This window comes from Homalodisca vitripennis, chromosome 2 (assembly GCF_021130785.1).
Source record: "Homalodisca vitripennis isolate AUS2020 chromosome 2, UT_GWSS_2.1, whole genome shotgun sequence".
Lineage (NCBI taxonomy): Eukaryota > Metazoa > Arthropoda > Insecta > Hemiptera > Cicadellidae > Homalodisca > Homalodisca vitripennis.
In genome coordinates, this window is record NC_060208.1 from 109247392 (window position 1) to 109381203 (window position 133812).

Below are 133812 nucleotides of genomic sequence, written 5' to 3' on the forward strand. Positions count from 1 at the left end.
AATAAATTGTTTTCATAAATTATACTTTTTTAAGTTTACACATAAGTATAACCAACCATCAGACACGTAAATATTAATAAGTGTTAATGAGAATTCGACAGTAATACGTGTACAAATTGTTACAAACTTGATGTTTGCTATACAAATGTTTTATTTTACCTCCCCAATAAATATTTGACTAATGAGACTATTGAATACAGTTAGATCATCGTCAGCTAACAACATACAGACACTTAAAGTTTAGACTGAAAGCAATTTCCAACCAAATAATTGGTTGATGTTTCGACGTTATCATTGATCTTAATGTCTGGCGGTTGGTTAAAAAATATACCCTACGAAAAATAGATTAATATTTCATAATTATAACTTATTCCATGGCTTCTCATGTCGACTCCTAATAGAACTAGTGTTAATCAATTTCTTTGTTTTGGAATATTAGTAAATCGATTTAGATCGTATGCTAAATTTTATTTATTTATTAAGGTTTAACATTTTTATAAACATTCTTAACCCTGATCTATGGGAAATCGTATAAATACGAATAAACAGTGTTTATGCTGTTAACAACCACCAAAAAGATCAAAATGCGCACTGTGACATCCTTATAAAAGTTGTAAACGTACTAGTAACTATTTTGTGTAGTAATTTTAAAATATGCATAAACAAACTCTTACGTAACCAATATCTGTCCGACTTTGTCGTGCAATCTGACGAAGTAAAAACGGCGCACAATATTCTAGAAATTAATTTAACACAGATAAAACTGATTATAGATTTCCCAAGTCAAATCGCCTTCCAGTACTTTTCCACCGACACTAGACGAGATGTGGTACAGTGAGTAACGGTGCAGTGACACAGTGTCCAGTATATATATATTCGCATATTATGCACACCTCCTTGCCATTACTGGAGTAGTAATGAATTCGCTAATAGCTGGTTATTTGAGAGGGGAGACGCTGGCTCAAGGCCCCCATCCGGGTCAGGGTCTGTCTCAAGCTAGGGCTAGGGACAGGCCCTTCACACGACACGGCCGCACAGGGCCGTCACTAAACACCAACTGTTGGGGTCTCTTGACATTACTAGAGTAACACAATTCTCTAATAGTAGAATATTTAAGAAGGGAGTCGCTGACTCAAGGCCAATGACCGGGTTATTGTCTGTCTCAAGCTAGGGCGAGGAACAGGCCCTTCACACGACACGGCCGCACAGGGCCGTCACTAAACACCAACTGTTGGGGTCTCTTGACATTACTGGAGTAACAAAATTCTCTAATAGTATAATATTTAAGAAGGGAGTCGGTGTCTTAAGGCCAATAATCGGGTTATGGTCTGTCTGTCTCAAGATAAACCTAGGGACAAGCTCTACACATGGCACGGGTGCCCAGGGGTGTCACCACACACCACCAGTACGGGGTCTTTTGATAATATTTGAGTAATAGAATTCTCTAATGGTTGATTATTTTAGAAGGGAGTCGCTGTCTCACGGCCAATAACAGGGTTATGGTCTGTCTCAAGCTAAAACTAGTGATAGGCTCTACACACGATACGGGTGCCCAGGGGCGTCACCACACACCACCAGTACGGGGTCTTTTGATAATATTTGAGTAATAGAATTCTCTAATGGTTGATTATTTTAGAAGGGAGTCGCTGTCTCACGGCCAATAACAGGGTTATGGTCTGTCTCAAGCTAAAGCTAGTGATAGGCTCTACACACGATACCGGTGCCCAGGGGCGTCACCACACACCACCAGTACGGGGTCTTTTGATAATATTTCAGTAATAGAATTCTCTTATGGTTGATTATTTTAGAAGGGAGTCGCTGTGTCTCACGGCCAATAACAGGGTTATGATCTGTCTCAAGCTAAAACTAGTGATAGGCTCTACACACGATACGGGTGCCCAGGGGCGTCACCACACACCACCAGTACGGGGTCTTTTGATAATATTTGAGTAATAGAATTCTCTAATGGTTGATTATTTTAGAAGGGAGTCGCTGTCTCACGGCCAATAACAGGGTTATGGTCTGTCTCAAGCTAAAGCTAGTGATAGGCTCTACACACGATACCGGTGCCCAGGGGCGTCACCACACACCACCAGTACGGGGTCTTTTGATAATATTTCACTAATAGAATTCTCTAATAGTTGATTATTTTAGAAGGGAGTCGCTGTCTCACGGCCTATAGCAGGGTTATGGTCTGTCTCAAGCTAAAGCTAGTGATAGGCTCTACACACGACACGGCCGCACAGGGCCGTCACTAAACACCAACTGTTGGGGTCTCTTGACATTACTAGAGTAACAAAATTCTCTAATAGTAGAATATTTAAGAAGGGAGTCGCTGGCTCAAGGCCCCCATCCGGGTTATTGTCTGTCTCAAGCTAGGGCGAGGAACAGGCCCTTCACACGACACGGCCGCACAGGGCCGTCACTAAACACCAACTGTTGGGATCTCTTGACACTACTGGAGTAACAAAATTCTCTAATAGTATAATATTTAAGAAGGGAGTCGGTGTCTTAAGGCCAATAATCGGGTTATGGTCTGTCTCAAGATAAACCTAGGGACAAGCTCTACACATGGCACGGGTGCCCAGGGGTGTCACCACATACCACCAGTACGGGGTCTTTTGATAATATTTGAGTAATAGAATTCTCTAATGGTTGATTATTTTAGAAGGGAGTCGCTGTCTCACGGCCAATAACAGGGTTATGGTCTGTCTCAAGCTAAAACTAGTGATAGGCTCAACACACGATACGGGTGCCCAGGGGTGTCACCACACACCACCAGTACGGGGTCTTTTGATAATATTTGAGTAATAGAATTCTCTAATGGTTGATTATTTTAGAAGGGAGTCGCTGTCTCACGGCCAATAACAGGGTTATGGTCTGTCTCAAGCTAAAGCTAGTGATAGGCTCTACACACGATACCGGTGCCCAGGGGCGTCACCACACACCACCAGTACGGGGTCTTTTGATAATATTTCACTAATAGAATTCTCTAATAGTTGATTATTTTAGAAGGGAGTCGCTGTTTCACGGCCTATAGCAGGGTTATGGTCTGTCTCAAGCTAAAGATAGTGATAGGCTCTACACACGATACGGGTGCCCAGGGGCGTGACCACACACCACCAGTACGAGGTCTTTTGACATTATTTGAGGAATAGAATTCTCTAATAGTTGATTATTTCAGAATGGAGTCGCTGTCTTACGGACCACTAACCGGGTTAGAGTCAAGCTAAAGCTAGGGACAGGTCTTCCACACGACACGGCCGCGCAGGACCGTCACTAAAAACCAACTGGTGGGGTCCCTTGCCATTACCGGAGTAATAAAATTCACTAATAGCTATTGTTTGAGAAGGGAGTCTCTGTCTCACGACCACTAACCGGGTTAGAGTCAAGCTAAAGCTAGGGACAGGTCTTCCACACGACACGGCCGCGCAGGACCGTCACTAAAAACCAAACTGGTGGGGTCCCTTGCCATTACCGGAGTAATAAAATTCACTAATAGCTATTGTTTGAGAAGGGAGTCGCTGTCTCACGACCACTAACCGGGTTAGAGTCTGTCTCAAGTTAGGGCTAGGGATAGACCTTCCATACGACACGGCCGTCACTAACACCAAATGTCGGGATCCCTTAAATGTAATACTGTCATTAAATATGCAAGTACTTTATCAGTTCTAGAATTAATATAAAAGTAGTGGTGAACAAATAAACGAAAATGAGGTTTTATTATCTAGGGACTACTCTATCTACTTCTTTGGTAGAAGAAATTATAAGCACCGAACAACTCATCCAGGTATGGTATTGTAGTATAATGTATGTTAACGGTAACACGTTGCTTTTTATATGTAACCTGCCGGAATTATAAACTACTCAATAGTTATAGACTAATATTATATAAACGTATTCTCGTAACATCTGTTGCCGAGATTTCTATTTTGTTGTTTATTTGTTTACAAGCAATAGGAAATGGGTTTCTAAAGTACTAAACATGCATTCGTTAAATTTATGTCTTATCACTAGAAACCTGTTGAGGCTCCGCTCGATGTGGTTCTAACTGTATTGGCAGGGACCGTCTTACTTTCCTAGCGGTAACTTTGTTCAAGACACAGCTAAAATCTGTGATAGCACTAGAATCAGTCACTGTTTTCCGCGATGAACCTCTTCCCACTGCATCAGTCCATAATCTTGTGAGTAAAAGTGGTTATTATCGAGCACCATTTCATTTATCATTGAAAGCTATTTTGTTTTCACTTTTCAGTTCATATTTTAATACTTGGTATGCAATGTTTATGAAGTGTTGAGTTCACATCTGTTATTCTCGCGATTTATTAAAAAACACGCAAGAGTTCTCATCATTATCATAAATACAATATTCATAAGGGATCTTATTAGTAATTTTAATATTTAAACAATTTTTGTTTGTGATAAGTCTCGCGGTTTTTGCGGATTTCCGCCGTTAGGCTATACAATTTCCGCCGTTAGGCTATACAATTTCCAAACCCGTTTCTTAGCCAGACACTCCTAAAATAGGAGGTTCATGTATAAATTGGTGTTGTAGTTTCGGAGATTTCCTGATGAAAAATGTCACGAACAGCACCACAGTTTTTCACGAATATTCGCCACCAGTTTGCGAAATGTTTGAAATAGTCGCTTAGAGGGAAAGTATGAGTCAATGACAATCCAATCTCCACATTTTAGTGATCATGGCTCCAATATTTACGAAACTTTCGTGATCTTCTGACAGTGAGTATTATTCTCGTGATTGTATGAAAACATGCAGAAAAACTCGTTTGATCGTATGCATAGGACTCGGGTGAGATTTACATTTACGGTAATTTACGGTAATCTTAGGTAGAATTTGTGTATGTAATCGGTCTATTGCAATTGTCCATATGTCAGTATCGCACACTCTGACACGGTCGTTCCTGTTTTCTACGGTTCCAGCGATCACACAACCAGCCATTCTCGCTTCCCTCAGCTCAGAGTATCGGGAAATAGTAAGTTATCTTTGTCACACTTGCTCTCAATCTCTCTCCCAATCCTCCTTAGCCTTAGATTTGGCAATTTCTATAGTAGCAGGACGTTGTTTCATGTTTTGCTAGCGTTCTTTTAGAAATGCGTAACGAAAAATATTTTACTCAATCTATTTGGTATTGTTGTCCTCATATCATTCTGAAGTGTATTTATAAACCAATAAATATACATGTCTTGTTATATATTAATTATATGGGTTTGTAAAGCTGTAACACTTGTAAACAAAGACTTCAAGTATGACAAAAAATGTGAGATAGCAAAATGTTGCTAAATACTTTTTTATAATACTTTAGAAAATAAAATACGAATAGAAACTTAGATAATCATTCCTTTTTTCAATATTTGAACGGCCGTCATCTTAATACCGTACCTGAAGAGATGTAGAAAAAGTTTAAGGTTAATAAAAGTTGAAAATAATAACTTAATAAAAAAGGTGTAATGTTATGTCTGTACTGGTAAACAGTTCAGTTATAACGAAGCAGTTTTAAATAATATACAGAAACGTTGCGGAAATAATTTCTAGCCAATTCAGATTAAAGTTGGTACGAAGGCAATACTTACACATTCTGCATAACTTCATTGAATATAACCAAAACAATCCCCCGTTCAAAAAGTTTATTTATAAATTTCTGCTATATAACGCAGCTTGTAAAAACGATAACTGTCCCCAAAAATGCCCAAGAGGAAACTTGCTACAAAATTGATTTCATGTTATTAATATCACTACTAAGTTATTTGGCCAGCTTGGTACGTTGTTTCGTTTCAATATGGTGGCCGTTAAAACCTAAAAACATCACAACTACGTTATTTATGGACGTAGAGAAAAAACTAAAACTTTTATATAATGATTACAACATTTCCTTTTAAACACCTTTTGGTATCTTTAACGGTTTTCAAGATACTAAATACACGAGAACAAACTAATAATATTTCAGGCGTCAAAAATGTACCTACTCCTACCAACTGAGACGGAAGGACTATTTTAACTGTGTGATAAAATATTGGAATTAAACGCATCGTTACTTTCTGCGGATTTCTGCGATTAGGTTGCGAAAGTTTTAAAACCATTTCCTAGCGAATACGTAGTAGTTAAGACAAACATATGTACAAAGTTCCATGTAAATTTGTTTCGTGTTATGGGAAATTTCGTGATCACTCAGTCGTTGGTTTGACTAAATTTGGCTTTTATGAGAGGGCAGGTATTTGTTTACTAAAGACATGTACAATAAAACAAAAATAACAAGTACTGCAGTGATGTCAGTTAGTAACCTGAAGGCATGCAATGACATATTATATCGTATCTATACAGTAATCATATTATACTGTACAATGCTGTAAGCGAGCTGCGAGGTGACTATGACATAACGTTACCAGGAAATTGAAGGCGCCAACTGCCTCTCTACATTGTAACTTTGATCGTGTGATGAAAGTGACATTTTCCAAACTGCATGAATTCAGGCTTTATACAGCGATTATGATTACAATTTCTATTGAAATATCTGATCTTTTTTAAAACGTTACATAATTAAATATTCTGTCTCAATTGAAAAGAAGTTTTACTTTAAAACCAATTATAATGATGAAGCGCATAAGGATTTTAGGTTTAAAACACAACCATATATATAAACCATATATATATACGAGCGGGGCCTATAATTGTGCAACAGCGTAGCCAGGACATCAAGACCGTTAGGCTCTCTTCTGTGGCTCAGGACACCTTTGAATCAGAATCCACTTGATTGTTCACTTTGTACTATGATTTTCTTATAAAGAAAAGATAACTTTTCTATTGAAACTTAAGTGTTCCTACCAAATTACAGCATGGATATTCTGTGTGTGGTCGAATTTTTAATATTTTAAGTTCCTGAAGTCCAAACTGAAAATTTATTCCACAAAGAAAATAAAAAATAAGAGATTAAATTTCAATTGATAAACATTCTTAAGGGGAAAATAGTTGCTGAACAAGTCAAAATAAAAAATTATTGATGTGAACATTAATAAAAGATTACAAAAAAATACCTTAATACAAGTTGTGTTAATAAGATATTAGTGTTTTAGTAACCTTTTTTCTAATTAAAAAAGTTCACTCGTCATCGTCACATTGGTACTCAGTTACTTATATTGTAATAGAGGGTACCGTATATTGTTTTCTGGAAACGTAGCAGAGTGAATTCCGTCGAAATAGCAAAATCTGTAATCTCACCGGCACAACAAGACTGACAACTGTACCCTTGTGATGTACCCTCCGAAGCGATGATCCGTGAAGACCCGAGGATGCTGACAAGTCCACAAAGCACAGAGAGACAGGTGGCGACTGCATTAGCCCCGGATTATTCCAGAGGCCGAACCCAAAGCGCCGCAACCCCGAGCCTCATTGTACCGGAAGCTTTCTGCGATTTCGACACCAGCTGAATAGCCTCTCCTGCACAGCCAGCGTCCCTGTCTTCATTAGTGTCAGAGGTCCTTATACGCTCCAGAATACGCGGTCAAAGATGCCGACATCCTTTCCATCTGCGTGGGAGAATCCACGGGCACAGCGGGCAGCCAGTCTTCTCTTCAGCAGGACTGAAGCAATGGTGATATGTTTCACAGGATTTGTCTTTGGTTCTACTGCCAGACCTTGAAGAGGATGGTGTCTTGGATGATCCCAGGCACTATATATATATATATATATATATATATATATATATATATATATATATATATATATATATATATATAGGATGATTGGTATAAGTGTGCCAGCCGTTTTACTTCAAAAATACAAGAGACATATAAAGAGTTAAATAGACATTACCCTGGATATTTTATCATTAAAAAATCTGTGGTTTGAAAATGTTCTTTATGTCACCTATTTTTCTAAAATGCCGTCCAATTCAAAAGTTTTAAATACAAACACCATTATATGTGCAATGTTAAGACAGTTTAATCATTTAGTTATTTTTCGTAAACCTAACTGTTTCATATATATTAAAAACTACCAATCGCCCTTATAAAGGTACGTATATAGTAGTCCTAGGATGACCCAGTTCCTTATCAAATTTAGATTCTCTATGTCACCCCGACAATCGTAGTTTGTAACACCCTAAATGAGACGATTGGAAGGGGTTCTTGGCACAGATTATGAACATATGACACTTTGTACATGTCTTTTTAGAGAAAGTTGTGCGTCTACATAGGCGAATCACAGTCAGAGATATAACCTTTATAAGCCTTGTAGAGTGCTATTTTGGTTTACATACCATATTTTACCAAATGTAAAGGCCCGAAAAAAGGGAATTGAGAAATACAACAATTACGAGTACATAAATTTTAGTTGGTGAGTGTTTATGCTTTCTTACGTGTAGAAAGTATATTTTTAACTACAAATCCTAATTGTTTGTTATTTATTGGTCTTCGCATCATTAACAACTGTTTTCTAGCTAATAATAACAAACTCTCAAATATTTCCGTAACAATAGTAATCAAGATGGTTTCATTTCAAAGCTACGACGTGTTTTTACCAATCTTTAACATTTGGTTTTGATTGGCGTTCACTGGCACTATTTATTGTATTAAAGTAGTAATTATTTAAAAGGTTGCTATATACAGCAATGAGGAGTACGCTTTTTATGACGTCACCTAGAGTCTGTATTAGTAATAATTATAATTCTGTATTATTGTAAGCAATCAAAACATTTGTATTTCAAAAGTCATTGTTAAAATATTATTCTAAAATTAACGCTATCGTAGTTAATCATAGGTACACTCAATTACAAACAGAGGTGTACGACACAGAGATTCCTGATGTACAAGAATTGCTCCATGTGCAAGAAGAATGTAACAGCATCAGAGCTACTTCTGAGATCTTTGCAATGTCAAGAAATTCCTTAAAACGCCGAACTGAAGCATTTGTTGAAAGAGGGCATCACATTGAGCAGCATTTGTAACTTTAAATCTTAATGTAAATTCTATGTAAAAATAAAGTTTCTTATCCATGTACACGTTTAATTTAATTTAAAAACAACTGTTGTAATGCAAAGAATGATACATAAAAAACAATTAGGAGTTGTACTTAAGAATATATTTTCCAAATGTAAGAAAGCATAAGCACTCAACAACTAAAATTTATGTACTTATTTTATCTCTCAAAGGATTTTAACAAATTTGGTATTGTTAGTTAAAGTTCGCAATAAATAATTGATCTTGCAGTTTTTACGTGGGATTTACAGTTATTGAGATATCAAAGTTTGAAAAATGTATAATGCCACCATTTTGAAATGGAAAGTAATAATATGTATTTAATTTTTCTTTTAATTAGCTTAACATAACTGCCAAGTTTCGTGTTATTTGCTGCGTTTTGAGATAAGATTTTTTTAAAATAAACAGACACTAAACAAATGGAGATAAGACATTATGTTCATATGAATTGTTTGTTTGTTTTTGTGTACTATCATATCCTGATATTGTGTGTGTGTGTATATATATATATATATATATATATATATATATAATATATATATATGTGTGTGTGTGTGTGTGTGTGTGTGTGTGTGTGTGTGTGTGTGTGTGTGTGTGTGTGTGTGTGTGTGTGTGTGTGTATATATACATACATTGTACATAGTATATATATATATATATACGTTTTTGATACATTGTATATATATATATATATATATATATATATATATATATACAATGTATCAAAAACGAAAATATTTTTTCATTCCCTCTGAAATAGGTATAGCATATCAGCGTGTGTGAAATAGCCTGTAATACTCCGAGAGTTGTAATAAAAAGACATGCACCAGCAGTTAAGTCCCTGAGGGTGGTGACTAATGAGGGTGTTTTCCAGCAACTCCTATTTCACACCCATTGACTGATGGGGTGCCGGCCATTCACAGATAGGGGACGGTCGTAGGACAGGTGACGGATGTCCCTTCTTCAGCTTCAAAGATCTTGTCGCAGTACCTGGTACATTCTGGAACACGAATGTAGTAAAAGAAGGAACTGCATGGCAGTCAGAGATTGTATTCACGATTGACTGGAGCTTCATTGTTTGTTTGGATGATAATGTGTTACAAATATATAATTGTTTTATAATACAAAGAAATTCTCTTTTTTCTTTTGTTCTAATTTAAGATCTACAATAGCCGACTCGAAAATAACCTTCAAATGACCTTTTATCTTTAACAACTCTTTGTGTAGTTTTTGATTGAGTGTTATTTGAATTTATAACATCGGGCGATATTGTAACATCTCAATTTATTTGAGTTGTTGAGTTAAGGTGGTATTGAATAGTGGTTATTTAAACAATTGAGAGTCGGTTAATCCACGCTCACAATCTATAATAAACACTATGTGTGTGTGTGTGTGTGTGTGTGTGTGTGTGTGTGTGTGTGTGTGTGTGTGTGTGTGTGTGTGTGTGTGTGTGTGTGTGTGTGTGTGTGTGTGTGTGTGATTTAGTGTTTATTGAAATTAAATTAAATTAGGCTATTGCCACTTATACAAATTTATTGAATATATATATATATATATATATATATATATATATATATATATATATATATATATATATATATAATTAATACCATAATAATACGATTTTAAACATACTAATATAAATTAAAGCTAAACAATAGTATTTAAATAATAACTTCATAATATTGTTGCTATTTGTGTTATCATGTGTTTACCCAAGCCAAGATTATAAATATTGTGAATTATATTTTAAGGAAATATAAATGCATGATCTCTGTTCGTATTAGAATGAAATATTTCCTCTTTAAAATATTGAGTATTATGTTTAATAACGTACTAAAACGAGTCAGTTGTAAAAGGAATTGGGCCTTAAATTAAGTTTGAGAGTATATAAATATGATCTACTAACTGATATGAGTGTGAACATTCATATTTGCTCATATTCTATATTACGTACCAGCTTTGATTTTATATTTTATGAGTTTTGTAACTAATAATCCAAATTATCAGGTTAACTGAACTTCTTCAGAAAATTCTTTTTCTTATGGTTTAGGCAAAATTCACTAGAATAATTTCGAGATCTAATTTGTAGAATTAGCTCCATTAGAATATTAAAAAGATTGGTCGATGTATGATTGGAATGTAACAGCTTCCTGGATTGAAGGAATACACATTTAATTCCTGAGGCAAAAACTCAGCTGTGTATAAAATTCCCACGGCCTAGCTGTGTTCTGAATTTTTCTACTGTAAAAGTTCAACATCGCATATTAAACTAAAAGAATTAAATCTTTCGTCTAAACTATCTTCTACATAAAATAACTTCATCACTTGTAGTGAAGTATACTTATTGAAAAATATAAACATAAAATGATTATGCATCTTTCCATTCGTTGAATAATTAGTTTATTTTCCCTTTCTGTGGTAACCACCAAGATTATGCGAATGTTGAGTTCAGTTCCATTTCACCTTCTGCTCAGTGCAGCGCTTGGTATCTGACACTGACAGACTCCTGGAATCTGGAGTTCACGTCTGGCTGGAAAGATCGAGTAGAGGTTGACGACGAAGAAACTCAATACGAACTGTTTGTATGGTTTTGACATCAGACACACCTAGATTACAAAGTGCAATTTCGATGAAAAATGTTTTCATCTGATAGGAAATGTAATATCAGATGTACTACGACGTTTTAGACACGATCCCAAAGCTAGGTCGAGAAATCGATATTTCAGATACTGCACTAAGCAGAAGGTGAAATGAAGCTGAACTCAAATTCACATTGAACCAAACCTTCCCACAATAGCTACGGCACCAAGTTAACATGTAAGCCCAAGTAAAACTGAACTTCGAAATCAGTTTAGACCACGGGAACGGCTTGGATAGTTTTATTTGCTTGTGTTACAGGATCTGTTTAAACTACGTTATTAGCTTGTACAACAGGGTCAACATAAATATCTTAATAGGTTGTGTCACAGTTTTAACTTGGACCACGTGATCAGCTTGGATCGTTTCATTAGCTTGATCTGCGTAAACCAAGTTATTAGCTTCTATAACAGGATCAAAATATATCTTGTGATACGTTTGTGTCACAATATTAGCTTGAATCACGGACGAAGGCTAAGAAATGCACAAATCATATTTGTTATATTAATAAATGTTTTAAAACATTGAATATATTCTATATATATATATATATATATATATATATATATATATATATATATATATATATATATATATATATATATATATATATATATATATATCTTTTAAAACTTATAGGAGAGTAATATGGTATGTAAAAGTAGAGTGGTAGTTAATTTAGAAATACAGTAGTACAAATATGGTAACAACGTGCTTTATTTAGTTATATATTGTCCTATACTTTCAATGATTGCCGCAAGGAGCAGCACTAGTTTGACACTTGTTTTATATTCCAAGTAGTTTTGCATTGTAATTTACCATTTTCTACTGTTTTTTTAATGTTAAAGTACATATAATAGTTAACGATTTATGCAAATTAAAGTAAAATACAACTTGTGTTAACCAAACAGTGCTGTAGGATTCTAAATATTTCAATATGTTATGTTTGATTTAAATTACCAATTCCCATACACTTACGTAAATAATTTAATACCAAGCCTGCATTTTTTATATAACATTTAAATTCAGGTGTTGAATTGAAGAAACAAAAAACAGTAGCAGTCGTGGGACTGCCGATAGAAGTAAAAACGGAACTATTAAGTTGAGAGTAATTAAAACTATATGCAAAAATTATATGAATTTTTTTATATTTTATTTATTAGTTACATATGATGGGTTAAAATAAATCATGAACAAAATATAAATACAAAGTGGTTGAAAAAATAATTAATATACAATTATCTTAACAATATCTTAATAAAAAAGTATTGTAAGTATTAAAAAAATATTATTTTAATGAAAAAAAGTTCAATGCAATCATTATACTTGTTGTAATTGCTCAATATTAATAGTTAGTTAAACATAGAATACAAGTGAGTAAACACCGAGTGAACAACAGTGAGTTGAACACTGTTGTAAATAATACAGTTATTGCTACGGATAAAGTATATAATTGCAATAACAATTAAAACCCACAATATTTTTAAAACTAATAAATTAATTAAATTAACTTGGTTCTTTCGTAAAGGTATTTTTATTGCACAATAAACTAATTTAATGAGTTAATACGGTATCAGTGAGCCAATGCGCCAACTACAGTTCCGGCAGAAACGTTCACTCATCACTTCATACGCTACTACAGGCTAAACTAAACTTCCAATAAAAAAATGATAAATTACAAAAAAAATATTCATCTATTTTCACACAACTTTCTCGCTGACAAATTTTGTCTGACCAAAAAATAAAAAAAATCCTCGCTTACTACTTTTTTCTTGTCATTGTAAACGCTATGTAAAATGTAAACAATAATCAAAATTATTTCGAAATTTTTTTAATATTTAAAAATGTAACCAATAGATTGCAAACATTAAGAGCTTTAATTAGACGCATCTTACAGAATTGTACGACATTGGCTTCACTTTTAAATCGCGAGAGGAAGCCGTAAAGGTCACTGATTTTCGCAGTCTGTTTTCATACTCCGCCGGGACAGTTTTAACACAGCGAGACTGACTTTTTCATGCAGGTTAGTAGCAGGTTAGACTTTTTCATGCAGGTTAGTATCATGTCGGTGACGCGAACCGAGGATTTTACCCTCTACCAAAACGCTCAACGCGCCTAAAGAAGTTTTCACTTCAAAAACAAAAATACCAGTTTCCGTAAAACAACTAAGAAAAAACTAGACGTATTTTCAAATGACGGAAAAAATAAAATTTAGGTAGGTTTTCATTATTAAAGGTTTCCAAATGCAATTTGTGTAAACATAATTAAATTGGATGACTTTCTTTGCTCATGATGACTTTAAATATTAGATTATATTTAGATCGAAATTCCTCTCCTTCTCCTAAAAGTTTGAAACGATAACGAATCCCACATAAAAGGTAAGTTTATCAGTGGAAGAAGTCTTGTGAATTGTAGTTACGGTACTAGATAAAAATAGATTATTACTTTTTACCTCAAAAATGTATACTTTAGACAATGTTTTTCGAAGTTTCATCTAGTCCTATGTTATTTTATTTAGTTTGTATTACATAGCTATTTTTTTTACATAGAGATTAATGTAAGTTTTATACATGGAGTAATAAATCGTCTTTAAAACAAAGAAAAAGCAGTCAAACAATGAAATTTAAATAACGTTTATTTTGATACATCATTCAACGGTAATATTTTTTTAAACAGGATATTACTTTTATGTCGATAAAAATACTAACAATTTAACATCACTATTTTCAAACAGTTGTACTATATAAGTGAATCGAAGTAGTGTAGGTTTCAAAGAAGTGTAGGAAAAGTAGTGTGTACGTACAAGTATTCACATTTTTGAAACATTGATAGATTTAATGAATTAATAAAAGTAAAACTTGCTAAACAGTAAATATTGGACGTTTAAAATAAATTTGTATTGGCTGAGCAGTAGTGAAGTTATAATTTGAGGAACTAGGTGTATTTCGTGTATATCTGTCTGCATGATGTCATGAGAACAAACTGGTTTATAGAGTTGTGACGACCCCAGCATATAGTTCTAAGACCAGACCGGTAACATCGTATGCGGTCTTAATCAGCCAATTTAAAATATTAAATCATCAGTAATATATTTTATTTTTATTCAGCATAACATTTAATTGTAGTAACGAGTAATGAATATATGCAGCCAGACTTATTAGGTTAAGCAGTGCAGGTGGAGAAGATATATATTTTAATTCAGCACATGAATTGTAAGTCCAAGTCTGTCAGCAGTAAGCCTGGTAATTTTCCATACCCAGAGCAGCTGCGCAGTTACTGGGTGGTAAACAGGCAGGAATTTGCTGAGGTAGCGTCTGGAACAACGCTGCTCCCTGGAGTTCGTTGTTCTGAGTCGCAGTCGTGCCAGGGTTTTGAACGCGTCAAGCTCGCGTGAAATCGCTCTCTCGCTCTCTCTCCCGTTCTAAATTTGTAATTGTTCAACTGATTCTAAATTAAGCAATAAAATTCAAATTGTTTTCGCAATAAACTAAATTGTTTTATTTGGCCAACCGAGGAGAGAATTTTTATTACAGCAACCTGGGCTAGTTTCCATCACCGTGTCCGAATTAGAACCCGAGAACTTCTAAATTTAATTACGTGTGGTCGTCACGCCACAGAGTTATTAAATGAAAATTTATTGCATGTAGCCAACATCGAAGTTTGTGATAGTGTATATCATCACTCCATGGGAGCCTGAGCGTTCAGTGGGCATGCTTACATTGGTCTAATGGGCAACCATAACGGTAACGATAAAGTCATAGAATAAATATATTTATAACCAAACTGAGTACAATAATATGACGTTTTAACATGTTACATAGAGGCACAAGATACCATGATATATACATGATATTTTGCATGCAATTTCAGCGAAGTCTGTTACGCGACACGTATATGCCTACAGCCTGTGGTGCGGTTTACTCCTACATTGTTTACGTTGGACCATAGCTAACATACATATTTTCACAATTGGATGTAATAGTGAAAAATTGTATTATATTTGTCTGGGCGTGAATTCGAAGATATACACTTATACACTACAATAACCAAAAGTTTGGTAGTATTAAATTTGTTTAGAGTTTGATTTAGACTTCATCAAAGCCCAACCAAATTAGTAAGTTAGTTCAAACATTTTCGTGTATTTAATGAAAATGGAATAAAGTTTTTAATCAAAATTGTCATAAAATCATGATTAATTTAAAAATACAATTCTTATAAAATAATACGCTCCATGCGTGTTATGATAGCGTGAACACAAGTACTCTTGAAATGTTGATATCCACGTTCTATAAGATGTCAATGTTTAACGCAAATTTCTATAAGTGCTGTTATGAAAATGTTGGTTATCTTATAATATACCTACCTCATTGGATCATATTAAAAACACATCGTTTTTAAGATCCTATTGTTGTTTCGACAGGAAATAAAGGCATATTTTAAAAGTCAAATTTATGTTTACGACAGATTAAGCTCGAAAGTGAATAGTAGAATCCATCAGTACTATCAGATAGATAGAGCAGTTATTGCATCAATCGATACAAGCTAAAGACAACCGATCCAAGATGTTGTCGATCGATATATTACAAAACAAAACACCCAAGAGTCATCACACTAATTGGATTTGGCCGTAAGAACAGCTGTGAACACGAGATCACATCGCCAATAAATCAGCTGATCGCATCAGCCGTGAGGTGAGGTGGCGATTGTGCGCGCGCAACTCGCCGGTTAACGAAGTTCGTTAGTTGATACCGATCGCTCATGACAACCCCCCTCCACCTCTCGACAGACGTGACGCCCCTAGAACCCCGTCTAGCCGTTTTATAGCGGAAGTGAACTGCTATCATTAGGATGTCCTAGGTTTCATCTAAATCGCTATAAAAACGTCAATTATGGCCCGGGAAAGAGGCCGTTCAGTTTATAGCAGAAGTTTACGGTTTTCGATGGGCCCACGCCGCCTCGAGTAATGGCCCAACAACCAGCTGTCGATCGTTGGACTGGGAGTAATGTCTCGTTTTATCACCTCGAGCTTTTATAAAGCGTTCCAATGATTCTGGATAGATAATTGTTTATTTCCTCACAAGTTCGTCAGGAATCCCGCTAAATGATGAGTGGTATCGTGTCTCTGGAATTGTTCAGATACATCAGAGACACAAAATTGTGGTATTGCAAGTTTGCCACGAACCAGACAATAACATTTTGCTGACTTCTAAATAATCCACTTACTAGAAGAATATGAGAGAGTTGGCTTGCGATCCTAAACCCAACCGTAGCGTGGGTCACCAGACCCGGAAGACTTGGCTGCACACACGACCGGAAGACCCGGAGAGACAGCGAGAGGTCCCCACAAGTAGAGCGAGGCTGCTGGATGGTGCCTGGAGGCTCAGTTTCGCAGGATGTCTTGAATCGACTGCTCAGGGTCGAGGTCTGTGGGACACGAGGTCATTCTTGAGTAGGAGGAGTTGTCACTGTCACGAATGTGCAGTCGGTAAGGCAGGCAGATTTTTAGTTTCTTTCTATAAGATTAGTTTAAATTTTAAACCTCTCGTCTTACGTTCAATCAGGTTGTGGCTCCTTCCACGTGCGGAGTTTATTGTCAATTATTGATTGGGTGGGATGTAAAATATGTAAAATAAAGGGCAGAGGACAGATTGACCAACAATTAAAGAAATAATTACTTTTATTCACACATCAGTCGATAAATCTAGGGAAAAGCTTGGATTGGTCATGTAAGATGCACGTCTTCGCTGCAGTCATCCACTTCATTCTCACTTCAAGACAATATTCATTTTAACCAAGGAGTTATCTAAATAATGAGTCTAAGGTAGAACGGCGAAGAATTATTTTTTACGTTTGCAATTAACAAATAAATTTATAAAAAAAGAGCACATTCATGCCAAATCTAAAACATGCCAATATGTATTTAAAATTGGCCAAACAAAAGTGTTGGAAGTAGTGTATTGGATACTGATGGCACGATTAATACTGATTTAAAGGATAATTGTATTTCGGACATTTTCAATCGTCATATGACACAAAAAGTATAAAGAGGATTGAAATCTATCTTCTTCGTCAGATGGGGGAGTATTAATACATACAAACATAAAGAACAGGGAGAAGAAAAGATGGAGGGAAAATGGTCCAAACATACCCAAAAGCTGGTTGAAGTCCTGTTAAGGCGTTATCGCCGCACAGGATGCAAGTCCCGAGCACAAGTTACGAGTACGAGAATTCAAGAGCACAATCACACGTCACACCAGCACAGTCGAAAATGGGATAATCAAAACTTTGTGTTATTCATTTTATAACATATAACGATAGTAAATGTCCAAAATTCTGTTATCCTTTCAAAATTCCCTTTGTCAATAACAAACTTTAAACAAAAAAATTGATACTGATTGTAATCTATCCGTATGTCATAACAATATTTGCAGTTACATGATCATTAGATATACGCTTTAGAGGATTGCGAGAGGCGTACGATTCTAAATCAAAAGAGTAAATTACCGTGGAATAATTGGTGACGATTATTTCCAAAGTCGAAAACTCACCTTGGCAGACATGAGAGTGTACGATAGGGAATCCAAAGGTTGTGGAGAGACTAAGAGTGTAGTGCAACAGTTGCAATCGTGACGTTTGTGTTTGCTTGGGCAACTCTTGAAGTACAAATAAACGTGAATGTTATCACTATTTCGGAATCTTTTGATAAAATATCTAGGCCTACTTAATTATCACAGCAATTAATTTTTCGGGAAATGAAAAATCTTAAGAGGATAAGTGCACAAAACCGTTTGTAGCAATAAGTTTTGTTAAAGCTGACTCGACTAGTTGCTAAGAAAATTTTGAGATGGTAAGCAACAAAAGGTCAACTTCTTCGAGTTGAGCTGGAAGTGAGCCAAAATATTGATGTTGGAGACAACCTGATCTACCAGGGAAAGTGATGAATATTCATGCCCTTGTCTACGAGGATATGCCGATATTCTATGCCAAAGCCTTATAATTACACCATCGTATTTTCTAATTCCTCCATCATATCTGTCATACAATCCATTAATGCCGCCATAAATTAACTATCAATAAGTTCCGTACAGTTAGTTAAATTGTTTCAACGGCTGAACGCCTTTTTAGTGAGATTTTTACTATCATTAAATTAGTTTCTAGGATGAAGAGAAATGTAGGATGACAAAGCCTTGCTAAACTACTAGCAACTAAACAGACAATACAAAGAAGATAGTAAAGGTAAAAGATTAAATAAAGGATTTCTAATAAGTATATGGTTCTATTATAAAAAAAATCAACTATTAGTAGGTGTATGCAGATAATCGTCTGGCCTCCTGCTGCATCTAAAATTCTCTTTAAAAAAAATCTTGTTATACATACGAAATAGATCGTATGGATGCTTCAGGAACCCTTTAGTTACCAAATAGGTCGTGATACATTCCCCCATTTTGTATTGCTTATGTATCTTCGAAATGTAACTAGCGGTTCCATTCAAATGCAGTTCGGGAACTAGATTCGCTGTATTGTTTTGTTATTTTATACCATTTCTAAAAAAAATGTATTTTTTCATAATTTTTCCCTTAACTCTTTCAGAATTTTTTTGGCAGATTCAAAATAGGCCTGTCTTTATTGCGAATGAAAAGACTTTTTTACGAATTTACAAATAAGCAAATGGACAGTTAACGTGATAGTGGTGTTAACCTATGATATGCGACTGTTGATTATTTAATTAGTTATGTTAGGTTCCAGACACTGTGTGACTGTGTTAAGTATACATGGAAATATGCACAATTGTACTTCAGATTTGTCTTAGGTTAAAGATCTCGTATTTAATGTTCTACTGGCTTTAAAAAATTATTTGTTTTGATACATTTTGTTATAGAATGTTATACTTAAAGTGACTCCAAATGGTACCTAAGAGTAGGTTTATTAATATTGTAATAATCTTTATTGAGGTTTATTGAATTTACTTAAAAATATAAATTAAAATATAACGTATGTTTGCGAGAAGTCATGATAATAACGGAATACTAAATGCAAAATGTATCTTTTTGGAGGTTGTAGAGAATAAGAATGGTGTAAGTGAACTTTTCAAGTATTAATGATTGCATTTAATCCACTATAACAATTAAATAAAAGACTGAATGTTTCCTATACATTCACATCAGGTATTGTAATCAGATATCTTCACATTTATAAGGCAAATATAACACAGTTTCTGAAATAAAGGATTTGGACGTTCACGTTCGTAAAGTGTAGAAGGAAGGGAAAGTCGCAGATAACTGTAGACCTACACACCTAACTGAGAACCAGGGTTCTGTCATGCCAAAAATAGCTGTCACATGGTGGTACTATTGTTAAAAATTTTAATCCTTCTCCTATAATTGAGGTCTTGAGGGAAAATGAAAAGTTACAAATAACCCCATCCTGTGATATCTCATTTAAAATACTGTTAAAAGAATAATGTGCAAATTAGGGCTCTGTGCGTTTGTTTAGTTCAACATTGCGTCCAATTTAGCTTTTGTGAAATATAAGGTTTTGTGGTGTCGTTGACTTTGTCGCATAAAAGTGTATAATTTGAGATTCGTTTGATTGTACATCCAATTCAAAGTTATTAGGTACATTTTCCTCAATGTTTTGGTGGAGAGAGAGGTAATTTTGTAGCTCACCAAAAAACATCCACAAATAAATGTTAACGTCCCCGAAGAGGATTAATTTTCAACCGTTCAAAATGTAAGTTAAGGAACTGTGAGTGAGTTTTGGGTGTTTGATGTAGTGCTAATATTTACTTTTTACAGGATTTTTCCGGACATTTGCCATCGTTAAGTGAAACAAGAAAACAGTAACACTAACGTTTCGAGATCTGCAATCTGATCTCTTCTTCAGGTAAAGAACTAACCTAATACATAATTACAAACTAGGTTAAAATAAACAAATCTTACTAAAGCGTTGTGGCACGCCTAAGTCAGGAATCACAACCTACATGTTGTATGTCAACTTCACTAACACTAAAGACATGCACTTAATACAAAACTATACAAAACACTAATCATTAAAACTAAACTACGGAATACAAAGTCACAATACGTCTTCACTCGTCTACAAACCACTGCGGAGTCACAATATGGTTTTAAGAAGTTTCATCTCGCATGAAACCAATAATAACGAAAGGGCCCATTCCTGTTCCCCTTCCCTTGTATTTCCGCCATCTTGTTTTAGGCCAGCCGTCACGAGTACCATTGGCTAGTCCCTCTGGTCAGTCGTAGATGGTTAGTAGACGAGTGAAGACGTATTGTGACTTGTATTCCGTAGTTAGTTTTAATGATTAGTGTTTTGTATAGTTTTGTATTAAGTGCATGTCTTTAGTGTTAGTGAAGTTGACATACAACATGTAGGTTGTGATTCCTGACTTAGGCGTGCCACAACGCTTTAGTAAGATTTGTTTATTTTAACCTAGTTTTGTAATTATGTATTAGGTTAGTTCTTTACCTGAAGAAGAGATCAGATTGCAGATCTCGAAACGTAGTGTTACTGTTTTCTTGTTTTCACTTAAACGATGGCAAATGTCCGGAAAAAATCCTGTTTCCTTCACAATCCTTCCATCGTCAAAAATAACCTTCAAACAAAGAATTGATTCTCGGTACGGACCCGGAACCAGTAAACAAATCAAAGACCTTGAGAGCTTGCATCTTAAATTAACTAAACACATTAATCATTTAACTTTCTTGCATAAATGTAAGGTTGAAGACCTTATGCCTATAGGGTTTAACTCTAAAAACTCCTTTCATAGTAGGAAAGCCAGTAAAATTTTGTCTTCTGCTTCTAAATCTTTACTCAAAGAAAGAATTGCATATCATCATCGTGAAAGATACCTCCTCCAAAATAGTATTGAGTGTAAAAAAACTGAATTAAAAACACTTATCGGTACAGAATTCAACAACATTCTCGAAAAGCATCCAAAATAGATGTATAAAAGTTTCTGAAACAGATAAGAAAAAAGAAAATCTCCAAACTGGAAAAAATTAGGCCTAAAAAATGTGATTTGCCTAAGGATGGCAACGTGAATACGGATGCAAATAATAAAAATGTAATCAATCTCCTCTTCAAAAATCCTGAATGAAGCGGAAATATCAGTAATTATCCAAGGGTTTAAACTTTTCTGTGGCACAAAAATCGGTAAAGGCACTGGATTTCGTAACTGGAATTGAGTCGGCTGTTTCACAGTTACCTGAGGAACAGGGTGACCGGTTTCGCTGTGAGGCCAGTCTTTTACTCAGAAAAATTCCTCCCATAAAACCCAATTTGACAATAGAGGAGAAAAAGGCCAGGTCGATTCCTTGGGAAAGACGACACGGTCAAAATCTTACCTGCCGACAAAGGCAACGCTACTGTGGTACTTGACTCGGTAGCGTATAAAGAAAAGATTGCGGAAACTTTAAATACTGGCAAATATACAGTTTTAAATAAAGACCCGACTGATTCATTTGAACGTAAAGTAGCAAACACCTTAAGAAAACATAAAGAATTTTTTTCAGATAAATTTAGATCTAAATTAACTCCTCACCACTCCAAAATCCCCCATATGTATGGCCTTCCCAAAATCCACAAACCTACCATCCCTCTCCGGCCCATCATTAGTTTCTCGTGATTCACCTTGCAGGGAATTGTCTAAAGTCCTCTTGGACATCTTAACACCATTGGTAGGAAAAAACTGACTCTTTCATCAAAAATTCCAGGGATTTCGTAGAGAAGTCAAAATCCCTAAAGTTGACTGAAACTGACAAACTGGTAAGTTTTGATGTCGAAAGTCTATTTACAAATGTACCAGTTCCAGAAACTCTCGGAATTATTAAATCACGTCTCAAAGAAGACCAAACATTAAAGGATAGAACTAAACTTCCCGTGCCAGTAATTATGGAACTGTTAGAACTATGCACTCAATGCAATTATTTTGAGTTAGAGGGTAAAATTTACCGTCAAGATGAGGGGATGGCAATGGGTTCTCCATTGTCTCCTATTTTCGCCAATATCTTTATGGAGGAATTTGAGCGAAAAGCTTTGGCTTCAGCTCAGTTCAAACCGAAGATTTGGTGGAGGTATGTGGATGATACCTTTGTTATTTTTTCTCATGGAGACATTAAATTAAATAAATTTTTTGAATCACATTAAATAGTATTTCTCCTTCCATCCGCCTCACAATGGAAGTGGAAGTCCAAAACAAGCTTCCCTTTTTGGATGTGTGTGTATTAAGAGATAGGGATGTCCTTAAGACAACTGTTTTTCGAAAGATAACACACACAGGAAAATATTTAAATTATCAATCCAACCATCAAAAATCTGTCAAAGAAGGAGTAGCCTACTCGTTGTTTGATAGAGCAAAGAGCTTGTGCTCAGATAAAGATGGACTAAAAGAAGAATTTAAGAAAATTGAATCGGATCTCAGAAGCAATGGATACCCTCAAATTAGTAATTAATAAGTGCAAAACGAACCAGAAGAATCATTCCTGAGTCAGAAAAACAGAATTGTGATAAATTTGCGTTTATGTCAATCCCTTATGTGCCGGGATTATCGGAGAAAATTAGAAGAGTAGGTAGAAAGTACAACATTAGAACCGCGTTTAAAACACACAACACTCTTAGACAAAGTCTCGTAAAAACAAAACCAAAAAATGGCACACAGTATTCCAAAAACTGTGTTTACAGTATAAAAATGTAGCTGCAATAGGGAATACATAGGCGAGACAAAAAGACCACTAAACATAAGGATAAAAGAACACAAAGAAAACACGAGAAAGGGTTTCACAGAAAAGTCAAAAAAATTGCACACCATTGTTGGTCCGAAGACCATCATAATGAATTGGGATGAAGCCCACATAATACATCGGGAACCACATTTCTTCAAAAGGAAATTAATTGAGGCAACATACATTAAATTGGCAGACCAACCAATCAGTCAACCATCAGTCGAGATTAGGCCGCTTTGGTTGCCAATTCTAAAAAATGAACTAAAGAGAAAACCAAAAGTATCAAACGGATCGGATATTTGTAATAAACCACTGCGGAGTCACAATATGGTTTTAAGAAGTTCATCTCGCATGAAACCAATAATAACGAAAGGGCCCATTCCTGTTCCCCTTCCCTTGTATTTCCGCCATCTTGTTTTAGCCAGCCGTCACGAGTACCATTGGCTAGTCCCTCTGGTCAGTCGTAGATGGTTAGTAGACGAGTGAAGACGTATTGTGACTTGTATTCCGTAGTTTAGTTTAATGATTAGTGTTTTGTATAGTTTTGTATTAAGTGCATGTCTTTAGTGTTAGTGAAGTTGACATACAACATGTAGGTTGTGATTCCTGACTTAGGCGTGCCACAACGCTTTAGTAAGATTTGTTTATTTTAACCTAGTTTGTAATTATGTATTAGGTTAGTTCTTTACCTGAAGAAGAGATCAGATTGCAGATCTCGAAACGTAGTGTTACTGTTTTTCTTGTTTCACTTAACGATGGCAAATGTCCGGAAAAATCCTGTTTCCTTCACAATCCTTCCATCGTCAAAAATAACCTTCAAACAAAGAATTACTTTTACATCGGGAATTGATTGTAGCATTTGGCTTGATAATACACTTTCATTTACTGTTTCAAAACATTGTGATAGTATTTACATGAAAGTAGTTGTAATTAAAAGTATATACCTAAAACTCAACTTAATAAAGTTTAACTTAAAGTAATCTTAAGCATTTTAAACTTTAAATGTATCCGAAAATTTTAGAGTAAAGCCATGCATTAAAAGTAAATCAATTGTTTTGACACAAAGTTAATATCCTTTTTCAGTTTACTGATAGTAAACTATGACATGATCTCTTGATATAACCGATTGTTGTGAACGCCTACAATAATCATAACGCACATTAAACACACTCTTGCAAACCGCCTGCCGCCGATCATACATAAGGCTCTTTCATACTCACGACTCATTTCATAGACAAACATTAATGTTAATTAATTAATTAATACTGTTAATGCCGTAATTACTTTTATTTCTCCCTGCGATTAAACCTCAAATTATTTATTATTTCTAAATCAAATTTAAATTATGTTTTGCTCTTTTCGTTGTAAATTTGAATGTAGATGAGGTTTTCAACAATACGTTTCGTACCATGAATTATGCAATTATCTACGTTTTCGGGCCACAGCAGATTTAATTTCTCATCATGAACATTCCCCCCCCCCCCCAAAAATTCGTAGTATTGAATTTGACACGGCAAATTTACCAATATTAAAACTACATACGTAATATAGATTTTGAAAACTCCAAGATATCTAAACACAAGTAACAATTGATCACGACCCTTTTTCTCCGCTACCGTTTCACACATTTTGTTGTGCGTTGAGGAAACAATGTGTACAACAGGGCAGGTGTTGGGCAGTGGCAGAGGCAGCGGGGGTGGATAGAGATGTACAGACAAGCCGACCCCCGCAGACAGCAAGGGGTGATGGATAGTGCCACCCTCTGCTGTATATCATTGTCTCCCCCAGTGGGACATTTATGGTCCTTTTGGGCCGGACGGGGAAGAACGGCTACTATAAAATCCTTCTGAAAAGTCTGGAGCCTTGCCTTCGCACCGATCTTTTAGGGCGACCCTCCATGAAAATAATAAAAACAGGACGGTGTGGTATGGCGGCACCTCTGATTACAAATAGGATGAAATTGTAGCTGAACATTGAACCAAAATAGGTAAACACAAAATTGAAGCCAAAATATATTTTATTCACTCGATGATATTAATAAATTTGGAAAATGAACCACAATAATTATTATTCACAGATGCTGCACATTACGTGTATGGAGATGGGCGTATGTAATAGCAAAAAAAAAAAAAAAAAAATTTCTATCAGTTGGTCACAAAGTTATCTAGTGACAATAACAAACTGCAAAGATCATAACAGTTATGTTAAGATTTTGTGATTTGTTCATTAATGATTTTACCGTTTAATAATTAAACAACTGTTTTGTTTTAAAAATAGGGTCTATTTCTTAATGGTAGGCAAAATGTTGCCTTGTTAATAATTACATGTTAAGATAATTATACAATAAATTTATATTGTCATCTATAGAATTAATTAAAAAGTAGAAATCATAATTAAGAAAAGCGAAAAGAATCTATTTTTTGTATAGACCCGTTATATAATTCTATAAGAAAAGCTTGCAGCTATATTCGACTGTAGGACTGTAGGTCCACGCCAAGTTTGGACGAGGGTGGCTGACGTCACTTTTCGGTAAGACAATTAGTCCACGCCGACACCCGTGGACTAACTATCCTGCTTTTCAAAACTGATCTGGTCCTGCATTAATTTTTCTACCTGCGCTCATTCTTCATTATCTGCAAGAATGTGAGTGATGCTTCCACTACACACGCACAGCGTATTGCTTAGGCAGTAAATATAAACAACAGTTTACTCAAACCAAAACTCAAGCTATGTCATATGAAGTGGATTGCTAATTGGGATTATATTTAAACCAATTCCACACATCACTATAATATTATCTGAGTAATTCAACAATATCCTAATGATTGAGAAACATCTACGGTAATTTTGTATTAATTATTCTTTATCTTGGTCCACACAGTTCGGACTCAGAATGACAAAATTAAGAAAATGGTCTCACCACTTAAACTTTCTAAACAATTCTCGCATAGTGATCCATACCTGGAAATTCCGGTTACCTGGAAAATCCATTGATTTGAACTTCCGCTCCTATTCGACAAGTGTTAAATTTAATATAATACAAACAGTGATCGCAGAAGATCGGATGCAGAAAATTGTACTGCCCTTTATGACCGTAAGCCGCTAACGATAAGTATCACTCAAACAGCAATTCGATGAAGACCGGATACAAGAGATTTTTAAGTTCCATTCAAACTTACAGTTGCTATTCATCGCTATATGCCGCTACTACATATGTTTTTGTTCGTTCATATAGTGATCCCTAAAAGACAGGAGATAATATTTTTAGTTACTTGCAGTAACCAGCGACATCGATAACAACAAATTTTTCAATATATTCTAAAAACCCAATTAATTGTATTCCTCTTTAAAATAAATTAAACCGTTTAAAATTTTGAATATCGTAGTTAATAAAAAAATACAAATGCTATAAAATTTTTGAATGGTTCACGATTACAATTCATTTTAAGTAGTAGTTCCCGCGGTTTCGTACGCAATTTCGAAGGCTGTCGTATGAGCTCTTCTGGTTAGAATAATTTATATTTCTGATGCCATCGTTGAGATTTCCTTGTTCCTACGACCAAGAAATTCAGTCTAAAAGTGTATACTTATGGCCATTGTAATTTATTCCGGACTTAATATATTGTGTGTCTTAGTTGGTGTCGTTACCTTGTTTGCTCGATCAAGGAAATATATATTCATACAAAGGTCTGAGAAGCTTATTTCAGTGAAAATCCAACTAAGATGCGTTTAAGAACAAACAGTCTTTAAATTTATATTAAAAGTGACATAGCAAATTTTTCTTTGATATCTGTATTACAGTACTCACCAAGCACTGCATACTCAATATTTGCTAAAGTTTCCAAATAAAAGTAGATTTTTACCAAATCTTTTAATTTTCTGATCTGAATATTTTTCATACTATGTGTCCAACAGTGGTTACAGAAAAGGTTGAATCAGAATTTTTGTTACTATCAAGCTATTTCTATGCTTTCAAGACCAAATATAAACAGATTGAAAATAGTGGTAAAATTAATTACACATATGATTGTGCTATACTACAATGTTTCACAGAACAGTTGACTAAAGGGAACAGGCTCTTCCAATCTACACTAGTATATAAAAATCTTGTTCTATTTACCTGATTTTTCAGTGCATTTTACGATATGTTCATAGTTGCTTTGCTAGCGGGGCGAAAACGAATCCGCAAAGCAAAGACTATTATAATCGTTACAGCCATTCTTAAGTTATAAATGGTGTATTAACCCGACTTCTTCTGTATCTAGACAGAAAAAAACTAGTAAAAAGACAGTAGTCTACTGAATAATATTTAGCAGATATAGATTATAGATCTCGAAACAAGTGCAGTAGAGTGAGTACGACTATTCCCTGTCAATCCCTCGTCAAAAGAAACCCGTGAATCGGACAGTGAGTCCCAGGACGGAACCATGGACCCACTGTCCACCCCTTAAGAAGAAGGAAAGAAATGACCCCGACAGTTTTACGACGTGGACCTACTGAATTGCTGTGTTAATATCGTCATTTAGTAAATAAAGTAGGCTATAATTGTTATGATGTTTGTTGATTTAATATTTCAATGCATTTAATAGCTAAAACAAAAGCAGTGATTCTTGCTATTTTTACGCCGGTTACGGATAACAGGTAGTACTTAAAATCTTCGATTGTCATATGCGTAAAGTTCTTAAAACGCACTTCATAAATGATCCACGCAGTGGCAAAGTCGTCAGCGAGATCTTCCGCCAAATCACTTGTACTTCATTATCGTCTTGATTGAAGGATGAAAGTAAAATTTTGTTTACGTCTCCTCATATGCGTTATAAAAATAATTGTAATGGCCGCCGCGAGCAACATATTCCTCATTTTTAAATTTTTATTATAGTTTTACTAAATGAAATGGACGTGTAATAAATATCTACATTTACTGATTCTGCAGCTTGTAACGAAGAATTAGGGATTCCAAATTGTGGACATTCTAAAATGTATAAGCTATTGTTGTAGGGATGCAGTTGCTCGTGAACCACAATCCTATAAAGTCAGAAGACAATGAGAGTCTATAGATAGATATTTTGAATTCGCTCCAAACATTTCAGTTTAGAAAAGCTGCCAGACGAATTATTTTAGAATTCTGGTATCCTCCGTTTCTCTGCCCAATGTCCCATAACTAGACCCAAGACCAGAGTCGGTGTTAGAGCGGTGTCGGCCCAGACAAGGGACAGCCGATACCTGTGTTAGTTATGGCCGCCTCCGCTTATAAATAGGGGGAGCGAGAAAATAATAACCTCGTTCTCCACTGATATACCGAGGTGTGATTTAGTGCCACTAGTAGACTATCCGTACCATCCCAGGCTGTCGTATACAGTTATGTTACGCGAACATACCACTAGTAGACTATCCGTACCATCCCAGGCTGCCGTATACAGTTGTGTTACGCGAACATACCGCCAGTAGACTATACCGTACCATCCCAGGCTTTCGTATACAGTTATGTTACGCGAACATACCACTAGTAGACTATCCGTACCATCCCAGGCTGTCGTGTACAGTTATGTTACACGAACATACCGGTAGTAGACTATACCGTACCATCCCAGGCTGCCGTGTACAGTTATGTTACACGAACATACCGGTAGTAGACTATACCGTACCATTCCAAGCTGTCGTGTACAGTTATGTTACACGAACATACCGGTAGTAGACTATACCGTACCATCCCAGGCTGCCGTGTACAGTTATGTTACACGAACATACCGGTAGTAGACTATACCGTACCATTCCCAGGCTGTCGTATACAGTTATGTTACGCGAACATACCGCTAGTAGACTATACCGTACCATCCCAGGTTGCCGTATACAGTTATGTTACACGAACATACCGCCAGTAGACTATACCGTACCATCCCAGGCTGCCGTGTACAGTTATGTTACACGAACATACCGGTAGTAGACTATACCGTACCATCCCAGGCTGTCGTATACAGTTATGTTACGCGAACATACCGCCAGTAGACTATACCGTACCATCCCAGGCTGCCGTATACAGTTATGTTACGCGAACATACCGGCCAGTAGACTATACCGTACCATCCCAGGCTGTCGTATACAGTTATGTTACGCGAACATACCGCCAGTAGACTATACCGTACCATCCCAGGCTGCCGTATACAGTTATGTTACGCGAACATACCGCCAGTAGACTATACCGTACCATCCCAGGCTGCCGTATACAGTTATGTTACGCGAACATACCGCCAGTAGACTATACCGTACCATCCCAGGCTGCCGTATACAGTTATGTTACACGAACATACCACTAGTAGACTATACCGTACCATCCCAGGCTGCCGTATACAGTTATGTTACGCGAACATACCGCCAGTAGACTATACCGTACCATCCCAGGCTGTCGTATAAAGTTATGTTACGCGAACGTACCACTAGTAGACTATCCATACCATCCCAGGCTGCCGTATACAGTTATGTTACGCGAACATACCGCCAGTAGACTATACCGTACCATCCCAGGCTGTCGTATAAAGTTATGTTACGCGAACGTACCACTAGTAGACTATCCATACCATCCCAGGCTGCCGTATACAGTTATTTTACGCGAACATACCGCCAGTAGACTATACCGTACCATCCCAGGCTGTCGTGTAAAGTTATGTTACGCGAACGTACCACTAGTAGACTATCCATACCATCCCAGGCTGCCGTATACAGTTATGTTACGCGAACATACCGCCAGTAGACTATACCGTACCATCCCAGGCTGTCGTGTAAAGTTATGTTACGCGAACGTACCACTAGTAGACTACCCGTACCACCCCAGGCTGTCGTATAGAGTTATGTTACGCGAACGTACCACTAGTAGACTCTGGCTCTCATGTTATGCTCGGCAATACACACAATGTTCTTTTTAATATAGATTTTTATATAGTTATTATTTTTCAGTTTAATATAGATTCCCTGTTTGTATATGATTTCTATAAATACATATTAAGCGCTACAGAATGATCTTAAAATAAACAGTCAGTTTTAAATTCAGCTCACTTACAATAGTATTTTGAAATTTACATCTTTTTAATTGGAATAATAGTAGACTCAAGTGCAACTAGTGTCGGTTTGCAAGTATATGGTTGAATTTGATTGATATTTGAAACAACAAGAATGTAAACTTCTTACCTGAGTAAATTTGATATAATCTGTTGATGTCGAATATATATTTGATGAATTATTGAAGTAAAGTATAATATATGTATTTTTAATACTATGTGATGGAGGATTATTATTATTTAATTTTTATGTTAGTTTTAACTAAGAATAGTACAATGTGGGGAGTACTACAGACCCGACGCCGTAGACAGGCTTTGCTGGAGTTCCATGCAAAATTTATAGCTTAAAGCTCATTTCATTCTTGAGATGTCCTACAGTCAGTCAGACAGGAAAGAGATGTTTAGAGCTCCCAGGCAGACAGAATATAAATCTGGCTAACCTACTGATTGATAGGCTTCAATCACGCTCAGCCAAATCCTATGGATGGGTATGAACCATCATATAACGCATTTTGTCTATGTAGAAATGAATTGTGATGCAAAACATAAAATATACCGATAAAATCGTTCTCAACATATCCTGCGGATAGTAAAGCACCAATGTAAACACCAAATCCTATAGAGGAAAATGTTCGCCTTCACATGTGATGTTCTTTTCTATGCAGAAATGAATTTGCTAGCAAAGGTTCAACCCTATAATTTAATTTGCTCTTGAGATATACAGAGAAAAATAAACGCACATGTTAACGCGAACATACATAATCATCAAACTTGACTGTATACAAATAAACAGATACAACGGAATATCGAAACACCTGAATAAAAGTAATTAAAGTCTTACCGACCAATCAGAGTAATACCTGTTACTATGTAATTGTTTTTAATGTAAAATGACTATACTCAGTTTATTAAGATAATAGGATTTAGGCTATTTGCCATTGATATGTATACTTACTGTCATACACATATATGACAATAAGTATAACACTACGTGTTTATACTTTATTAAAATTTAAAATATCTATCCTCGAAACATACTGTTATACTTTTGTTAACGTATAACGATGGAAAATGACCGAAATCCTATTATTATTTCAAGTCATCTTCAATTACATGATTTAAACAAAAAAATTACTCAGTTTGTTTAAAAACTTGTTTATTCTACGATATTTTCGTTGCCACCAAGATTACTTGTAAGAGAAATCGATAACGCTCTTCCAAATCACATGGAGTGACACGCATCATCACAACGCTCGTTGTTGCCTGTATAGAAATGAGCTCCATACAATATTTCAAGTCTTTAGCTATGTTCGTTCTCAAGAACAGACGTAAATTAAATCTTTCTTCGCCTATGCTTGGCGAATTACTTAAATGCTACTCTTTGAGTGATGAAGGACGCACGATCCCGAATAACCATATAATACCGAACAGTTCTCTTGCATCACTGTGCACACATCATGTGTGCAGCACCGAACAGGAGGCGTCAAACATCAGCTGTGCTGACGCAAGACACAGGCCTAAATGACTCCGATCAACTATCCCAATTCTTTGAGCAATTCTTACTGTGATACCTGTAAATAGGTAATTATTTCTGAGCCAATATTTAATGTTAAAGATTATGTTGGCTTTTAGACTTATTATACAACATGAAACGATAAATCGCAAAATTTAAAAAAAGATTATACATAGAGTTGTAGGCTAACCTTTTATGTTTTAAAGTGAAATCCAATCATTTCTTCCCTTCCAGATAATGTTAAAAAGTACAATTTAGTGCTATCGTTACCAGAAATATCTACAAGTACTGCATTTTCTTACATAAAAAATCAAATGTATGGCGAAACATTTACATACCTTTAAAACCTAGTCACCTTCTTCAAAAGCGAATAAAATTATACTTTATGAGTTATTTCCGAGGAGCCTCATAGACTCATAATACTCATAGACTCATTCTTCCAATGGCTTCAAATATACAATTTGAGTTAAAACATGTTTTACAGTATTTCACTAACGATAGATATATGACATTATATCAACAACAAATGTTTGGTTTGATCTCAACGCCAACGTTTGTACAATTGTTGAAAGGGTATAAACCTTTGAATGAGTTTTAAGTGTTTGAAGTGTGTGTGGAGTCATGTGTCTAAGTTCGACTGGTTCTATGGGTAAGAAATCAATAGTCCAGTGACGAGGAACCTACACTAGCGTTGGTCTCGGATGTAGTCTAATTGGTACGGCTGCCTCTTATTCTCACGCTTTCTCTCCCTAACACGAATTTAATTTAATTTGGCACAATTAGTTTTGGTTTAGGGCACTCTAAATTACAAACTCAATGTTAACTCTAGGTCCATGAACGTAACTTGAACACAAAAATTGTACCTTTTCCCATTTCTTACACGATATTTTCAAATATATACAAATATTGCTCAGAGGAACGTAATATATAAATATACAAATATATTTAAGTATGATATATAAAATACATCATGGTTTAGTTTGATTTGCTTTTCATACACTACATAAATCCTATATTAGAACTTATTAATATAAGTATATTCAATGGCCATTTAGCAAAAGAGAGAGAAATTATTTCAGAGATATGCATTTAAAAAGTAAAAAATTAATATTCAAGCATTCATCAAAGTGTTTTCATGCACTTTACATTGAATTTTCTATGTCTTCTGGATATTTATACGTTCTATTCATCCTTACCTTTTATCAAAATCGACAATCAGCCTTTTCATCCTCATACCTTTGTTTCCGATCTACGACCTCCATAATTTTTACCATGTCTTCCTGCTTAAAGGTCCCACATGTTCTATTATCTCTATTAAGATCCTTAAGCATTATCAAAAGATTGAATCGCTTCTGATACACCAAAGTTTAATGTTCATAGGCTCTCAAATCTTTTATTGTAAGCATTGATTATATAAATTTTATTTCCTTATTAGAATTCTGTGATATGTTATTATTTTGGTTAAAGAATAAAAAATAAAAAACCAAGTTTCTCAATGACTGAAACACAGATTTTAATAAAGAAGTAGCTATAGTGTCACACAAGCAATTCAAATTTTACTGAGGGTGATTGAGCAAAATTCGTTCCAAACCTTAGATTTTGTAAAGTTATGGCCAGGAGAAGATATTTCATCTAATATCTTTTTTTCTTTGTAAAAAATCTGTTACAACTTTGTTGTACGCTATCATAGCGGCAAACGAAAAAAAGTATGAATATAACGAAATAACATAATTGAATAATATACGACGAGTTAACTCTGACAACAATAAAAAACACTCAACATTTAAAATTGATTTCATCAAAACAAGATCACTACAACACGATTCAAATTGATTACAAAGTTAAATAAAGCTTTATCACGGGAGAGCTATGTACAAATCCCGCAAGTTTACCGCTCAAACATTCTGGCTAGTATTTATGCATGGAATATTCGCTGAAAAGATAAAGTCGTGCCTTATAATCAGAACAGTTTTCTCCTACAATGTTGTATATCGTTGTAAAGTGGAGATTCCAGAGACTTATATTCAATAACAAAATTTAAAATAAGGAAAAAGGTTATTTTTTAGTTTGGCGCCCTTAAACAGTCCATATACTAATATAATATAATATAGTAATATAGCTATACTAATGTGATTCCAAACATTCCAGAAGATAAATTCCCGTGATCTCGAATGGCTACTTTATGAACAAACACGGTTATAGTTTTCATTTATCACGTAGACACACGTTTTTTCATAAGGCAGTCTTTACAACACTCATTGGCCGGAAGCAGATACCATCTGGCTCCGCTGTTATCAACCACCATATCTACAGCAACTCTTCATTTCCGCCCAGATGTAGATGTAGATGCAGATCGCGCTGACACTCAAGATGGCGCCGCAATGCCGGCACACCCTCTCACATCGTCGTCACGAAGGCTGTCATTATCACACATTCACGACGCTGACAGCTCCAGCCCGGCCTTGTCCGCCTGTTTTCTTTGCTTCCTTTACAACTCCAGTTGAAATCCTTTCAAAGGAGCACTCATTCGTTGCGCTCCTTGTTTATTTGTTTTATTAGAAAGCTAAGCTCAGAGCCCTTGTGTCGTCGTCATCTCTGTCAGTGCCAGATTGCTTGACCCGATGTGGACGCTGAACGCCAGTCATCGTCTGATGGTCAACTGCGCGCCTCCAGAAGGGCTAGATTCTGCATCTGGTTTCGTTGGGTTTAGCTCCTCATCAAAATAACCTTAATGGATTTTCAGAACACATCCATTAAAAAACTAAAATGTAAGCTATGTTTGTACTGTTGAGTTTGTCTTGCGAAAATTACGGATTTGATTTTTACAAAGGCCTACATTCCATAACAGAATATCGGGTTAATAGAATATAAATTTAAAAATGTTACAGAGTAATATACTTAATATTTTACAGATGACAACTGTAATAAAATACACTCGATGCACTTGTATTGAGTTCACATAATTTTGTGTAAACAACGGAGAGTTCACAGAGAAATAAAAGTGCAGCTTGACCGAGAACTTAGCTTCAATTTTATTCCCTTTTTGTTTATCCAATATAATAGATTTATTGATATTATTTTAATCTTCTAAATGTTCTAAAAACGAAATATTATAGCTGACTTAGGCAATTTATACTGTTAGGTACAGGGCTGTAACTATGGGTTTGGTAACGTGGGGGGCAATTAGGGAACTTGACTAAGGAAAAGTGGTAAAATGATCACTGGCTAAAATATCTTCATGGAGAGTGGATCGGAGGGATAAAAAAGCAGCGTCTATCATAGGCCTCTAAATTATCTACCCATTGGTAAAGACATATATAAACTTGCATATTAAAAGAGCAGACCCCCATCTTTTACATGCGTTGATTAAAAACGTGTTATTTTTTAAACATGTGTAGAATATTTCGTATACAAGATGGAACCCTGCAAATTTCCTACAATCACACATTATTTTTACTTGAGATGATAATGATAATGACAGTTTTTGGAGACTACAGGCCACTGGTCGGAGATAAAAGCCTTTCTGGTCAACATCAACACTTGTAGCACATCAGAACACTGTCCAGACTTCCGCCAGTCGCCCTTGATCCTTGACATTATTTATAGCCTCAGTCGTCAGTTTACAGTGAGACGCTCGATGTCAAGGCTTGTGTCTTGTGTCGGCAACTGGAGGCTGTAGACGGCTACTAATAGTCTTGGCGATAGTCTGAACCCTTGTAGACCATAATAGTTATTGTTAGTGGATACACTTGCGTGATACACAACATCTTGAATCAACAGCCAAAACAAACAACTTCCGCTGATAGGGCTGTTGTTTAGCTTTGTGTTCTAGTCGATTTCAATGGTTATTAAAGGAAGAGGGTGTTACGTTTCTTCCCAGTTGTGTTTCCGTCAGATGAAATTGAGATAATTATCTGGAATTGTTAATTTTTAACAGTCATTTGTGAGTTACCCTTTCAAATTTTTCTGAACCTATAAAGTGAAATGTGTGTGTGTATCTAGCTGGACTTGAACTACATGATAACCACTACTTTTAGATAGATTAGATATTTACCTTATGGTTGAATGCAACTTTTTTAGCCGCATAAATGCAAACTGATATGTTTCTATATGCAATTTAGCTTCATTACACTTTTGATGGATAAAATTGTCCTTTACTAACACGTTACAAACCATTCACATAGTGTAAATGGTAGTTTGTATGCAATTAAGTGTAATTATGTGTCAAAACGTTAACGCAAAGAGTCAAAATACTTTACTTCAACTCTATTTCATAACTTCTTTCCGAGTTCGTGCTGGCTAAATTTAACATAATAGAAAATAAATAAATTCAAAAATTTATGCTTAAAACAACGTATAAACGTGACTATACAAAAAGCAATAGATACATTTTTCTATAATATTTAATTACATAAAAGATTAATATTATTAGTGTAGCTAAAATATTGATCTATGCGTATAATAAAATAACTATTTCCTGATTTTATTCGGAAAAGGTATGGTTCTTTCAACTCTCTTGAAAATAATTCCTACTACCTCGGACTGTCTGTAAATTAAATTATTCCCAGCGGAATCTGATGCGTCGAGTGCAGTAACATAAGTATTTAACAAATATATAAAATACAACAATAAAATAGGACAAAAATCAAAAATAGACTCGAAGAAAGACATTTTTCTGTGTTAAATTGTTCTGTGTTTTCTGTAATAAAATATACATAAAAGTTGTAGGCGTTGAAACGTATTTTTGAAACACGTTAGTATCTCATGAATTTTATATAAAACATTTTTATATATGACTGGGAAACCGTAAAGCAATAGAGAGACTCAGTAAAGAAATGAGTTTCAACATATATGTCTGAATGAGAGTTCAATGTACGAGGTCCGACAATAAAGTAATGAGACTGATTTTCTTTGCAGGATTTGTCAACCCTGCAGGCTTGCATAGGTACAGTATCTTTAACCTTGATCTATAAACTACTTCTAGTCCAAGCGGCACATCGATGCAACTGCTCAGTTTCGAGTTGTGCTGTAATAAGTTAACACGTGTTTGTGTCTCTCGTCACGGAAATGGAACCGCATAATATTGCACAACGATACGCCATTTCTTTTTGCGTTACATTGGGTGAAAACGCATCGATAACTTATAGTAAGCTTCAGAAGGCTTTTGGAGAGAAGTTTATTTCAAGAACTCAAGTTTTTCGTTGGCATAAAATGTGTAATAAGGCAGAATGAATTTTGAAGATGAAGACCTCAGTGGACGACCCAACCTCACGGACTGATGTCAACTTGACCAGGGTGCGTGAACTCGTACGATCTGGTTGAAGATTGTCCGTGAAAATGATTTGAGAAGAACTGAACATCAATCGATAAACGGTTTTTCTAATAATAACTTTGTAAAAGAGTTCTTCCATGTCCGTGCCGTGATAATTGGACTCTGCATCACGATAATGCCCCATCCCATACTGCCCTGTAAGTACAGCAATTTTTAACCTCAAATCAAATTTCAGTACTACCACAGCCACCTTCTTCACCAGATATAGCACCGTGTGACTTTTTTTTATTTCAAGAGTTAAAACGGCGGTAAAAGGACTCGATTTTCAAACAACACAAGACGTCCAAAAAGCTGTGACGAGGGTTTTGGAGGATATTATAGAAGATGAGTTTCAGCAATGTTACCATCAATGACAGAAGCGGTCAAAAAAGTGTGTGCAATCAGGAGGGAACTACTTTGATGGAGACAACATTAAGCTTGACTATAACGATAAGCTAATTTTTTCAAATAAGTCTCATTACTTTATTGTTGAACCTCGTATATGCGTTTGTAAACTGAATCTTAAATTTAACGTACTAATATATTTTCTCTCCGCAAGAAATACTTGATAATCGTTTAACCATGCTGCAAATCTTGTATGATGATCTTTTCAGTACATGTATGGTGATCTTAGCGGGATTATATCTGCGGGTCCTTCCGGAATACATATACTGATTGCATACTGACGTAATATATACGATGGTTCTACTAAATCTATTTGATGGTTTTGCCCATTCAGTGTCTTAAAATATATGTGCTGGAATATTTGCGCTGTTTCTGCCAGAGTATTAATGATGATCCTGGCGGAATATCTATGTTATCCTGCCGTGATACCTATGCCGATTCTGATGGTATAATTATGCCGATTCTACCAGAATATCAATTATGATCTTGTCGAATCTTTTATACTGACTCTGCCGAAATATCTATGCTGATCCTTCCAAAAAATCTAACCTGAGCCTACTGAATCTATATAGTAATCCTGCCTACTCCATATATTCAAATATCTAACATTTGACGACAGAATTTTTGACGCGGTTTGAACCGGAAATCGTTAATGATAGTAATGACACCGGCCGCGTAAGTCTAAGAATTGTGATAATTAATGGAGCGTGGATGTGATTTTTGTCTTATTAAATAATATAACCAGACATTACGCTCTGCTATTTACGAGAAGAAGAATCGTTAGATAATATGATCAGAGACAGCCAATAATTATTGTCATCTGTATATATGTGTAACTCCACATAAGAGCAGCAAGAGTATGTTATTCACGGACTATGCTCCCGGATCTACCTATTCATCTCGCATAACGTTCTAGGGCGAAATGGGCGCACATTAAGAAGCAGCAAAACTATTGAAGTGATTCCTAGACTAAGCCTCCAAATCTAGATCGATTGCTCTTGAACCGCCATCAAAATACAGTATAGTAGGACAGACATAGCGCACACTTAGAAGCAGTCCAATTATTTAAGTGATTCCTGGAATAAACCCCCAAACCTATATGGTGTGACACGTCCTTGAAATGTTGATTGAACGCTCTATGCCGACCAGCGTGATTATTTCTGTGATTTTCAATTAATGCACCCAAATCTATCGGTTTGGTTACCACGCAGCGATCAGTAATTTCCTTCTCTGTAATATGCTTAAATACTCTGGTAAGAGGAATAAGAGTACTTTTGATAAAATGACACTCTTTTATTATCTATTTTAATTTTTAAGTTAACATTGTTGTTTATTAAGATGGAATACAATCAATGTAAAATGTGTTCCAATAAACATTTTCAGGACAGGATTGTGGTAGGAGCAGCTATAGTTTGACAGAAACTCTCGTTCAAGGATACCGTGCGAGCAATGAGAAACAAAGCTAGAATATGCATAAGGAAGCATGGAGGTCGCTATTAGGTTATATTTAAAGACATGAGTTCAAAGAGTGATACTATACTAGTGATGAATATTATTTGAATGAGTTGTTACTAATTGGTAATGTAGATCAATATACAGCAAGATATTTAGATGTGATAGTTGTATATCCTTTTCTTTAAACCCGTGTTTTCAGTAACTCAAAAGTGAAGCTTTTTCCGTCAACAAAGGACGACATTTAAATTCATTATATCTAATTTAAACATAATTTATTGAGGAATTTTAGTGTTTTACCTTTCACAAATGCTGTGGATTATTACAAGTCCTCTTTTTAAGTAAATTTGTAATATGTACATAGCTTCATACTTCCAGTCACTTTAAACCGTACTAAAAGGTGAGTAATAGTAAATAAAACAGTTTATTCTGATCGAGATTTATTCAAGTATTTATAATAGTCTTAGTATTTTATTTAAATTTATATTCAGAATATTATGTTTTATAATCACGTTTATAATTATGTAAAAAACCTTAAACATTCCTTTTTTTGATGAGAAGTTTGAATAAAAAATTAAAGAATTGCGCGCTGTTTTATTTTAAATACTATGTACAGCAATACAATACGTTTTTAAACAATAAGAACCAATCATTATTACAGCCTAATATGAGTAAAGAGCTGCCACTCAGTGACTTAAACGCAAGGTTTGTCTGATCACACCTACTGATTGGCCCACAAGGAGCCAGTTAAAAAGTGTAATAAATACAAAGGAGCCGTTTTTTGCAACTGAAAAATATAAAATTGAACATTATACAACCAATTATTTTATTTTAATGTAATAACTGAAGAATATATTTGAAAGTTTAGCCGGTAGCACCGTTTCTAAGTTAGGGAAATTCAAATAGGGAGACAGACTGTTTAGACTCATATTCTGATTATGTATATTTATATGGTAATGTGTATTATATATCCCTGAAAGTCTTCAAATATTCGGAGAATGAAATAAACATTTGTTTATCTTTGTTTTATTGAATCTTAGTGTACTTTATTTAACATTTTATAATTTGGTAGAACAAAAAATTATGTCTTTCAAACATAATAATCTCTGTTTTAATGTAACTCATACAATTCAAAAGTAGGTTAAGTATTAAACTTTTTGATACAAATTAAAATGCTGCGTGATTTTCTTTAAATTTAAAATTATGTAAAGTTTAAAACGCATTTAATAGAATTTTAAAAAGAACAATGGATTATATTGTTTCCAATAAGAATTTTCAAGTACATATTATGTAATGGGTTACATTTTATGTTCCTCATTAACTCATTAAAACAATTCAGTTAAATTTGCGGGTGGTTTCTTAAATTAATTTAAAAATACACATTGTGAAATTTCAATGTTAAAACTACAACGTGTAATTTTATCTTCAATCAAGCTCGATAGAACCATTTCATGATAACATACACAATAAATAGAGACTATATTTGGCTCAACAATTAGGGTGACTAGACAGGAGAAGGATTGGTCCACTTTACAACACCGTTTGATACGTCGCCAATTTGTTGATTGGACGATTACGTACAGATTGATCCATCACCTGTCAATATTGGAAGTGACATTCTTTGGCTGCGAGTCGTTGTATATTCAATGCCAGGGTTTTCTCATAAAACGGGAACCTAGGCCGACAGGAATGTCATTGAGCGCTGGTGTCGGGATGTGCTCGGACTAGCAACATAACCGACTCTATTATTGCCGGCCGCATGCCATTATACTCGCCGCCATGTTAATGTCTTACTCGGCTCGTCTCAGGTTGATCGTAAACCTTCTCGAATCTGAACACGTTCCGATAGACCATCACTTGTACTAGTTCACCTTCCTCCCGCAGAACAAACTTGGTAGCAAGGGAAAGTTATTCAAACACAATGGTAATGTTGTAAAGAATTAATTGTTGAAGTTCTAACATGTTGATGGAACGTTGAAGTTCTACAATTTTTAAATATTTAGGCCTATAAGATTCCAAGATCATGTTTTAAAAATGTCTAATAGTTTTACCTCTGGATCAGTATGAAAAAATTTAGATTCAAAACCAACAACATAAATTTAATGAGTAGGCCTACTAAATTATCAAATAAATACAAATTCCTATAATATTTAAATACATAAGAGATTGATATTCGTGTAGCTAAAATATTGCTCTATTGTTATTATTGTATCGTTCTATAATTATTCCCGCCAGTGCCGTAGCAAAGGGGGGGGGGCGGCGGGGGCGGGCCGCACCATTTGTCACCTTTTTTGGTGTGACACCCACCCGGTCTCTCAACTTTAAGAACAATGTACAAACAAACAAAACAAATAAATCTCAAGCACAAAAATTTCTTTTTCGGATTCTTCCATTAGCACTAGTTCAGCTCTATGTAAAGTGTGTTGTGTTTGGTTGACATGAATTTTTAAACGCTGTAGTGATAGATAATAAAAAGAAAAAAAAATTATATCCATGACCTTTATCATATAAAATGTATTGCTTTTTACTTTCTATGGGGAGACACCACCAACTTCCGCACCGGGTGCCACCCATGGTAGCTACACCACTGATTCCCGCTACTTCAGTCCTGTAAGTTCAGCTTGCTTTGCTGTGTTATTACGTCCGATGTTAGCATTTTATGGCGCCAAAGACATTAAATTAATTTGTTTTGTACGTCAAAAAAAAGACTCTTTTCTTCTATAAACGGTCCACTCGAGAAACTGTCCAAAAATTGTATCAGCAACGTTCTTTTGTTGGCATTACTCAACTGAAATTTTAGAGCGTAATGACATCCTTCCATTATCCTAAAGATTAATTAATACTTTCAACTTTTGCTCATTAAAGTTCAAAAACAGTTTACTCAATTTTACTAATCTACAATAACTCAAATGATTATGAAAGACCGCTACCTACGTAAAATATAAATATACGTAACGTAGTACGAGTCTCGTAAATATCCACATACTAGGCTAGAGTAACCGTTCTTGTCCATCGATGATGCTCATGAATGAAACAACAGAATAGTCAGGAATACATAAAAGGTGTATTACATTCTCTTTCTCTACTGGATCTCTTTACTCCTTATCAAGGGGAACGTACAAAATTTATGCTCTACTCAATGAATTAAGAAGATAAAGGAGTACGTAAAATATGTAGGCTAATACATTATTTTTCTAGACTAGATCTTTTTTAGTAGTACTTTGTTATATATTATAGTCTTTGCATTTAAATTGTTCGATATTGTTGTTGTATTTTATAGTTTATTGATTATTTCATGTACCTGTTCTTGTTGATCTTGTTTAATCAACCCTGTTTTGCTTGACTCTCTGTGCATCTTAAATCTCCAAACTTTTCTTGTTATATTGTCAAATGGTTACCTGTTGTTGTTATTGAATTATTGTTATCTATTGATTTAGTCGTTATCAAGTTATTGTTATCCAATTGTATCAGTTGTTGTATTCGCTTGTTGCACTCTTATTCTATATTGTTATGTTATTTTACTATGTAATGGTATTGTAAAAGTGGCGATTGCCGTGGAAATAAATAAATGAAATGAAATGAAATGGATATTATAGGTCACGACATAATGAGGCATGTTTTGTACCATAACTGGTATCATTAGATTAATACGTAATTAGGCTACTGATGTTGCCGAGGGGTGGTTAGGGTGTGACTAGACATTGCCTAAGTCTAATTAACTTCTCACAACTTAGAAACGCTTATAATTGAAGGGAGATTCACAGAATATAACGCATGTTGGCTAATACCACCGTCGATAAACTATAGACCTACTTTTTACCCCTTCAACATTTAATTTTAGATTAAAATTGTGAAATATAAGCTCATAGCCTACTAACAAAGCCACCAATTCTGGTCTGAAGTTTAAAATTCTATATAAATTCTATAGATAACTATTTCGTTTAAAAATACACTTATTAGTTTAACAATACTTATAATTTGTTTGATTAATGAACAGATTTGTTCAAGCGATATTATATAAGTTAAGTTTTGTTAGCCACCAAGGTCAAATAAAATAATTTTTAAAAAAATTTACATTTTCCGATGTCAATATGAATGTAGTTTTTATTTTTTAAGTTATAAAATTCTATACTATGTATAGATTTAGCGTCCAGAACAGAAGATATTTAAACTCTACATTGATCCATCATTGGAGCATTTGTTGATTGTAGACACAACACTTGGATTTGAAGAAAGCAATTAAAAGATATATTAAAGTGCCGAGGACGTCTGGGTTGAGAGGGGAGTTTTTTCGAGGTCCCATGTGGCGATAGGCTATCGGCCTGCTGTCTTCTTTTACCGACCCGGTGTATAAGTTTTTCCTTGAGGGGACCAAATTATTTTCCTTAATGAGGGCCATAACAACGCGGTCTTATTGCGCTACTCCTTCCAGTTCTCCGTCGCAGACCGTCGTCTCGAGGAATGAGTTCAGTTCAGATTCCTTGACCACCGCTCCCGAACACCCCAGACTATAGTAAAACTGTCTTTTGATTAAGGTTGCAAGTATAGACAAACTTAATAAACTGAATTATCTCTTGCTGGAGCAGTTTTATTCTAAATGTAAATAATATAATAATAAATAAAATTTCTTAAGGATACCATGCGATCTATTCAAAAGAATACAAGAAATCTGTAAAAAAGAAATTGATTTAGATAACACATATATTTTTATTAGTATCGCTGAATTATTTTATGAATATACAAAGAATCTATTTCTTTTTAACTATATAGATAGAGTTCAAGAGTTTTATATCATAAAAAATAATTAAAATTTTGAATTTAAAATAGGGTAAAACTCACAGTCCTACCTAATTGAAGTAGTTTAGAAACTGTGCTACGTTTAAATTATTGTTTATCCTTCATATATCTGTTGATTAAGGATTGATAGAATTGAAATATATATATATATATATATATATATATTATATATATATATAATTTATTTCAGATTTTTTTATACAGGCACCTTTAGGAACGCACCCTTAGAAACAGCTAAGGTCTTCTCTCTGGTCTCAACCACTGAAATTTTCAAACACTGCCAAACCAGATCCAATGGAATTGTCCATAGAGAATCATGTCCATCCATCATTATCTCACCAATTGCTTCGTTCTCTGAAAATAGTTGAGGTCTCATAGAGAAGTGCTTCTAGAGATTGGAATATGTTCACTTTCTAGAGAGTCAATATATTTTCCGGAGCCAATTATGAGTCGATAAATAGAGGTTTTATATTCTGCGCAAGGTAGTTACATGAAGACCCCAAATGGTACTTGCACTAAGAACGGAAACAGAGGGTTAAGTAAGTTACAAGGTCTCTCTAAATTTATCACATTTCGATTGTTGATTTCAGTAATGAACTCGTGATTTCAGTTATTTTCCGCTCTGAATAATAAAAACAGACCAATGTTGCTGCAGAATTTCTGTTTAACGCTTAATATTAAATGTTGCAATTACTTATCTTAATTCACTCTATTCAGTTTAATGTTTACTGAATATTAAAAATCAATAATTTCGAAGCTTAAATTGAAACAGTATTATATTTATTTTTATTCGCTAGTCTTTTCACAGACTCCAGGACTACGCAAGACTAGACACCAGAACACAATGGCTATACGGCGCGGCGGCCAGAAGAGTGAGAAAGCCATCGGAGGTAAAAAGAAACGGAGAAGAGAAGTGGCAATAGCCAGAGAGTGAGGGAGAGGGGAAAGTAGGAGACAGAGAGCGAGGCTGTGAGAGATAGAAGAGGGGGGCAGCGGCTGTCAACCCCACAGCAGACCCGCTCACATCTCAATCTTGAGTCGGACTTCGCTGCGAGTGGTTGTGTGTGAGTGCGCGTGCGTGCATTGACAGTACAGTGAATGGTGAATAGTGTCACATGATAACGCGGCGCATAGGGTGAGTAGCGGGAATGTAATACAATGCAACTTAATAATATTAATATTATTTTATATTTTACACGTTAAATTCTATGTTTATAAATGATAAATTTAAAATGTTTGTAAACATTCCATGCCGACTTAGTTTTTAATAACAGGTTACTCTATATTAAAGTGTTGATATTCGAAATAATAAAAGAACAGTCACCATATGTTTTATTTATAATTTTATTTCTCAATGATTATACTGCATCTCGGAGGTTTCTTAAATAAAACATATACAACCTGATAATAGATTATGCTTAATTCAGAATGATAACACTGACGTTGTCAGGGTGTTTGTTTGACCTTGAAATCTAGATACAGTAGACATAACCTCAAAAAGTTATTTTCAATGATAGTTGACAGAAGAAGCTCGCGGCCGAGTCGCATGTCGCTGTTGCCACTACCTTAGTGAGCCAGTGAGCCACGTAGATTTTGTTTGCGTGTCGGGGAACCTTCGCAGTACAATCGAGTGACTTTACGCACAGTTTAAGAGCGGAGAGAAGAGACAGAGAGAAGATCGGCGAGTCGGGAAGGCCGGAGACAGGTCCCGTAGCCTGTAGCAGCAGACCCCCCACGGAGTGAGGGTTCTTATACGCGCGGTCATTTATAATCTTCTTCATGATGTTATTAGTAAATTAAGCCCAACCGGTGTTAATACGCTTATAAAATCCCGAAATGACCCGTAAATTACCCGAGCGTCCGTGTGCTGTGTTCGCGGGAGCAAATTAAAACGGTAAAATACACTCTGGTCTTTGGTTTCCATGTTGGACCGTTAGACAAATTTCCTAGGTGTTGAAGATTTTTCCTAACATAAAATACCCTCAAAAATATTTTACGAAGGAATAGAATTTAGCAACAGTATACTTTGAATGTAAATAACAACTAAAATAATTAATATATAATAAAGTGAGTAGTGTGCCACGCACGAATCTAAAACTAAATTGCGTCCAAGATAAAGTTTTACATTGGATTCTGCTGATTTATTATAGTAGTGACACGTGTTAAAGTAAAATAAACTGCAAATCAAACTGTGAAGAGAAGTAAATTAGGAATCACATCTTGGAACGAGCTTTAATATATATTTTATATTATGACAAGTTAGAGATAAAATATTTAGAAGTTATCAAAATAAGTCGTGAATTATCATAATTATGAAACATACTATTCTACATTACATGATATCAATGGTATTAGAAGTCGATAAACTGTAACTTTTATCGCATTATAGTATTGCATGAACTTTTATTGTATTTCCATAACACATCATTAATATACTATTTTAATATAAAACCACTTCCAATCTTTGATTAAGATGTCAAATAATGCTTTCAGTTTTATTATTTTGTGAAATTTTTGCTACATTAAAAAATTAACCAACATTACGCAAAAATATAGTCTATTGATTCTTGACGGACATTCCAGAAGGTTTATCAGAGAATTGTATTTGCAGTGATTTAATACCCATTTATTTCGTGCTAAATGCGTGAAGAAATAAGCAACTTTCAAATAGATGCAAAATTTCCATCCTAACTTTACAAACTCTGACATGCTTAGCTATTTAATAATGTAAATATAAGAACCTTATTAGTAAGTTTCCAAAATGTAATGTTTGAGATAAATATTGGAAGTTAAATGAATATGAATATGTAGCTGCATCTTGAGATTTCAGTAGTCGAAGTTACATTTCTAAGGTGTATAGAATTGTGTAAATTTGTATTTGGAGTATACGTTTTATAAAAATTTCGAAATATAGAAAGCAACTGCTTTACTACGTTTTCATCTACATCCCAATCACACTTGAAAAACTGTTTCAAATTTGTGGTGTCAATGTGAGCTATATTGTTAAGAGACTGCTAAAAAGTTGCTCCCTAATCTGTAATCCTATGTGGAATATGGAAATTAATGTCTGTATTTAATTTAATAATTGATAAACAGTTTTATTATCTTAATCTTTTATTTAATTACGACAAAGAATTGACACTATATTTTTAACTATTAAATAGTGCTGTATCGTTTATGCAAGATCTACATGCATACGACTGAATATTCTTTTCTGAGTTCAATTTAAATGTTTGCTCACAGATTTTGCTTTTTTAAATAAATGAAGTAAATTTATCAATATTTTAAGAAATTGAGTTTTAAAACGAAATAAATTGTTTAATAAGTCGATTTCAATATTGTTCAAAAGTTTACTGAATGTACAAATCTAATCTTCCCTTTGTTCTATTATAATATACTCTGTATACTCTGCGTATACTCCGTTAGAAAATACCACATATAACTTTCAGTTTCCTTAAAGAACGATCCCATAGACCCATACTGGCACTAACTGTCAAATGCATGTTGTATTATAAAATATTCTATTTTACATTAAAAAAACTCCAAAATAGCATTAAATAAAAGAGTATATTATAAAATAAAGTTATTAAAAATAATATGCAGTTTGTTTTGGCAATTATCTAGAAAATACACATCTGTTTAACTATCTGGAAGGAGGGTTGCAGAATTTACAGTCTGTCAACTCCGTGTCAAAACACACTGTGTCCGTGCTAGGACACTGAATAGAACTACGGGAAAGACAGTTTTGACAGTTTTATGACTTCGGCGCGTACGTCGGACATCCAGGACACCACGTTTTCTTAGCAAAAATGTTCAAATACTTTTAAATTATTTAAATTTCAGATTTCGTGCAATAAAATAGTACTTAGTGTACCAAACCCGAGATCTAAAGTTTTATTTATGAGGTTTTCATGTAGTGGTACGCATTATTTTAAAGGTCTTTGTAAGAATCCCCCTTTAATGAAAACGGAACTTGCTTTTCTCTCTTCTTTGTCAAAATGGCAGTATATAATTGTAAAATATAGAATTTGTTTACCGCACCGTATTGAGGAGTGAGATAAAATGATAATTTCCTCAAAAATCCGTTTAAATCGCAAGCCCAAGTTAAAAAAAATATCACTTTATATCTTTTTCGAAAACTAACAACTTTTCCATTTGAAATTAATCCATCCGTGGTAGTATTCACAGTAGAATACAAAATTTGTTAGTCGGGATGACTTTAATAGGTTTTCAGTTTTATTATAAAGGGTTCCGACAACAAGTTTTAGTGATTTAATCCGAAATTGTTAAACAATAAACTAAAAGATTATTTTAGATAAGAATAGAATTTTTGTACAAATGTAGAATTATTCCATTACAAAATTGTTTATATGATATTTACGGCTATAAATAAACAGATCACACTACTGTATTCAGTGTTTGTTCTATGAGTATAAATGAGCTATTTTAGACAAATCAGTTATTCATGAAACGTATATACAAAATTAAAATTGCTCGGACAATTAATTTGTTTTGGGACATTGCTGCAATTTCTGACCATTCCTCGCATTGTTAGCTCACATTTAACTATTTTAATCTCAAACTACTTTAAAATAATCATTTTAAATAGCTTCATCTAAACTTCCTATAACAAGCTAAAACATTCAAATGATTAAAACTATAGATAAAATATCGAAAAGAATTAAATTTAAATTCTAACACATGTTAAACAATGTGGGTGAAATTAAAAAAAAGTTCATATACAACAGACTAGAAATTCGACTCTCAGTTTCCACAAAATTCAAATGTTTGATAACTGTGAAGAAGTACTGTTTCATTTGTAAATTTTACTGTCCTATCGTGGATTGAATAAACAATATAATCCATGTTATAATTATTTATATTACTATTTATCTTGTTTTAAACATAAGTAGTAATGCTTAAATCGATAACCAGATAGAATTAACACACCATTCTTAAAAATCCTTTACCACGATTATCATTGACACGTATACGAACTGTGAAACGTGCATTTTCAATATGGAGTGAAACCTAAGTCAAAATCCCACAAGCATACCCCCACAAGAATTTGAGCGTTCATGGCTCCTATTATTTGGTAAAAATTTGGTTTTTGTCGAGCAAAAATATGTTTCTCTAAAAAACATATACCTATGATAGTTTTTACATATTACACTAAATATTGAGAGAATATAATAGAAAAGAGAAATAATTTATACAAGTGTGTTTATAATTTCTGTCACGTAGCAAATTACAAAATTTTCACAGAACTGTACTACATGTAGATGCAATAAACAAACACTTCTTAAATTTTGGAACGAAATCTTTTTTCTACAAAGTGTATCTTTACTTATATTATGAAGTATAAGTATAGAGAAAACGTCCTTTGCACATATGGAATAAATTTTATATGACTGAATCTATGTTTAGATGTTTGGTTGACACAATGTCACGGTAATGTCAATCTACCTAACGTTTATATCAGCAATTATAATAACGGTTTACCAACGACTCCGTGCAGAGTTTACTAGTTAGCACTGTTACATTTCACGTCTTCTCTATAGAAGGGATGCTAACTAACAATAAACAGTTCAGCCCACAAACCGCGATGGAGTAATGACACCAGAAACAGACACTCGACCACAAAATATGACCGGAAAGGGTCGACCACGGGCATGTGACTTGCGGTCGGGAAGCGCCATATGGCGCGTGGCGTAAATAATTCTAAGTGGATAAACTGGATGCTTTACATAGGTTTGGAGCGTCTAATGGCTCGCCAACTGGGAGATGTCCAAGTCTACACGACATACATCGCTCTAATTGTGTCTTTTATAGCTTCTTTACTGCCCTGCAATATACTACTGCTCGCACTGGAGCATCTCATGCGCTCTTCTGTTTGTCTTGTTCATTTGGTTATTGTTCTAGGATCCCTTGTTTGTGTATTTCTTGTGAGCCTAATTTTCGCTTGAACAAATTTGAAAACGCTGATATCATTATGAAATAAGCTCAATATTGCGTCTTACTATTCACTAATTTGATAATATATTTTCATTATTAACATTACTAACCATACAATTGTATGAAAACTTAGGTAAAGCGTATGAAGATATGAGCATTAAGCACTGAGAACTTGATATTGTAGCTGATTAATATGTTGCTTGGATAGATTAGACACTACAATACCTTTGTGACTGCACATACACTACACGTAATCGGGCCTTGAAAATTTGAATCTAGTAGACTGAATATGAAGTTTAATTCGATATTTTCAGTATACTGTCATATACCCTTGAGTGGCAACGTCACGTGGCACATGAGTCTTCAGTGCTGTAAGGACTAAACACATAAATCATCGAGCAGGGTCGTTTGGTCTCACATATCTGGGGTTTCACACCAACACAAGACATTTGAACAAGATTATTACCAGACCTTCCACACGCAGAAACCAGCGCTCTTGCAATTTATTAGTTTCTCACCTAAATCTATCGTATTTTTAAATTGCGATTATATTAATATTGTGTTACTGGTAATGAATAATGATACCCGAAGGCACTTACACGGTTATCGTCCAAGTTGTAGGCATTGGAAACATTGACTTCTAAACTTATTGGGTTACCGAGAACCAAATTTCGACTCCAAGTATCGTATTCACTTCAGATTTAACTGATACTGCCTTAATCTGCGAACAGCCCTAATAGTAGCATTCAGACGCTTACTGGTAGTACTCGAGGAAATTTGTTGGCTAAATTATTTCGGACGAGTGTTGGTGTAAGCTACTAACATGTCCGATTTGAAAAGTATTTTGATGCCTAGATATATTTTAATATACCTATATCACCACCGTAGCACTGAGCAGCTTGCCATGTGTCAAAAGGCTAAGGTGTAGGAGAGGTGGCTTATCTTGTGCCCGTTATAGTAAGGTATCGGAGATTCGGCTTACTCTGGTACCCGCATACTATGGTATGGAAGAGGCGGCTTAGTCTAGTACCCGCATGCTATGGCAGCGTAATCTCTGCGTTAAGAGGCGCCTTAGTCTGGTATCCGTATACTATTGTATGGAAGAGGCGGCTTAGTCTGGTATCCGTATACTATGGTATGGAAAAGGCGGCTTAGTCTGGTACCCGCATGTTATGGCAGCGTAATCTCTGCGTGAAGAGGCGGCTTAGTCTGGTACCCGCATGCTATAGGAGCGTAATCTCTGTGTGAGGAGGCTGCTTAGTCTGCTACCCGCATGCTATAGCAGCGTAATCTCAGCGTTAAGAGGCGGTATCTGGTATCCGTATACTATTGTATGGAAGAGGCGGCTTAGTCTAGTACCCGCATGCTATGGCAGCGTAATCTCTGCGTGAAGAGGCGGCTTAGTCTGGTATCCGTATACTATTGTATAGAGAGAGGCGACTGCGTGTAGTCTGGTAGCGTATAGAAGACTACTATGGTATAGAAGAGGTCTGGGTACTTAGTGACCACCCATGCTATGGCAGCGTAATCTCTGCGTTAAGAGGCGGTATCTGGTATCCGTATACTATTGTATGGAAGAGGCGGCTTAGTCTAGTACCCGCATGCTATGGCAGCGTAATCTCTGCGTGAAGAGGCGGCTTAGTCTGGTATCCGTATACTATTGTATAGAAGAGGCGGCTTAGTCTGGTATCCGTATACTATGGTATGGAAGAGGCGGCTTAGTCTGGTACCCACATGCTATGGCAGCGTAATCTCTGCGTGAAGAGGCGGCTTAGTCTGGTATCCGTATACTATGGTATGGAAGAGGCCTACAAATATAACTAATACCGAAATAGCTGGAGTTCCTCGATTATTGCATATCAAGAAATACTTGTAATCAGAAAGAAATTACATTAGATAAAAACAGTGTTTTAGTTAATGTAACTCATACTTAATCATCCACCAACTGGATGTTTAGTGTTCCAAGTTGGTGATTTGTTATCGCTTCATGTAGTTTGCAGCAATATGATATGTGATAAAACTCGGCACCCGTAGTTCACAGCACGTAATGGGCTGATTGGCAAATTGATTCCGGGCACACTCGCCCTCTGCCTGGCCCGGGCCATTCATGCGCTGACCCACGGAGAATAGCAATTCGCTCACGTCTAAATTGTAATTCAAGTCCACAAGCACTCTAACGTTGCCGTGGACAAAACCAGTCATGTATGTCAGTAGTAGAACTCCATCAGACGCTGAGATTGTACAAACGAAATTCGTGATCTATTATGAATCTGTCATCAAACTAGTCATAATGAGGTAGATAAAACTAGCCTCTTTTCCCTCACCATGTATTAAATAATGCTCATTGCTTGGACATATGAGCCAACATATCTGAAAATAGTTTAATCGTTTAGAGTAAACAAAAATATGTATTTTACCATTGTATGAACTTATTGTCATGTGTTGGTAATGCGCAGTGTGTAATTATAATTATGTTATTATGATATAACATTATACAGCCATTATTTTTCATAGTACTGAAGACTTACTGTGTTATCTGAGTGTATGGCTGTATCTAGTTCTATCTGTTGTAATAGTTCCTAGAGTAAAAGGCATATTAATCAAGCAGCCAACTAATAGAATCTAGATTCAGTTGAAATTGTCTTCTGCAGATATTGCGCTTGCCATTTGTTTAACGGTTTTTATTCTGGAAAAAGGATAAATAAATATATTTTATTCTGTTTCAGAATCCGGAGTACCGCCCTGGAGATTTGAAATGACTACTTTACTTATTGTATTACATTGAGGTGAGTACAGTAATAACTTCCTTTATGCAAGACCAATGGAGCGCTGTGCTCAATACAAAATTATAATCCATTAAATCTGATAACTTCATTAAGTAATTACTTGTTCTATAAAAAATAGACCACTCAAATTATCGACTTGCTCTGTTTATTTGCTATGGCCTAATAACACTGAGCGAGCGGAACCTTTGGACCAAAACCACCAGTGTTTTTTGTTCCGAAACCAGTTTCAGCTGGAGTAAGCCCACCACATCTGCTATTTACAAACTAATGACTTAATTATAATGAATCGTCTTTATTTGGTTCCAATTACGAGCGATGGTTGTCAGTCAAGATGCGGCCTAGCCCGGCAGCGCGGCGCCCTCGCCATGGCGGCCGAGGGCAGACGGCAGATGGCCCTCCCTCGGCCCTGATTGAGGCTTCATCACCCTCGGCTCCTTAATTGGCTCCGAACCCCGTAATATGCTGTCCTCGGTTTGTTTTCCAAATTATTGTCTTTCGGTTCCACCGCCGCTTCCTGTGAAAAAGCCCGAGAATGATACCGAACAGAAGACAAGCAGGTGATACAAGAGAGCTTAAGATCAAAGACTCCATTTCATAGTGGGTTTTGAAATATCACGACAGTGAATTCACATTCCATGAAGGTATAAATCAACTATTCCTACCGTAGACATGCCTGCCCCAGTAATTTACACTGTAATTTTCTTATACAGCTTGGACACGGTTATAAACACGTATTTAACTTTAGCATTGCGATTTGTGACAAGGAAATTGATAAAGCTTACAGAAGTGCTTAGCCATGCCATGGCGCTACCATTCGGTGTCTACTTGCTGTTGATTCTGGTTACGAGTAATTTCCGTTTCCTGTGTCTTCTTTTTGTTTGCCATCGTCACGCTCATCGTACATTTGCCACGCGCGTGCCATCTCTCCCTCCTCTGGCATCAATGAATAAGTCAGACGGAAGAAGTATCACCGCCGAGAGCTGCATTTAAAAAAACACGCATTTTCAAAAAAATTTAAACGTTTAAGGTTACTTCAGAATGTTTTGTTAGTATCCATTGTTTTAGTGCACCGTCGTTTGAAGGATTACTTTACTTATAACCTAACTAAAAAAGGACATAAAGGAAAGTACAACAGAAAGGGTTGGAAGTGTAGCGTAGTTATGTTAATTTAAATTAACATACGGGGGAGAAGTGTCAAATATGAAAAAAAAACTCAAACCATATATTCTATCTAAATGCTGTGAACACGTTCAAGCGAGTGTAAACGCGTGTTTTATTAAATCAGGATACATTGGAACTTTGAAACTTAAAGTTTAACACCAAATTGAAACAAAAAAAGTTTGATTTACAACACTCGTTGGTTAATAAAGTCAATGTCCATTCTCAAATGTATCATTGTTAACAACCAAAATTTACAGATTTATATAATCGACTGAGAACTATTACATCTCTTGGAATATGATATATTTCGGGGACCTTTTGTGCTTCGTTTAGGCACGGTGTATTCTATCAAAGTTGTTGAAAGAAAATTGAAATTTACGACTCCCGCACAAACCGATATCTACTGACGCTGTGGCTGAGTCCAGGCCATTAATCACGCGTAGGAACGTTCATCACAAGGTTTGCTCCTTCGCTACACTGCACCATTATTCATTCAAAAATGTGTACAGTGACTATCGATACAACGATATACACATATCGAATAGTTCGTTTCGATACATTATATTCGATTAAAATTACTACAATCACGATTCTATGTGTATTAACATTTCGAATAATTACATAAACTCATCAGATAAGTTGTTTATTTTGATTTACTTAACCAAAAATATTTATTTCTACTTTTAAAATATCTAAACAAATTATAAAATTGAATTTTTGCTAGACAAACGAATTATAGTAACTCTCAAGATGGAAATACTAGTTTTCTATAACAGTAAGGGGAACCGAGGGTTGTATGGTTTGTCTTAGTCGCAGAGTTGACCTTGTGTATTGAATTCTTTGTTTTATTAGTAACAAAGCATTTGATCAAGTTACGCAGTAACAATAGTATGTATTACTGCAACACATTTTACTTAACAAATCTATGTTATTATCAAATAAAATTAATTTTATTTTGTAACAAATGTAGCAGAATTTATTCCTTGTGGTATATACTACTAGTTGTTAGTAACAATGGTTCATTGTATGTTTTATAATATAGAATTAAATTATCGATCCATAAAATTGATTTTATCGATAGTCGTAAAATATATCTCATTTGAGAACATCATATATTACATATTACATTAGTATGCTTCATCGATATGAGTTAATACTTACTAAATTAAGTTGTATATATTCATTAAAATGTGTGATACATTACCAAATTGTTACCAAGTGAAATCTTAAAATTACTTCCAAAACAACTGCTCCGTTAAATGTTCTGTCCGTCTTCGAGAAAGTGAAATAGGAACAATAAATAGAAAGTAAGCGGTTTAAACTTAGAAATAACTGTTCCGTTATATATGGAGGATGCAGTGCCATCTAAACCTATAACAAATCGTAATACATAAAAATAATAGAAAATATCAAGTGCATCAGTTTAGTCTCGTTTCCTGACACACATTTCTGTTATAGACATATGTGAAAGAGAGAGGATCCTTCATTTATGTTTAGTATTTAAATTTAGTTTGTACTGAAGCACTGTCCGAATAATTAAGCATGAATGTAGGACAGGTATGCACTAAATGTATTAATTATGTGAAAATAGTGTGAAGAATACAATTATTTTTCGTAATTTTAGCATTTGTAATATATTTTACAACATTATATGATTTTGTGACATAGAATATAAAAGGTTTTGACACTTACCGAAATGTCATATTACTGTAAAACAACAAGTTTGATCCTCCTCTACATTTTTTTTCAGTTAATACAGTTCATGAAAGATCATAATTGTCAGTTAAGCTAGATCTATTTATACACCTTTGCTAAAAGGGAGTTGCGATTTTTTTCTTATCATTGGTTTAAGCTGTATATCGCTTTAAAACTAATTTGTAACGCACTGACTTTTGGTATGGCCAAACGAGTGTTGTGTTGGATTTTGCGTTTATTCTTATATATGTGTGATGTAACATCGGAATTAAGGATTGCACTTTAAAGGATAAAGAAAAAACTCTGACAAATATCTACACGAGAATTCCCCAAAAACATTAAAGGATTCTGCCGCTTATCATTGGTGTGCTTGGTTAGTATCACTAATACGCAAGAAGACTGAATTGAGTGCCCCTATTGAGGGTCAACGGCTGCAAGAATTAGAGCCAATAACGAATCAATTGAACGGAACCGACCAGATGGTCATCTGACGATCATACCACTCCCTAACTACATGAATTATAGCTGAACAGTTATTGTACAGTAGTGTGCCTATGTGTATTATAGCTGAACAGTTATTGTACAGTAGTATGACACTTGACTGCGGCACTTAAATGTTTCAAGTAAGCATTAATTTGTGAAGAGTACATCACTCCGTACACAAACGCAATGAGTGCATTAACTCAATGTGGAAGTAATGGAACTATACAACTGATAAACGAAGATAATAATTCTTAGTATTTCAGAAAGTGAAACTGAGTAATAACTCATAACTGTATTCAGAAAGTATCTATAAAACTAGATCATGGATCGTTTTGTACATTTTATATATACTATCGTAATACATTGCTTAAAATATTAACATATTTTAACAAGAAAGAGAAGTATGCTATCGTACTAAAGACTACAGATATCCCTCCTCCCACCCCGCGCAATGCACATTTAGAGTTTGAAAACACTGGGAATAATTTCTTCAAGACTGTCACACACACACACACACACACACACACACACACACACACACACACACACACACACACACACACACACACACACACACACACACACACACACACACACACACACACACACACACACACACACACACACACACACACACACACACACACACACACACACACACACACACACACACACACACACACACACACACACACACACACACACACACACACACACACACACACACACACACACACACACACACACACACACACACACACCCTACCACATAGTAATTATTGGTATTTCGGTAAGTTGAAGTTTTGTGTGTTGAAAATGTTGTTATATAGTTATTGTTGTATAGTTGTGTTGTATTATCTGTTATCTTATTTAGAGAGTTTACTGACTGTTGAACTGTATTTTTTATGAATTTGTTAAATTATTTGGTACTCTTTAAGTGTAGATAACTTTGAACTCATTTAGAGCCGACTGCTAGAATAGAGTTTAATATGTAACTGCTTGACACCCTGTTATAATTATTTAGTTTAAATATATTCAGTATTAATATACTTGACAGCATGAAATAATTTAAAGCGAGCAGTCTGTAGTGATTTGTGTACATTACCAACTGCCCTCCCGCACGCTCTGTTAGGTGCATTGGGAGGATTATTTTTGAACTTGAACTTGAACACACACACACACACACACACGCACACACGCACACACACACACACACACACACACACACACACACACACACACACACACACACACACACACACACACACACGCACACACACACACACACACACACACACACACACACACACACACACACACACACACACACACACACACACACACACACACACACACACACACACCCTACCACATAGTAATTATTGGTATTTCGGTAAGTTGAAGTTTTGTGTGTTGAAAATGTTGTTATATAGTTATTGTTGTATAGTTGTGTTGTATTATCTGTTATCTTATTTAGAGAGTTTACTGACTGTTGAACTGTATTTTTTATGAATTTGTTAAATTATTTGGTACTCTTTAAGTGTAGATAACTTTGAACTCATTTAGAGCCGACTGCTAGAATAGAGTTTAATATGTAACTGCTTGACACCCTGTTATAATTATTTAGTTTTAAATATATTCAGTATTAATATACTTGACAGCATGAAATAATTTAAAGCGAGCAGTCTGTAGTGATTTGTGTACATTACCAACTGCCCTCCCGCACGCTCTGTTAGGTGCATTGGGAGGATTATTTTTGAACTTGAACTTGAACACACACACACACACACACACACGCACACACACACACACACACACACACACACACACACACACACACACACACACACACACACACACACACACACAATTTCACTAAATGTGCTCTTATGATATTCGCTAATTGTCATAAGTATCTCCAGTTTACTTGAATTTGAACTTTCCACGGTAAATTTTCCTGTCTCTTAAGGACCAAAAATGCCATTGGGCCAAAAAGGTTCCGAATTGTAGTCTTAGGCGAACTAAATCAAGACTGCTCCGGCGCTCCACAGTGAAGTCGTCCTTGGTCGGAGTTCTCAGCGACTCATTAGTATTCCTAGAGAGAAGCTCTTGAGTTGGATGTGGAGACGGTGGAGGGGGTGACATTGTTGACTCAGGAACAGTAGCGGGTGAAGTGGCCGTGGAAGTGACAGGAAGGCAATAGGGCGGTAATCCGGGGAGCAAACACTCCTGCGGTAAGGAATAGTCAAACACAGCCACGCGACCATGTAAATGAGGAGAGAGAGAGAGGATTGTTTGTTCTGCCCACTGTGTACATAAGCTCGCAGCTCCTTCAAGAGGCTCTCTTCACCTCTGCTAATCTTCTCATTTGAAGAGACTTTCTTTCTGGACCACTTGATGTCGCGTTTTATCTATCGTCATCACCAACGGTTTGTTCAAGATTTATGTTTCTAATAACGAATATAAGTTCATTAGTTCCTAAAATCTTACGTAAAAAAACAGGGTCTTGTATTTTGGGAATCGTTTTGTATTTTCTGTACTGTCAATAACAGCACATTAATTGTTTCAATTTAGACGTTTATTGAAATTTCCTAGCCTCATCCATTGCTGTTATTTTTATTCTTATTTATGACCATAAATTTATTTTGAGGACCGCATGAACTAAGATTCTAAAATATTCTATCAGGCGATAAAAGGGATGCCGCCAGACCTTGTGCACAGGAAGAATACAGCAAGAATGGTCTAGAGTTTTAATTACGCTGAAGGTCATCGTCATTTCCGTTCCAGCAAAGGTTATCATAGCTGAGTGTCTAGTGATGCGACTCGTTTCCAGCGCCTCGTCGAACTCAGAACGTGAAGTCGTCTGGTCCAGAAATAGTCCCAGGAAGCGACTCCACCACGTGTAGCGATCTGCTCCTTGTATACTGATTTATTCTCAGACAACTGTCTCCTCTACTGAACTTTGGCAACAGTTGGATACCTTTTTAGCCCCTGACACGCGCAACACCTTTCTCGGCACTTCTAATGCTTTATGTTATGAACATTCCGAGTTGTTTTCCTTTAACCGAACAATCCAGTTATATTAAGAAGAAAGTATACGTTACCCTTGTTACTGAAATTCACTTTCAACACAAAAATGTGATCTAGTCCCGTATTATAATAACACCAAACGACTCGTTGATCTTCGCTCAAATACAATAAGTATGCTAAAAGTTGGTGATTAAAAATCCGGTTCAATATTTGAACATTCTAGTTTATATTGCCCATTCAATACGTGCAGCTATGTATATTACCTTAAAATGTCGTCACTCATTTTTTATTATTGAAATTTACTTAAATTGCACCCAATAAATATTGGATCCCCATAATTTCGAGACGAGTAGGTAAAAGTTTGTTTTATCCTTATCTCCAAATTTGAAAGCTCAAATGGAAACAAATCTTAACTACACTTAAAATATGATGTGGCTATTTTTCTGAAACGTCATTTATCTTCTTAATGCAATTTGGCTGATTACTAAGTTTAATATGATCAGCCTGCAAAATAAAAAAACTCAAATTAAAGTACAACAGAGCACATTATTTCTAATCGTAAAATGTATAATGTAATGATAATTTAGGAAATCTAGTTAGGTTTGACCTATGATTCTGTGAGAGCGAAAGTAAAACACTGGCAGCTTTGCCACAGCATAGGCGCGGCGCGGCACTCCATATCACAGTAGTTACCAAGCAAATTCCTCCCAAGCCTGACTCAACGCTCATCTCCTCTTCCGGGTACCCAACCGTGAGGTTTCAGGGAATCTGGCACCGCGGTGCGGGTCAAGGATTCGCTTTATTGTTTCAGGAACCCATAAAATACCAGCGGTTTGCCCTCGGCGGATGGCAACCTATATGGGCGCCCACGTGCAAGAATCCATCTGGTTTCAGCCAATTTGGCATTTTCGATCTGACTACAATTAGTCTACAAAGGAAACTTTAAATACTCAAAATGTAAATAATTCAATAAATTTGGGGTTTTCTGTGAAGATCCGTTGTTATTTTTTAGAATAATATTATTTGGTCATTACATCTTTATGCTTTGACAAATATAAATATACTTAAAAAAAGTCGCGTTCTCTTCGTTTCTAATTCATTGTGAGATAAATTGTCTCTAATTAATCCGTAAAAATTATACGAAATGCCTTTCCTATTGTACGGTAATATGTTATATGTGTTGGTTTGGAGGCATGATAACAAAGGGTACTTTTAGTTATGCCATGTTTAAAAGTTTACTTTACCTAATAGAACCCAAATTATAACTATACGGGATCTCAACATTAATGGGTTGTGCTGATTAATATACATGATAAGCCATGGAAACTGTAGAAGATATAGGGGTATTATAAAACATCGAATTAAATTTAATTACAACATTTCTCCCGCCCTCCTAAACATTGTCGTACCTTGCTAAAATTTTCTTAATATACAGAGGTTTATTTACCTCTTCAAATATAGTATTTTAAACATTCTTCTCTTCAACCTCCATCTTTTATTGTTTTCTCATAGCAAATATTTATCGGCTGCTGAGCAGACCTCCTTTTTGCGTGTCTTTCTTTGTAGTAAGTTGGTATTTTAAAATACCTGTTGATTTTGAATAATGTCCTTAGGCTACAGGAAAATGATATGCGATACCAGCATTTATCTTAGATCAAGACGTTTCATGAGGATGCGGGTCTATCAGACCACCTATGAGTCTCCGGTAGGAGGGGGAGAAACAGGAAGAGGTATGGTCTAGTAGTTAAGATTGCAACTGTTACAACCCACTTCTTTGCAAAAATCCTCGAATTTATCCCTTCAATTGTTTGGAATGAAAGCTAAAGAGTACCTCATGAAACAGTATGGATTAGCGCAGAGATAATGTAATTCAAAATATGGATTTATGGAATTCGTTCTTTCCCGCTATGTGACCGCAAATGTGACACATTCTGTAAATCTAGAGGTTCCAGAAACAAATATCAATAAATACATGTTCTTCAAGACGTTTTGTTTATATTTTAATCCTCGAACAGAAAATAGCAATATACCAATCCGTTGTTAGTTAAAACCTTGGTAAATTATACCGAAAATTGTTAATTTGTACTGCTAACAATAAAGACCGTTGTAACTCGCGTACATAATGACATCGTACATCACTAATTGTAATATACAGTCAGGTTATATATTTATACTAAAATTGTATCATATAACTCATAAATGGTTTAATGGTACATATCTCATTACTGTCTAACTTAGCTAAAAGGCGTTCGAGGTACGTAATAGTCTTTCCTTTGTTTCAAGTTGGTTTTTGACAATGGTAGGATTGTGAAGGAAACAGGATTTTTCGGAGTTTTACCATTGTTCAGTGATGCAATATAATTAGTAACACATTGTGTCACTGAACAATGGTAAATGTCAGGAAAATCCTATTTCTTTCACAAAATATTGGTTATTATAAAACGTTTAAGCATTTAAAACCTATTTATATTTCTCTAGAATCATAATTAGCAGTTTTTAGATTTTTTTAAAGCTTAAGCGTCCGCCATATTGGACAGACGTGGTATACCGAACTAGCCAATGAACTTAACGGATATATTTATAAGATAAACTTTTGTATCAAATTTCGAATTGTTTTGGCATGAACAATGTGTAAAGTACCTCTTTATCAAGAGTTATCGCTTTTTAGAATCGTATCGTTATCCTTCTGTCCGGCCATCTGTCTGATGCTAACTATTGATGGAAAGGTTTTAGAGACTTGGTACACGAGTTCCTCTTGATCGAATGAAGGACTGTACTGATCTTGGAGTCAAAATACGGTCTTTCAGTTTGTGCATCTGTCATATCAGTGCAATATATCTTGATAGAAAGATCTTAGAGACTTGGTATATGAGTTCCTCTTGATCGAAATGAAGGACTATACTGATCTTGGAGGCAAAATACTGTCTTTCAGTTTGTGCATCTGTCACATCAGTGCAATATCTCTTGATAGAAAAATCTTAGAGACTTGGTACACGAGTTCCTCTTGATCGAATGAAGGACTGTACTGATCTTGGAGTCAAAATACTGTCTTTCAGTTTGTGCATCTGTCATATCAGTGAAATATCTCTTGATAGATAGAAAGATCTTAGAGACTTGGTATATGAGTTCCTCCTTGATCGAATGAAGGACTATACTGATCTTGGAGGCAAAATACTCTGTCTTTCAGTTTGTGCATCTGTCACATCAGTGCAATATCTCTTGATAGAAAGAAAAATCTTAGAGACTTGGTATACGAGTTCCTCTTGATCGAATGAAGGACTGTACTGATCTTGGAGTCAAAATACGGTCTTTCAGTTTGTGCATCTGTCATATCAGTGCAATATCTCTTGATAGAAAAATCTTAGAGACTTGGTATACGAGTTCCTCTTGATCGAATGAAGGACTGTACTGATCTTGGAGTCAAAATACTGTCTTTCAGTTTGTGCATCTGTCATATCAGTGCAATATCTCTTGATAGAAAAATCTTAGAGACTTGGTATACGAGTTCCTCTTGATCGAATGAAGGACTGTACTGATCTTGGAGTCAAAATACTGTCTTTCAGTTTGTGCATCTGTCATATCAGTGCAATATCTCTTGATAGAAAAATCTTAGAGACTTGGTATACGAGTTCCTCTTGATCGAATGAAGGACTGTACTGATCTTGGAGTCAAAATACGGTCTTTCAGTTTGTGCATCTGTCATATCAGTGCAATATCTCTTGATAGAAAAATCTTAGAGACTTGGTATACGAGTTCCTCTTGATCGAATGAAGGACTGTACTGATCTTGGAGTCAAAATACGGTCTTTCAGTTTGTGCATCTGTCATATCAGTGCAATATCTCTTGATAGAAAAATCTTAGAGACTTGGTATACGAGTTCCTCTTGATCGAATGAAGGACTGTACTGATCTTGGAGTCAAAATACGGTCTTTCAGTTTGTGCATCTGTCATATCAGTGCAATATCTCTTGATAGAAAGGTCATATAGTCTTAAAACTTGGTAAACAGGCTCCTTTTGGTCTGTTAATTTCAGTATCAAAATGTAAAAGGGCAGTCCATCCGTCTGTGCGATATCTTTTCTATTCTGTTGCATGATACAACACTCTGTTGCACCGATGTACACTATATTGACTGTTTTTAATATAATAAATTGTGAATAATATGATAGATACAAGCTTTAACACCTTTTTTACCGACTAATTGTGTCGTGCTGGGGGTGTGACCCATACCCTGAAATACATCCAGGCACCGGGTGAGTACAGGTCCCAAGAAGATTGAGACCTTAACAGCAGAGCCAGCACAGCCGCTGCGCAGGCTCTCCGACCGGTTCCAGTTATTTGATGTTTTAATCATGACAAGCAGTTTTTACTGCGGACGACAAGAATGCCTCCCGCACGGAATTCCACGACTTGAACATTACCATGTTTTTCGCACCAAGCGGAACCATCAGCTGTTTTCTTGGCACGGAGAAACTCCGAGTTCACAACGACCTCTGCTGCCCCCTCCTTTTACCTAGGGCCGCAGCGCAGCGCCACGCCTGCGCCTCTTGTTTACGACAACTCGCATACCAGATCAAACCAGTTTTAGAAAGGTTTACGCTACCTGAAGGGAACATATTTGTTATAGTAAAATTGTCTGTGGTAATTCCCAAGTAGGAAAGTGTTTACGAAGATGAAAGTGCATATTTTCTATCACCGACAAGGTCCTCTGCCACCTTTCCAAGCCAAGTATAGCCTTCAAGTGTTTGCGCAATTAAACCAGTTGTGCACATATGTAATAAGTTATTTATTTTGTGAAACTGAACAAAGAACAACAACATGCTATCATAAATCATACAAAATTTAATTGCAGTAATGATTATACAGAATTCTCTCGTTTATCCGACACTAGGTCTACTGCGTACGAGTAGCAGACTGCGAAGTTATTCAGCATAGATCTACATTCGACTATCCGATCACGATTCTTCATCCGATAAACTGTAAAATAGTCCGAAAGCTAAAGGTGCTTTTAAATTGTCATGTTAAAAAGTTGATTATTAGTTTTTGTAAGCAACCCTGTTACACAAACAGCTGATTTTTATGATTCATTGCTACTTGTAACACACCATTTAGACGTGATATCGATTCCAATGATTTTGCAGTAATGCTGACTAATAAGGAACTATTGCAATAAATTTAATTTCTCAACAATACCTAGCACGCTCATTAATATGGAACTGCGTAAACCAAATAATCTATACACTATTTTAATAAACAACTGTGTTTAATTTTAGCACTTGGAACGATGGAATGAACTGCCAGATTCCGATAGAATCGAGAAAGGGACTATTGCCTCGAAAGTTAGCGAAGCCTGTCACGTGACACGTGTCCTGGCCAACTCCACATTTATGCTACCTTATTGAGAATTACAATGTTGGTGACTACATGCTCCTGCTCTCATAATACATTATGGCAGCTGTTTATCATTACAATGTGACCCTCAAATATTTACTCTTATGATTTAAAAAATCGTCCGAGGACAGTCGTCCCACCGAACAGAAACCCCATTTTCTGCCACACAATTGCTCAAAGAACATATTCCGGTCTTAATTTACTGTTGACAATCCTCGACTCTTAATTATTCCTACCACCTGTGTCCGCAAGTAACACAGGGTGTTAACAAGTGTTTACACATCGTAGTTGAGTGCTGGAACAACAAACAGCGGGACAAAGGCAGCCTAGAGAAGGATTGGTCCTGTAACAGCTGTCACCTCGTTAGAAGCTGTCCTCTCATTAATCTTCATTGTCCCCTATTGACAGTAAATAGCGCATATTCCTATCTTCCTAGAGCTAATATATCAGCTGCCGTGTCGCGACGGTCTGCACATGTGCGTCGTGCTTCACGGGTGTTCCACATACAGAACAGTACATTATTGATACAAATAGAGCACATTTGGAAGTAATTCATCAGGATTCTCTCATGTTTCACTTTAGCCTACCAACGAACGTTACAATTGGAATTGCTCATTAAAACACGATACTTGTTATCCAGTAGTATATCCAGTATTTTGCATGGTAGTGTTACCCTCGTAGGATACGGTTCAAAACCCTTTTTTATAAATGTTTGTTTGATTTTGACATTTGTGTATAAGAATTTGTTGTTACCCTGATATGTCCAAGATTGTGGAAATGTTTATTATCATGTAAACATTTTTAGTAACTTTTATACATCTACGTAAAAACGTTTACGATACTTTTTTTACTGTGTGGGTATTTTTATGATATTACTAATATAATTTTAAATAAAAAAAAAGCTTGGGACATGTGCTTTTGGGACATTGATATCGAAAAAATATATTCTTTTTATTATTACACGGTATTTAAGTTTAACAAAATCCGTGTCTGTGGACTTTATCTCCTAGCCTTTAATTGTAGTTTACACTAAAGATTTGCTAGATTTTCAACACATTTAAAGTGGATTATGGATGCTGTACAATTAATGTAATGTAAATTTTCTTCTTTGAGACATTATTTTTTCATTTTATTATTGATTTAAGTCAACTTTCGTGATTTGTATGCTCTTTGATCTCTAATACATGATTAGGAGTTTTCTTTCAGATTCTTTCATGTCTTACTGTACTATTTTCAAGATCACCCTGGAATGTTCTAGATGTGTAGTCTAACCGCAATGATGTTTTGTCCTCAGGTGATGTTTCCTCTGGCGCTGGTGGCTGCCTTGCTGTGGACTGGCGGAGACACCTTCTCCCACTCCCGCTCGCACACCGTGTCTTGCGAGGAGGCGCGCCTCAAGTGCGCTTACCGCACGGGCTGCGGCATGGCGCTCCAGAACTATATAGTGGGCTGCTCCACTGTCCTGCGGGACAGCGCTGGAGCTTGTCCAGAGAGTTGTCAGCACGCGCTCATCGCTCTCACTTCTACCGACGAGGGCAAGGACCTCATGACGGTCAGTCCGCATTCACTGTCTCCTAACGGGTTAGATCGCTACAATTAGAAGATTTGTCTCCATTACGTTTACCTGAACTCATTACTTTCATATTAAGGATAACACGAACCTCATGATCGGCTCACGCCCAATGCCTCCTGTCAGCATATCTCTCTTGATATTCCCCAGATGCTCAAGTTCTGAACAGAACTGATCAATGAAATTAGGAAACGAATAGATACACAACACTACTATTCAAGAAAACACAACTTATTATACCGCGATCGTCTCTGAGTCGGACAATGGGAATAGAGATTAACTTATCAATACCTTATTTAGTCATGATTAAAATTAGAAGATTAAGTAGAAAGTACAAAATTAGAACCGTGTTTAAAACACTTAGCACTATTAGAGAAGTCCCGAACATCAAAAACAAAAGATATGTCGCAAAATTTAAAAACTTTGTTTTAATATAAAATCCTGTAATAGAGAGTAAATAGGCGATAAAATAACTCCCTTAACCTAAAAAACAACAAACTAACGAGAAAATTCAATTATTGTTGGCCAAAGTTCATTGTAATAACTGGCATTGCAGCTACCATTATATTGTATATCAGGATCCTTATTTAAAAGGAAAACCATTTAGTTAAACAGTTACTTGGCGTTAGGTCACATTGGTAGCCAATACTGAACAATGATACTTGAAAAGAAATCTAAAGAATCACCCAGAGTAGACGGTTCAAACAAATATGTTCCAGAGACCTATTGGCCACTAATCGGCTGTCAGTGGTTGGTTATAATGAGCAGACATACTGTAAGCTGTACTATTTTGTTCAATTCATAAATAATTTAGTGTATTTTTGTTAAGCGTATGTTATAGAAATGGTAGACCCGGAAGTGACACAGAGCTTGTTCTGGTTCCTGATTTATGCGCTTTGTTATATGCATGATTCATATCACAACGCTTTGTTATTATTTGTTCATTTTAACCTAGATCGTAGTTATTTGTTTGGAAAATTATCTACCTGAGGAATATATCGGATTAAAGCTATCGAAAGTAGTGTTATTGATTTGTTTGTATCACTGAACGATGGTAGATGCCTGTTAATTTAATTAAATATCGTAAAAATCAAACTATAAACAGAGAGTCAAGGTATTATGATCATTTACTGAGTGTTTTCTGGAGCACTATCTATCTTTATCAAAATACTTAACAGTCATCAGCTGATGTAAACGTAAAATGAAATGATTAAGACAATTAAGAAAATACATAAGGAACGTCAAGCCTCAGTTTTTACCCTGAGTCTTGAATGTCGAGGACTGCATTGTTGGTCCACTCTCAGTCCCCTCTTTGTACACTGTCTGTCTGTCTATGACTCTTATGCTATCTCATTGGTGTAGCCTAATTAGGTGTTAGGTGAAGGTGTTTAACTAATAATATCCAGACACATACTGATGGTTCGTTATAAGTACACTTGTGCGGGCCTCTGGTAAATTCAAAATCCCCTAAAATACGAAAATAACTTTCTCCAAATCATAACATTTTATTAACGGTTCAGATATTTTATCAAATATTTGACTTACATTTCCTAACACTGGTTTTCGTCCTATTATTAACATTATTCAAACCAAATCTGGAAATTTTAGTTTCTAAATCTTTGATTGGATCTTGTTTAAGGTAACAAGAGACAAGAGTTACAAACCTCTAAACTGTTATTCCTCTTTGATTAACGTGGCTTGTCAATTGGAATTGTGAACTTTGGCAAATTAAATAGCCCCAGCTCAATTACGACTATTGTATTCACTGTAATTAACTAAAACACCCCAAGAACCAATAATTAGATAATAAAGTTTTTTAGTTGAATGCTGATATCTATGTAGAAGGTCCTACTCGTTTATTGAATAATTCTCCTTTACCTCACATTTCTGTATGCTTTCGTATATTAAAGGAATACCATAGTCTAAAGGTTGCTTAGAATGATTATATATTCTATAAGTCCATAGCTTCGATTTAATATGCTGGTATTTAGAAAAAGAAGTAGGTTAAATACTAAGAAATGTCGCGATTACTATGTTCCAATGAAGAAACCCGAGAGCACGTAGTCAGGTAAACCCCGGAACTATAATCCGACTACTCCGTACTACAGTAATATAGGTTCGACAATAACGGACTAGAAGACAACAGAGATGACAGGGGTTAGTGGAGTGGGACTAGTGGGGTTTAGTGCTATTGCTTACTTTCTCTTTACTTCCCCTCATTAGTTACAGTCCCAACTATAGCCTATTCTTTGTTCCTTCGTGTACTCGGCTATTTTAAACATCTGAACATTGTTTGTTATAGCTCGCTTATACGCTATTGTCGACCCGACAATTCAGGCCTGGTTCGTCTATGTAGACAAATAAGTGTACAATACCATACCGTAAAAACTATCACACGTTGAGTTTCAATAATTCGTATTTTATTAGGCAGGTCATGAATATCCCAAAAACATGTTCAAAAATATTATTATCCTAAACAGTATAATAATAAAACAATAAACCCTGTTGAAATGAATAAAAACTATATAAGTTTTATTAGACTAATAATGTTAGGTACTTAAAACTACATAAATATCGGGTAATACTTATTACTAAATAATTACTATGAATACAGTTTTAATTTATCCAAGGAAAATAGTATAATAAATAACCAGTACATGTACCCTAACAGTAGTATAATAAATAACCCATACATGTACCCTAACAGTAGTATAATAAATAACCAGTACATGTACCCTAACAGTAGTATAATAAATAACCAGTACATGTACCCTAACAGTAGTATAATAAATAACCCATACATGTACCCTAACAGTAGTATAATAAATAACCATACATGTACCCTAACAGTAGTATAATAAATAACCCAGTACATGTACCCTAACAGTAGTATAATAAATAACCCATACATGTACCCTAACAGTAGTATAATAAATAACCCAGTACATGTACCCTAACAGTAGTATAATAAATAACCCATACATGTACCCTAACAGTAGTATAATAAATAACCCAGTACATGTACCCTAACAGTAGTATAATAAATAACCAGTACATGTACCCTAACAGTAGTATAATAAATAACCAGTACATGTACCCTAACAGTAGTATAATAAATAACCAGTACATGTACCCTAACAGTAGTATAATAAATAACCATACAACCAGTACATACATGTACCCCTAACAGTAGTATAATAAATAACCAGTACATGTACCCTAACAGTAGTATAATAAATAACCCATACATGTACCCTAACAGTAGTATAATAAATAACCAGTACATGTACCCTAACAGTAAATTACTACGGATCCATCAATGACTAATATGTTCTAATTAATATTCTATATTCTATAAACTGCATTCTTTCGGATTACCATTCCAAAATACAAACAAATTCCGAAATCTTACGAACCTTTATAGGTTCAAAAATATAATTATTGTTGGATACAAGAAGTAGCACATATTGCCGTGACTTTGATTGGCATGATCGTAAAACAAATAACAATTTAGGAGAACGCTACACCATGTGTCGCGTAACAGTCATCGCTGAAGTGGCATGTACAATTTTAAACCTATAGTCCATTCATTCTGACATGTCCCGGCGGACAGACAGTCATGCAGAGATAAATTTTATATCCTCCAGGAGAGAAAAGAGAAATGTTGCCATCCTAATGAGCGATAGGCTACAATGACGCTCAGACAAATGCCATAGATTAACGTGCAACATCATAGAACTCGTACTTGTCTATGTAGAAATGAAGTTTCATTCCAAATTTAAAGTCTAAAAATAATATATTTCTGGAGATATCTCTCAGATACTTCGGCTACATATGTGGTACTATGCCATATGTTAAAATTATACTGATTGTATTATTTATTTTAAAATTTGTATACTCTGTGTGATGTTTCCGTTGCCACCACAATAACTTATAAGACCATTGTAAAAATGTTGTTCATATATAATTGAAGTGACAGGGGTCATTAACACTCAGCCAATTAAATCGTTTCTTCTAACAATTAAAAATGTTATGACCTTAAAGAGGATAATAATAAGAAATTGAGAATTTGATAAAAGGTAAATGATTATGTTTATTTCCAACAATGTTATTTCCGTTTGGATAAGCATAATTGTACAGGTGGCAAATAATAAAACAATTTTCTACAATTTCAGAAATTCCTACAGATACATATGGTATAAAAATATAAATTGTTGGTTATTTCATGGTCTTAGGATCTGCTCAATACACATTGATAACTAACTGATGGGAAGTTATTATCATTGTTGTAGTTTAACATTCTTTATTCATACTGTTTTTCATTTCACATAATGTTTATTTGTTATATTACTTTAGTTATTTTATTTTATTGTTGATTCTTCATAGTTTACTGTCAACTACTTTTCTCGCACGCGCATTGGGATCTGTCAGACTTACGTACTGAAATTTTGACTTGAATAAAGAGTTTTGAACTTGAACTTGAACCTCGAGATCCAACAAATGTCTTGGTAGCCATAAGAAGAAAGATTTTGAAAAAGTGCGACAAGGATACTCTAAAGCTAAGGCATAGTATATAAATACGAGGTCACAAATTCCGTTTGATTTAGCAGAATACAATCGTATAATATGTAATCTGAAAAGTAACTAACAGGAAAAAATCTCAACATTTCTTGATAGTATTTTGTAAGATATTATTTCAAACCTCGCATCCCCAAACCGGTATATAAGACGTTGCTGTGTATTGTAATCGACTACTAGGCGGTTGCTTGAAAACTTGCCGCGGGTCTTTACGGAGTATCCACAACATTTTCAGTACATTTAAAATATTTAATAAGTTCTATAATCCAGGCTTTAATTCAGTATATAAATAAAAAAATCTTAGAACATAAGTGCCATGTATAGGGTGTTTTACATGTGCCCTCTGTATTAGTACAAATGACGACCAGAATTGCAAAGGGATCTAAGTGCCATCTTTTAGCGCAATGGGTTTTTCACTGCAAACCGATCTATGTCCACATGCCAATGCCCTGCAATGTGATCTGTGTTCATAAAAAACTCCTAGTAGTTGTTATAGGATGCAACAGAATGCGCTGGTAGTATGTCGGGGCGGGCTTGCAATGCATAGGGATCTAAGTGCCGTCACGTTGTCGTCCGCCCCACCACTATTCCCTCCACTCCTGTTGATACAGGCGTGTTCTACCCGTCATTGCCTTTGCCTGTGTTTTTCATATTGCTTATTTTAAGTCATAAACTTTTCTTACAATCATGGCTGATGACACCAACAATTTGAATAACAGTGCTTTTGGTGAAGATGTCAGTGAAAAGAAGCTGGCGTTTAGAGAAAAACAGAAGAAAGCAAGACTAAGTGGGAAGTCTTATATGACACTAAACAAACACACTAGGAAGGAGATAGCAGCGAAACCATTGCCTGCTGTAGAGGTAAGTGTGATAGCTTTACCGGTAGTAATGGAATTAGAAAAAGTATTCCCTTTGCCTAAATTGACACATTGCAATATGTATTATTTACGCCAACTCACCTGCTACAATTTCAATGTCCATAGCACCAACGCTAATGATGCTATAATTTGTATGTTGCACGAGGGGCAGTCAGGTAAAGGAGGGAATCAGGTAGCGTCTTGCATTACTCAGGCTATAAACTCTGGTTTACTCCCAAATCACAAGAAACATTTGGTTGTTTGGAGCGACAACTGTGCCGGCCAACTAAAAAATCGAATGCTTATTTTTCTATACCTATACATGGTAGTTAAGGGTATTTTTGAGTCTGTTGAACACAAATTTCTGCTCTCCGGCCACAGTTTTTCTGTTGCCGATAGAGACTTCGCTATTATCGAAAAAAAGTGTCGGTCAGCTAGAATCCAAGTGATGGAAGATCTACAGAAAGTTATCGAGGAAGCTAGACCCTCAAAGCCTTTCAAAGTTTTGAAAATGGCTGACCACTTTTTTGACTTTGACAAAGCAGCTTCTAGTTGCATTGATACAAAAAAAAAAACTAGGCATCAGTCAGATTTCCGTGATCAAAGTGGATCAAATTGAACCTGTTTTTGTATAAAAAAAATTTAACGATCTATGTTCATGGGAAAGAAAGGCAAGACAATAACAGATATTGAAAATGTATTGCACAATGATTCCATACTTGGATGAAAACAACAGAAACTTCTATCGTGAGCTGTGTTAGTAAAATGAACTCTTTTTAAGGCACTTACATCCTTTTGCACTGTTAGGTAGTTTGGACTTAGGACCTTCTGCCGAAAGGAATTTATAAACTTTTTATTCAAGTAAATAGCTTTATAAAACTTGATAATAATTTTAAACATAATGTAAACAATGTATCTCAATAATTACAAAATATGAATACAAATTTCTTTTGAAAATGTAAAGTTTTTTTCATTTCCTGAAAAGTTTTGTTTTTGGCACTTAGATCCCTTTGCAATTCTGGTCGTCAAATGTTAAAGATATTGATGAATACCCAAATTGCTATTCCTTATACCATATTAAAGATTTACTTAATAGGCTATTGTCATTATGTAAATTAAGGGACGAATTATACGTGCATTGTCCGTAATTAATGGGCTGATTAATAAGCTAAAAACTGTGACAACGGAGAGCGCTGAAATATTTCTCGGCGAAGGCGTAAACTATCTAGGGTCCGGTCCTGCAGTGTTGAGGTGTGTACCACAGATATATTAGTTGTAATGGACTGGCTGTCTCGATTCGAATCTCTCCTTTTGGCTGTAACTGCCTGTGTTGTAATTCCCACTACTAATATCAAATTGAATAACTTGAAACAATTTAATCATAAAAATCCGATCAGTATATTTTAGAAACTAATAATCACCTACTGTACAATTATATAATTTTAATTTTCTGTTCAACGTTATAATTTGATACAGGTACTTTTGTATGCTAATTTAATTATAATATAACAATATTAGATGTCATCTTCAGTTTTGTAACTGACTTCTAATAGAACTTTTTCTTCATAATTCGCAAAAAAAAACTGCGATCGTTAATTTTGTAAAGTGTGAAGGGAACGCTTATAAATACGTACAATTGAATAATTGCCAATTACAACATGAAACATTTATTGCCGGTACCACGTGATCAGCAAGAAACGTCATACTCTCCATCTCTCTAATTCGACTTACTTCACTGCAGTGACTGTTGATATTTACCAAGAGCACGAGTGAAGTAAGTAGGACAGCTAACGTAACTAGGAAGAGGTAGGAACTGACCAGAACGGTGACCGACCACTCCTAGCAGTCCCCCACCCACGCCCACGTGCCCAGGTCCACGCTTGTGAAAGCTACATCTCCATTGCCGGCCCGTGCCGTACCCGCCCGCCCTGTCACACGAGGTTTATAGCCCAGATACAGATAGAGCCGTCTCGGAAAGACATTACCGTTCCACAAGGACGGCCGTAAATATTCTAAATCGGCATTGGCTGGCGCTGCGTTACCACGAATCGCCGGGAGAAGAACACACTATTATTGTTTTATTTCAAATATATTAATCTTTAAAGAAAAAAATAGGGTTTTATATAAAATACATCTAAAGAATTTAACAATTGTCCTTCTCGTTCGTTTTAGTCTTAAAAAAGAATGAAAGGTATTTAAACAAAATTGTAATAATATATGGAACATTTTTCTAAGATTCCACATATTTTAAATATATTATGTTTGGAACATACAATAATATGACCTTGTACTTAATCTTATCTAAGATATTTAATGCATAGAATGTTAAACATACAGGTATGGTTAGTTGATCATTAAAGGAATTACTGGTTATATATGTTATGTTATGCGAATTATAATAATATTATGAAATAAAGCAATGTTTTAATATACTAATCGATAGCCTTAAAGAATTGAAAAAGTAAATAATATAACTTCCTAAAAAAAGGAAGACTAGCACCAACATACGTATAACTTAAATAATTTAAAATACGTAAGGGTCAGCACCGTTAAGGATACAAGGATATAATTAATTGTTAATACTATCCACATACATAATATTTTAAAATATAATTTTTACGAATAATATGTAGAAGATACAAATTTATTGGTTTTAAATCTTATACAAAAACTTCTAAGATACGACTTTGGTTACCGCGTAATTCAATGTTATTTTATGGTGTCACACTACTACCGCTGCAACTTTCAGTAATGAACTTCTTATATTTATATCAACACGCACATTGATAGTGTAACTGTTCATCCGAAAATATCCTACTACGTCAAAACCATCAAAAAGTCTCCAACGTCTTCTAAAAAAGAATCTAGTGGATAGTTTGTCAACATAGGATAAAAATTAGATCGAAAATATTGTTTTGTTGCGATTTATTTTATTAACTTTTAAAACAGCCAATACTTTTTCGTATCAAACATGTTGTGTTGTAGCTACAATCTGTTTCCGATTCACACCGCATCGGAATATTGCTAACGTAATTAAATTGTAAAATCACTGGGGGAGAACCAAAAATTCAATAACTAAAACTATTAGTTCTTTATATTAATACATTATTCAGTGTCTCCTGACTGTTATACACGAATTCACCCACCATAGTCTTTGCTCTATATTTTGTAATGATTATTTTTCACTCAATAAACAGCAGAAATATGTACATTTTATAATAATTTCAAGTCTTGTACATATTTGTTCTAACTTAAAAACCCATTAACTCTAACTTAACCCCCACTCTGTTCTGCTGATGTCTCTAAATATTTAATTTAAATATTTGTCACTCTTTCCATTTCCCACTGTTAAAATACTTTCAATCTCGTGAATCCCGGTTATCATTATCAAAATGATTCAAATTTCAACAATCCATACAAAATATTTAATCTAACCACTTTCACTTCGAGTTCTGTTGAGATTTTACATTTATCCGCCCACATGAATTAAAACTCCATTATTTTTGGTACCATCACCAAAAGACACAGTGAGAGTGATGACTGTCGCTTTATTTGCTATCACGATCAATTTACGAAATGTGAGGCAATACCTTCAGGATGCAAAGCATTCTCCCTTGTTTATCTTGCTGAATTTAAGAGCCATTATATTTGATTCCATCATCATTATTCTATGGGGAAATTGGCATGAGTGATCGTCGTGTGACTGAAAATACTGTATGTTTGACTGGGGTCTTGATGTGGAGTGCTTGTTCAAACATTTAGAAAAAATATTAAAACTATTGCTATACATTTTGTGTAATGTTCTGGCATTGGTGATTTTCACCCATTATAACGTGCATTTTTCTTGCTGTAGTCTCCTATAAGTTCACCATTCTCTCCTCTCGCTTTCTGTTAACGGCCACCTCCTGTTGCAGTGTGAGTGCACGGACGAGATGTGTCGGGAGACAAAGGAGCGGGTGGAGGTCTGCAGGCCACAGGTGACCCGAGCCACCCACAATGAGTCCATCGTCTCCTGTCGTGTGGCGGAGTGGATCTGTTCGGCAGACGGAGTGTGTTCGACAGCGCTCGATTACTACCACCACTACTGCCGTTCAATGTTCCAAGGGCGCAAGTGTTCCAACCGTTGCAAGAACAGCATATCCATCCTACGTCGTCAGGAGAAGGCGGCCAAGCTGACCACCTGTGTGTGTGATGGTAGAGAAGGCTACGACTGTGTCCAGATCAGAACCAACATGGCGCGACTCTGCTATCACAGGGAGCCCGAACCTTTTGGTACCGTCCCACCGATGGTGGATACCCCTAGCAACCCTCGGGAACCTAGTGGAGCATCCCTACCAAGGGCCGTTCTCTTGCTGGTCTTGTCCTGTTTGCTTGCGACATGACACAGGTAATATTCTGACATATTCGTATGTTTAATCTCAATATGACAGTGAGAGTCTCTTGGTACATCCTCTAGATTAGATATAGGTCTGCAGCAATGTGCGTGAGGACAAGATAAAAAAACCCATGATCTTGCATGATACCGAGGCAGAACTTCACTGCTTATTGTCCAAATAGTGCAGTTTGGACTATGAGTACATTGTACTTATACAGTACCTACTCTCAGAAAAGTATAGATGCTTGAGTTTAATAACTGGCCACAAACTAACTAGTAGAGCCACAATAACGAGAGTTATATTAATTTAGCTTGTTTATCTCTTCGTGCGAAAACTTTACAAAAAACATCTTCTGTCGATAATCACATAAATGGGTACCGGTTTTGACACATCAACCAAACTGCAATTTTTTAAATTCTGATATTTTTCATTCTTATAACATTTTATTTACCTTTATTATTTTTATAACAATTGTTATTCTTCACAGAATTAAAAAAAGCCGGTATTGATCTCATTATGGAGCTCTTAAAGTCATTATCTTTGGCATTTAATAAGTTTGTTGATTTACCGTGGCCGGTGCCTGGTCTTTTGAATGTGCTAACCGCCAGTCAACTGAGGTAACACCGCCCTGGGCGCTACATAACGTGGCAATTGACGAAATTTTATGAATTACACGATCAAGAAAAAAGTTGAAATTATAATTTTAATAACGTTTTATCCTATTATCCAAAAAATTTAAAATTATTTGCATTCAAAACAGTACATTTTTACTGTACCTGTATTGTATAACATTTAAACATTAAGTGTCTGGATCAAATGTTCCCAGGTTGTTAATATTTAAAAGTAGCAGTTTAGTTGTAAAGCGCCTAAAGCTGGTGCGCGTTTTCAGTGTTATAGACAAGAAAATTGGATGTTATTGTTTGTAAATTATATCCTTTATAGTCTAAACGCAGAAACTACTAGGTACACGTAATACGGCTATGGTGTGAGATAGGAAGGGTTAATGAAAAAACTACTACAGTAGTTAGTTTCCGGTTATCTCGTGCTTTTAGATCCGAGAGTGGGCTTTCTACATTTTCAAATAATAAATTCCAAAGTACAAATATTTGTAGATAGTTTATTACAAGTTAACAAAGTAATTTTTATACTGAATAGTTGTATTACCAAATATATTAGTATATAAATGTGTTATTTTGTGCAGGCTGTGGCATCAGCGAAATGAGAACAAAACAGAACCAATGTGAAATCTACCTCAGTGGCAGCAAGGTCCTCAGCACAGTGCAGTACCACAGTTACCACACCAGCCTAGTTCCTCCCACCACTCTGTTCCTCACTTTGATTTTAACAGGCTTTAACTACAAATATTTATTGTTTCGCATCAAACTATTGTATATGCATGTAACATTTTGTATAAATTGTAAATATGTTGTGAATATTCTCGTTGTATACTTTTGTACATTTTCTACACTGCAAACGATTGTACATGATAGACATTGGTTAAGTCTTACTGTGTCAGTGGATCGTCAGTAAATATTGTAAAAAACAAAGCGCCAAAGAATAGAACAGTTTATCTTTGTAAAAGTTAATTATTTATTTTTGTTATATAGTTCTCTAAGTTTGCGACTTTTTTACACAAAAGTTAATACCTTTTTACAAATTGTAACCTGTATTAGATAACTTATTTTGCCAAGATGATGGAGTCAGGTTTACAAAAATGTTTGATTATAAAAGTATCAAATACTTTAAAATCAACTTCAAAATTTTGATTGATCACTATATTTAATTATTATTTAAAAGAGTAAAATATGAAAATTAATAAAAATATAATTAAATATAATTTCTATGTTATTATCCAATATTTTTATTTATTAAATTTTGGTATTTTACATGTTTTAATTAGTAGCATAAAGTATTATTTTCTATACAAATGATATTATTAGTAGTACAATGTTAGTTCCTTAGAATATTTTAAGATGACTATGGTATAAATAACATTGACGAAACAGCTTTATGAATTATGTATTGTTTATTAAAATAAATAACATAATTGAATAAATTAATAAATCACTGTTATGTTTGCATTGATAAAGAGTGTTGTTTTACAATATTTTATAATATTTTAGTCTATCATCAAGTTCTTTAAAGATACTCTGTAATTTAAATTAATTCAACCACAGTAAATTGTTTTTAATTTTGTAATGTTTTGATCACTTTTAAAGTATTTATATAAACAAAATATAGTTAAAACTAAATTTAATATTTCAGTTGTGACCTATTATTGGATATATGAAATGAATTTGCTAATTTCAATTAATCTTGTGTTGCTCAATGTAAATAAAAGTAAACTTCTTCATGGAAAAGCCAGGTACTTTATGTAATAGTTTATTTATTGTATGTTTTATTTTGTTGATTTGTTATAATCGAATATAGTTATAAACAAAATTCACTCTGAAAATATGTTGTTTATTTATTAAAATTGTTATTCATAACGTATATGATATGAATGTGGATAGATGTAGAGTGAAGGAAATGTAACACTAGATGTGTGATCCGTATTGGAATTTTATACAAGGACATAAATAATTGGAACAAGAGTCTATAATAAACGTGTTTTGTACAAAAGTTGTGTTATTCTTGTGGGCAGAGATGTGGGTGGGGGGAAGAGAGAGATGGAGATGCCAGCTGTGGGACCACCCATGGCTAAATCCGTGGTGCCATCCACTACAGGTCAGATCATAAAATCCTTCAACTATACAGTACCACTTCCTCACTCCTTCCTTACATATACAGAATTGTATATTACTGTAGTGGCAGTGAGGAGATATCTGACAGACAGCTTATCATTGTTACTTCAGTAAGTTTTATAACAGTCAAGGTCTATAGTTGTCAATAGCAGATTTGATAAAAATGCTATGATAAACTGCTGAAACTGCTGAAATAATGATCGATTACTTGATACAATGTGCCAAAAATAAATGAATTTTTTTATGCTGGGTTGTTTCCGGGTTGAAAGTAAACTAAAATATTTTTTAAGACATCACTTCATTCCTCCTTTATGCGTAGAATAGGTTGATATATTATTGGAAAATATAATTTTAATTTTACTAGAGATATTGGTTTTGGGATTGCATGTCAAGTAAGTTTGTAAGGTAAATTTTAGATCTTCCCCAAAAGGAATGTTATAAAAATGTGCTATCTAAATTTAATTCATAAGCCCTTAGATATTGAAAAAAATTACCTTAGAATATTTCGATGAAAAAGTTCTAAAATATGAAATTTTAATTTGGGCGAAATGCAAGTAAAGCAAACAAATTGTGTATTGTAAGAAAATTTAGAATATTTTACAGACCATATAACTTTACCTAAATCATGTTATCAGTCTGAAAGTAAAACATTAAAACAGTTTTAGGCATTGATGATGGTAACAAAAACACTTTTTGTGTATAATAAATATTTCTTTGGATAAGAAAATATATGGTTCCTAGTTGTAAAAGCAAAATGAAAAGTACATAAACATAATAAATTACTATGAAATTTGTATTTGGAACCAAATGGCCCAAAGGCAACCGAGGCTTAAAAAAACATTATTTTCACACCCTTTCTAAGCCTATTGTGGTGAGATGAAATTTGAACCAAAATTTTCATGAGTGTTCTAGGGAATAAATGTTAACAAAAGATATAACTCTTAAGTGGTTTTGGAGCCAAGGATGTAAAAAAGGTTCCTTGGCCAAAACCATTTCATAAACAACACACCAGAGCGTCCTAGTTATCCATATACCGTATCCTAAAAACATGTTGCAGTGGTATTGTTTAGAATATTGACTAAGGACCTTTGAACACTACGGTGTATAGATCCTATGCCTAGACAAAAATGCAGAAAGATTTAGAGATTTTAACCAAAATTACCATGAACATTTTAGGAGTATAGGGGTAGTTTGGACCATAAGTTTACTTCTACATGGACCAAACCCGTTTTATATAACTACCATAGGCGAATTCTTAATTTATGAAATTTTTCGTTATTGGTACAAAGATTTAATATCACACATTCTAAATTCAGTTATAAAGTTCCTTTTAAGCTAAAGGGATGAGTTGCATGGACTAGGAATTCTTTCGTATGTATACTTGTACAGTTTTATCTATTCATGGATACCATTACTTTACGGAAAACATATTACCAAGGATTGGTTTGTCGATTTTATGTGAATATCTACAGTGAAGCTCATTTTATGCTCAACTCATGACCAGACGCTAGCAGAATCCGAGAGTTTTAGAGGCTAGGATCTTCCAGAATTGAGGTCTAAAAAAGGCTAAAAAGTTTTTGAAGTGGTGGTGTGCAGAAGGTAGGAGCTTCAATTGGTGTCTCAGAGAATGGGAGTTGTCGAAAGAATGTTTACTTAGACGTAGAATATTCTAGATGCTAGAGGATTGATTGATAAAGAGATTGTGCCGATCAGAGGTTTCTAAAAACAGGAAAATAACAAGTAATAACAGTAGTCCGAAAATCTCAGTAATCAGTAATACAGTCACATCTCGTTAGTGCGAATCTCGACAAAACGAATACCTTGATATAACAAATCTTTTCCGTAGCCCTTAAATTCGTAATAGCTTCCACAGTTCGGAATGTATTGGAAGTTAGAATATTCCAGAGCTTACGGAATATTATCCTGCAGAAGCCAAAAGCTTTAAGAGGTATGAAACTGTTAATTGCTCAAAATATCCAGAGGCCAGCTGCTACCAGTGACCAGCAACACCCAGAACCCGGTGAGTTCTTGAGACCGGAGTCTCTGAGAGGCCCAAAGTCGGTACTTGTCTTGTGTTGCAGCAAAGTTGTAAAGGACGGAAAAAAGTAATATAATACTCGTATATATACTGAATTCTTTATTTTAAGTGGGGGAGGGGTTATAATAAATTAATCCAATTATTTTTTTATAATAACTGAAGTGAAATACCAAGTATGTATTTAGATGAGTAAAAAATAGTTTATACAGCGTAATCATAAACACATTCATGCCGTAATTGCTATATAAAAGGGGGGGGGGATTTGTCTCATACTAAACTAAGTTTTAAGTCATTTAACATGTTCATCAACACTTCGAATGAACTTTTCGTTACAATATTGTCCATACAACAACTATATGTTGTTGAATGTAAGAGGTGGTACCTATGAAATACCCGCGTAGACTGATAGCCTCCGAGAGTTGAGCGCATAAGGTGCTCAGCGCCGCCGCGCCGTAGTGAATACGCATCGCCTAATGAGCTATTCTTCTTTATGCAGCGAGGTAAAAAATTGAACTGCTCTACAGTCTGAATCTAATATAATGGATAGATTTATTGGAACCAAGCCTTTTACACAAGTTGGCCTTTATCACCTGAAGAATGGTCAAAAATCAAGTAATATTTCATTTTAATCAATTATGAATGAACTATAACATTTCTTGTTGTCATGTAGAACTAAATAAATATTAAAATTTTTAAATATAAAAATCCTGTTTCCAAAGATTTTTCAGCGATTTTTCAATTTTTCTGACAGCAATATAGGTTAAGTTGGAATTGTAGTATAAATTTTATTTGAACTATGAAAGTGAGTATAGCGCACATAGTCAGTTGAAAATTCCTTTCATATTCATATAGCTATGGTAAACAAGTCATTCAGACCCCGAATTGAAAGCAATTTAAAATACTATAATGTTTGCTCCACTATCAAAATCCACATATGAGATGATGTAAATAATCTTATGTGTCCTTGGCTGTTCCTTAATAATATTAAACATACTCGTATTTGCACCAAATGTGTAACACGGTGTAACCTCGTTTACACGGATTCGTCAATATTCCATGCTGTGACATTTTGTAAATGATGAATCTTTCTTTAGTAATAAATCATAATATAGGTCACATCAGATAATTTCATTGCACTATTTTGATATATATTCAATAGTAGCCATTTCTTGTTTATTACGACTCAATCACACCATTATCCTATTCACAAATTTTTTAATGCCTTAATTAAACAACAATTATTATTATTTCATTCCTCCATCCCAACAAACATGTTAAAGTTGTTAAAAAATTTCATTTTTTACATTGTTAAATAATCAATCTCTTTAATTAATATAGTGATATATTATCCAATAAACAAGACCTCAAGGCAGAGGGCCGTGAACTAGGACATTGGTGGGTATTTTCCACTACTGATCCTGCGCCACCTTCTTTCTCATTCAAAATAGGCTAAGACATTAACAATTAGGCACTCTTCTAAGACTCTTTTTTCCCTTTTAGTGGATGGACAGAAACAGCTGAACTTTTTATTAGATTGCGAGAGCCACAGAGAGAGATATTCCCTTTTGAAGCCCATTCAATAATATGTCTGTGGTGAAGAATTTTAAAGCTTGGTGAGGCCATAACAACCTTAAATACAATAATCACTTCATCAGAATAGAATGTGAAATTAGTTAATTTTGTTAAGTGAAACACTTTTTCAATGGACAATTAATATTGATTTAATTAGAAGACTTATTTTCCAATTAATTTTCTAACAATCACAACTATTTATCTACTCTTTAATGAACTTAATCAAATTTTCAAAAAATTCAAACTGGCCGTCACGGCTACTGCTTCTTTGTACAATGATCGTACAACGATCTCGTGACTCTACCGACCCGTCGTAGTTGGCACCTTTTCTTGTTAGAAGTTAACATTGATCATTTACAATAAATTAGATAAAGGCAGAGTAAAGTTGTTATTAGTTCTAGATATTCCAATTTTTCATTAACGCTGGCCCTGTAACAGACATTTTATCTTGATAAACGAGTCTCGAAATGTAGACTATTAATTTATAGAAAGAAAAGTGAGTGAGTAGAGAAGCAGATGTGATATTAATAAAACGCATTTTTTTACTTTCATAATTTTACAGTGATCGAGCTAACTATACACGACTGATACTTTTGACTCCGTTTAAGGCGTAAACATATCTTTGATGTCACTTAGTAAAAAATACCATCAAGTATAGTTTTCACAAAAATATAGTAATTACATAAGGTTTTTCATTTCGCATACGGAACCACATTTTCTTACTGTTATGGGCTACAAATGAAATAACATAGAACTTAATTATATTTAGACTGTTATAGTGGTATTCTACAAAATAATACTACAATCCCCTAAACGTTATTGTAATTTGATATAGGAGAAAATTAACTTTTTGCACTTTGGCACTCCTTAGTCCTTTTATCACGATGAAATTGTTTCCAAGAAAATTTTGAATATGCGAAATAATAATTATTGCCTTTTCATAAACACCTATTGGCTTTCTTATTTGAAACTGCTAAGACTTACCTTTTTGAATATTAAACCACCCAGAGACAACCTTGTGAATAGCCTAATAGTACATTGTAATTGATGTTTTTCATCCCCATGAATCATTATTATATACAAGATTCAAAACATTTTGTGTGTTTAGTTACCAAAATCATGTAATAAAGTTACATCGCTGTGAGCTTGTAATACTAAAAATCCACTATTTAAATGTAAAATATGGATTCTATGCAGACGTTTTTTTTCACAAACGTCCTTACACATTCAAAGAAGTCTTCTATTACTAAACTAGTATTTTGCTTAGATATGAAATGTAATCTAATAGATTATTCAATAACTAACATTTTTATCTAAGTCATGTACTCGTATAATAAAAATAATACAAATATTTCAGCTAAATACAATAAACAAATTATCGTCCACTAGTGAAAGACATCCTTGTTCAGCCATAATAAATTAAACGTGTTGTGACCGGCATCGTGAGTTGTGAATTACATACCAGCAGTATATCAGCTTTGTGTTTGACCTATGGATATGTGGAATACCTAGACGCGCAGGTCAGCGAGAAGCTCGTACGGCTTGGTGACCCGGTTTCTTTGTTACTCGCACTCGTTGTTGTTGTGTTGAATGTCTTTGTTTTAGGTTTGTCGTTATATGAAGTATACATTGAAGTACATATTGAAGCTATAAAGCATAGCTGTTGTGACACAACACATTCTGCTGCAGTAAGTGAATCTGAGAGCGCCAAGATTGACACATCCGTAAGCAATAAACCATGACTGGCCCAGCATCTACCATGTCGCCTATTGAAGTCCACACACGTGAGTACGGCTGCGTGTCTGCTATCACGTATAGGATATGTGTCATCCACAGCCATCAATGTACACTCGGCTCTTCGATGTTATCGTATCCTACTGTTCAGATTGAACCAGTAACTACCGAGTCACATTTTAGATTAATATTTTGTCTTTTGTTAGTCCATTAGATGAAAGAATTTTAATATATGTTAATGTTATTTTGAAAATATATGGAAATAATGGAAGATTCTAGGATTTAGGGTTTATGCCACCTTGAAGACTGCAATTGGAAAGGCGATCTGCCTGAGTCAGTGAAGGAAAGGTCAATTTTATAAAACTCGATTCGGGCTATCGTAAACACCGATATACTGTAACTTATAACGCTTGTATCACTCATACAAGGGTGACAATAAATAAATTATTATTATTCTTACAAAAATGCTATTGTTATTACTTTGGTTGTAATTATTATTTTTACAATAATGTTATTGCTATTACTATCATCGTCGCTCGTATTACTTACTTATTATTATTATTATTATTTCACATATTTATTTAGGTACACTTGTGATTGTTCCTATGTTGATACAAGACATTTTAAGACACAATTTTAGTTATATTGATAATTGTTTTAACGACTTTGTAGTTGTGAAATGGTGTATTGCAGTATTAATACATATATTTTTGATTTACTTGAATAATTTTAACTATAATTCAGTAGATTTCAACTGTTGTATACCTTTTCAATTTCAGAAGTTCAATAATTAGAACAGCGTCTGAAATCTGACACTCACTGACTTGACTCCTGTAAGCCGGAATCAACATCTTTCTGGAGAGGTACAAGGAATACAAGAAGAGGCCTTTTGTAGTCTAGGTATCTCCGAAGTGGAAACAATGCAAGTAGGGCGTTTTGAATGTCCTTATCGCCGATTTTTTGGGATCTCTTCAGACGGCCGTAGACTGCAGATTCCTGGAGTAGGCTAAATTCTGCGACAGTGTCAGATTTCAGACGCTGCACGAAGCATAAGGTCAAATGGAGCTAAACTCAACATTCGCATTTAATAAACCCTTCCCACCAGCGACAACTAATATAAATAAATAAATATATACATATATATATATATATAATTTCGAATTAAAATACATATCATACTGAAAATCCTGTAATAAAACCCTATTACAACAGCTAATGTTGACTGACTTACAGAACAATAATGTGGACTATGATGCTGCTTTACCGCAGGTCATTCCCTTTTAAAAGTAGACTGCGATTACATAGAAGAATTTTTCAAAGCATTTTTGCTTATAAAAAAGTCATACCTGAACATCTTCAAGCAATAATACTTTTAGGAGTGTACTCCGGAAGGTTAATTTCAACTCGCCTTTCCAGAAGACTTTCTAGAGAAATCTTCCTGCGTTCAGAGATGTTTTGAAAAGTATCGGAGGTGTAATAAATTATACAATAAATATCAGTTGATAGAAACAAATTAATTTAATAATTCTTATGAAAAAACTTAATCAGTATACTTAGGATATACAAAGCAATTACTGTGGCTCTTTAAGGAATCATTTCTTTAAGGAAACGAATATTCCGAGGTCAAAGATAGGTCAGTATAAACAATTTAATTTAGTTAAAAATAGTTATTAAAAATATGTGATGTTCTTAAGTTAGATTTAGTTAGTAAAAAATAATTTCTTGAGTCATAAATGATTAAAAGAGCATGTGACTCTCTGTGCCTTAATTTCATTCTTTTGAACGTATGTAATTTTATGTAGAATGATTAAAACAATGTCTAATTTTCTGTAATTAAAAAGGAAGTTATCATGATATATATTTAACATACATAACATAAAAAAGTTTTTCAAACCCAAAATCGATTGCACCACCTTCGGACTTCATAGTCGATTTCAGTAAGGAATAGGCTTTAAAGTATTGATATGTATGGTTTATTCCTATTATTTGAATGAAATTAAAACTAATTACCCCATTTGTATATTAAAATTGTTCCTGTATTTCTCCAAGTTCCTGAAACATATTCTACTTTTAATGGAGTGATATCATCCGACTTTGGCTGAAAGGAAGCTCATTAAAACCTTGAAAAGTAGCCGGTGTGATATTGCTAAACTGTATAAAAGTTATGACTTCCATGCCACAATTACGATCCGAATTCTAGCACCACCATCCTAGAGTTGAAGAAGTAAAACATCATGTGTCCGGTATTTGATAAAAATAAAAATACTGTCAAGTAACGCAGGATTACTTTTCTTATAGTTGTGTGTTTAACAGGAATAAACGTAGCAACCTGATATTCAACGCCTCATCCGGCTAGAAGATGCAGGTCACGAGGCAAGCGGTGCATGTCTTCGACCACGTCCCGAGTCTTGGATGTGAATTTCCGATTGCCATCACATCCACACGTGTCTGCCATAACTTCCTTATGTTACGAGCCCGCTGTGATTTCCACACCATTCCTTCTACAGTGTTTCCGGACAAACATCTCAAGATCTTTGTTTTAATGATTAAAATAAACCTTTACTGACAATTGCTCAAAGTAACCTTGAATTTATTCCATCGCACGGCCCATCACCAATGTGTTTAAACCAGCGATCACATAAGACCAATAGATGGAGCACTCCTATTCCTACAACATTACTGGTACTGTATTGAAGCCAGCGGCGGCCATCTTGAGAGCATCTAGAAACGCCAAACGCCGTCCAGAGAAGCTTAAAAGTTGCAGTGCGCGCGCATAAATAAATCGCCACCTAGCCCACTTAGGATTAAGCCAAAATGTTCAAATTTGGTGTACGTATATCTCATAAAACACCGATTCCAATGGCGCAACTCAAATTACCAGTTTTGATCTCTATATAATTTTAATTAGCAAAAAACTTTAAAAGTTTTATACACATTTGAAATCGTAACATGAAAAAGTCGGTCTGTGAGGAATTTTTTTGTTTTTAGGACAGGCAAGTTTTGTAAGCGGGAAAGTTTGAGATAAAGAGTTGAATTATTTTTTTCATTCGAAACTTTTTTTTCTAAGACCAGTCGTTATCCTGATATTATCGGCAGAATATAGGCGAAAACCCTGACCGCATCGCCCGACCTAAAACAGATCGCCTACACTCCAGGCCGCTCTCGGCTCTTAAATTAAAACTCAACATATCGTTAATTTAAAATTCATTTAAATGTAATTAATTATTTTTAATGTGTTAAACATTTTTAAACCCCATTTATAAGGCATTCGCTTATGATTTTATTTAAATAGAAATTGTCATTTAGTGCAATTAAATATTAACTAAACTTGAGGCAATATAAGGTACAATAAAGTAAACCACTAGACATAGATTTATTATGTTTATAAATAATGTATTTAATATAATGGAAATTACAATATGAAAATTAGAAACATAAATATCCAAAGCTTACAATAAAACGTACCTCTCTACTGTCCTAAAAATGTTTTTAATAAATGACTGCGTATTCTGCTTTTGTGTAATGAGGCACTGACATTTTTGCAGTGGTGATGTAGTCGCACTTTGAAGTATTGTTTACAAATAGCTTTTTTAACTAATATAAGGTGATTTACCCCAGGATCTTGTTCAAAACAATGCCCTCCTGGGAACAGATTGAACCGATACACTTTCGTAACACTGAATTTACCATTCTGTCCATATAGTTTTTTCACAGTTGTCACGTCGCCTTTATTAATACGCAACTTTACTTCTGTTTCACATAACAAACAAAGTTTCACAACACCTTCAGAAGGTTGTAAAAGTCCTCCTCGGTTTTTACAACTTATCAAACTGTTGCGGTATTGCGTTTCTTCATTTAGTCCGGTAAAATAAGGATGCAATAAATAAGGATTCTCAATACTATTATCATTGTTATTATTATTATTCAATTTTTATTATTATTTAATATACCATATTTATGGATATTAATTATAAATTATATATTCTCTAAATAATACTTATTTTATTTTTACCAAACATACAATATTAAAAGAAATACTTTTAGTCCATATTACTATATTACTATGAATATTACATCTCGAAATATAGATCTCTTGTTCGACGTTTGCTGTTTCTGCGAAGCTGTAGCAGATGCTCCATTGTTACATATGACCGGTTTTTTTTACTTTCTACACACCGTAACGAATGAGTTTGAAATTTCTGTGTATAAGTACAGTAGTGGTGGTGAGATAGTTTACTTGATGATGGGAATGGTAGGGTATTTCTCTGTGTTAGTATTTCTATACCGATAAAAATTTATTTTATCCGTTAGTTGAAAACGACATCTTAGCATTAACAGACGTACGATTTTGAGTGTCTTTTAATTGAAATGGCTGATTGTTGTTTTATTTGTAATACATTAATATCAGAAAGTGCTTCTGTGAGTGTTGTGCGTGGCTTACTGCAAGTATTTGACAGAAATAACGGTCATATAAATTATTTAAATACTTTGACTTCTGTGAAGGTGCATGTTGATTGTCGAAAAGTGTATATAAGTAAAAATTCAATTGCTGCATCGAAGCAACGTGCAGAATACGATGAAACTCCAACTGCAAAAAGTCCACCTCGTAAAAAACGAGAAGAGGTATTTGATTTTAAAACATCTTGCTTGTTTTGTGGTCAAGTAGCTGATGAAGTCGCAGAAAAAAAAGAAAAGTATAAACAAATATCTATAAATATGGTATATTAAATAATAAATAATAATAAAAATTGAATAGTAATAATAACAATAATAATAGTATTAAGTAATAATAATAATATTAAGTGAATAATTAACAATATAACTCATTTATTTATTGTATTCTACTGGCTGACCTCGCATTATCGTATATACAGGTAAACGGTTCCCTACTCTTTGCCCTATATCTCAAAAAGGGTTGAACGTACATAAAATTACTTCACTCAAAAGTTGAAGAGAATGTTCCGTTCTACAATATCTCTAACCACATTCAAAGTCATTTAGCGTAAGGGAAACGAGATATCTGCAAAAAACCGATTTTCGTGAAGTTTGACCTTAAATATCTTAAGTCGCGTACACGTGATTATATGAGACTTTTGAGGTAAGTTTTATATCATCAAAATAAAGTCGTATGCAAAGTTTTAGCTTATTATCTTTTATTCCGAGGTTGTATCCTTATTTTGCCTTATTTTACTGAGTTAATTAGCCTGTAACAGCTGTAGGCACCCGCTACAGGCTATTTTATTTCTTAACGTTCTTACTATAAAACCAGAAAGGTACTCCACAATATGCGGCGTTACATTTGAAGTGTTTCCTACAATATCATAGAAATAGTCGAGATCTTCATCTTCCTTCTCATGTTCTTAAACCTGCCAGACAGCAGCGAACGCAGTCTGAGCGCTCGCCACTAGGGTGAATCATCCCAAGGTCGCCGCCATTGTTGTAGCATCGCGCGCCAGAGTCGGCTTCAACGGGCAACCCCACTGCTCCATCTATTGGTCTTATGTGATCGCTGGTTTAAACCGACTTGGAAGCCAATAAAAAAAATGACAACCAATGATAAAAAAACCTTGTTGACAGCTCGGAGGTGGTTTAAGAAATATTGTATAGTACAAATCTAATGTCACATAAAAGTCAACTACTTAAAATCAAATTGCCTAGGTGACGTTAACAAATATATAAATATTTTGGAATTTTTCTTTACCCATGTAGTAATTAAATTCGGAAAACTACATAAGAAACCATATTTACCTACAAAAATACAACCCCATTAATTAAAAAACCTCCTAAACGAAGGGAACTACCCACTGATGCTAACTCTACTAACAGTATAGGACAAACTGGAAACTATGACAACCCATCCTTAATTCCATCGACCTGTAAAGCACATTTCCCGTAAAGTCTATTAATCTCTTCTTCCAACTAATTATTCATGGCTATATGTTTACACACCCTCTATGAGATTATATAGTTGCTATGATGAAATAACTTAGCATTTTTATGATATTAAGAATTAATAATCGAATTATTATCATGATACTGTAAAATCACAATACGAGGGTAAATAAAACCACATGTTAAAAACGTACTCTCGTACACTTTAATGTATTTTATGTTTGGAATCGCCAAACAAAATGATATTACTAACACAAATAGTTATAGAAAAAATTTCAACTAATGGACACAAACAATTTTACACCACAAATATTAACAATAACAATGCAAGGATCAATTTATTTGAACTAGTAAACAAACAGTTTTTCAGAGGTATCCAACACTAAATGTAATCGATCTATTCTTAATTTTTCAAAATATCAGAGAGAACGATTTCCCAAAGATGAAATCCAGAAGTTCATAAATAATCGCATTCTTCCTAGATGCTTTATTATTTTAAAATGTTCGCCCCTTGATGTGTGTTTTGGAACATATTATATTCTGTTTAAACACTGTCAATTGGATGTGAGAATTGTTAAAATTAAGACTCACAGAAATTAGTTAACTCATTCAACCAAATGTGTATTCAAAGTGAAATTTCGATTTTCTTTTCAAAACTTTAGGAAGCATTTACATGATAGATATGGTGTATATTTATAATACAATGATGATAAATAAAACAATCTCACTTGGAGAATTTTCGAAAATGATGTCAAAATCTCCATTAGGGTCAACGTTTAAATAATACACATCCACGACAAGAATTTCTTGACTGAATCGAATTTGCAAGTGTTATTTTGGATATTAGTATTGAACTCGTTAGGACTGCATTCATTACTAAAATACAAGATGAATTTCTTAATATCCGAAAAGTAAATTGTAAGTGTGATGTTCTCCGCGGGGTGTATCAGTTAATCTCCATTAGCTGTATTCAGCTGTGGTTCATCAAGACGAATTAAATGAAGACACGAAAATTACTGCCAATTCAAGGTAAATAATCAAAATCAAATTGATGGTTAAGATCAGACTATTGGACTGTAGAAAGAGCTACTCTATTTACGTGCTCATTCCATTTGCGGGTGGAAATAGTAGTAATTTCTGCTTGCGGTCAGGTAAACAGCTGGACGGGGTCACTGCTGTGTGGTATAAATGGCGGCGGTAGAGAAGCAGGACGGGGAGAGAGGAGGACCGACCGGCCACAGTACCCGCTTATTACAGAACCTAATGTCTCTATCAAACCAGATCCGACTGAAATTATTGGCCTCTCCCTTCGAGGTGGATACGGGAGCTGTAATCACGCGCACGACTCGGGCCCGGTCCCCGACACTCAAGACTTTCTACAGTTTGTCCAGTCGCAGTCGTGTGGTGGTGGCGCAACCGTCCGTTCTACAGTGCTGCGGCAGTTCAGCAGAAATCTACAGGCTGCAATCATCATATCAGCCGACATTATCCAAACTCGGGCCCGGTCCCCGACACTCAAGACTTTCTACAGTTTGTCCAGTCGCAGTCGTGTGGTGGCGCAACCGTCCGTTCTACAGTGCTATGGCAGTTCACCAGAAATCTACAGGCTGCAATCATCATATCAGCCGACATTATCCAAACTCGGGCCCGGTCCCCGACACTCAAGACTTTCTACAGTTTGTCCAGTCGCAGTCGTGTGGTGGCACAACCGTTCGTTCTACAATGCTATGGCAGTTCAGCCGAAATCTACAGGCTGCAATCATCATATCAGCCGACATTATCCAAACTTGTCCAGTCGGTGGTGCAACCGTCCGTTCTACAGTGCTATGGCAGTTCAGCCGAAATCTACAGGCTGCAATCATCATATCAGCCGACATTATCCAAACTTGTCCAGTCGGTGGTGCAACCGTCCGTTCTACAGTGCTATGGCAGTTCAGCCGAAATCTACAGGCTGCAATCATCATATCAGCCGACATTATCCAAACTTGTCCAGTCGGTGGTGCAACCGTCCGTTCTACAGTGCTATGGCAGTTCAGCCGAAATCTACAGGCTGCAATCATCATATCAGCCGACATTATCCAAACTTGTCCAGTCGGTGGTGCAACCGTCCGTTCTACAGTGCTATGGCAGTTCAGCCGAAATCTACAGGTTGCAATCACATCAGCCGACGTTATCCAAACTCGGGGCTAACGACTGACTTCACATCATATCTGTCTCTTACAGGTAGAATTTGTGAGTCATATCAACGAACTGATATTCCAGGAATTCCAAATCAGAATGATACTCAGTTTCATTTACGTTCGAATCAACCGCCTGAACAAGAACACACACCTAAACGAAGAAGTTGAAATCTCCTACTTACATGTCTGGGTAGAATCAAACGCTATTCTACTGTATGTGGTTACTGTTTCTTTTTCCAATGCTTGTTGAGTTGTGACATATGAGGGTATATATTCGCAGCACTAAAAATTCAAGCACTCCGTTGCATTTACACATTGTGGCTCCCCAACCGTCAGGCTATCTCCTTGTGGTAGAACTTACCTCTTTCCCACTGTTAACTTTGGAGAATCCTTGGCAATTTCACCTCTGGATTCTAAAGTGTTCTGTTAGGTCCATAGATCCAATGATGCATTTAGTCCTAGCTGGAAGATCCTAGGTTCTGGAGATGGAAATTTTGGAGAGCCTTACAATCAGAGCTGTAGAAAGGTATCTCACGGGATGTTGTATCTTTGGAAGTTTTCACTATATTTTTATTAAAGTGTACAAAATTCTTGACTTGTGATAAAATTTATTTTAGGATACCTTTAAGCAATGTGGACTCATGCTAAACGAGGGGTCTCCAGGCTGAACCCCTAGGCTACTGACCCTGCGCTAGGGAGGTCCGGACGTTCTCTACTACGTCCTCGTCTATTCCGCCTCAACCCACAGAACTGCCAACGATATGCAATTTGTATAACGATGGTTGGCATAATGTGCACTCATTCAGCAACATCCGGTCCAGTGTAATCATGCCATGCAAATCCGCAACATTGGATCTTAGTTGGACCTAAACGATCATTTAAGTTTGCAAATGACCTTAGGAGATCTCCACCGCTTTTGCGTGGGTCGTATAATAAATTATAGGTGTGTTTTGACAGAGGAGATTGAATAATGTCTACTTATGTGAATAATGTAGTCAATTTTGACTGACTCGTTTCTACTATAATTAGCCTATACAGCTCAAATGTTACAATTAACGAAAATATAAATATTATGGGGAAAATGCACTTACATTTCCGGCAAAAATGAAAAATTAGACGCCATTGGAAAAGAATTAGTTTACTTGTATTGCCTTTTTTACTTAAAAATCACAACTCGTGTTATCTTCATGAAAATATCAACAAATTAAATATTTTTGGATCAGTGTTGTCTGCAAGTTTTTAATAAACTTTATTATAAAATCTAAATGTAATTTTATTATCATATATCTCTAAGCATTACACGTATTTAGTAATATAACTTTTAGAATGAAATTAATTAGTAATATATCTCTTTATAAAGGGATTTTAAAGATCCTTTCCTACTATAGTTTACATTCTTATGCCTATGACGCGCAGCTCATTCTGGTAATAAACTTACTATTGCAGTGTAACAAATGAACGAGGACATAAAAATATAGTAAAGTGGTCAGAGGTTCGTAGCCTAAAGTTGAATCCTTTAAAATGCTCTGTTACACGCCTGTTTCTACTTTCTCCTTTCCATGAGCCAAATATTTCACTAAATTGTATAAAAGTGGTCGGTATTTCAACTGATCACCAAAACGAATCCTGGATCATATTAAGTACATTAACCATCAGGCTCTGTCTAGATTTAGACATTTAACCAGAAATATTTTACCTCTATTTGCAGAACTTTTAAACTAATATTTATCTCCAGTTCGGCTGGATTTTATCTTTACTTTTAAAATAACAACCGCACAACTCAAATCCGAAAAATAGTTGTTTTATTTACTAATCATGGAAAATTACCGACCGCAAATTGTTACTCTTAGAGACACACAAACTTCTCATATCAGGCAAACCACGGTACCGAAATAAAAAAGATAGGAATTGTTCTGACATTAGGAACCGAACCTGGATCGTTCTGGTTGTGTACTTGAGGACATCTGCTCACGAGCAGAACTAATAAATCATGTCCAAATTCTACTATTTTAGTTACAACTAACATTGAACGTGGGTGCACGGTCAAAAATTTTATTTTAAGTAAACATATAGGCTACATCGTTGCGTTCCCAATAAATATTGGTCGTATTCATCCGTCCTAATTGATAGAAAATGCTGGGCGTTCTTCTGGCATTGGAGCTTGTGAATTATTAAAAAATGTTCTAGATCAATTTAAAAATCTAGGCTAGAGCTATAATAAGATACAAATATTTAGTATAGGGCTATAAAAACTAAGCAATGTTATATATTAACTACTACAACAGAATGGTCTGCAATAAATTTGTAGGTGATAAGTGAGTAAAGATTTCTTCTTTAAGGCTATATATGTATTTTTAAAGGGCTTGCTAAAATTCCTATTCTGTCCTACGTAAAGGCTTACCTAAGTTTAAGGGAGTTGCGCATCTTTTAGTAAAAAACTACTATACACTTAAGGTTTTAACAATGCTTTTATTTTAGCACTAAGCCTCATTTCTCAAATAAAAGTATTTTCACTCTCAACAATTGTTTTCTATACAATTATTTTAAGTAAATCTAAATACCAAAACCTAGGTCAACTATCATAAAAACCCCAATACGCTACTTATAATTTAGTAAGCAACTAGTAAAAAATAAGAAAAAGATACCTTATGTATTAAAAAAACAAACTTACCGAAAATGAGAATTTTTTAAAAACATTTGACCCTTTTTAGTATAACCCTGATGAACGATGAACTAATGACCAAACTGGTGAATCAACAACACAACTGCTGCCAAATAATAGTTGCCACAGGCAATAGTACCGCTACAGTAATTACAAACCGTAAATGCCCCCTCATTCATAATGACTTCATATTACCATATAAACTCGTACATTAGAGTGGTTCAGGGGTCAACAAAATTAACTTTTGTAGTGGATTTTCCGGAAAATAAAAAATTATTCATTCCACTTACTGAAATTCGATATATTATACATAATTTTAACCTGTATAAAATATACATTTATAACACTACACAGATATTTTGGGTACGCAACGTAAATATGGGCACACCATATACTGTAACAAGATATTGTCTGAAAGTGTTACAAAAACCTAGCATTTTTCTAATTGTTTAATGCGTTGTATGTTTTAGAGTTTAACATTTTTTTAATTATAATAACTAATATTTTTGGTGATGTTGAGTTATGGTTCAAAACTTTATAACGAAGCAATAAAAAACAAATTGATAACTTTAACCTTTTATAAAACACTCTTTAACTCAAGCGATTTTGGGAAGCAGTAGGAACACCACTTTACATTGACGGGTATAAGCCAGACGTATAAAACCCTATAGAACAAAAAATACTTCTTTCTGCTAACAATATACGTTAAAAAATGAATTCTTTTTTCCAATAACGTTCACAGATTAAAAAGTTTGCTGAGGATTAAAGAACTTTATTCTTTAAAATATATCTACTGGCTGCCGAGAAATATCTATTTGGGTAAAAAATGTTTTTTTGGAAAAAAGGTTACAATAATCATAATCGATCTTCATGGCAGTATTTACAGTTACCTTTTTTATCCAACATTGGTAACATTCGTACTTTGAAGCGATAACAAGATTTGGACACTTACCATTGGTATATGTTACAAAATGTATAAACAAATTTTTCTATTACGGAACGAAACGTTTCGACCCTCGAAACGTTCTGTTATACATTTTGTAATACATCACATTGGCAAATTTCCGTAATCCTATTATACTTTTAAACCTTCCTTGTCAATAACAAACTTCAAACAAAATTTACACTTTATTAAAAACCACAAAGTGTTATCAATCTAATAACAAACTAACCTTGTATAAAGACATTAGCAATTAACCGCTAGGTAATTTATCTGCAATATTCCACGAATTTGATTGAATACCTTCAAAGATTTCAGTAACATTTACCATTATTTTTGACCAACGTGAAGGGGCCTTAAAGTTGAAATCCGTAGCTTAGTGACTTCACTTAAAATGTAATAATACGGGGTTCTATGATATTTTTGAAACGGATTTAGGCGTATATCATGTACATAGGTACACAGTTTTCAATGTTCTTGGTTAAGAGGATCAGAGTTTAAGCGAAATTGTGAGTGCCTTTTATTTAAGGTTTTACCGGTGCAAAAGCACTTCTCTTGCGAATGAATTATATTTTTGACAGTAAATTTTAGTTAGCTTTTCCTCCCGATAAACAAAATATAATACACTGAGTGTTCAGAGTAGAGTGTCACAAACTAAACAGGGTTGACAGCACTCATGATTTAAAACAATAAATGCCATATAAACATTGGTCGGAAATGTGTCGTTTAGCCGCTAGCTACCATTTTGAAGTTTTTATACGAAATATTCTGGAGAGATATTGCAGTTGTAGATACAAACCTTACAAATACGTTACGGCAAATTAGAGAAAATCTCAAAACAATAACCGTGTGATTTGCTTTAACATTAACAATATTAACACCATATGTGTCTGTTGCAAATGTTTAGTGCCAAATAACAAAAAACCATTTTATAAAATATGTACAAGATACGAACTATTTGCTAATTTTATAATAACTGCAATGGTACTTTTTTCAATGCATAAGAGAGCACGTCACTTTAAATATGCGTTTGCCTAAGCCGGGAGAAACAAACATATTAGAACAGGTGGTAATCTTCAATTGACAATAATGTTATTTCTTTCGGAGGAGGATAAACAATCTAACTTACAGGCTAGGCTAAAGTCTTAATAGAGCATTACGACATGTAGAAGTCGGAGATCACAACACATATGTTACGTATGAACTCCATGTATGACGTTTGCAATTCTAAAGTGCATTAACGTATTTTATAGCTTATACTTCACTGCTTTCGTTCCTTGAAACGATGGAAAATTTCAGATAAAATCGTATTACCTTCAGAAATCACAAATCGTCGAAAACAAGTTATAAATAAAGACGTATTGTGTGTTTATCTATTTAGAGATAGCATAAGCTGTTCAGAGATATTATTTCTAAACTGTGGAGTTTCCAAATGATTAATAATAATATATTAACATTTCAGGCATTAGAGCCAGTTACTTCGTAAAACTTAATCTTTAATTTTATTAATGTATCACCAATGTGATATTTTATAATTCAAGAGCGAATAGTGACTGTGATAGTTCGTCCGTCTGTATTCACCGTTGAGCTAAACGCATAAATGTGTGCTCTTTGAAAAATATTCATTTATTTATAATGTGTCTGTGTTTGGTATTTTTTTTATTTCTAACCTTTCAAAATGACGAAACAATAACAGGCCCGAGATGTGAATATGAACCACCTCACTATACATTGGAATTTCGACGATAGGTTCGAAACAGCCAAGTATCTATTTACCCCGCCAACCACGATATATATCTAATATCTATGAACACTTTAACAGTATATTCATATTTTAAGATGGTCAATGCATATCAAGTAAACCTCTAGTATAACTGTACCGTAAGGAATATTTTTGCAAATATATTAATTATGAAAAAGTACGAGATATATGAAAGTTACCTTAAATCAGTTATTGACAACATGCCAATAAACAGTCAAACTGTGTTGTACTTTTAACTCTTTAATTTGAGGGATGATGTATCTAAATGGATTCATGCTATATAACACTTTAAGATATTTATATCTTAATGAAGAAATACTATCAAAATATTTTAAACAGGAGGGGGAGGAAAGAAACTTACGTAAAAGTTGCCCAGTGTAACGGTCAGCAATGAGTGCCTGATGTAAAGCCATGTGGAGTAACTTATCTTCCTTTTCAATTCCCTTGACATTTTGAGGTTCCAATGCGTTTGCTGATGTATCAAAAGACATTTTCGCCCCAGCTCTATATTTGACACGTGACTTGAGGCTGAGGAGCAGCTGCACGACGCTGCAGATGGAATCATTGTGACTGCGACAATGGCAGCCGTGAAGGCTGATGGTGACGCCGGGATTGAAATGTTGTGACATCGCACGTGACCGCCATTATAGCGCGTGAAAAGCCACCTTTTGTTGAGCTTCTTCAATAGCGGCCACAGTTATTAGAGGACCACATACGTCGCTGGAGATGGCCCAGAACTGAAGCCGGAGCTGGATCACTGGAGTGTGACCGAGGTCAGGAGAAGATTGGCGTCTCTCTCGCGGTTCCAGAGGTTCCAGAGGCAATACAAGGGTGATCTTCTATCAGGAGATAAAATTTATTATTTGTAGTACTTTAAACTGTCAACAAGTTGTTACTAACTGTGTTTTTGTCAAACCTTCTTTAAAAAATTATACTTGTGGGATTGGATTTTTATTCTGTGTTTATAGTCATCATCTATACCATACAGATCACTTCATGCAATGAAATATGATATGTTTTTTTTTACAATTTTCCCAAACAGCTTTTATAAATTTAACATTTTCAATTGGTAAGATATTCAACCCAAAACAATGATAATTTTTTTGTCAAAAATTAATTTGTACTAATTGTTTTAAATATAACCTTTCACATAATTTATTATGTTATTGGTGGTTTAAGGTATAAATACTAGCAATGAGGAGTTGAAAATATATTCATGAGAACTAAAATTATTTAAAACTATAATATATTTAATGTTATTAAAGACAATATTATACAAATTCATTTAAAATATAAAATCATTAAATATTATTGGTTTTAGTTTTTTTTTAAAACAGTTTTAAAGCACTATCTTGGGTATAACCCGATGTGGAGTAGATATTAAATATTTATAAAACTCTAAAATGTTCAGAAACTGCTCTTGTGACTAACTGTTTATATAGCTTGTAAAGTTTTAAGATCGTAGATTCCGATGTGGAGTAGATATTAAATATTTATAAAACTCTAAAATGTTCAGAAACTGCTCTTGTGACTAACTGTTTATATAGCTTGTAAAGTTTTAAGATCGTAGATTCCGATGTGGAGTAGATATTAAATATTTATAAAACTCTAAAATGTTCAGAAACTGCTCTTGTGACTAACTGTTTATATAGCTTGTAAAGTTTTAAGATCGTAGATTCCGATGTTTACGAGTACAATATAACTAGTCCAACCATTAAAGAGTAGTCAAAGCAACAACTTTATATAAATTAGTATTTAAAACTAGTAATGAATCTTCAGTCTGGTTTATAGACGACAGCTGCACTAAATGTAACTTCTTACCAACTGCGCCGTAAGCGATATTTAGCCTATAAACTGTCTTCACGTTTTAAACTAATTTTGGAGTCATTTTGTAAAGTTACTTAAATGACTCGAGCATCTTTCAAAATATATTCTGTAATTATCTGCAGGTATTCTGCAAAATTACTGTGAATTTTCTAAAACATCGGCGTTTTAGAAAATTACTTTTTAATAATATGACTTATTTTTAATTCTTTCCTGCGGCATACATTTATTATAAAGATTAGTTGCAATGGTTTAAAAAAGTTGATGCTTTGTGTTCGATGACAGCATTTTTACAAATCTCCTTAGTCTTTTTTTAATTGGAAAATTTTAATTTGCTTACTTGAATATATCGAAACAAATAAGTATCCTCCATGTTAATCACGTTCATGAACATCTATCGGTTTGTATACACGAAACAGTGTCACTTTTTAATACATCTGATCTGTTCAGTTCTTATCAGCTAGAAACAAACTTTTCTGAAAATGTATATTTCATTTTGTTTTTATATCAATTTTGATGCTTTTAAATAACAACAAGGTAATTCTCACAATGGGTGTTCCACCAATTTTAATGTTTTACTCCAATTACAATCATTAATGAAAAATCAAATACAAACCGATTTTAATCTTACGACTTTAAAGACTTTAAGTTGGTGGAAACCCTCCATTAAAGGAATCAAAGAGCAACATGACTGCTTATGATTGATAAAATGCTGTACATAATAATTTAATTTGAAACACACCCAATTTGTAGAAGTCGGCTACAATTACTAGACCCCCTCCCATTCCACTCCACGCTTGCGCATGATGTCACTCAAGTTTAATAGAGTCAGCCCGCCCATCAGATTAATGATAGGGTGATGTGCAATTCGACATCATTTAAATATAATGAATAATAATGATCCGGTTTGTGGCGGTGGCGCCCGGTTCGGAAAAATGTCTCGGCTGCCGCCAAATATTGTCTTGTGAGTCGCACATTCAGTACCACAGAATACAATTCATTCTTGAAAGGCTCACAGGTCTTTATATGTGTGGTCAATGATGTTCACGTAACACTCAGAACCTAGATCTTCCTGAATTACATACTAGGTTCTAGCAGTAGGTTTCTATCGGTAATAAATTAAAAAAAGGTTAGATAAAATGACATTCGTATGTTTGTATAACTCTTAAAAGTGCTCGATTCTTCTGGATTATAGTGATGCTGACTGACCCTTTGGGTTTATGCAAGTTGAAAACCTGATGATGGCATAAATTTTCTAAGACAAAGGTTATTACGAAAACTTCAGGCACGCTCAGACACTACATAAGGCACTAGTAACTACTTCCTCAAGCTGGTATCAGATTTGGTAACATGCAGGCTGAGGAAATATAATTAAAATTTAATATGACGAACAATCTTTCAAATAACTGTTCGACTCATGTGACCACCACAAGTTCTGTGGCACCGTGGATCACATGGGCTCCTGACTCATAGACACGGCAACCTGCTTGACAGTTGAGTATAATAGAGGAAGTTCATTAAGTCATCAGGGGACTCATATTTTTTTATATGACTGGGAAATAATGAAACCCATTACCTGCTTCTGCTTTTCTTGGTACAGCATTCTCTCTATACAAAAAACGAAGGGACACTGTTTAATGATTCAATCCTGTTTATCGGAGAAAATTTTCTGACCAGTTGCAAATGTGAGTAGAGCTGATCTCTTCATTCTCGTTCCATCGCAGGCGAAGGCCAACGTCATCGTAGTCCAAGTCGCCCTTATGGCACTCAGAAATCCCGAAGTTGGCCATATTGAACAGATAAGCTCGAAACAAATGGCCATGACTCGAAGGAACGAATTCATTATTACCGTACTCTATAAAAAATGTCCTATACAACAGCTTGACAAACAATCAGGAATAATTTAATGGTAAATGGAAACCAACGCTGTAAACAGTTCTTTTTACACTATTATGGAATACGTGTACGAGACTAATATTATAACTAAAAGTACTTTCCAGTTCACATCATCAAGAAAGGATTAAAATTAATTGAGTAAGAGGTGAAGGATTACTCTACTAATGAAACTCTTTTAATACCGAGCATTTTCTTAAAAGTTTTTTCACGATAAACGATAATTATTTTATTATTAATTAAATATAACCACAGTCAAAGCCTAAAAAGGGCATTTTGTAAGGTTTAGACATGCTCATAAAATAACTTACAGCAAAGGCAAAGACATGGTTTTGATGTTATTTGTTTGACAGTGAAATATACTATAACCCCAGCATACATTTTAGTTACACTTTTTTAAGATAACGGTTATTGTTTAAGCGCTTGGGACGCCGATCCATTTCCTCTTTGGCCCATAGCTCTCCAAAGTTTTACTGTTCCTACTAAATGTACTAGTTTCTATGGTTTATACGTACTAGAGATGAGATAGTACGAATGTTTAGTCGCTTTTGCGTAGTAATTATAATATTTTTGAACGTTTTAATAATTATTATATTTTATAATAATTAGATTTGTAAGTCATTACTGTCATCATAAACACAGCATTTTTGGCTGAACGTTAGTGGAGCCCATCTCTTTAGAGGCTAGTCTAAAATTTAATTTATGTGTGTCCGGACGATATCTCGAGAGAGAATTTATATATGAACTTCAAATTTTGCAAGAAGCTTCATTTCTTTACATATGAACATCGAGTTACACCGTTGTCCAATTTATTTTTAGACAGAAAATATAGAGTTTGATGTCCCTACATGGAGCTTTGGCAGTGTTTAACTTAAGATGATATATTGAGAATAAATTGACCTATAAACTTGCACTTTTGTGTAAATATATTAAAAAAAAACTGCTTAGTTATCTCTAAGGCTAATAACTAAATACCTGTTCTGTCTGTGTATCTATTTTTCACTAGATATCAAGAACGAATTGATGTTTATCATGTAACTTCATTTCTACAATATAGAAAAGATGTATTTGATAAAGGGCATTTTCCTCTATGGGATTTTGATGAGTATTTACGAAAATTTCTTTATCAGTAGAATTTAAATTTTGCACAAAATTTCATTTCTACATGAAATACTTAGAATTAACGTAGGTAAATAAAAAAATTATCCCGAGCAAATTTACAAAATGATACCAAATTTAGGAAATTGACAAACGTTGTCTTAAAGCAGTTATGCAATTGTTATCAAATGTGCTAGTCAAAATGTCTTCTAGCATCACTGGGTAATTCACGGATAATTACTTAATGCAGTTATGCAATTGTTATCAAATGTGCTAGTCAAAATGTCTTCTAGCATCACTGGGTAATTCACGGATAATTACTTAATGATAGAATAATCACGTCTGTAAAAAATATCACGCGTAATCAAGGAAATCAACAAACACCCGTGATAGACTAGTGACTGTCTTTGTCACATTAAAATTTATATTATGGTCTCACATCAACCTATAGAAACTTTTTATAGTTGCCATTACTAACTTCATAACCTATCGCAGGAATTCACGAAAAAACCACGATTCCAGTCACTTATTACGTTACCACAAAATCTCCGCCAGGTAAAGAAGCAAGAGTACCACAGTAGGGAAGAAACACTGTATGTACCGCTGAACCACTAGTACCCGCTAAAAAGCAGTTTAAAAACTCATTCAATAATAATATAACGTACTTTTGACATCAATTCATATCAGATTCTATGGCATCAAATCATCGCCATAAAATACAAAACAAAATACGTTATGATCCGTCTTGATATGTGATTTCGTCATGTATGTTTTGTCAACTCAGTGGCTGCAGTTGTGGGAATACTGTATGTAAAAGGGTTTTAGTTTAATATTTCAGTATTAATATTACATAAACTACTGAAACTATTGAACATAATATTGAGAAATGTTACCTTTTTTTCTCTTAGGAAAAGAAGCTTATAAATTTCATTTAGTCCTATAAGGACCTTAGCACTGCTTCCGGAGTGTTAGGATGTTCAGGATGGGTAAGGTTAGGGAGCAGGGGCCGCCTCCTAACGAGATCCATGAAGAAGAATTAGGGCACTAATCTCACAAAGTCATCTCTACCCGGAAGAAGGGAAGTAATACTTAGGAAACGATCCCCACAAACTCCAACAGGTATCTCCAGCAGTAGACTAGACATATCGAACTGCCCTTGCACCCCAGAATCTCGACATTTGCAGTTAGTGATGTGCCGCTTTTGGACATCCATAGGGTTGCCCAGATTTAAGTGACACATCGGTTGTTTGCTGTGCCCAGTGGTAGGTACAACTGGAAGGTATAAACCAGCCAGAATTAATCCCTGCTGGGTATTAGAAGAAATTTTACATTATAATGTCATATACATTGAACTAAGAGGCATAATGTACAGGTGTCCCAAAAATCGAAGGAATAAGTTTTATATATAAGGAATCTATTGGGAATGAATGTATAATTAATGGTTTTCGTAAGTTACAGAATAATCCTTGTATTGAAGCAAACTTTATTTAATAACTTAAATAGTACTCCACAACATTAATGTTTGATATTATTAAACATTAAGCACAGGAAGTTGGAAACTGCTCGTTAAATTCTACTTCAATACACTATAATTTTAAGACCAAACCATTATGCAATTCCAACATTCGAGTTCATTGGTATACTGTGGAACTGTTGATACATATTGTACAAACATGATCAACTCTCTTTTCCCAATTTTAGGATTGTAAGGACGCTGTGGTGGTCGTCGGGAAGACTTCCTGGATGTCCTGGAGACCACCGGGAACGGGCAGCAGAGCGCACGCAACTCCAACTCCCGGCACGATCCCCACCTTCGTGTTGAGCCTTGCCCGCCTCGTCAGTCAGCCGTCAGGAACGTGCAATTACCCGGATAACTCACTTATTTCTGTTTCCTCCCTACATTGCGTCAGATAGTTGTTGGTCATGCAAGACTCTATTAGTGGTTGAGAAACAAAAGTGACCTCCGGTAGACTAGTTCAGGGTATTCAATCCGGTATACACGGAATATAAACTCTCTACTTAATATTCAATGAAAACATTTGTTTGGGTATAAAAACTCGTTTGACATGTCCTGAAAGTTTATTCAATTTATTATAATTGTTTTCTTTTATACGGATTGTCAGCTTAAGAAACTGTAGGTATTTTACTGAGTTTATTTTTATAGGACGAATTTGACTATTTTGTAAAATAATTTACAGTTCATTTACTACGTATTGTTTATACGAGTATCTCAGATGATTTTATATGAGATTTTCAGATAGTGAGCGTAAAAATGTTTAAGTTGTATTCAACATTACGGAATAAGCGTGACACGGTAGTTATATTGCTTAATTTCAGACTAAACTAGGTATTCATACATACTAGTATGTACACATAGCTTAGTTGAGTTCGATAGACAGTTTTAACGAATTAAATGTTACGAGATGGCAAACATCCAAATTTGGAAAAACTTATCTCGGCTATTTCATAACATGAATGAAAATTTACACTTTTCTTAATATTTTCACAAAATGTTAAGCGAAATGTATTCTTACTTATTTTTTTTTAACTAAGGTTTCAAGATGGTAGCCGTTTAAAGTTATGGAAGTATACAAATTGAACCCGTATAAGTGAATGTGTACATAACCATAATTTTGGATTATTTGTAACTAAATCAAGCCAACAAAAAATTCACAAAGAAATTTATATCCTTATAACAATTTTAAAAGCTATGGAGTTTCTAAATGTTTGAAAGTGTTTTTTTTTTTGTTTTTTGTTTTTTTTTTTTTTAAACTACATGGCAATATCGAGAGTATTGTCATTTCAGTGTTGTGCAAATTAAACATCTAAGCTAATAATGTATCTTCAGTTTGACATTTAGAGATAAAGGCCACGTGTGAAATGTATATTTCGTCCGACTGAGCCGGAGAGGATATTTTATATTTATATGTTTATTATAGAAACAATGACAGAACGATCTGCTGGCAATTCGTTTCCAGTAAGATATGAAAGTATTTCTGGCTAGTTTGAGTTACAGGTTGTCAAATAAATAGCTGGCTTCCCAACTTTTTGGACAATTGCCATGGTATTTTAGTATTTTATGATTTTCCGCTGGCTACCTTCAAATGAAAATTTCAGTACATAACAATTTTACCTATTGTAAGGAAATAAACCAATGAGGCATTTACAAAATCGCAAAGCAAACAAAATCAAGCATTAAATTCGCTTATATACAGCACGTAAATTCTAACACTATGAGTCATTTTCGTTTCACATTGTGTTTCCAGTGTGTGGCGACTGGGAGAAACTTTTGGTTCCAATGCAGGAGGAAACAGAAAAGGTTATATTTAGCATATATTATAGGTAGCATTGTCTCATATTTGACAAAAGTAGAGTACACGTCGTTGGTGCTAAATAATTAATATGGTGTTATGTTGGCTTCAATGGAATTAATTCCTAAGTCGTGGTTTTACTCCTGGTGTTCAATCAGCCCATATATTAGTTCCAATTTAGGTGTTAAATATAACTGCCCATATTAACACCAACTAAGCAACCTATTACCTAACTAACTTGCTATTTAGGAGTAATAAATCAGAAATGTAATTCCAAGAATTTGTACAGGAAATTTAAACTAATGTGGTCCACTTCCTGGGATATTCTTGTTTATAGAACGTGAAAGCCATTGCACTATTGCATTAGCTTATATTCTTTATGAGTTAAAATCGAGGAAAGTTAGTTCTTTTATTTCATCATTTACTTGTGGTTGTTTCATGTAAATAATTAGTTCATTGTGACCTCCTCTCCGTAACGACATTCGCCAACTCAAAGTTCAATTCTACCAACCCTTCCTACAATAGCTACGTTATGTCTAGAAAACGCGGTTGTTCCACCGTGCTTAGAGATCGTGTCTATCGAATCGTAGTGCACTCAATTGTGTATCTGATGAGACAATGAGACTGCCAATTCACCTATTTATAGCTGACGTCGAAACGATGTAAATGTTTCGTTTTGAGCTTTTTCGTCGTCGACTTTCTTTGGATCTCTTCAGACGTACATGACTCCAGATACCAGACGCTGCAATAAAAGGAAGGTGAACTGAAGCTAAACTCAAAATTCAATAATGATTTAATGTCTTTTATATTACTACGCTACTACAACATTTATCTGAGCTGAAAAATGTATTTACGACCCACCAAGACCAAGGAAATATTTAGAGATATCATTACTATATTTGTGTTATTCCGAGTGTTTATCACTGTATAGCTCAATGATACTATATGCTATAGAAATCTTAAACTCAGATAAAGAAGATAATGAGAACCATAGTTGTGAAATTACTGTTTAAAGATAAAATATTTATCTATATTTTTTAGGTAGATCTTGTATATAATTATGCTATTTTTTGTTTGATTTACCATTATTATAATTTAACTTCAATAGTTATACATAAGCTTTATATGAAGCAGTCTTTCGATAAACTTTCTGTAAGTATATATTCGTTGGCCTACTTTTAATTGCTCGTGTTTGTCCATTCTCAAACAGTAGTTATTATGTTAGTAAGGTTTCTTCAGTTAAGCAACTGTCAACAGAAAGTGGTGTATACAGTTATTGCTTAATAAACAGTTCAATAATCTTACACATTAGGTAACAAACTTAAACTTTTAATAGTTGCAAAATGCTCAAGTAACAATGTTGTTAAATTTCTTGGGTAATAACGTAAAAAATATTTAGCTCAAAACTTTATGAACTGTCCTCCGACAGTTTGAATTAGATACCGTGTTTTACAACCAAATGACTCAATTATGTAGTAACAATTAATTGTCAATTGCCTGATTCTTTTTTGTTAATTAATTAAAAATGACGTTCCATCGGTTTACGGTGTACGTGTTATTTATGTACGAGTAAGTTATAGTTTGTACTCGTGATTTTGTAAACATTTGGAATGAATAATATATTTATTTTAAGTGCGAGTATTCTTTACAAAAATAAATTATAAGAAATAAATTAGAATACTATAAAGAACAATATTGATTAATTACTTTCAACCACTGTTACACATTTATAATGCGTACCTCCTATTACGTTCTATTTCATACTTTTGTGTTGTATACTATGCGCAAAATATCTGTTTGTTGTGTTTTTAATATAATGTGTGATCGTTTGAATTTGTTTTGGAAAATGATGATGTCTTTTTTGTTTTACTAGTATACTGATATAAATAACAATAGAGCCAAAACCACGTACTTTCTTGCCAATATTGAAGAGGTGGCTCTAGGCTATAGGACATGAAGAGGGGCAGGAAGGAGACATTTCTTACAATAAATTTGTCTCCATCCTACTATTTAATGTACAACCAATGTTTTAAGAACAACAGTACGCAGTTAGCGGTAGGTAACAGGATATTGAGGGAAGACAAGAGCCGTTTTCGTTTCTCCCTAATAATATAAATAATATTCTAATCTATAAAAAAGGGTATACTGATAACAGATACTTTCATTAACAGTGACTTTTTACCAAAACATCAATAACAAACCATTTAAATTATATGACTCCAGTGAAAAACTATATATACTCGTATAATGAAAGTATTACCACATATGTCTTAATGCGATCCTTAAATGTAATTATTTCCAAATAGTATAGAATGCGGTAAAGCCTAATGAAAAAGCCAACGAAAGCTAAGTATGTCATCTACAGGACTCTAGGGTCACATAACATTATTGATATTGGCATTTTGTTGGAGGAGGGGGGGGGGTTTCTGTTGAGGATTAGGTGCGAATCTTGAATCTTTTTAATTGAGGAATGTCTCACGTTAAGGTGGACTGTTACCTACTTCACACGAAACTCTGGTCCTGCAACAAACGCTAAACAAAATGCGCATTCCTAGTAACTAATTCACCAGTAAATACCAAACTTTCATAGGCATCACTATCTCAGCAACCAGCAGAAGCCTCGAACGGTCAGAGATCGCTGTACCATGACAGTCGTTCACCGTGACGAGGATTGGGAATGTCCTTTCAGCTGGACGACCACACAGCGGACATCATGGGACCTTGTCCAGGAGACTTACTAGGACACGCTTTGTCAAAGGACCAAAGAGGCTTCATTGTAAATAAACGTATCACAATACTAAGCTGTACAATACTTATTAGACTCTCTGACATAAATAGTAGAGACAGTTTGAAGAATATTATATTATTTATTTGACTTTGCCTTATTGTCCTGATCAAGACAATATATACATATGTAGATCTCAGAAACCTACTTAGGTCAAAATGTTCTACTTACAGCTCTTGCAATCTTCTTTCGTTCTTAGATATTTCCAATGCCATAGTGTAGTTTGCCTTATTGCCCCGATGTATAAACTATGCATACATACAGTACTTAAAACTGAGAAGCCTACTACGGTAAAAAAAGTATTATTCCCGATATAAAGTGGAAATCCTTACTAAGTTTATGCAACAAATAATATAATCATATATATGTTTCGTAAACCTAATTTGATCCAAAAGTGTCGACTTCTGTCTGTTTAAATTAATTTTCTCTCTGAGATATTTTAAGTGCCATAATTATAGTTTCTCCTTTAGTCACAAAACCAGTTCAGCGCTCCAGAAAAAAATATGGCTTCTTGAAGTAAGGTAAAGTTTTTAACGGTGGCCGTATGACTACATAATTTGAAGGTCTTGATAAAAGAAGAAGAATATCAAAATTAGAGATCTCTAAGCTGACTGCATCAAACATAGAGTCCAATTGAAGTCAGAATTCCATAATTGTTCATTGTATTTGCATTTTTTACAAATGGTTAGAAATCGGTTTATCAGAATTTTTCTTACTAACGACACAAGATCTTTAATGTCATGTATGACTCGATGAACTATCTCGTTTAAAAGCTTTTTCCATTGATATACCCCTATCTGGAGAAGTAGTGGGGGTACCTTTAAAGTTCGTTAAAACTTTTACACGTAATATTATTACATATTTCCAAAACATATTTAAAAATTCTGAACCGTTCTCAATGATAATGGTGGGGGGAGGGTTAAGGTGTTACTACCACGGTGACCGCGATATCTGTTATTTATGGAAATCTGCTAACGAAAACTGAATGGCTAGTGTTATAATTGTAATTACTCCAGTAAAACGAGTAATTAAGTGCCTCTCTTCCTTTTCGTTACGTTGTAATTATACATTCTAAACTCTCCATTCTGTACTTGGGCGTGTAAAGTAATTCACCATCAATGTTGTTTTTGGTTTTGGTGATTCGTACTAACAAACTTCATGCAATTCGTAATGTGAGTTGTACAAAATGCAAAAAATCTACGATCACAGCAGCATGGTTGGTCAGTAAGGGAACTAACTTGTGGAAAATCTAAAAAGACACCGTTACCTCCACCGGAAGGAGGGCACTTTCTAAGTGTTTTAAATGAGGGCTTCATTACATTTTACATAATTTGTCCTGTATTAGATAGCATCAATTATTGGTATATTTTGCAACATCCATGCAGTTATAAGTATGAATAATTAATGTATGTTAATATGTTAATACATTTTTAATACGTGTCTATAGCTGCTTTAACATATCACTAAAGGACACCCAAGTGCGTATTCACGGCTTATAGAACAAAGGGATTTACGAAATGATACATAAACTCCAAAAAATGAGCTCAAAAATTGAAAAAACACATAAATCGGGAATTATTGAAAAGTTTCAATTACTTAAGATCTTATGAAATCCTTAGGGAAAACATGGTGGTTTCTTTTTAACTTGCCCTAAAAATCATATAAAACAAGTTCTAAAACTGAAATCGTTTTGGTTTCAAAAACAACATATAAAGATTAAAGTCGAAAAACAACTCTTTACAGTTTGGTCTACAGTAATGTTTTAGTTTTTGAATGATTATTTTAGAAATACAGTAAAGACACGTCCAATTTTAGAGTAAACATGTAAAAATTTAATTTTTGTGTAAATAAGGAATTGTCTTAAGCATAATATCTCTAAGCGTTCTACAAATAAAAAAAATATTATGTACTAAGGTTTATTTCGATGATCAGATAACAATTTATTACAATTTTAGTTTGTAAATGCATGATGACTTACAGTGCAACAGGGGGTTAAAAAATTGTATTCAGTTTCTGTTAGCTTACTCCAAGACTTTTTTCGCTCGTATTTTATTAGTTGTAAATACAACAATAATTAAACATTTCAATAATAAAAACTTGCCAATCTCAGTATAAATACAGTACATTATTGTAAGACCCTGCAATAAGTAAATGTCTGTCAATATACGTAAGTTACTAACAGAAGTGCAAGAAAATGTGATTTTTTTAAACTATACAAAAGGTGGTTACTTGGTGAATTACAAGCAGTCCGGATATTAGTATAAGAACGTAATTCTGAAAAATTGGCATACTGAAGTGGCATTGTAATGGTCATCTAAGAAATTGTAATATGCACTGTTCATCCTCATTACGTTTAAGAATAAAGTACACACTTAATAAACACGTTATTTACAAAATTGTTTTAAAAACTGAATTCTCTAAAGTTGAGTGTTAAATCAGTTTCCTCGTCCAGGTTGCACAAGTTAACAAAAAGTTATTGCATGGTAAAAATGTTGTAGTTTTTAAGTGTTTAAAAAGCTAAAGGTGTTTTTTTTTTATGTATGAATGGTTTGTCTTCCACATACGTACGTTTTACATTATTTATTTTGGCAATACCAGATAATTTAAAATAAATATATAGTATTATTTGAACATTTAAATTATATTCAAATTGATAATGGAAATCACTTTATGCTCTTTCCTTTTCATTTTCACTGTCTATGTCTTTACTTGATCTACAACCTCCACTCGATTATATTGGTAAGTTTAATTGTTTATAAAAATTAGACATAACTTAAGAGGTTACGGCCACCTCTTAGTTATATCAGCGAAACTTAACTTGTAATAGAAATCCTTTAAAAATACTCTAAAAGAAACTATGTACGTTTAGTTTTTAAACAATTTGAAATCTTTTTTTCGCATTTTTTAAGTTACGTTAGATTTTAAGAACCTAAAAATTAGATTTTTAAATGGAATGTATACAAAGAATCTTATTAATATAATTTCATTAATTTGATACTCTACTATAACTCGAATCATATTTAAAATTAATATTTTTCAACCTTTTTAGTCTTTGGTTGCTAATGTGTAACAATAGAAAACACATAGATATCCAAGTCAAAGCGTTCAGTCAAAGTTTAACATTTTATCATATTTATTATTTACTGATTTTAGAACTAGTTTACTATTTACTTATTTACTAATATATTCGTAAATTATAGTAGTTGTGTAAATACTAGTATAATGTCAATTTTTCATTTAGCTTTGGAAAGTTCAGTATATCTTACCTTAGTTACAAAGTTTCATTGCCTCGCCGATTTTAGCTATAAATTTCTAGCCACTGTTATGTAACAAAATATGTCACACTGTTTACTTGCCCCTCCTTCTAAAATATCTTTTGTTGTAATTTAATTTGTTTTAAATAGAATTACACCAACATACGAATGCCGAGTTTTGTGTAAGTCGGTGAGTCAAGGTATACGTTAATATTTATTTAATTTATAGGAGAAGCATAGTATTTTATTGTGGGTGATAGAATACGTGTATTGTTAGAATTAAACAGGAATTTTGAACCTAAAACCCAATTTTGGAGAACAATAATAAAGTTATTTTTAAGGAAAGAAACTTCAAAACTATAGTCGCCGATTGATTAGAAGATGATCTAGAATGCTGTGGTTGATATGGGGCTTCCAAAGTTCTAACTACGGTCCTGTATTCAAGCAGTGATCTAAAGCGTTTATTTTACAAGTGAATTGACAATTCTTTGTACGACAGAAAACAATGATTCAAATTCAGAAAAATAAACATAAATTAAATATAGTATGTTTATTTTGAAACATCATGGTGATTATATCTACTTGTATTACGTAACTATTCAATTTATAGCTGTTTTAATACGTTTTAGTCCTGCAATAACTTTACGTGTGACATTATTTATGATTTGATAATGTTTTTCTTAGCTATGTATTCATCCTAAAGGGTGGTAGAACTGATATAAGCTAAACAAATGAATTGAAAAGATTCAAAAACAATATTATTGTGTGTCGGTAGCTAATTCGATAGAGTGATGAAGCCAAGAATAATTTTAGAAAATGGTGAATAGATAAAACAGTACCTAGGCGGTAGAAGGTAAAAGAAAAGAATGAATGAAGATGTTATTCATATGTAATCTATATAGTTTGGCTTATGGAGAAGGTAAGTAAATTAGTGTTACGTAGTTTAGTTTTATTTCTGGCCAATTATACGAGTCCATTAGTAATATTAAGACTCGGATAAATTGGTCTCTAGAAGAGCAATTCAATATGTTTAAGTTTCTTCACAAAATGTAATGCGTGCCTGAAAACTGTCAAAGTTCGATCCTCTCCTCTCTCTCTCTCTCAACATCTTAAGAAGCATTTAAATGCTAACGTTCTTGTAAATTATTTGGATCCATAATTTCTTTCCTCTTTTAAATAGTGAACACCTTAGTAAATTATATATCTCCTTTTAGGGTCTCCTGAAATTAAAGCGCGCCTAAACAGAATGGTTTCTTCACTCTCCGTCTCTCTTAACATCGTTGGACTGCCGTTCTCTCATTAAAGGATGTCAAACAGACTGTTACGCATATATTCCATTAGACTGGTGACACCTGGAGGAGGCGCTACCCCTGTCTCGTGTGTCTGTGGCGCGGGAGAGGTGTGCGCGAGCTCCGCGGCTCCGAGCTCTCGGCCCGCAGCAGACCAGACCACACACGTGCCAGGCGAGGCCACCCAACGCGATCACCATTTGGCAACTTTTACTTTAACTCTACAATCCGACATTTAATTCAGGCCTAACTGGGCCATCCTCGTCCTACTCCGCTCCAGCCCTTGACCTTCCTCCACAGTTACGGCCAGAGCGGAGGAGAGTATTTACCGAGCCGCCGCCGCAGCAGGGTCGCTGAGATTGTACCGCGCTTGGCCCCGAACATCATTACACACTGAGGCATTACCGCTGAGTTATGAGATATGTTAACAATCCACTCGGAAACCACATACAATACTCTAATGCGACAAGAGTTCAGTGAAATCATTCTTCTCCTAGTTCAAAAGTGCTCATAACATGATTGAAGGACTCTGAATCAGTCAGGCAAACTGGATCCTAGATTGTGTTGGTCGGTAGAATGAACAACATCAAAATACAAGCAAGTAATATTATTACATATTCAACCGGCATTAGTTGGAGATCACAACTTTTTTATTAGTTTAAAATTCTAGTTCCCGAAAAATATAAAAACTACAAAATAACTTAAAGACATATTAAATAATGTTTAACGCTTTCCTCCTTTAGGTGAATAATAAGTATGTGCTCAAATTAGATTATTCATATAACCAAAACTGGCTGAATAAATTGAAACTCTATAATTTAGTCATGTTGACCAGTAAAGTACATTTTTAACAAAATGATCTTTCCACAAAAGGAGCTTAGATTTGTATTAAAAATAAAGCAATTTCGACGTTTGTCTTTGAGCAAGTATGCTCGTAATGAGAAAGGTATGCCGATGGGAAGTTTTTCCAAAGGTATAGTGTAGCTAATTAGACGACGAGATTTCATTTTTGAATTCTCATAGATATCTATACATTGCTTGTCATGGAGACCACTATAATTTATTTTGACTTAATTTGGTAAAAATCCAGTGTGCTCAGTATGTATTATCATTATTTACGTGTTAATAGTTCGACGATAATATTGATCTGATAACGAAACAAGTTTTAGTTGGCAAATTTTGTCACTGAGTTCCACTCTCCTGACTTCACTTTACGCAACCGCCCTCTTCTCTACAAGTCAGTGACACCAGTATAAACTACGACTCCGGTGACCTGTACTGTATTCTGTAAGAAATCCGCAGAGTTTTGTTACTGTGGGGAAGTCAACTTGTTACTCTTGTTAAATCTTGATAGTAAACTCTCCTCTCACACTAGAATGTGATATTCTGGAGACTATATAACGTTACGGTATTTTCATTGCGTGTTTCTTGTGATCACAGAACCACTAGGGAAATGTATCTTGTCGGCAGTTGCAGGTTACTCGTCCGTCAGTCAATATCGATCAAACAAACATTTTAATAGTCCAAAGCACATGCAATGCCAAATACCTTTAATTTATTTATAAATATGCTTTATAAAAACGTTGACTGCGGCGGGCGCTCCTAGGTACTGTCTGTATACTTTCAAGGTGCTAATGACAGTTTCATACATCAGTCGACCTTTCTTAACAACAGTACTGCACAGATTATCAATTTCATTATACAACCATTTTAATTACATACAAATGATTTGGACCATCCCTTTAAAAGGAATTGAAATCAATTTCTCTACGTATTGACGATATCTATTGAGATAATGTTAAAAGCCAATGTATGGCAAAACAAGATGGTTAAATTTGTTTGTATATTATCATCGTCCTTGTATATATGATATATAAAAAATAATTAAAAAATTAAAACGATATAATGAAGTTTACGCATACAACATTATAAAAATTAAACAAATTGCGTTTTTAGATATTTTTGGATGCACATTTAGTTACAAATTAATATTATTTTATTCTACCTACAGATTTATTTTGATTCTAGGGAATTTTTCTCCCATATCTTTCCTCCTACATCAATAAAGGGCATTGTTAAAGCGCATGCATGATGAACACATTCAAAAATCAAGATATTTGTTACATTTTATTATTTAGAACGAGAGAAGGGTAAAATAGATTTATCTAAATCTAAACTGTGCTAGATATCTCCTGACAAAGTCGTTGTTTTAACTTTTCTTCCAATGTGCAGAGTCACGACTTAGCACTCAGGAAACTCTGGAGGATTGAGCTGGACATCAAAGTGAGTTGTAGGCTGCTGTGGTAATGCCACATCATCGCGCGTCCCACTTTCACAACATCAGTCGTCCGTAGGCGACACTCGGGCACGCTTATCGTGTTCTGTCACTATCGGTTATTATTTATCTGTGAGTGAGAGTAGCTGCCGGGTTAGAGCCGTTCGATAACACCCTTACTTATTAATGTTAAAAGCTGCTGATCAGATTTTGACGAAAATAATAAAATAATGATCCATTATTTTCAATGGAAATTCGGTAAAATGGAACTGAAATCAGCAATAATAGCAAAATCAGATCTAAGTCTGTACTTGCATTCTCGTGGTGAGCCTACTTTTACGAGCTGAAATGAATGGATCCCAGGAGAACGATGGTTTTAGCCCATCACTGTCTAGAAAAGTAATATCAAGACCATTTTTGTATTCACGTTACATTCAGACTTATTTCTGTACGATTATTATGCCAAGTATTTGACCTGTTTTGAATAAAAATAAATATTTGTAGTTTTTACTCTCTTTTTTTCCAAAATACATCCCGAGAAAAGCAAATCCCAGATAATTGAGCATTTTATTACATTAGTTACTATTGCAAACACATAATTTGAATTTTGGGGTTTAACTGAAATGACCGAACCATTTGTAATAAAAACTCAAGTTGAATAGGAGCTTAGTCATATTAAACGTGAGAACATAATAGAAACAAATTTTTATTTAATCTGGGCTACCCAATACTGCTACCAACGAAAGTATAAGGGTTTTCGCTGATTTACATCTGGTAAACGGACTGTAGGTCCACGTCATAAAACTGCCGGAAGCATTTCTTACCTACTTCTTAAGGGGTGGACAGTGGGTCCACGGACCCGGCCTGGGACCCACTGTCCGACGAGGGGTTGACAAGGGATCGTCGTACTCACACTGCAGCACTTGAACGGATGTTTCGACATCTAAACTCTATAAACTCTATATCTGCTAAATAGTTTTCAGTACACTACATAAAACAGCTGCAGAAAGAATTAAACAAAATTATATACATAAAATAAAGTCAGGTTAGTTACGCCATTTCTAACTTAAGAATGTCTGTAACGATTATAATGGTCTTTACTTTATTTGGAAACGTTTTCGCTCCCGACTAGGTTTAAAACGATTAAAATACCGTAAGAATGCACAGAAAAATCAAGTAAAGAGAACAAGATATTTATAATAATAGTATAAGAGCCTGTTAATTTTAGTCAATTGTTCTGTGTAAACATTGTTTTATAGTAGCACAATCATACATGAAATTAATTTGATCACTATTTTTAATTTCCTTACATTTAGTCGTGAAAGCACAGAGTAAGCTTGATAATAACAACACTTCTTATTTCAAACTTTTTGCAACCACTGTTGAGCACAAGTAAGACAAATAATTATTTAGATAAGAAAACTAAAAGTTTTATTAAAAGTCTACTTTTAACTGTACACTTTAGTAAATATTGAGTATGCATGGTGAGTACTGACTGTGTGCAGACATCAAAGGAATGTACTATATAACTTTTATTTAAAGACTGTTATAAAACGCATAGTTTATTTGACTTTTGACAGAAGTAGGCTTCTCAAAAGTTTGTATGTACCTTAGTTCGAGAAAAACAAAGCAATATTAACTAGGGCACAAATTGTATTAAGTCTAGAATAATTTACGATTGCCGTTAAGACATATTTACTTGGTCGTGAGAAATAAGGAAATCTCAACATTGGCGTCGATATATAATTCACTCGAATCAGAAGTACTCATATGAAAGCCTACGAAATTGCATGCAAAACTGCGGGGAACTACTATTTTTAACATGCAATTGTAATCGTGTATCTTTCAAAACCCTTACAGCATTTGTGTTTTTTTATTAACTAAACTCCAAATTGTAAAACGTTAAACGGTTAACCGTTTTTTTTTAAAAGGGGAATAAACCTAATAGGGTTTAAGAATACATTTAAGAATTTGGAGGGTTCGAAGTCACTTATTAACTGCTCGTAATAAACATATTATCTCCTGTCGTTCCGGGATCACTATTTGAACTAACGTTAAACCTTTGTCGCAGCGGGATATAGCGATTAATAGCAATTGGAAGTTTGAATGAAACTAGACACATTCTTTAGCCGTTCTTCGTCGAATTCCTGTTTGAGTGATATTTACAACCTATCGTTTAGGGACATGAGATCACTATTATGTAAGTTAGTATGTCTCTGTAGGCAGATGTTTCGTTTACTGTTTGGATTATATGCCAAGAGTCACTATTTTAAGGTAATAAAATATTTTGTCTTCGTATAGGTATTTATTTAACTTAATTTGGTACAACTTAAAAAATTATATATTAGATATGAACTAAATGGTTATTGTAACTATTAACCAATGTTAATAAAACAATAAACCATCCATTTCAATTAACGTGTACTACGAGTAACGTGTCTACTGGCATATACAGTATTATACTAACGATGGTCCAAGGTAAGGAATAACTCATACAAATTTACTTTAGATGTTTATAATTCATTAGAACAATGCCAAATTAATCAGACAGTAATATAATGCTATATGAAATTCGTTTGGATAGAATCCCAATTAGTAATCCACTTCATATGTGATAGCTTGAGTAAACTGTTGTTAATATTTACTGCTTAGCAGTACGCTGTGCGAATGTAGGGGGAAGCATCACTGACCAGAATAAAGAATAAGTGCAGGTAGAAAAACTAATACACGGCCAGGTCAGTTTTTTCAAAGTAGGACAGTTAGTCCACGGGTGTCGGCGTGGGACTAACTGTCCTACCTTGCAGAAAAGTGACGTCAACCACCCTCGTCAAACTAGGCGTGGACCTACAGTCCTACAATCTTTACATCTAGACCAAAAACGATAAAATGATTATAACTCAGCATCCTCTCATTCGAATGAAATACAATAAAAATATATAAAATAGATCAAATGAAAAGAAAGGAAACGACATTTTTGTATACACGTGCTGCAAAGAACCTTAGATTTTCTTAAGTTTTAAAAAGTTCTTAGACCAAAGACACACCTAGGTTTAAACACACCTGTAAACTGCTATGTTTGGCATCTGTTCAGCTCCTGCAGTATGGCAAAAACATACGTATGGAGTATGGAGATATATACTTCACAGGTCAAAATGTCAAAGAACGTCTAACCGATCTTGAATCTTTCACACACTGACAGTTAATGGAATTCGTTTAACAATTTCAATCACAAGAGATCTTATAAAACCAACAAAAATATCTTGGTTATAATGTTAAAAGAAAAACGATTCTGAAACTTCCAATAATTTAATTGATCCTTCCTGTCTTCAAGAGTCTCAACAATGATTTGGCGTCATTTCTTATCTATAAGTTTCTTATCTTTCATAATTAGTCACATATAATTGAAACCAATACATGCTATTTGTATGATCTTATGTGAACTTTCAATATCTGATATCTGATTTGGTTTCATATAAACCTAAGGTACATAATGACTTCAATAGTTCTCCTCTTGAGATGTTTCCTCGATAGGATTACTAGCCATTCTATTGAAGGTTTTGCGATACCCATTGTCTTAGCATTACAGTTTTGAATACTTAAAATAAAAATGATATTCTCAGGGAGATAGAGAGATATTAGTTGTCAAATGGGTGTCTCTAAATCTTTAAAATACCTGTATAGTATACAGATTGATTTATATAAGTACGTAAGTCAGCTGCTTTACTTGAAACTACAAGTCATATTATTCTTGTGTTATTTTGCATTAACCTAATCGTTTCAGAGTTATTAAGGCATTGAGTAGTAAAACCTCTTCCGCTGAATGGATGAATAGACGATTTTTGCCATCTATTTTACATAAAAGGTATAAAAGTGTTTTAAACAAATTAATTGAAAACTTGACTTGATAATATTTATAACGATTTGGTTGTTTTTACATTTTTATTGTGTAGGCCAAATTTTTTTAATGTGGATGTAAAATTCAAAAGTTTAAACAAAAACGGTTTTTTGTAATAATTTCGAGTATAAGATGTAAATTTTTATCTTTCTTAAGAAATACACTTGAATGAATTAATAGTGAGAATTATCCATAAATATTCAATTAAAACGGTCTGCCCACTTTCCAATCAGTCGATTTAGCAGAATAATTGTCTGAAACGATTAAGTTAATGAAAAATTACACAAAAGTAAAAACGTCTTATAATATCATTTTTAACCCAAAATCAACGCAAAAACATTTTGTTTGTATTTTAAATGTTTGAGATGGCTACCATTTTAGAAAATAAGTGACATGAATAAAATTTTAAAACTACCAAAATTTGTAATACAATGTCGAGGGAAGTGCTTATTTAAATGTATTTAAATGCACACGTAAATCATACATTATATTTCATTTTATGAAACTGTGTATAACACTTTTTTTTTGCTTCTGGATTGTTCGAATCTTATAATAGAAAAGTACGTTAACTTCATAAACAATCCTTGTTTATCTGCTTTTATTGTACGCCTGAGACCGGTTTCGGAATCGAAAGTCAACATTTCAAGTTGTAGACAGTTGTAATATAATAATTCTAAATAGTATATTATATTTCCTCTATAGAATATTCAATGGTGTTAAAAAACAACATTTAAACCAAACAATCACACACATAAATATAAAGATGTAGTTGGACCGTGACCTAACCTATCTTGTGTGATACCGTCGTGCTGACAGACTGATTCCTGTTCACGTGACGTAGGACCGATTAATGTTTTGCTTTTCTTCTTATAACGATAAAACTTAAAATAGGTTATTTTTTCTGTAGTCTAATTGAACTAATGTACTAAAAGTTCGTTTTTTCATTCAGAACTAATTGTGATAATTGTAAGGATTGCTAAGGTAGGACACTTTTCTGTAATAAGATATTATGTAATCTTCTATATCCCCAACTACCAACCACAGACATATTTTGTGGGACACGATCTCCCGTCTTAAATGTACAGTGACTTTCACTATACCTATGCACTTTCTCTGCAAACATATGCCTTCTCTATTAAATATTTAAATTTTTGTTTTCATGCCAAACTGTCTTTCTCGTCTTCCCACAACAACCAGTTTATAACAGATGAACATGAAAGTGACTTATTCCATGTTGTGAAGCTGGAATCCCTCCCGCAATTATTAATGAATTACCACTTTACACCTCAAACAATTTAAAGCTCTCCTAATTAACATAAGAAAGTTAGTTCATGAAATAGTGAAGCATCCCAAAACATCTCATATGCTGAGTTATCTTATACGAGAGTGAAAGTTTGACGGTTTTCAGGAGTTCATCAAATAATACAGCCATAAAACATGAGCCGCACTCCACCCTTATTCGAATGGAAGAAAGTTGATTGAAATATTTAGAGTGCTCTTCGAACTCTAACCTCGTTCTTTGGCTCTGTTAAAAAACGTCTAAATACATTTTTACATTAATGACTGTTAGTTTATGTACACATACCGACGTGTCCCAGTCATCACAAGCCAATTCTGTTGTTCTTAAGAGATGAAATAACGTTCGCGGCTGTACATTCCTAAACTTCATAAGGGATTTCAGACAAACAACATAAATCACTTTTGCTTATCGATCCCAGTTCTGAATCTGGAATTGTACTTACAATTATAAATTTAATTACATTTTTGCTAACAAGAAATTGACAACCGGAAGAGTGATAGATAAAGATCCTCCACATTAGTGATAAGGTAGAAGGCGAGTTCTAGTGGTGGATGAGGTATGTGGATCAGATTCAAGAAGTTTCTGTGCCACCATGCCATCTTATATCCAATGCAAACATAATTTTTTCTGACAATATAAATGAGAGTACCTATATATACACGTATTCATGTTCATTTAGAACAAAATCTACAATATAATAAATAAGATAAGTATCACCCCAGACCGAATGTCAAATTCGTCTATCAACCAACCATAGAAGCGGTAACTACTCCATCCATCTACCAGGAAATTAACACTAATAAACTAGTCGATTAAAACATCAATATTTCCATTTTTATTCCAAGTGAAGAATCCAATGAAATGTCCACCACTTACTTCTTTATAACTATAAATAGATTTTGCTTCATAATAGTTTAAAGGAGAGGGAGGTCATTCAAGTTCTGATTCAAACAACAAACTGTACTACCCATATGACACTTAATTGTCCTCACGGACCAACATATTTTTTACAATCTGTATTCAGTCTAAACTTAGTCAGTCAAATTTTGAAGTATCTGTGTAATTTCAGAAACTGCATCTCTTATCAGGAATATTTGTTGTAATATTGTCAATGAAACTGATACTTTATTTCAGGAATGTTTTTTACAACGCCTCTCTTCGTTCCGTATTGATTGAAGGAATTCCCTACAGCTTAACTGTTAGTTACACTGAGAATGTAGAGGCGTGAAGCCACGGGCACAACTAATTAGCTCAGTGTGATGAAATAAATGTAATACAGTAATTTTGAAAGAGTTACTATAGTCCAGTCATTATGATACAATTTTGATTCTTTTTTCTAACTTTTCATTACAATTTGCATAGATACTGCAAGAACTAATCATATACACGTAATATATACTGGACACAATAATTTCCACTGAATCTGAATTAATTTTTTGATATATAAATGTAAATCAAAACCGTTATGGGCATTTTGTAATAGAAATGCTGTTTAGTGGTTGTTAAGCACCAATGATGAAGCACCGGGATAGAACCATTTTCAACTCAACTGGTTTTGACGTTTTCCATTTCAGCGCTAGCCTAAATAAAAAGGTCTTATATAATGTAAAGATTAAACGAAAGTGTACAATTTATTAAACCACAAATACAATTTTATTATAGTATAGAAAATTATTACATCACTTATAACACAGAATAGTTCTTGAACTGTATTCAACTGGAAGAAAATGAATTCCAAATCATTCCTAATAAAAATAAGTCCAATACAAAAATGCACTGAATAAATATTCTGGATCGTCCCAGAATCTAGGTTTCACCACATTCTGGGATCCTCTGGATCTATGTAATTCCAGATGTAATGAGACAAGTTATTACACTTTTGGAGTTTCCAGGTAGGCAGAGTGAGGAAAATGTAACAATTAAATATTAAGGCAATACAGAATAGCGATGAGACGATGTAAACTGTGAGTATCCTCAGACAGGGAGTATTCAGATTCCATATATTCTTATGGATCTGGGATACTCAGAGCCAATCTCTGGACCCGTACTGTGTACTGAAGTAATCCTATTCACGTACTTGGATGTTTTATTTGTTATAAATATTGTACAATATTATTTCGTGTTAGAAAAAGTCCTTTGCTTATGAAATTTTTAAATCTTCCATAAATTTTCATATTTTATTTAATCAATGACTTTTTATTTCCAAACTAGTCCAACCTTGTTGAAGGTTAACAAACGTTTGAAAATAAGGTTTTAAAAGCCAAGACAAAACAAACGTACGATGAATTATCATGTCGTCAACTTATTTTGGGGACTGTGTAGGGATTCTTACCGGTCTGTGTGAAAAAGTGCTGCTTTCACGAGTACATGTAGAGGTGTTCGGAATGTGGTATAAATTGATTACGTGGTTGAGCGAACACGCAGGTTAATGGAGTCATTCAGCGGCGGAGACGAAGCGTGTCACCGCCAAGCCACCGGAGCGTCATGGTCCTCGTAGCCGGATCTACAAGGATTTTTATACTAACGTTCAAAACGAAAACCCTTATAAATAAATCATTCCAGTAACTTCAAAGAAAGTGTAACATAATATTATTTACGCTGGATTATTTCACGGAAGCCGAATACTTTTTAATTTATTTCTGATTGAATGTTTTTTTTTTAACCGCATGGTGTATTGATTCTCCAGTTCAAATGAAAGACGTAATAAGTTAGATTCGCTCAGAATACCACATGAATTATCTGGATATTTATCTCCCTGGGTGTGAATGTGCTTGTGCCTGTTACTAGAGAATGCGATGTGATAATGAAGTCACAGCGCTTGCGCGGGACAATGGCGCATTCTAAGTTGACAAGGCACGACGCATGCGCTGGCGCTCCCGCTATTGTTAATACCGCGTCGCTTTGCGCTTATAATGTAGTATTTTTTGAAAGGCAAAGCCTAGGTACAAATCCTTAAAGCTTTAAATGTAACCTTATAATTCTCCTATTATGAATAAATTTTCAAAAACTACTATAGTACGAAACATATAGTTGCAACAAGTTAACAACAGTTTAACGTTTAAGATATACTATTTTTGAAAGTAAACATTTTTTGTTTTTGGTAAAGAAGAACATTGAGACGAAACAATGTTTTCACAATCTAGCAACACGCAAAAAATGGTAATGATGGTAAGGATAAACATATTTATATGAAAAATGCGCTCTGAGATGCATATCTAGAATAAATAGCTGCAAGTTAAGAAACGATCAGATGTTATTGTTAGAAAAAGTAATGTTGGTCTCGTCTTTTTCCACAAGCGGGACTAAAGCATCTCTATCTAAGAAACACTTCCCGAACTCCAGATACACATTCTTCACTGCGAGTCATCGAGTATGCGTTCCCGTAACTCCAAAACATCCTCATCCGAGAAGAGCCGTCGGCAACTAGTTTGGCCATGTTACTCTGTTTCGAGTTGTGGTTATAGGTGTGTCCAGCAGAAGTGCAGTGACACCACCACGTTGAGATTTGGTCTGTACAGAATGCAATTTTAACGTAGAAGCTATAGAACTGCAAGATTTCCATGTCAGAACGATATTGATGTATTTAACTTTCATTTCGCAAACCATTTGCTACATAAAAAAAGGTTGCCGTAGGTGGCCATTGTGACAAATAGGTGTGATGTTGAAAGATTTTTTTTGTGATTTGACGTGGTTTCAGCAATGGCTGGAGAATTTATCGGAGTACAGACTAAATGTAAAGAAGTCAATTCGCCCATTATGTATGTTATTTATGTTCACTGTTATGCTCATTGTTTAAGGCTTGGTTAGTGCCTGTGCAAAATCTCAAAGAATATCCTATTATTTTTAACTTCTTTGGAATAGTGCAAATGATTTGTAACTTTACTGACGATAGTCCAAAGAGGCATGCGGTCTTAAAGGATATCGCAGTAACAATCCTAGTACCTATTCCAAAGGTAAGGCTATTTTAATATGTAATGTAGGGTTAATATTTTAATTGTATTTCATCTTTACAAATGACGCATCCCGTACTTCAGCTTGTTGTGAAAGAGTAAAGCTCTGCAAAGCCATACATAGACATAGACATTTGTCAATCAGTTTATGATGTTAAAAGCCTAGATCTTGCTTTGGTAGAAGTGAGAAGTAGTGAAGAACAATATGAGAAAATGTTTATCAAAACAAAGGAAATGTGTGTACACTCGATATTGAAATTCCAGATGTTCGTAGAAGTACGAGTATCAGTCTTATTAGAAGACACTAGTTGTCCTTCTTCCCCTTTCTACACGTATACAAATAAAAAACAATTGGACTTTTTACTTATTTCCCTGTTTTGGCCCTCGTTATAGAAAATCTAAATACTGGATTTGATCAAGAAACAAACAAGTTATCCCTGCTACAGGAAAATTGATGGGGTTAAATCTTAATGACTGTTTCAATGTAAAAATTAAGACATTGAAATTAAATCAGAATTTAAGCTGTGGAAATTAGAAAAGCATGTGTGACTTCTACACACTTTCCACCTAAAAGTGTTCTGAAATGGATTTACTGGTTATCGAAGGTCTAACGAGATTCAAGAAAGTCTTCCAAAAACTCAGCGTATGAAATCCAAGCTCAGATCTACAATACGTCAAGATCGTTTATAAAACTTGATTACGCTTGTTTAACAATCACTGGCTGCGAGCGTAAGAATTTACATCTGCAAGAACACTGTTTCATTCGACTGTCGGATGAGTACAAATTGACATGAAACATCAATGTCAAATACTTGTAATGTGTTACAGACGTATATTACTTCGGTATTGACTTTTCCTTTTCAAACTCTAACCTTTTTTATATTGATTTGTTTACAGTACACAATAATAAAACTCACACTGCGTTTCTACAAATATGTTTCTGTGCACTTGGATGTAAATAAAATATTTAATTCCCAAAGTTGATTGAATTCATTACACAAACTGGTTAGTATCCCTACTATCATTATACTTGGTTAAGTAGACTAACGTATCACTCTTTAAACTAATCAATTCATCTGAACTGCACCACCACTACTGATGTCCTACACACGCCTATGGTTGTGGTTTATGTTTCTGTCAGACAAACCAGAGGAATACTCATTGTCTTTCGCCATTAGATCCTATATAGTATTGTCTTAATATTGTATTTACGGTGATGTCAGATCAGCTAAAAAAAGCTTTTAAATCTTTTATCTTAGTTGAATTATAGTATGTAGTGTTTGGTTTTATGTAGTGTTGATCATTTTAAAGTATTTTTTTACGTTTATCTTGTTTCCTGCCAACGCGATATAACGTTAACATTGCATCGGAGTCTTTGATGAGTCAATGTGTATTTTAATAATAAAGGTAATTTTCCAATACTTTTATTCACACTTGCCATTTTTACATCTCTTCGACGAAGTATTGATATAACTGTATGGATCATCTCGTGTAGAAAAAGAACTAATGCTATTCCACCAATAATTTGTAACTCTGCGTTAAGAATATTTAGGTATTTCAGAGATATACTACAAGCTGTCTCAATTCCGGTGACATTCATTAAATCATTTTTCTGAACATCAACGGTGACATTGACACTTTTCTGAAGGAACTGGGATATACCTGTACAGACTTGGTCGATCAATTCAAACATAATATGCATGAATTGTAAATTGTCCTTAGCATTGAGCTCACATTGGAGGTCAAGATCTTCTTCTTTTCCTTGCCTTTACTTTTCAAATTCTATGAAAGACATTTTCACTAAAGTCCTCCACTCAATTGGTTCCTATGATTCTGAATGTTTTCCCTTTGATTGTCTGCAAAATTGTTTCATCTTTTTTGTATGTAAATAATGAATCTTGATGCTTTTTCTTAATAAGATACTCCGCTTATAATACTCAGGCAAAGAGTTCTAAAAGGACTGTCGTGATCACCTTAAAATATAATGGAAAAGTATATTATTAAAAGAAATTTTACTTGTAAATCAAAACAATATTTAAGATACGCATTTTTCAAAACATTTTTGAAAGTAAACATATGTTATGTTATGTATTTAGGTATTGAACAGTTTAAGTTCCAGTGCTTTATATCTAACGGTTCTTGAGATATGGATGTCAAACTATATCGAATCCCACGCCAAATTCTCTTCTCCCCACAAAGAGTCAACCACACTGGGGAGCGGGAACACCGTGTTTCAATTCAAAATCACATAACTATATTTATATTAAAATATATCCATAAATGAACTGTTCTCGTGTTTAAATTAAGTTTTCATCGTTATCAATGTTCAGCTTGTAAGGATATATAAATTTTAAGTCTCTTATTTTAATGAACCTGCTTATGTTCACATGTAAAATCATCGAAGGACAGGCTAATGATACAACTTAAGCTTAATGACAGTTTCCAAGTATCGGCTGAAAAGTGAGGTTTTACTCATAGACTACTTTCACGTAATTCAAGCAATATCTCTATGTTTAATATCGTAAGCGCATAGGTCACCAGGAAATTCATCACGCTGTAAAGAAAATAAGATAGCTTTGCCATGTTAACATGTGCGAAAATTAGCAAATCCTATTACGAGCCACTAGTGCTTTGTTATTTTTAGCATAGAAGCATAGTTTTAACGATTAATCTTTCTTTTTCAATTACCTTTGAAATGATAGACAGTAATGGTCAATTGTCTTTGTTTTAATAAAATACTTTTACTACCAACATTATCCAATTTGATTGATTTAAAGTTTATTTAATGAGGAAGAGGTTTTTTAATGTAGTTTTGTGATATGTTGCTTTTTATTCTAGGTAATTATTGCTTATAGAATGAAATGAAAGAGTGCCTTTACTCATATAAGTGCACAATCTAACAACAAGTCTGTTTTGGTTGACATTCTAAAAGTAACTTATACAAAACTAAATAAAGCTCAGTCTAATACCAGAATAATGAAAATAAAAAGCTTATAAATATACGCAGTATTAACTATATATTAAATATTTACTATAGAAACTTAACGTTCATATTTAGAACAGTTACAATACAACTAAGGATCGTAACTTCTCTTTTTTCAACTGCATTAAAGTATAACTTAGTAAAAACAAGAAATCTTTACAACTGCAAAAATTAATATTTAAATTGTAATTGTAATTGTAATAATCCAAAGTGTAATTTGGATTCTGGCACACACTTTCTTTTAAAACAGTTAATATATTTACTGCATTCCACAAATATGATGTATTCGTTCATTTCGTTTGTTAATTAACTTACGTAAATCACTTTGTAAAAGAATAATCTGTAAAATCAAGAGCTATAATTTTTTATACCATGTTTAGACGTTAGCATAAAAATATTCCCTCGCAAACAACCCCTGTACGATCGCTATCTGCATGTATTTGTCACGCACGAGCCCCGCTGTGTCGAATCTCGATGTCGGGAGAGGACACTAGGATATATCACCTGAGTAGGGGAGAAGGACCTGCCCGCGCAATATCTACCGGTATCTACTCCAGATCTAGCGATGACGAGCGCGGGTGGCCGGCGAGGACGGCTCCACGTCTCAATCCGCACGTACAGGAAGCCATTGTCGCTTCTTGTCGAGATTCCCAGATACCACGTTTCTTCCTGTGATTCTCCGGATTTACGTGCCTCCCTCGACGATATGTGAGGCCAGGAGGACATCCGGATCCTCTCAGTGAGGAGATTTGGTACTTTCAATGCCACGACGATTCTATGACTGGTAGTAGAGGAAGTGTGAAGGAGATTGTGGACATTAGGAGTCCTAGGCCGCGAGATTGCACAAGAACATATTATTTCGAGTGCATTTAGTGGATTAGTCCACTAAATGCATTAAATATTTTTAATGTCTATGTACCCTGTAGAATTTTGGGACCAACAACTCAAAATTATGTTTGTTCGTAAATACATAATGTGACAAAGTGTCTTTAATTTAGGATTAAACAGTAAATTCGATTGTGAGCCCTCCTAAATACCTAGGCGCACAAATTACTGTGTGTGATATTTATTATTTACTCTATCAGTAAATTGTAAGTGGCGTAACTTTTTACTTCCTTTTTAACTTAAAAATCATTTAAATTATTAAATTTAAAAAAGGCAAAAAGGAAGAAATTAAATATCAATTTATGTTGCAAAGTATACCATTTTAAAATCTTATTAAAGACAAACTTTTTGTATTTGAGGTTTTATTATATCCCGCACCGTTTAATAATAGTACTTAAAAACTTATTTTACTATGTTTGTGGTGAATTAAAGACTTATTACTGTCTATTGTTTAATTTACCTTGCATTGACTAAGCGATTACAAAATCATTCTGTGCTTGTTGCAAGTGTTGCCTAACTATTCCCAATAAGCCTTATTCTAACTAAGAAGTTTTTGATATGATTATAGTGATGGGTGAGTGTTTTCAGAACTAAGTAGCTGCTGCGGAAACCCATGCTCAACGTTACCCAGAGCGAGAGCACCATTCTCGAATGGTGTTCCAGCGATTGGCCAATCATGTTCGTTTAACAGGTCGTGTTCATCCAGAACAGAACTAAGATAAGCAGATTTTAAGACCTGTCAGAGATGAAAAAACATCTGAAGTTTTGGCAGGTTTTATATGATGAATCCTCACGATTCAGTTAGAAAATAAGCTTCTGATTCTGCAGTGTACAGCTCAACGGTTTGGAGAAATGTAAAAAAAAAAAAAAAAAAAAAAAAAAAAAAAAAAAACAATTCAAATCTTGCCGAATCTCTTTGTTTATTTGTGCCACTGTTGTTTTGGTTAGTCTCCTACTACCCCTATCAAAAAACAACACACATATGTAGCCCACGGTCAAAAAGCGTCTACTTCTGGCTCTTCTAATCGACTTTCGATCCAATATATTTCCAATGCCATTGCTGAGGTGTCTTGTTATTCCCATGAAGAAAATATTCATACTTACATATGACTGAGAGTTTGGAGTTCTTTATGTGCAAAGCTTCACAGTTTTGTTCGTAAGGTTGATTTTATAACAGTATTAAAATAGTATTTACAGTGCATTAGATGTAATTAATTCGTCTCTGGCGAAATCTGATGATGGAAAAAGTTAGATGGTAATTTTGTCATTGCTATCTAAATTATTCAGTACTTATTATTTTATAAGGTTTTATTTTTAATTAATTTTTTAGCCTCTCTGACCAATTTAATCAAAGTTTAAATTTGTCAACTCATTTGTTAAATTTGTCAGTGTCATTGAAATGTAAATTACGAAACATCGATATTATCAGTATTTCTCCAATTCTAAAGTGTTCCTTGAAATATTTCAGATCTTTTTCTACACGTAAATATTCCTTGGACTCCAACTAATATTAAAAACAGAATTATAGCCAAATTAATCCAACTGTTTTTTTAGATTAACGCTTAAAACATTTAGTGGTTCATTTTTGTATTTATAAGATTGGTGAAATTAGTATTCTACATACAATATGGTTAATAAAACAATACGTTATTTTACATACCGTTAGAATTGTTCTAGCCCGAGATTTCGTTTAAGCCGGCCTTATATAAAAGGTGAGTTTTCACTAATGTTAAATTTATAAGCTACAGAATTGTACATCTTTTGTTACTCTTTTTACCTTTCTCAAGTTTACTCATGTAACTTAAACTGCATTTCTTACAATTAATCGTAGATGCAGTATCTAAAATAGTGGGTGGAATCTGACGTATCTGTCTGATGATGACGGTAACGTACAAGTGCTATGGGATATGTAGGTGGACTGATTTTCATCAAGGGGTTTACCATAGTTTTCCTTCAGTAAGATTGTAGTACAGCACACGGTAATATCTAATAACTCTGATTCTGGGATGGAATTTAAGAGTTTTACCATAGAGTCTCTTTTCAGGAAGATTGGCCATAACACAGTGTAGAGCACACTATATAATATCGAATAATCCTGATTCTGAGATAGAATTCAAGGGTTCTGCCATAGATTCTCTTTTCAGGGATATTGGCCATAACTCAGTGTAGAGCACAAATATCTAATAATCCTAATTCTGAGATAGAATTCAAGGGTTCTACCATAGAGTCTCTTTTCAGGGAGATTGGCCATAACACAGTGTAGAGCACACTATATAATATCTAATAATCCTAATTCTGAGATAGAATTCAAGGGTTCTACCATAGAGTCTCTTTTCAGGGAGATTGGCCATAACACAGTGTAGAGCACACTATATAATATCTAATAATCCTAATTCTGAGATAGAATTCAAGGGTTCTACCATAGAGTCTCTTTTCAGGGAGATTGGCCATAACTCAGTGTAAAGCACACTATATAATATCGAATAATCCTGATTCTGGGATAAAATTCAAGGGTTCTACCATAAAGTTTCTTTTCGGAACGATTGGTCATATCACTAGGTAGAGGGCTAATAAGCAACATTGTGTTTCAGCTTTGTTTACCTTTAATCATAGAAGATTCCGTAGCTTTTCTTGTATACTCCCAAATTGTTTATTTCTGTAATTGTAACTAATAAGTTTTCATACAATTAAAATTCTTTCTGCTAATGGCCTTTGGGACAAACTCTATCCTTGAGGCTTATTAAATATAGCTTCAGCTTGTATTGTTATTCTAAATTTCCACCTAAGCAATGTTTTCCAATTGATAATAGAGTCCACATAAAGTCCCAAATAAAGGTCTGCGTGTCCCGCCCCTAAACCTGAGGACCGTTTAAAATTACATCATAAATTATTCATTCAATAACGGATCGTATTTCTCGAGTGGCGGGGCACACGTGCAGTCGGTTTTGATTTTCTGTTCCTCCTACGTGTGCGTGCGCGTGTGCGTGTGCGCAACAAGTGCCGGGTATCCGGTGTCCTCTCAGCCCATTACCCTCGGCCCTCTATTCCTCACACTCGATTGACCATCGGAGTGGCGGTCAACCGCTACAATTCCGCAGCCGGTGAACGGCTTCTGGTTGGTTTGATCAATCAGAGTAACCCTTCGTCTCCGTGCTTGTCCTCGCTTGTTCGCTCGGTGTTGTGCACAGAAAGTTCATGTGTCATGTAAGACGAACGATGACCATCTGCATTTCACTACTAGAGGAGATGGTACGAGGTGTCGGAGCTACCTTTGACTTCGACTTCCGTATTGAACAATCGTATGAATTTTCTTAAACTACACCAATTTTCCTAAAACTTATTTCATTTTATTTGTTTGAGCAAAAGGAGAACGTAGAACGTACAATAAATCATAAAAAGTTCAATATCCTATGTAGTTTTCTTATGTGGACTAAACTAGTATATAATATAACTGTCTGATTGTATAAATTTACACTCATATTTCACATATAATATCGACTGTAATCAAAGTAGATGTATATTTCATATTCTAAATTACCTGTTTTCTTAATTATAGAATCCTGTCAACAGGACCAACTAGTTACAACTCTTTAATAAGACTACAACACAAGCTATATTTAATGTAAATATATTTTAACCTTATTATAAATAATATACAAAACAGTGTCTACTGAGAGATATCAAATAGATTTTTACCAATTTTTTAAAATATTTTATACAACACTAAAATTAGCCATTTTTACCATAAGAAAGGAAATCCACAGTAATGTACAATAAAAGATAAAAATCTTTCATCGACAAGAACCACAAAACCCTCATTATTTTTTCTTCTTTATTTCTCATCACAGTATAACGTAACCCGTGAATACAGTATGTCAAAGCCATACCAATAGGATAAACATAGTGAAATTTATATATGCAGTATAATAACAATTTAAACCAAATGTTCACTGAAATTAAACAATACTATTTTGGGTACGCTCTTATGAAAGAGGGTTACCCAGAGGGGCTCTATCTTATTGTTTGATTTTGTTAACAGGCTTTTTAAACATTTTTACAGATAAATTATTTCTTGTACCAATTACGCAAAAGGTTTTATGTATGTTATGAATATTATTTAAAGTAAACAAAAACCTGGAATATATGTGTGATGACCACCAACTATATATTACATACAAAACTGTGTATACATTTTGTGTAATATAATAAAGTAGGTCACATAGCTTATATCGTACGGCTTATGCTTACGCTACAGTCATCCACTGATAGATTTACGTACAATTAGGGGATGTAAAATATTAATTTTGTTTCGCCATTTTAGAAATGGGAGTGGAGGACGAACCAATAGATTTACACAAAATAACAAAGTAGAAATTAGGTGACTCAAATATAAAAAACTAGCTGAATAGTAATAGTACAATAACTAGCTATAGTGTACTGTAACAGCTCAAATCAAAATATTTGTATTGTATCACAGAAAGATGGCAAATGTCCGGAAAATCCAAATGTTCTTCACAATCCTTCCATCGTCAAAAAAAACTTCAAACATATAATAATTAACATATTTTGTACTCTATATTATTGTCTTGGTTTTAGACATCAGTGTTCTATTGAGTATAACAGCACTTCTCTGTTTTCTTTATTTATCTTCTCTTTGTATTTATTCAGTCTTTATCGCCTCAAAGTTAAGTTTAAAGGCTACAAAGTTAAGTTAATTACTAAGGCGTGGAAAGAGCTTTTCAAGAAAGGGTAGGCTAACGGATGCCCAAACCTGTTGCAACCTTCGATCTTTTGCAAAACTAATTTTCAGCTATTATGAGGAATGAAAATAACCTAGAAGCTATGAAACAATCTGTATGGGTGCTGTATTTTACACAAGCTATAAAGTTTCAAAAATCCACAACATGAACTTTGCCCAATTACATTTTATTCTTGGTGTAAATACCAAAAGGCAAAGGCAACTAATGAAGTTCATTTACACGAACATTCAGTGCCAGAAGTAGTAATGCTCTACATAAAGTATATATTCAGATACCTCTAAAAAAGCAACTCGTACATGGAAGGTCACAAAATCCAAATGAGAACCTAAATCATATATTCCCTAATAATTCCCTTAAGTGTTTGTAGGATACTGTACTCTGAGATGTGGATCATTAGATACAGTAAAAACATTTATTGGTGGTGCAATGGCCAAGTTAAAAGTTTTTTAGAACATGGGTGTAGAAGCAGGAACGTACAATAGACCGCGTAAAATTGATACAATAAAAGTAAATATGTTGGAAAGTCTAGAATAAATTATCAAAGAAACTAGAGTGAAGCGAAAAATTAAAAGGAAGAAAGAAGACCAGGAGCAAGATCAAAAATATGGTGAAAGGGACTTAAATACAAATTTTAAAGTACTCTTTTCTTTCAGCGAGGTTTTCTGAAACTTTTTTTTTAGCTTTTATGTACCTGTGTTTCAGTTTTGAAGTCACTGATCTGAACATTTTTTGTGTGTGTTATACATGCCTATAGGTACCTATGTACCCAAAGTAGCTAATTTCTAAAGTGACTAACAGTAAAGAATGTACCTATACTATTAAAGCATTAACATTTTCCAAAAATGAATTTATTTTTATAATTTTTATTTTTGACATTTTTAATGAAAGTGGGTACCAACACATTTCCCTTAAAGTGTCCTCAACATGTAAAAGTCTAAAATAAGCCATCTTATAAATAAGTCCATCTTAATAAGCCTAGCAGGTTTTTCTCTGCAGGTGCGTGA

At 34.5% G+C, this 133812-nt stretch overlaps 1 protein-coding gene across 1 annotated transcript; it reads left to right on the forward strand.

Annotated features, from left to right (window-relative positions):
* Positions 1 to 44924: 44924 nt before the first annotated feature.
* Positions 44925 to 78404, forward strand: LOC124354567 (growth arrest-specific protein 1-like). The gene is made up of 5 exons (XM_046805121.1): positions 44925 to 45037; positions 52584 to 52643; positions 65696 to 65953; positions 75321 to 75793; positions 76984 to 78404. Exons 3-4 carry the CDS (start codon positions 65699 to 65701, stop codon positions 75786 to 75788), a joined length of 723 nt encoding a protein of 240 aa, XP_046661077.1. The 5' UTR covers positions 44925 to 45037; positions 52584 to 52643; positions 65696 to 65698; the 3' UTR covers positions 75789 to 75793; positions 76984 to 78404.
* Positions 78405 to 133812: the final 55408 nt, after the last annotated feature.

What these genes read in the sequence shown, in the direction of transcription:
- LOC124354567 (XM_046805121.1), top strand. Translation starts at nt 65,699, where the DNA reads ATGTTTCCTCTGGCGCTGGTGGCTGCCTTGCTGTGGACTGGCGGAGAC. An exon ending in AGGGCAAGGACCTCATGACG is followed by an intron (nt 65,954 to 75,320) that starts GTCAGTCCGCAT and finishes CTCCTGTTGCAG; the next exon opens with TGTGAGTGCACGGACGAGAT.